Consider the following 137,648-nt stretch of genomic DNA (forward strand, 5'->3'; position numbering starts at 1 on the left):
ACCCCTAACATTGCAACCTCCAGAGCAGACCTCCACTCACTGCTTCTCAGACACAGCACAGGAAGGAGATGTGAGATCTTCTTTGTTTCAGACACAGAAAGGAGGCTCCCCAACAATTACAAAAGTAATTGACAAATGACATTGAAGGTGCAGAGAAACACTGACTTGCCCACAGTCACACCCTGGGACAACCATTAATGTTTTACTGCACATCTGTCTTTTCTTTTCTTTTAAGATTTTATTTATTAATTTGTCAGAGAGAGAGAGCAGAGGGAGAGGGAGAAGCATGCTTCCCGCTGAGCAGGGAGCCTGATGTGGGATTCCATCCCAGGATCCTGGGACCACGACCTGGGCCGAAGGCAGATGCTTAACCAACTGAGCCACCCAGGGGCCCCTACTGCATATCTTTCAAGGAAGTTTTCCGCTTTGCAGATAGTTTTTTTTTTTAAGATTTATTTATTTATTTGAGAGAGAGAGAGAGAGAGAGAGAAACGCGTGGGGAGGGGAGAGGGAGAGAGAGAGAGAAGTAGACTCCCCGTCAAGCACAGAGACCAACTTGGGGCCGGATCCTACGACCCTGAGATCATGATCCTGAGATCATGACCCGAGCCGAAACCAAGAGTCAGACACTTAACCGACCGAGCCACCCAGGCACTCCAGCAAATACTTTTTTTTTTAAATTGCTGCTTTATACCCTGTGTTTTCTGTCCACGATAACTCGTGGACATCTCTGGTAATAGAGCTGTCACCCCCTCTTAAATCCTTTTTAACTGGGGCTCCTGGGTGGCTCAGTCATTAAGCGTCTGCCTTCGGCTCAGGTCATGGTCCCAGGGTCCTGGGATCGAGCCCCGCATCGGGCTCCCTGCTCCGCGGGAAGCCTGCCTCTCCCTCTCCCACTCCCCCTGCTTGTGTTCCCTCTCTCGCTGTGTCTCTCTCTGTCAAATAAATAAATAAAATCTTAAAAAAGAAAAAAAAAGAAATGATTGGGATCAAGCATTAACTCAACTTGGAAAGCTTTGGATGAAGGTCATTTCTATAGTTATGAGATCACCTGCAGCTTACTCCTAAAAACACATTCTTTATACTTCATTTCCGGGAGATTTGGAATCCTGGGGAAGGGACATCATCAGTCACTGTAGGCTGCTGTGCTTGGGGACAGGACAGAAATGTTGTGTACATTGACTAACGCCAGTGCTTGGAATTGGAGAATTACTTCATAAATTTGTCACGTTAGCAAAGATGCTCCCTAAATATTCATCTTATGGTGTAGGCTAATTGTTCACACATATTTAGTGAGCCCTGGGCATTGATGCCTTCTGCCTGAGAAGGACCCTTGCAAAACCCACCCAGGTCCCTCCCCAACCCTTCTTAGTGGAAACAACACACAAGGAAACACGGTATCTATAGGTGGGTAAGAGCTACCAGGTGCATGATGTGAGCCGGGAGCCCCACTGGTTATGTTGTTTTTTCCCATGGTCTGTGTTTGATGCTTTGAGGAAACCATATATAGATCATGCCCATACTGTGGCAGATGCAATCGGAGGGGTGGGTGGCTCATAACTGCAGTTGGCCATAGATTAAAAAGCTCTAGAAGGGACGCCTGGGTGGCTCAATCGTTAAGCGTCTGCCTTCGGCTCAGGTCATGGTCCCAGGATCCTGGGATCGAGCCCCACATCGGACTCCCTGCTCCGCGGGAAGCCTGCCTCTCCCTCTCCCACTCCCCCTGCTTGTGTTCCCTCTCTCGCTGTGTCTCTCTCTGTCAAATAAATAAATAAAATCTTTAAAAAATAAAAAAATAAAAAGCCCTAGGAATGATACTTCCGAGCATCTTTGCAGACACAGAAGCTAGAGGGCCCTAATTTTAGGCTCCTAGGGATCAAAAACATGAGTCAGGGCTGGATTCACAGGTGTACCGTGGACTACAGTTACATTATTCCAGGAGAGCAATACAGAGCTCTGCGGTCCAGGATGACATCATAAGAGTGCTCTCAGTGTTTTGAGATAAAGTTCAGAGCAAGTCAGGTACGTGGGCAATTGGGTTTAAGAACAAAGACAATTTGAGATCAGAGGCCCATCTATTCCCCTAGGCACAAGCAGAACCACTTCACCTGTGGTGATGGAATGCAGAGGTTTTCTCTGCCTCCGCCTTACTCATTCCACTTCAGATTAGAAAGCAGGTTGGCTTCTCTCAAGGGACCCATGCACACTGAGGGCAGTGAGCAACCAGGCCCCCTGTTGCCACGATTCAGAGGCCCCTGAATGCTCTCTTTGTTATGCTCCTTGCAGCCAGTCAGGGCTCAGGGGTCTGGGAGGAAAAGCTGAAACTCAAGAGGCCATGGTTTTGTACGTTAGGTTTATTTTGGGATAATGATGAAGGCCATGAATCCCAAGGGATGACAGATAGAGCCAGGCTGTGCTTGATCTCTGAAAGGGAGCTCAGGACAGTTCCAAGGAAGGGCCCTGGGACTGGGCATTCCTTCAAGACACAAAGGCTAAATATAGCTGAGCCTGAACAAAGGGAGAGAGCAGCAGGAGGAAATCCAGAGCACAGGATGGGACACCAAAGTTCCAGAGCTCGGCCAAGATACCAAGAGGGAACCCTAGGAGGTTATGGAAAGTGGAGAGGGCAGCAGACGGGGCTGTTCTGTGTGGCACAGGACAGGGAGAGGAGATCAGGAGTAGAAGACATACCTGAGGACACTGTTTGCTTCCCATTGGAGACATTTGAGGTCATTTACAAAGTTTGAATTGATTTATCGTTGAACAGGTAATGCAGGACGGTTCAACCTGAGTCCAGGACTTTGCAAATGTATTACTCAGACACTAACTGCTGTATGATCCTCTCTCTTGTACCACGTCTCCCTCACAGCCTGGAGTAAAGGACGTTTTACATCACGGCTGACAACTAATCTTGATGTTGGGATGAGCCTCAAAGGCCTGCATGGGGCCTGAGCTTTGTAAAAATATAGAAATAACTGTGCAAATTAGTGTTGACCAATTTGACTGGTTTGATGTTCAAAGGTACAAAGAGGTATCAGTTGAGAAATCTTCCACTACACACTGACCCCAGAGACAGTCACTGTGACTGGTCTTGTACTGGTCCTTCCAGAAATTCTGGATGCCTATTACAAACATACACATCTCCTTTTCACACAGACAGAGGCTTGTCAGACACCTGTCCTGTGTTCTGCTTTGTCACTCCTCACTGTGTGTGGGGGGATTATATCAGTGTGTGGAGGTTTTGCATCCTTCTGTACAATGCATATCCCTTTGTGGGGGCACCATAATCTCCCTACCTGGTAGACATGTAGGTTGTTTCCAGTCTCGACTGAATAACCTCAGACATAGCATAGACTACATGATGCGGGGATTTCGTTGGCTTAACTGCCGCCGTCCCAAATACCTCGGACGCTGTGGAGTTGACACTTAAGCTTTCATATGTGCTCAGTATAAATTCTAGGAAACAGACTTACTAGTTTGAAGGACATATAAATTCAGTATTTTGATAAGTAATATTAAAGCAACCCTCATAGAAGCTGGACCACTTTACTTTCCCACTGGTAATGTTGAAGGGTGTCTATTTTCCTAAGCTCACAGCATATGATTAAACTTTTGAATCTGCGATGGGTGAAGAGTGGCTTAACTTCCATTTCTCTTATTAGGGTAAAATTGAATGACAGATTTTTCTTTTAAAAATTCAATTGAACAAATGTTTATATGGATCCATTTCTATGTGCTAGACAGTGTTCTAACTGATAGGAGTAGAGCGGTGAATGAAGGGACAACTTTCGCTGGATTAGGGCCCATCTAGATAATCCAGGACCAGCTCATCTCAACATCCTTACCTAATTGCATCTGCAAAGACCCTATTTCCAAATAAGGTTGGTCACATTCACAGATCCCAGGTCAGGACATGGACATATCTTTCTGGGGGCTACCATTTGGGGCTATCATTTAACCCTATGGGGGTAAAGCTGCTGGTACCCAGCACTGAGCAGACTGTGCCACTAAAGTGTAGCGGCACCCACCGTGTTCCTTAGCACCATGTGCTCAGCGTGAAAAAAGAGAGGGAAGAGAGAAAGGCCAGTTCTTGTGAAGAGTTTCCTGAGTAAAGCAATAAAAAGGGATGTTATCAAACCTTGACCCTTGAATATGTCCAATAAACATAGTCTTAATATTCTGTATCCTAGAATCCCAGGATGTCCTAAGGGAGCTTGCAAGCCCCTGAGTCAGGGGCTCAACAGTGAAGCCGCTGGGTCTGGGACACAGCACACCTGAATTTTCACTGGGTAAAGACCATATATGGCCAAAATATAAAAGGCAAATAATAGTGTATGTGTGGTCTTAACCCAGCAATTTTGCTATGTGGAGTTTTATCCAAGGCCATGAAGACAAGTCTGCAGCCCTCGAAGGTGCAAGGGAAACCAGTGGGGAGGGACGTATCTGCTCAGCGGTAGGGCTTGGTTGCATCACCAAAGGCATCGCCCAGACAACACTGTGAAGCAATTAAAAAGGATTTTTTTTTAAGATTTTATTTATTTATTTGACAGAGAGAGACACAGCGAGAGAGGGAACACAAGCAGGGGGAGTGGGAGAGGGAGAAGCAGGCTTCCCGCAGAGCAGGAAGCCTGAAGGCAGATGCTTAACCACTGAGCCACCCAGGGGCCCCCTCACTAGACTTTTTAATCAAAAGTATGGGTTGAGCTTGGTACTCTTCCACAGGAAGGAAACGGTTGTCTCGACTTTGACTTGTGACTAACAGCTAGAACTTGTCGCTGGACCTAGACTTCCCACTAACCAGGTCAGAAGCCAGTTGCACCTAGTTGCTGCTGCCTAGAGCCCTGGGAAAAGTTGATCAGGTTTCTCTTCTAGGGGATTCATGCCTCATTTCTGATTCTTGGCTTCAAAGCAGCTCGTCGCTCCTGGTCTACCAGCTTGGAATCCTGCTCACTGCTACCACCACCCTTAGACCATGTCAGGCTTCTTCCTCACCGTAGGCCTATTGCTATGTCTCATCCGACACTTTTTTTTTTTTAAGATTTTATTTGTTTATTTGAGAGAGAGAGAATGAGAGAGAGAGAGCACGAGAGGGAAGAGGGTTAGAGGGAGAAGCAGACTCCCCGCTGAGCAGGGAGCCCGACGCGGGACCACGACCCGAGCTGAAGGCAGTCGCTCAACCAACTGAGCCACCCAGGCGCCCTCATCCGACACTTTCTGCGAGGATGGGTGGGTAAATGACCTAGGAGGATAAAAGATACAGTTTCTATGAACATCTAGAGAGCTGACCGATGCTTTTGCTTCCCCATTTTGGTCATGGCTAAGGGGACAAAGCTTCAAATGTCAAGAGATAAATACTCTTTTGGTGTATCGATTTGGTTTAATTTCCCTTATTCTATTTTGCATAATCAAAGCATTGTAAATCTTATAATTTAAAAATAAATTACTTTAAAAAAGAAAAAGGAACAAAAATGAAATCAGTAGAACCTAACTTTTATAATTTTCAGTAAAACCTCTGTGTTCTGAATTTTGCTGGCTGATGTCTTGGAAGGTGCACAGGGGTCCCCGAAGAAATGATCAAGGCCAGATCAGAAAAGGAGTGGTACTCTTACACAGGTGAACTCAAGGGCACTGATCAGCCCGGTGTGAGGCATCACTCCATAGGCCCCCTCATCAAATGAGATCCTACAACCATGGGGTCAATTAGGGAATTTGAGATCCTTTGAAGACTAGGGAAGGTTCAAGCTTCTTGCTACAACCTAACCAGCTTCCAATTATGGTGATGGTCCTCAGGATGCTCCCGCCACCCAGGAGGGGAGGGGCGAACCAGCCTACAGTGGCAGGAATGACGCTAATTTCTGAAGACCTACATGACCAGAGGTGTTGTGAATGGAAGTCCTTATTCTCCTGGACTCTGAAAGCAGAAACCATCCCTTGTGTGGGTCCATCACGAACAACCTCACTGTGCTGGGGGGGGACAGTTCCCAGATCACATACACCTGGCACTGTGTGACTGAGTCAGGGACTTCCCTAAACCCCTGTGTCGATGGGATTGTTTCTCCATAAATAAGACTCGGCACAGGTTTCTTGCTGCTGTTGTCCTAAGGCAGACTTTGAAATTTGAAATTTCTCACTTACCTCAATTGATAACCATGGGGCGGGGGTGGGGGGGGTAAGGAGTAAAGACCTGACAGAAGATTAACCTGAGTCCTAAGTTCTTTGCACAATTTATTCAGAACATAGCATATCTCCCCCACCCCCAGTCTCCGTTTTCCTTCCACAAAGCACCAAATGCTGTATTTTTTTTTTGGCTGTATAAACTTGGAGAACTGATAGTTGCCCAGCCACTGAACGTAAAGACTTTTGGCACAGTTCATCTCTATCAAACTCCTTTCTGTTTGAAGATAACAATCCAGATGGGATGATCTGACATTAGGGGCCCAGGTGACAGCCTACACCCAGTCCTCATCCCCCTCCCCAAGGCGAAGTTGTCACCTTGTTGTGGTTTCTATACTCCGCTGTTCAGAATCACTAGGGAACGTCCTTAAACCAGTCACAGAATGTCCCTCCGTGGAGCCTTCCCCCCTTCCCAGGGACCCAGGCTTGGGACCAACCACCTCACTGACATTTACTTTCCGGTTGCATTCTGGCTCTGCTATCCTCACCGGATACACCTATGGCTCAAAAGGTCTTGGGATTTGCCAGAATAAAGTTCCCCGTGTGCCTGATTGCCGCCCCTCCCGTGAGTGAGCTGGCCTGGAATGAAGGCACATTCAAAGGGGCGTTGCATGAACATAGGTGAATTACGCCGCTGCTTGTTTTTCCTGGAGACACTCGAGCATTTAAGTCAGACATGGGTCTCCTTTATCAAGTGTTCATAGCGCAGGGTTCCCTGGCTCACGTTACCCTATGGTAAGTGACCTCTTGAGGTCACCTTGCCAGCCGGTCTCCCACAGAGGCCACTGCAGGTATCTGCTCCTCCGAACCAAAGTCAGATGTGTGGGGGGTGGGGGGTGGGTTCACAGGCCTCTTGACTCCCTCCCGCATTCCAGCATCAAAAGTGCCTGAGGTCCCCCAATGACTGCAGTGTCTTCGGCTGGATGTCGGCTTACAAATGCGTAAGAGAGCCTCGGGAGCGCGCCTCCATTTGGTCCCGGCTCTGCGCTCCCCCAGCCCCCCCCCCACCCCCCCCCCCCGCCCCGGGCCCCCCCCCCCACCTGGCTCTGAGCAGCCCCCCGCCCCCGCCTTCTTTTCCCCACTAACCCACACCTCTCCCACTCCGCCTGGCCCTGGCCCTTGGCCCGCCCCGCGGCCTCCCAGCTTCCCCCACCAGCCGCCTCCCCGCCCCCCAGCACCCGGCTCTGCGCCCTGGCACCCTCCCCCCGTCCCCCCGTCCCCCCGTCGCTCCGTCCCTCCGTCACCCCCTCGCCAGCCCCACCCTCACCTGCGGCCGCTCCGCGGGGCGGGGCCGCCCGAGGATGACAAAGCAGCGGCCGGCGGCGCGGGACCCGCCCCCCGCGCTCGGCGGGTGCGTCGGCCGCCCCGGCGCGGCTGTTATGGAAACCGGCCGGGCGCGCAGGAGGCGATAATGGGGCGGCCATGGCCCGGGCCGGCAGCTCCAGCAGCGACGCGGCCGCGGGGGAGCGGGCCGGGGGCGCGGGGCGGCCCGAGCCGTGGGAGCTGTCCCTGGAGGAGGTGCTGAAGGCGTACGAGCAGCCCATCAACGAGGAGCAGGCGTGGGCCGTGTGCTTCCAGGGCTGCCGCGGGCTGCGGGGCGCGCCGGGCGGCGGGCGGCGCATCCGGGACACGGCGGACATCCTCCTGCGCCGGGACGGCTCGGTCAGCGCGCGGCGGGAGCCCGGCGCCGCGGGTGAGGGCCTGCGGGCGCGCGGGGGTGTGGCCGGGCGCGCGGGCCGCGGCGGGGGTGGGGGTGGGGGGCGGTTGCGACCCTCCCGTCCTTCCAGTCCTTCCCGTTCCTCCCCTCCCTTCCTCTCCTTCCTCTTCCCTCCTCTCCCTCCACTCCTTCCTCTCCTCCCCGGTCCTCTGCTTCGGCACCCTCCCTCCGCTGGACCCGGAGCCCCTATGCTGCACCCTCTTCCCTTCCTGGAACGGCAACCGTTCCACACCCTGGCTCTGCTGGACCGGGAGGTCCCATGCTTCTCCTCCTCCTCTTTCTCACCCGGCCTGGGATGCCTCCTCCCCTTCCTGAACCCTTCTAACCCTGACAGTCCATCTCTCAACGTCGTCTCGGCCGGCTGCTGTCAGTCGGCTGCCTGCAGTTGGGCATGTTTTCCTCTGGGGAGAAGGATTTTGGTTTTTGATGGCTGAGTACCTTCAGTAGACCCAATTCTCTGTCTCCTATCCCCAGTTCTCCCCACCTGGGGCTAGTTCCTTCTGCTTTGGGGGTGTGTAGCCCTCAGTCTCTTGTGATTCATGGTGAGAAATGCTTGGTGCACTGGTAACTGCAGATGCCTTTGGCTGGAAAGAAACAAGTGTCCTCTTGAAGCTTTTTTTCGTGGGAATGAGGGTGGGAGGAGGGGGCTGTGTCTCCCTTGGAATCCCTGCAAATTCACCAGTTGCCTGGTAATAGTAAGGAGAATGTGTAAAATTTAGGGGATTGCCTGCTGGGTTTTTCTGCTCTTAATCATCAAGAATGAACAGTTAATCCCTTGAAAGATACTGAAGTCTACTCAAAATAGTGAGTTTAAGTGATTTTTATCCTCTTTCTTAGGGAAAAAAAAAAAAAATGTTTTCTTTCCCGGAGAGCTGGAGTGCTCGTCTGGAGCATTTGGTGATACTAACCCAAAAGCTGATACCCTGTGGGGAAGCACAAAGGCCGGCTGTGTGTGCTGGTGGGAGAGCTGGGCCTTCTCCAGCCCTGAGAGCCGTGGGTTTGCAGAGACCCTCCTTGGGCCGGCTTCATGGAGGACAGGGGAAGAGCAGGACGGAAGCCACAGCTGCCGTGGTGACGGGGAGGGTCTGCTGAACCCGCCAGGGACCATCACTGTATTTCTCCGCAGAGCCCTTCTCACCCCTGTGATCAGCTCCTTTCTCTGTCTACAACTCTGCTACGAGACATTTGCACGTTTCTGTATTTCACGCAAAAAGCACCAACATATTTGACAGGTGAAAGTAATAAGAGTTGGTACTTAAATGGTATCATTCCCATTTTATACTCGGTTAAGCTGAGGCTCAGGCCCAGAGTCACACAGAAAGAGGATTTGGATTCAGCCTCATACTCTTTTTCTTTTTTTTTTTAAGATTTTATTTATTTGACAGAGAGAGACACAGCGAGAGCGGGAACACAAGCAGGGGGAGAGGGAGAGGGAGAAGCAGGCTTCCCGCCGAGCAGGGAGCCCGATGCGGGGCTCGATCCCAGGACCCTGGGACCATGACCTGAGCCGAAGGCAGACGCCTAACAACTGAGCCCCCCAGGCGCCCCCAACCTCATACTCTTGATTGCTGTGTGCAAGATCTTCACAGGTGGGGCTGAGAGTATTTCCCCTGGGGGGGCCTAGACGCTGCATGTTCACATAGAGCTTTTCTCCTCCCTGTGTCCATCCCTAACCCTGGAGATAACAGGATGACCCAGGACCTGGCTCCTTGCACCACAGAGTGGGACAGGACTGTAGGGGCCTGCTTGGTCAGACCCTCTGATTTTAAAGATGGGAAAACTGAGGCACAGAGTGATAGCTGGTTAGAACTAAGGGCCCCTGCATCACTCTAACTGTGGGGGAGTCACACCTTATTGGTACTCTCCAAAATGCACCTTGACGGCTATCCTTCATGTTGGTGGTCAACAGGTTCTCTCCAGTCTCCAGGGATTGGACTCCTATTTCCTCCTTCTCCTGCCTGTACGCCCACAGCCCAGTTGGAAATCCAGGCTGGGGTTTAAAGCTCACACGTGGCCACTCTAGGGGACTTACTAGTCCAGGACACAAGGGAGCCCAATTCCATTTTCCATTGAATACGATCTTTGGTTTCTGTTCATAAACATGTCTCATAAAGGCGGAAGAGGTTTATGACTTGCTGCCTCTTTTAAGAAAAATAGGGCGCTGGGTGCCTGGGTGGCTCAGTTGGTTAAGCGACTGCCTTCGGCTCAGGTCGTGATCCTGGAGTCCCGGGATCGAGTCCCGCATCGGGCTCCCTGCTCAGCAGGGAGTCTGCTTCTCCCTCTGACCCTCCCCCCGCTCATGTGCTCTCTCTCTCTCCATTCTCACTCTCAAATAAATAAATAAAATCTTTAAAAAAAAGAAAAAGAAAAATAGGGCGCCTGGGTGGCTCAATGGGTGAAGTGACTCTTGATCTCAGCTCAGATCAGGGTCCTGAGTTCAAGCTCCTCATTTGGGTTCCATGCAGGGCGTGGAGCCTACTTAAAAAAATAAATAAAGACTGAGAAAAATAGATTACGCTGAGCTTATGCTGTCGCGCTTTCATGAGTCAGCTGAAACTTTAGTCCCTCAGCTGTGGCTAACCCAGCATTTCTCTGGGACTTAAACGAGTGGTGAATTCACGAAAGATATGTGTTTATTTCTTGCTGTGAATAGCAATCGGGAAATCTGGATCATTAAAATTGCCTCACGTGGGCCCTCAGTACAAAGTTTTGGTAAATCTAGCTTTAAATAAATGTTTAAAATACTTTAAAGAAATCAACAAAACTAAGCCACCTTTGGGGGGATGATTAATACCCTAGCATACAAGGTGTGGTACCTCTCCCCTTTTCCAGCTAAGTGAGGAAAAAGTCCTAACCTTTAGTCTGAAGACTTTGTAGTTGCTGGAAGCCCCCCCCTTTTTTAAGTGGAGAAAATGTGTTAAAATGTGAAGTTATTTTTAAGAGGCTGTTATTAAAACCTCTTGATGGGGACAGGGTTACTTTTTTTATTTTTTAATTAGGAGAGAAACTCAGCTGGACATCACAGTGAATGCCTGTGCTCAGCTGTTCCCTGAGGCGAAGCTAATTCCCTGAACGCAGCTGGGTCAGTGATCCAGTGACCTTGGGATGCTTTCAGTGGCATTTGTCCCCTTGATGCCCTCCTGGGCGGTTCACCCCAGGAGAATGACTGCTCCCCAGTGCAGTGTTTGGCTGTACCCTTGATGGAAAGACCACCTGCCTTTCTGGCCTACAACTGCTGATGAAGCATTTCAAGAAAATCCCCGTGGACAGGCAAAGTCTAGGCATGAGTGTTGACAAAGATGTGTCTGAGATGGCGGTGAGCTCATCACCTCCCACCTTTCCCATTCTGCTTATGCTAATTCACACACTGCCCTACTTTTCTGATTTTTTTCTTTGTAAGTTTTCATGCTACAACTTTTCACAGGCCCTGCTCCTCAGGTTGGGTGCCTCATGTGATCTGCTGACCAGGCTCCCCCTGTCCCTCCAGCCCCTTCCTGCTCCTTCCTCTGCCTGGAGTTCAGAGGCCAGCTGCCCCCAAAGCCCTGGCACCTGTCCATAGGGTAAGACTCTTTAAGCGGCCCACCGCTGCCCAGACTCCACTCATTTTCAGCCCTGAGTTTCAGACACAGAAATGATTAATAGTCCATCCTGTATTGGAGGGTGGCATCCAGTGTCATGAGCTCCATGGGGCCCAGAATTCTTTCTCACCTCAGCTCAGTAGCTAGAGAAACAGCAATGCTCAGGCCGGGCTTTGGCATCTCACCAGTGGCCCGTTCCTCCTTCCTAGACTGCAGTGATGGGAGCACATGCCCAGGGATGGGTGGGGACTAGTGGGAGCACAGAGCCCTGGGCCCAGGAGGTGTGTGTGTGTGTGTGTGCACAGACACACGCACACACAGTCACAGACACCGACACATACAGGTGCACAGACCCGCACAATACACATGGATGCCCGCACAGACCTACAGACACACAACACACGGGTGCACACACACCGGCACACACAGTACACACRCACACAGACACATGGATGCCCGCACAGACCTACAGACACACAACACACGGGTGCACACACACCAGCACACACAGTACACATGCACACGGATGCACGTCAATGCACATGTATACACCTGCACACACAGGCACACGGATGCCCGCACAGACCTACAGACACACAACACACGGGTGCGCACACACTGGCACACACAGTACACACACACACATACACACGGATGCCTGCACAGACCTACAGACACACAACACACGGGTGCACACACACTGGCACACACAGTACACACACACACAGACACATGGATGCCTGCACAGACCTACAGACACACAACACACGGATGCACACACAGTACACACGCACACAGATGCACGTCGATGCACACGTATACACCTGCACACACGCGTGCGCACACACATGTGCACGTGCACGTGCACGGTGCCCCTGCCTCTGGTGGTCTCTCTGCGGTACCCCACGCGTGCACATGGGCTGCCTGTCCCCCGCTGGAGATGTTCTTTCAGGTCTCCTGGCCCAGCGTGCCTTCTCCCAGGAGCTGAGGTGGGGTCCATGGCCACCAGAATGGCTCTGGGCCACTGGAGCTCTCGGAGGCCCTGGTAGTCCTTTGGGCTCCCGGGGTTCATCTGGACTTGGTGGGCCTCATGGGGAGGTCCCCTTCTGAGTGACTGGGGACTGTTTGTAGCTTGCCTGTGTTTTTTTAAATGGCTCTCCACGCAGGTGATCCTGCAGGGATGGTGTCCCCTGACAGGCTGGGCAGAAGTGAGAGCTGGTTGGAAAGATGAAATCCTGCTTCTGGAGTGGAGAATATTTCCCTCCTGGCAGGCCTCCTCACAGAATATTTCTGGTTGAAACATTTTCTTTCCATCAGGTCCCGCCCATGTGGTTTTTATTCTGGCTTCTTGACTCCTCACCGGCACTGCTGGTGCTACCCACCCTTGCTGTCACGTGGGGATCCTTGGCGTTCTGGGGCTCTTTTTGCTTTTTGTTGCACCTTGTGAGGGTCACCCAGTCAAGACGTAGTGTGGAGATGAAGCCAAGCCACCCAGGGACTTTACAATCCAGGGAGACAGCAGCTGACTTTTTTGGGCTCTTGCAGGAATGTGCTGGGCAGGGCTGGGCCGACTCTTACTTATGCCTTGTGACACTGTTAGGATCCCCATTGCACAGATGAGAAAACAGGTTCCCAAAGCAAGCATCCCGCATCTGGTGCAGAGGTGGGGGCAGGGCTGCAAGTGTGGACTCAGCTGGGCTCCAGCCCTGTCCCCACCCTCACCCTGGCCTTGGGAAGTGACTTGTGACTATTCTCTGTGAGATGGGAGGATAAAAGCACCTACCCCCTAGGCTGTGTTAAGCCTTGGGACCTACCTGGCACGGGGGAGCTCTTGGGGCCACGGAAGTGCAGCAGTCATTCCCTCCTATAAGCGCCTCAGCCAGACCCGCACCTTAGGAAGCAGCTTCTCCAGATTCACGGGAATGCACCGTCTCAGAATTCTAGGCTGCCGCGTGAGGAACAGGAGTGAGCCCTGCAGAGTGCGCTTGGCCAGGGTCCCCGTGCACATTTCTCGATGATGTAAAACATCATGCATGGAAACACCCACACACTCCCTTGGCCCTGGGTGGGGCAGAGGCAAGCGGGCATGGTGAGGTTCCAGCCTCTGCGTGTGGGGGAGGGTGTGGGTGTGACTGTGTGAGCCGGGTGTTTGTAGATAGCATTCCCGATTTCCTCTCACCTCTGAGCAGAGATTACCTCACAGCCGTGTTCTCTATCCGGATGTCTGTGAGTGCCGGTGACGCGTTGGCTGTCACCGATGACCAGGGTAAGCTTAACCTGTATGGCCGCTTTGGCCGGATGCCCACCTGGCTGTTTGCAGGTTCTGCCCTGTGCCTTTGGGGGGAGGCTGCAACGGTGGAGAAGATGTCCTTGGGATCCCTGTGTACCCTCGAGACTGGCTCATGAGGGATGCAGCCCCGGCGTCTCTGGTCACCCCCAGCCAGGCCCCACCACTGAGGTCTTCACAAAGAAGAGGTTCTCTGTCTGCTGTCTTTTTATTTTTATTTTTTTATTTTTTTACTTTTTTTAAAAGATTTTATTTATTTATTTGAGAGAGAGAATGAGTAGAGAGAGAGCATGAGAGGGGAGAGGGTCAGAGGGAGGAGCAGACTCCCCGCCGAGCAGGGAGCCCGATGCGGGACCCGATCCCGGGACTCCAGGATCATGACCTGAGCCGAAGGCAATCGCTTAACCGACTGAGCCACCCAGGCGCCCTGTCTGCTGTCTTTTTAATTGGGCACCAGGGGGTGACCTGTGGGGTTGGAAGTACTTGAGTGGCTCCCACAAAGGAAGCATCATGACCGTGGTCGGTATGGTCCTGGGACGTGGCCGTTTAAACAAACATGCCAGTATCAGCAGCAGGAAGGCGCTAGGGTTTCGCTCCGATCCTGGTCGACTCCTCAGAGGGAGTTCGGCCTCCAGTGAGGACCTAGTCGAGGAGGGAGCCTGCCTGGAATCCCCACCGGTTCAGTGTCTGGTCTACTCAAGGAGACAAGGCACAACAGTTTACAAGCAAGGGTGTAAGAGCTTCCTTTGGCTGCAATGCGCAAGTTACACAAATTCACTGCTTAAAACAACACACATGTATTCTGTTACACCTGGAGAGGTCAGAAATGCAGGATAACCTCTTTGCCTTATGGTCAGCCGATTAGCAACTTCACTTCCGTATGCTACCCCAGGTCCCCTTGTATGCATTGTAGCATAACGTGTCCACAGGTCCTGGATTGGAACAGGCTGGGGGCCACTGTTCTGCCCGTCATGGAGTGGGAGAATCACACAGGTAGAATGGACCCTGTTCCTGCACCCAGTCAGCAACTTCAGAACGAGGAATCTGGAACTAGAGCTCCACCTAATGCTTTACCGGGGCTGTTCTCACCCTTGAGTCCACTGGTGGGCATATTGAACAGATTCTTGGATTGCTGGGTCCCCCCGATGAACCTGATTCTGCTCAGGTCTGCAGTGGTCCTAAGAATCTGCATTCCTGCCACGTTCCCAATGATGCTGATGCTTCTGTTCCAAGATCACTCCAGGACCGTCAGGCCGCCGTGTGTGGATTCCCCACACCACACGTAAGAAGGGGTCCCCCACTTCCTGTTGGAAACACCTCCAGGGCCAGGACTCATTCCATCTTCCGGTGACTGGCATGGTCAGTGACGGAGACGACTCACGGTCTGGGTGTTGGCTTCAGAGCCAGGCTCTCCGTGGGTTGGACCTCAGCCAGGTGACCTTGAGCAAGTTCCTCACCCTCTCTGGCTGCACTGTGGGCCAGCAGTGAGGACTGCATGACATGGGCCCCGAGAAGTACTCGGGAACTTGACGTGAGCCATCCTTAGCCCCGCGGCGGGGAGTGCCTCAGAGGTAATGCACCAGCCCTTTCAGGGCTGCCCCTGTCGGCGGTGACCGTCAGTGGGGTGGTAACCCCCAGGTCACCCTGGCAGGCACGGGGTGAGGAAGAGAGGAGCACTGTCCTTTCCCTCGCCAGAGCTTGGTGAGAAGGTGGACAGTTAACAGCATGATTGCTTGGAGTGTGGGGAGCCCTCTGGCCAACACATATTTCCTTGACTCGGGTCCCCCTGGAACTGATGTGAGTCATGGTGGTCCTAGGCTCTTGCAGGGGAGGAAGCTGCACCCTGCGGGTGACAACTGAGTTTATGGAGAAGCAGCTTGATGTCAGCCGTAGCCTGTGGAGATGGGTGGAAGTGAGATGGGGGAGGATCGCGCCACACACACTGGGGGACCCCACCCCACAGAGCTCCGTTTGCTGAACACACACACAGCCCCCCAGCTGTGAGCAGGCATTTCCCTCTTCGCTTGGGTTTGCCACCAGCTTGTTTCTAGAGACCGATGCTTGAGCGAAGACATTACTTAAGTTTTGAAGTTGCTTCTTGACAACGAAACAAGCATTTATTGAAGCGTTCAGTAGGTGCCAGATACTACATGGTTTTCGTCTTGGGGTTTTTCTAAAAAATTTATTTTTAAGTCACCTGTGCCCCCTACAACATGGGGCTCAAACTCACAAACCTGAGATCACACGTCGCATGCCCTACGGCTGGCTCCAGCCACGCTCCCCTGTCTGTGTTGAATCTTTACAGTCACCTGGGTGGTAGGCGATACTCTTCTGTCAGAGGACTCCAAGGAGGCTTGGGAAAGTCAGTGAGTTGCTTCTAAGTCTGTGTGCCCCGGACTGAGGGAGGGCCAGTGGACGCCATGCGCTTGCTCACTCTCACACTCGCCCGTAAGCTGATTTCTGGATGCCATACTACATGTTCCAGATTCAGAAAGTATAAAGGGAAACACTCGGAGTCTCCTGCCAGGCTTCTCACACGAGAGGGGCTTAGTGTATGTGTTTTCTGTATACCGGCATGCCGGGGTGCTGCCCTCTGCGCTCCCCTTACTGGGGAGCTCCAGCTGTCTCGTTACAGAGGACACCTCCTTCAAGGGGCTGCCCAGTGCACCCGTGTGCGGATGTCCGCGTGTAACTTCAGCGGGTATATGCGTGTCCGGTGGGTCACTGTTAGGAAGGGTACTACCGTGCGTGGTCTCGGCGGTCATGCCACGTGGGCACACCTAAGCAGACCTGCTGAATCAAGATAAGCAGGGGTGTCGTTTTGAGAGACGTTGCAGGTTGCCTTCCTTGGGGTTGTTGCCATTTCCCACCAGCACTGAGTGGGGGCCCCGCAAGGGCTTTGGTCTGTCCACCCCGCTGTTGAGCCACACAGGTGTTCCTGAGAACTCAGCCTGAGATGCAGAAAGGCAGGAGCCCCGGGGCTCAAGCCAGGACCCCACCCTTTGTGGTCTGCGTTCCTTGTTGGTAATTAAGAACCTGGGGGAGCCTAGGGGAGCCCATGCCCCTTGCATGTGCATGGTCTCCTTCTGGGGAGCTGAAGAGGGGGACTCCTTGGCTCCTCCATGGCCATTCTCTGTCCTGACCCCCAAGCCTAAAGAGAGTCACAGTGCCCATGGTCCGAGCGTGGTCGGGATGTCCTGGCGGCCCCATCGCCGCTGTCCTCATGGTGATCACGGCTGCCCACATCCTCACAGGATACTGTGCCCTGAGAAGTGTCTGCACCTGTCCCTCACTTGTCCTTTGAGGTGGTTAGCTTGGGCGGGCATAATCTCCATCTGTGTGTGAGGAGAGGAGGCCAGAGACGCAAGACCCTCCAGGTCATGACCACAGGCAGGTAGGGATCTGAACTACACTCCTCCTTCCCTGTGCTCCCCACCCAGGCACAGAGGGGTGAGGCTGTCCGAGAGCTCTCCGCCTACCACCCTCCCCGCCTGCTGGGCAGGGAGAAGCACTTCCTGTGGGAGCTCCGCCTGCAAGGTCCTCCTGATGTCTTTCATCTTTTACTACCAGGACGCAGGATCATTTCCAAGGAAACTTCCTAGGATCTTGATTTCTCCTCATTTGTTATCTTATGCACAAGACATCACGGTGACTTTTCTTTCCCAGTACATCCTGGCGAGGATGTTCTTCCTTGCAGGCAGAGAGAAGCCCCCTGTGGAGGGGCAGCATCCCAGAGACCAGGTGTCCTGGTTGCAGCCCCACCTCAATGTGACCCGATGGCCTAGTGAGAATGCTGCTGCCTGAGCTGCCTCCATCCGCTTCTGTCTGGGTCTCTCTGCTTTCGCTCCAAGACAGTTTTTTAAATACACAGAAGGTAGTTTGCACAATGCTCTGGGACACCCCGCCCCCGGCAAGCAGGTTACTCTAGCTGCAGGAAGTTAAACTGGGAGGCTCTGGGTGGGGCAGCGGGCTTGCTTGGGCCCTGGCTCTGTCACTGATGGGCTGTGTGGTTTTGTATGATTTTCTCCACCTGCCGGAGCCTCAGTTTCCTTGTCTGCAAAGAGGGAGTCATCAGTAACCAGTTGCATGAAGTGATTATAGATTGAACCCATAATAAGTCATTTGTTAGTTTTGTAGCAAAGAGCTGGGCACAGTTTCTGCCCACAAGGGGCAGCTTGCTCCTCAAAACCCAAAGACTCCCCAAGTCCTTGCAACTTAAAATACAATTAGATTAATGAACACTTATTTTTGTTAACATATGGACTATTTAAACCAGGGACATAGGCATTCACGTGATTCCAGCCCCAGGCTTTGCCCTGACCGGAGCACTACACGGTGCTCAGTCGATAAAGGGCACTGCAGGCTGGCTTCTCCGTCCTCAGGATAGCTCAGGATGCTGGCTGCTTCCAGGGAGCACCTTTGTTCTGAGTCTGATTTCTTCTTTCCGTTGCCTTGATCCATCACAGCTGCAAACTTTGATTAAACACGGGCCACAGGCTACTGCTTGCTGCCCCCTTTCAGCTTCACTGATGTTGGGAGTGGGTTGTTTTCCATTACTTTAATGGATCAGCCCAACACAAATGCCCTTTATCTTTGGCAATCTCCCTAGCTCTTAATGGCATTTTGGAAATATTTGCAGAGTAGGCAGGTTCACTTAGCAGAGATTTCATGGTTTATGTTTTTTTTATACCCTACCTCGTTCCAAAAAGAAGTTAAGGCAAGTCAATTTCACCCCCTAGCAGAGGTCCTAGCTGCATGCTTAATTCAAGGAAAGGTTAGCAATAGTGGGTTTTCTGTGTCTCCTGCAGCCTGGCAGCTTGGCAGACCTGGGAGGTGATGTGGGGAGCAGCTGGAGCAGATTCTAGGGTCCCCTGGCCTGGCTCCACCTGGCCCCACCACTTACTAGCTGTGATACCTGTATCTTCGTCTGTGAAACGGGTAGCAAAACCACCTACCTTCTGGGTTGTATATGGGTTACAACGAGTGAGCACTTATAGACATGTTAATTCAGTGCAATGTTTACTAACAAACATAATAAAATACCTTGTACCTAATTTAGCACCTGGGCTTCAACCCTGAGACTCTGATTCTCTGATGGAGGCTCTGGCAGTCTGGGGGCAGATGTCCGAATCTACAGGCGGTAGCCAGATGCTGACTTACCCAGCTCAGCTCTTGGGAACTCCAGAGCAGAATCTGTTGTTGCCTTTGAGCCTGGGTTTCTCATTTGACTGTGCTGTGATTTGGGGGCACATGGCTTCAGGCTGTGAATTATAGACCATGAGGGCTTTCCTGCAGACAAGACTTAACTGGTCTGCTCGCTCTTTATTCCCTCTTTACACTAGCGCCAACCATGCTTCTCCAGGGGACCGTCCGAGTGGTCACTTTGGGGTGTAACTGCTGTGTGGGGTGTGGGCAGGGGCTGCATCAGTCTCCTGGCAATGCACCTGGATGTTCATCCAAATGACTGGCAGGCCGACCTGTCTAAGCTTTCTGGTGTTCCACTGGAGCCTTTGGGGGATAGGCTGTGTGTTCCTGAGAGGGAAGGTGGGTGGGTGGCCCTATTTGCCAGGGCCTGGGGCTGCTGAGGTATGTCTTGACTGCCTGTTATCTCCTCTTGCAGAGTCCACAACGATGGTGTTGTCACCAACCAGCTCAGAAGCCCAGGTACCTTTAAAATAATTTTTAAGTTTACTTGATATACATTAAAACTAGTATGTGTCATATCATGTCAATTAAAAAGCATATAAAGTTACACGATTGTTTCCACTAGTTAGGACACAGATAAAATACTCAGAGGACTTAGTTGAAAGGACTTGATGAACAGAGTGGGCAGGTGAGGACAGAGAGCCCACCGGGGTGTGCGGAACCTGGCAGGCCTAGGAGAGCTGAAGGCGGGGGCAGGGGGAGCAATGGTTCCCCACCTCCCTCTTCTCTGCTGCCCCCAAGCTCCTGGTGTTGCCTCCCACTGACCAGAGGGAGGGAGCAAAGGCGACGTGGTCTGTGGGGTTGGCCCCCCTGGGCGCAGAGCATCAGTCAGGGAGTGGGGCTGACGGGCAAACAGGAAAGCCAGCCGGTGACCGATGTCCACGAGCCCCCATGCCGCGTGCAATGCAAATCTCACCAGTAGGACCTGTGTCTCCCTGTCCCATCCATCTGCCCCTGGGGATTTGTCCTGAATTCAATGTTGATCATTCCACCGCCTTTAAGAAAGCTTTATGCAGGGCGCCTGGGTGGCTCAGTTGGTTAAGCGACTGCCTTCGGCTCAGGTCATGATCCTGGAGTCCCGGGATCGAGTCCCGCATCGGGCTCCCTGCTCGGCAGGGAGTCTGCTTCTCCCTCTGACCCTCCCCCCTCTCATGCTCTCTCTCTCTCTCAAATAAATAAATAAAATCTTTAAAAAAAAAGAAAGCTTTATGCAAGTATGTATTTATTTATTATTATTTTTTAAAAGATTATTTATTTATTTATTTGTTTGAGAGAGCGAGAATGAGAGAGAGAGCACAAGAGGGGGGAGGGTCAGAGGGAGAAGCAGACTCCCCGCCGAGCAGGGAGCCCGATGCGGGACTCGATCCCAGGACTCCAGGATCATGACCTGAGCCGAAGGCAGTCGCTTAACCAACTGAGCCACCCAGGCGCCCTGTATTTTTTATTAAACACAGCGTTATACCAAGGGTAGGGGGCTGGTCACAGGCCATAGTGTCTGTTGTGGAGAATTAGAAAACAATAATAAAATCATCGCACAGTTTTTCTGGGTTTTCTTATTACCACATGCCGGCAGTTCTCACTAATGTCAGTGATAAGATACCCTTCCCAGCAGCACACTGTCTACGATTGTGCAGAGAGCTCGGTGCTGGTCCTGTTGCCATATATCGGTTTCCGTAATTTGCTTTGGGGAAAAAAAGTCTTGTTTTCAAGACTCATTTCCATTGCTGGCAGAGTATTCTGGATACTTTGTTTACCCAAAGCCCAGGAACGTTCCCCTGCCTTTCAGACGGTGAGTCTGAAGAGTCCCCAAGTGAACGTGCATCCACCACCTACCATTCCAAAGCAGGCCTGTTAGCAATTCTGAAAGTATTTATAAAGAGCTTTGTTTGTGGGGACCCAGTCTGGACTCTTGTGCCCAGAGCCCCACCCCAGGAACTGTGGTAGGAGGCCACTTGTCGTGCTAACCCAGATTCTTGCTGCCGGCCCCTCGCTGACCCCGGCCTGCAGTCTCAGCCCCTTCTCCCGGGAGGCCCTTCAGTTAGCAGGCTGACCCCCAAGCAGGCCTACTGTGAGCCTGGTCAGTTCCCAAAACGCAGTGGGCAGGTAGGGCTGGAGGTTCTGAGACTCTGGCTGGCTGCCCAGATTTTTCCTTATGGGAAAGCAAGGGCTCTTTGCCTTTCAGGGAGTTTCCAGTGTCTGGGCTGGAGCACAGAGAAGCTTTTAACCGAGCAGACATCAGATAAGAGGCTCCTGTTGGAGTTAACCCTTAGCTTAGGCAGCTACCAGGAGCGAGAGGGAGAGGCGTGGGTGGGTTGGGGTGCTGCTCTGTGATGCGCTGGGGCAGGGACTGGCCTTCTGGGCCCCTTTGTCTGCCCTGCCCCATGTGGCAGAGTGGTCTCCAGTGGAGAGACCAGGGCAGAGCTGCCCCTGGGTCAGAGGTGGCCGTGGACTAGAAAGTGGGCACGAGCCTCTCCCACTGTCTCCTTCCTGGCATCTGCCTCTGGGCCACGGAAGAATCAGTGGGAATTTGTGTGGGCCGTGGTTCTTGCCAGCCCAGTAGCCCTGATGGGGATCCCACTGCCACAGGGGACTCCACCTGGCCCCGGCCTTGTGCCTTCTGACTCATGATTTGGGGTTGTGACCTTTGCCTACCTGACGCAGAGATAAGACCGCTTCCAAGGGTGGCCTGGGGTTTTGTTGACTCTAGGCTGGAACTTTGCTCTGTTAGAGCCTTGCCCTTTTTACCAGGCCCACCCGTCTCCCCGCGCTGGCCCCCTCCAGGCTCAGGGTGTGTTGAAAGGCGTTTCTGCAGGATAGAGAAGGCTGTCTTGCGCCTGTCCCCTGCCCGGCACTGACTTTCTCCGTATCCTCCTTCAGCTCTGCTCAGGCTAGTTCCCCTGGGCTGCTGCTGTAGGAAATGAGGGGAGAGACCAGAGGCTTGCCCCATCCCCCAGCCCAGGAGGACTTGGGGGTGGAAGGTGAGGGTGTGGCTCCATCTGCCACGAAGTGGCCTCCCACCTTGGCACATGGCTTAGAGCACAGGCTGTGGGCGGACCCGGGTCCCAAGTCTGGCTCTGCTAGCTGGTAGCTGTGGTCAGGTGACCTGCGGCTTTGCCTCCCTCCTCTGCCTAGAAACCAGAGGTTAGCTCTGAGCTTGGGCTGTCCTGCAGTTACTGGCAAAGGGCTCAGAGTAGTTGATGACGTGAGAAAAGCTATTGTCATTTTGTATCATTGTCATAAAGGGGAAATGTCAAAATACGAAAGCCAAGCAAGCTAGAAGCAGAGTCCATGTGGTTGTCCTTACCCCTCTGGCCCTGCACGAGGCTCTTCCCTGACCTTTTCAGGACTGCGTTCCTGCGAGCAGGGCACGTCAGGTGCAGATGGCACTTAAACAGACAAGCAGAGTGGCGATATTTCACGGACGTCCTCTGGAGAACGTAGGCTCCCAGTTGTTAATGGCAGTCCATGAAAATAGGGTTTTCTGCCAAGTAAAGTTGAGAAATGCTGAGTTAAGAAGTCTCTCTTGCAAAACTCTGATTTTTAATAAGCTAATACGCTTTTAAAAGAACGACTCATGGAGAATTTCGAGCATAGGTAAAGTGAACGACAGCATTGTCGGCCCCATGCCTGGCTGGACTCCAACAGCCGCTGTGACCCTGGGGACCCCACCCGCTCCCTGCCCCCACTCAGCTGCCACTCCTTTTTCTTCTTCTTTTTTTTTTCTTTTTCAGGTTAAATTTACATATGTTGAAATTTACATGGAGTTTAAAATATTTTTAAGGGAGAGGATGTCATTCCTTAGTTCAGGTGTCTGCGCTCTATCCTATATAGTTAACAACTGCGACACGCTAGTCTTTCTCCTCTGATTGAAAATACGCTCTTACATGACATTAAAAGCTAACGTTTAATTCGGTTGTCTGTCTTTTAAATCACATTTATTGGGATATGCTTTATATTCAGTGAGCTCCTCTGCTCCTGCCAATCTCTGCCTCCACCCCCGACTTTTACCCACTGACCTGCTTTTTATGGCTGTAGATAAGCTTTGTCTTGCCGAGAGTTTTGGATAAATGGAAACATGCGCTTTGGCTTTGTTGCTCTGCGTTCACTGTGTGTGTGAGAGGAGTGCATGAGTTTGACCCTTTGCCCTGCTGCCTGGTATCCCACGGTAAGCATGGGTCACCTTTGTTTATCATCTACCAGTTGAAGACATTTGGACATTCCAGGTTTGGGCGCTGTGGGCATTCCAGGTCAAGTCCTGTGCGGTTGTATGTCTTTCCTTTTTGTTGGTTAGATACTTGGGAGAGGAGCTGCCCTCTCTTCACGTGGTGAAAGCATGTTTGACCGTAGGAACTTAACCAAACTGTTTTCCACGGTGGCCGTGCTGTTTGGAAAGCATCTTGTCTGTTCCGTGACATGTTTGGTTGGCTCACAGTATACGCCCTCTGGATGGGCAGCTTGCTCTCATCTCGGGGGAGGTTTTCTTGTACTTCGTGGGGCGGCTGTGTCCCTCTCCTGGCCGGGTCCTTTGCAGGCTGCCCCCTTCCCCCCCTTCTCCCTGACACTCTGGGCCCCTGTCCTACAGATGGTGCAGTCACTGGGCTTTGCCATTTACCGCGCGCTGGACTGGGGTCTGGACGACAGCGAGGAACGAGAGCTCAGCCCGCAGCTGGAGCGGCTCATCGACCTCATGGCCAACAATGACTGTGAGGACAGTGGCTGTGGGGCTGCCGACGAGGGCTATGGGGGCCCGGAGGAGGAAGAGGAGGCCGAGGGCAGCCCCCGCGCCGTGCGCACCTTTGCCCAGGCCATGCGGCTGTGCGCGGCCCGCCTGACCGACCCCCGGGGCGCGCAGGCCCACTACCAGGCCGTGTGCCGGGCGCTCTTTGTGGAGACACTGGAGCTGCGGGCCTTCCTCGTCAGGGTCCACGAGGCCAAGGAGGTGAGCAGGCGAGGATGTGTCACGGAGGGGCCGAGGACGTGGAGGGGGCTTCCTGGAAGCCAAGGAAGGGAGGGGTGGGCCGGGGCGGAGCAGGGCACGAGGGGGTGGTATGCCCAGGTGGTGAGCAAGTGGGAGGGATCACTGGGGAAGGGGAAGAGGCCCCCCAAGATCCCTTCCTGCCCCGTACCCCCCACCTCCCCACGCGTTGGTCCCTCTGTCTCTCCAGCAGGAAGTGGGAATCCTCAGCTCAGGACTCTGAAAGGCCTACCTTGCTGTCTGTACTCAGGGCAGCTCTGTCTCTGATGTTTTGCCAGTTTTCCCTTGACCCTAAGCTGGATTTTGCACAGGAAGGAGCTATGGTTCAGAGACATTAAGTAACCGGCTCTCAGTCTCTTGGCCCCAGGACCTTCTTCCTGTAGTCTCCCAGATCCTCATGTTTATGTGTCCAGCAAGGCCTGGCTGTCCTCTCCCCGTGCTGGTTCCTTCTGGAAACCACTTGCTGTAGTTCCGTGCACGAGTGTGCTCACCGTGCCTGGAGTTTTCTGGAGGTAGGAAATTCAGTGCTGGTGGCCCCCCACCACTCTTTTTACAGCTAAGCAAATAGAGGCTCTGAAAGCTGTCCCTTGCCCCAAGCCAGAGGTAGTCCAGGCAGAGCTGGGGTCTCCCTGGGTGGTCCCAGAATTACTAGCTGACTATCTTCCTTCAACTCTTCCCATCTCCTCCCTTGGAGGGAAATGGCACACTTCCTTGAAGCAGGGGTCTGGGCACAGGGACTCCTGCCTCCCATCAGCAGTCACAGATGAGAAAATGCAGACTTCATAGAGGGCAGGGCAATTTGCTCCACCCACTCTTGCTTAAATGGCAGAAGGTGTTGTTTGGAATGGACTGATGCTCGTCCCTGGACCAGCTTCCCTGAACACGTGGGCCTGAGGAGATTCTCAGGGTTGCTCTGATTGACGGGGCCAGGGCCCCAGCGCAGGACAAGTCCGCGACACTGCCTGAGCCGCTGGGCCCTTACCTACAGCCCAGCTGATGGCCCAAGGGTGGGTGGTCCCTCTGCCCACTCCCTGTCCCCCTGCCCCCAAGCCCCACTCCTCCTTAGCATCTTAGAGATGTTCTTCTAATGTTCTGATTGGTGGATGGTCTTAATGCTCTTGTTTTTCTTGCTCTGAAGTCATCTGTTCTGTTGCTAAGATCAGTTCCTTATGCGGACAATGGAAGCACTTTCTTTAGCAGGAGCAAACAACTCTAGACTTGCAAGTAATTGACCCAAGAGACGTTCAGGGAATTGGTAGTGACAGGGAGAAAGAAGAGTGTCTGTTGGTGGGACACATCTGGGCTGGCGTTTTAGGAAGAAACACCCTGTTCAGGAACAGGTACAGAAAGTCCAGGAGGGATGGGAGACCCACCCTTCATGCCCTTTGCCCACAGGAACTGCCAGATCACACAAAGGTCTATTTTTAGAATCAGCCAGATCACACACCATGTGCTACTCTGAGACTTGGCAGCATTTTCTAGAGCGTCCCAAAGCAGTTTAGCAGGTAGCTTGGGATGAAAGCCAGGGTAACCGGTTCTGTCTTAGTGGGGGGGGGGGAGGGGGGGCAGTGAGGTGGGAGCTGTGTGCTAAAGGTTCAATGCTTCTCCAAGGTGGAGGAGTTGGTGGGAACAGAGTCTCTAGCTGCTGCCAAGATCCAGGACAATGAAGGCAGTTAATCTAGCAGCTTCTTCCCAAATTCTCAGCAAAGAACAGTACTTAACAATCCTTCATGTTCTTCTTTGGCCCTCACTGTGATGGTGGCATTTTCTCTACTTGAAATACGAAACTGTATCTCTTTCCCAGGACTTGCTGAGCAACTCCTCCTCTTACCATCTGTCTACTCATCCATTCTTCCATCCACCCATCCACCCACCATTCCTCCATCCACCCATCCATCCACCATTCCTCCACCCACCCATCCATCCACCATTCATCCACCCATCCACCCATCCATCCACCATTCCTCCATCCATCCACCATTCCTCCACCCACCCATCCACCCACCATTCCTCCATCCACCCATCCATCCACCCATCTACCATTCCTCCATCCATCCATCCATCCACAATTCCTCCATCCACCCATCCATCCACCATTCCTCCATCCACCCATCCACCCATCCATCCACCCACCCACCCCACCCATCCATCCATCCACCATTCCTCCATCCACCCATCCATCCACCATTCCTCCATTCACTCACCCATCCACCCATCCATCCACCATTCTTCCATCCACACATCCACCCATCCATCCACCATTCCTCCATTCACTCACCCACCCACCCATGCACCCATCCACTTATTCATTGATCCAGCCACTGTTTACGACCTAGCATCTGTAATGTTGTGCTACGAACCAGGAATACTAAGGTCAGGAAACAGAAACATAAATGCGGTTCTGGCTTCATGGAGCCAGTGGTCCAGACAACACTCGAAGAAGCACATAACCATAAAACTCTAGTGGGGATCATGTATCAAGAAGCAGCCATGGGTTTTCCAAGAGGAGGGTGTGCCTGTTGCCTGGGCAAAGAGGCTAAGGTGTTCCTGAGGAAGCACCCTGAGAGCTAGATCTGAAGGAAGACTGGGAGCTCTTCACAGATGACAGAAAGCAGGGTTTCCTGCATCTGCTCCCTCTGAAGCACACATCGCCCTCGGGGCCGTGTGGATCAGCCAAGAGAAGAGAGAGAACCAGAAGTTCTGTGTGGGTGCTAGGTGGGTGTTATGTTCTCACCTCTTCCCTTGCCCAGAAGGAGCTTCCAGAGATAGCTGATGGGACACCAATTGTCCCACGTGGTTCCACAACTAATGGCTTTCTTTCTCTAGATCTTTCTGAACCCAAAGCCTTGGCCAAAAATGCCCACGCATCCCTTTTTTAGCTGGTGGAATACTAGCCCATGTGTTAAGGGACTGTCCCCAGATGGACAGACCGGTAGGGCCCATATCCCCGTGATGACCACTCTTTCACCTTCTCCTGGACTAACAGATGCTGCAGAAGCTTCGGGAGGATGAGCTGCAGGCAGAGAAGCCCCTGGCAGAGCTTGACAACCTGGGACACACGGACTGGGTAAGCTATGGCTCCCCTCCAGCCCTGGGACAGAGGGCTCAGCCCCCCGCACCTGGGGTCTGTGCCAGGCCTCTGGGAGCCCTGCTGGGTCTAAGGGCCATTTTCGTCTTCTCGGGGGCCCAGGCCCGACTCTGGGTACAGCTCATGAGGGAGCTCCGCCATGGAGTGAAGCTCAAGAAGGTGCAGGAGCAGGAATTCAACCCCTTGCCCACTGAGTTCCAGCTCACCCCCTTTGAGATGCTGATGCAGGACATCCGCGCCAGGAACTACAAACTACGCAAGGTCATGGTGAGCTGGTGGGGGAGAGGAGCCTACCCCCAAGCCTTCTGCCCACCGGTGGCTCTGGAGCCCCTGCTCTGTGTGCTGGCTACTGAGCTGAGCTGGGTGTTCAGATGTGCATGGGCAGATGTGGCCCTGACTCACCTGGCTCACACCTGACACGGTGTGACGTTGGGGACACAGTGTGACAGGGTGTGACGTCAGGGACACAGTGTGATATCGGGGATACGGCATGATGGGGTGTGATGGGGACACGGTGTGACAGGGTGTTTTGTCGGGGACACAGTGTGTTATCAGGGACATGGTGTGACACAGTGTGACATCTGGGACACAGTGTGACAAGGACAGGGACACAGCGTGATGTCAGGGACACGGTGTGACAAAGACGGACACAGTGTGACACGGTGTGACGTCGGGGACATGGCATGACATGGTGTGATGTCGGGGACACGGTGTGACAAAGACGGACACAGTGTGACACGGTGTGACGTCGGGCACATGGTATGACATGGTGTGACGTCAGGGACACACTGTGATGCCAGGGACACGGTGGGACACAATGTGATGTCGGGACATGGCGTGATGTTGGGGACCTGGCATGACATCGGGGACACAGCATGATGGGGACACGGTGTGACATTAGGAACATGGTGGGACACAGTGGGATTTGGGGACACGGTGTGACAAGGACAGGGAGAAGGAACGAGTGAAGGATTCTGGAGGACCAGCAGCAGCATCTGAGATTATGGGATTGTCCCATTTTATGCTCACATAACTCTTGCTATGTTCTGGCTTCACTCTGCAAATTTTAAATGTGGAGTTCATTTCATTCTTAGGACAGCTGGGTGACAGGGGTGCCTCTGACCTTCATTCCCACGTGAAGAATCTGAGATGTAGGGAAGTTAGTGGTGGTCCCAGCGGCCCTTGTGCCCGTCATGCAGCCCCTGAGGGCAGGCAAGGGTGGTGTGAGGACTAGGTCCTGCTCAGGGCTGAGCGAGCCCTCTCACAGCCCAGCTCCTGTGTGCGTACCAACCCCACAGGTCGATGGAGACATCCCTCCCCGGGTGAAGAAGGATGCCCATGAACTCATCCTGGACTTCATCCGGTCCCGGCCTCCACTGAAACAGGTACCAGCTGTGCGGGGCCTCCCTCCTTGGCCTTCCCTCCCCAAGGGCAGAATGGCGCCTCCACTGAGGGAGGGGGCTGGGAAGTTGATTCTGAGATGGACCTGCCCCAGGAGCACACAGGGCACCTCCCGTCTGCCCCCTGCTGTGCTGGCTCCTGCTCGGCCTGGCTGTGTCACCAAGGGTTCCTCCCCACTCCAGTGTGTCCGTGTCACAGCCCCACTGCCTTTCCTTCCTGGAGCTGCCATACTCCCCCCAGGTCTCGGAGAGAAGGCTTCGCCCCTTACCGCAAAAGCAGAGAACCCTGCACGAGAAGATCCTGGAGGAGATCAAGCAGGAGCGGAGGCTGCGCCCAGTGGGGGGCAAGCACTGGGGTGGCCGGGGTGAGCATGGGACACCCCCCCTTCCCACCGTCCCTCCTTCCCTGCTCCTTCCGCACCTCTCACTCTCCTGTCCTGCCCCCCCTCCCTGCCTCCACCAGGGTTTGGCTCTCTGCCCTGCATTCTCAATGCCTGTTCAGGGGACACCAAATCCACTTCTTGCATCAACCTGTTGGATGCCGGGAACAACACGCAGCGCCCACGGCCCCGGGTCCTGCTCAAGGCACCCACGTTGGCTGAGATGGAGGAGATGAACACATCTGAGGTCAGAGCCCACCAGGGAGGAGGAGAAGGGCTGAGCGAAGCCAGCATGTAGCTTTCAGCTGAGGGCATCACTGTTCAGGGCCTAGGGCAGCACTCTTCTTTGGAGCTGGTGTCCTGCTGTGGGGCTGGGTCTGCTCTGAGAGCAAACATGGTGGGACTTGGGAGCACTTCCCCATCTTGGTGGCTCACACTGGTGACTGAACAGTGGCCTTGGGCCACCTCTTCCCATAGCACAAAAGGGCTGGAATGTACGTACTCCATCATCTTGGGGCTGGGAAGCTAAGCAGCCTCCTGGCTGATGTGAAAAGCCAGTGTGTCTCACTGTGACACTGAGTGGGACACTCAATGGGGACATCATGCCCTCACTGCCCTCTGAGCCCAAGGAAACCAGGGGTGGTAGCGATCTCAGTGGGCTGCCCCAGACACCAGACCGATCATCTCCAGGACTTCCCACAGGCCTCAGCGAAGGGTTTGTTTTTTTGAGGCACTTGTTTCCACTGTATAGAGGATAGTGAGGCTGGGCAGTAAGCAGAGGTGGCCCTGGGTGGCCTTAGTGGGCCCAGCAGCGGTCTCCTGCCAGTCCAGGGACAGGCAGGAGGTGCTGGTGTTGGCGGGCAGAGTGGTCAGTGCTGAGCCTGCTGTGTCCACAGGAGGAAGAGTCTCCATGTGGGGAAGTGACACTGAAGCGGGACCGCTCTTTCTCAGAGCATGACCTGATCAAGCTCCGGAGTGAAGTGGCCTCTAGCCTGCAGCCAGCCACTCAGCCCCAAGGAGGGTTGGAATCATCCCGGCCCCGTGCAGGCAGCGTGCACACTTGGAGGCCAAGCGCCCAGGAGCAAGGCAAGTGGGGACTCTCACCCCCTTGTCCCTTGACACTGTCCTGTGGGCATCATGTCCTGCCTTGGGTCCTACTGTTGTCCTGAGCAGGCAGCACTCAGAGGCCACAGGGAGCTCCTATCTGTAAGAAGGGTGTTTAAAGTTCAAGCCCAGACTTACCTCATTGCCTCAGGCAGGCATCCTCCACTTTTTTAACTTGAAAACTTTCTTATTAAATTAGTAATCCACATTTTTTGTAAAACACTCTTGAAAAACTTTAAAACATTCCCATGATTCTAGTATCTAGAGATAGTTACTATTAATATATTGGTATATGAAAAAACTGGATGGATGGAGGATGCATAGACAGATGATGGATGTATATGGATGGATGATGGGTGGATAAATGACAGATGATGGAAGGATAGATGGATGATGCATGATTGGATGGATGATGATGGATGGATAAATAGATTATGGGTAGATAGATGGGTGGATGGATGACATACATAATGGATGATGATGGATTGAAGATGGATGGATAGAGGGATGAAAGAAGGATAGATGGATGGATAGGTGGATTATGAATGCATTATGGGCAGATGGATGGATGATTGATGGATGATAGAAGGATAGATGGAAAGATGAATGGGTGATGGATGGATAATGGGAGGATGATGGGTGCGTAATGGGTGGGTGGATGGATAGATGATGGGTAGATGGATGGATGGATGGATGATGGTTGGATAGATAGATGATGGGTAGATGGATGGATGGATGGATGATGGATGGATGGATAGATGATGGGTAGATGGATGGATGGATGGATGATGGATGGATAGGCAGGTGGATAGACAAATGGATGGATAGATAGATGACTGACAGATCTTTCTAGTCTTTTTTTTTTTTTTCCTGTCAATGAAAAGGTGTCTGCAATGAACCAGATGGGCCATGCAGCACACACCCCTCTAGAACCCGACTTATCGTCACCTCCTTTCCCTGTTGTTCAGCACAGAGGTCAAAACAATCCTACTGGCTACACAGGGATAGTTAGTCCCACTGTTGTAAGGGCTGTGCTCCCCAAAGTGCTGACAGGACATGGGGTTGTCCTCTCCACCTCACCCACTGCTTCTACCAGACATGGCCAGGCCACCTTCTCTGCTCTCAAGGTTACCTTGAACCACCCTCTTGCTCTCTTGCCACTCTCAGGGTGGTGCCATTTGGTAGCTGATTCACTTTCTGGAGTGAAGAGGTCCAGGCCAGACCAATTCCATACCTCACTGTCTCCTCACGACTGTCCTCAAGACTCAGGGACCCCGTGGTGGAAGTGAATCTGCCTTTCTCCTCCGTCCCCTTCTGCGTTTAGAGCAGTGAGCAGCATTATGGAGGCGGCAGGATTCCCGCATGACTGGTGCTACCTGCTTTCACCGTTGGCTGCTACGGGACTCCTAACGTCGGCTCGTTACCAGGGATCGGATGTGGGGCCCCCTATAGGGGTCCCTTGGGCCTGCCTCACTGACGTGCCCCCGGCGTGGTTGACATGTTCTCTACGTGTTCTTCTGCCTGATGACTCCCCCCAAGACCCCTACTGCCAGGCCAGCTATCTCCTTCACCCCTGGGCACAGCCCTCCCTCACCAGTTCCTGCCAGGTTGTCCAGACAGGGCTTCTGTGTTCTTATTCCAGGTCCCTTCCCAGTGAGTGTCCAGGCCCAGCCTGATCCCAGCTCCCCACCACACAGTGACCTGGGCTCAGCAGAGGACCAGCCAAAGGCTTCTGCGGCCCCAGACACCCATCACCTGTGGCTGGTGAGTGACAGAGGCCTTGTTGTCCACAGTAACTGGGTGGGGCATCTCTCGGGCCCTTAGCTGCGTTGCTCCGCAGGACACGGCCCAGCAGGAGGGCGCCCCTCCCCCTTCAAGGGTGTGCTAGGTCTGCTCTGGGGCCGCCACATCTGGTTTCTGCTGCCACCTTCGGGGCACGGCAGCCCCCTGGCCAAAACAGGACCTTCCTAAGGGGACAGGGGACATCTGCAGTTCCATCTTGTGAGGGTTAAGGCAGGTGGAACACTGGAGCCCTGTGCCTGAAGGCAGTGAGCTGTGACGGCACATTACGGGGTCAAGACTTTGGCTCTGTCACTACACCCCTCAGCCCTGCACCTGGGCTTCCTCAGCCTTAGTGTAGGATTTTATCAAAGGGATTACAGTCGTGAAGAGCCCGCACGTCAAGGATGTTGTCATCACCCTTTCCTTGAAGTTTTGTCAAGAGGCTCACATGAGAACAGATGTTAAAATGCTTTGAAAAGTGCCATATAAACCTAAGGCAGTATTACTACTGATATTCCCCAACTAAGTCCTGTGTTATTGCTGCATTAAAAAATTACCCCAAAACTTAAAAGTGTAAACAACAAACTTTTATTATCTCACACAGTTGCCGAGGTCAGGAATCCAGAAGTGGCTCAGCTGGGCAGCCTGGCTCAGGCCTCCCTGGGGGTTGCACTGGAATGTGGCTCCTCACGTGGCTGTGGGTGGGAGGCCTCAGGGCCTCCACATGCGGCCCTCTCCCCAGGGCTGGGTGTCCTCAGGACAGGGTGGCAGGCTTCCCCCAGCGCTCATGGTCTGAGAGAGACACCAAGGCAGAAGCCAGTGTCAGAAGTCACTCCTTGTTATTTCCACCCTAATCTCATCATTGCAAGTGGGTCACTAAGTACATTCTCAGGGGAGGAGAATTAAGGCCCCCACCCTTTTTGGGGGGGGTGAAGAACCAGAACCAAGTTTTTTACTTATTCATTTGTTGCATTTGAAGTATTCCTCGATGGCATCCTTGGCAGGATCTTTCCCATAGTCCTTAACCACCACACAACTGCAACCAAGCCCTTGACGGGGTTTTCTTCTTTGTCGGTTTTACAGAGCCCATCCCTTCCCCTCATTTCTCCTTGTCATCAACCTTAATTAAGTTGACTTGGTGCTCCGCAGAAAGCACCTCCACCAGCCTGACACGCACAGGCTCATCACAGTTGGTGCAAACGCACAGAGATGGGTTTGGCACTTGTTTAAGGCTTTGCAACTTCGTGAATCCCACGTGAATCCCACATGGCCCAAGCCCCTCCTGTAAAGCCGTATTAATGTCCGTACACCTCCAGCAGCAGGGCCTTCCTCGGCCACAGCAGTGGGATACGGGTGGAACGGAGTCTTGAGTGCATGCGAGCCCCCACGCAACTCGGGCGGCCGGCGAAGAGGAAGGCTTGCTCCTTGAAGGGATGTCAATGAATTGGAGGACATGTATATATTCTTTTTTTTTTTTTAAGTAGGCTCCACGCTCAGCATGGGGCTTGAACTCACCACCCTGAGATTGAGACCTGAGCTGAGATCAGGAGTCAGACACTTAACCGATGGAGCCGCCCAGGCGCCTCAATATATTCTTTTAATCAATGAATTTTTGGGGGGACGTATCTTAAAATGACAAATCCCCTAAGTGTATTCTTAGCACAGCTCTCGAGAGTGCTTTCTGAGAGGTTTGCCTATCAAACATCCCATAACCTCAGCGACCGTCTGCCCTGACATGAGACTTCTTGGCCATGTGTGCGGTTAGTGTAACATGCGTAAGGGTCACAGGTTAGGGTTCAGGCTGTTGGAAACAAAGGTCAGAAGCCAAAGGACCTGATGCTTCAGGTTCGAACGAGAACACGGTCTCTCAGACTCTCCCCACACAACTACCCTAACTAGGATAATCCACTGGCAATCTGAAACAAAAAGCAGTATCCCGACTCCCACCTTTGCGGCACCGTCACGGGCTGGTGCCCCTCATGATGCCTCATCTCAGTAGCTAACATGTTAAATTTGGGGCATCAGGCATTGCGCTAAGGGCTGTATGTGTTCTCTCAGTGGAGCTGGAATGCAGCCCCACTTTATAGGAGAGGCCCCGAGGCTTTAAGGTCGAGCTCTACAGTGACCTCCCTGGAGGGAGGGCTGAACAAGGCACACTCACCATGGTGGCCCAAAGCGGTAGGCAATGTGGCAGGTAGGACACACGCCAGCCACAGACGGGCCGACTCAGAGCCCCGCTGGTTGGCGAGCACTGAGTTGGGCAGCATGCAGGAGGTGCCTGGGGCCTTCCGCTGCCGGCGAGGAGAGAGCCCTGTGGTGAAGAGTTCCAGGAGGAGAAGGGGAGGGCCTGGGGACCCTGGCTGGTTTTGATTGGCTATGGTGTGTGTCTGCAGGTGGGGAACAAGGTGGGAGGCAGACATTTCAGGTCTGGAGAGCACTGTGAACACAGGTGGGGACGGCCAAAGGGGATGTGGTCAAGAGTGGGCTGGGGGCAGGCCAGATGCGCAGGCGGGGCCAGGTCACAGGAAACCTTGCTTGCAGCTGCACGACCCCCCATCAGAGAAGTCGTGAGTAGCATGTGTGGCTCCCAGGAGTAGATGAGCTAAGAATGGGGTGTTTTAGGAAGTTGCTAGGCTTGGGTAGGCTGAGGCCACAAAGATTCTAGAGCCCTTACAGAAGAGAGGACCTTGTGGACAGACCCCTGAAAGGCTTCATTCCTGAAGACCTGAGGAGCACTGACGCCTTGCCCCTTTCATCCCCAGGAGTTCAGCCACCCTGTGGAGAGCCTCGCTCTGACTGTGGAGGAGGTGATGGACGTGCGCCGTGTGCTGGTGAAGGCCGAGATGGAGAAGTTCCTGCAGAACAAGGAGCTCGTCAGCAGTCTAAGGAAGGGGAAGGTGAGGTGGCCTGCACCCAGCTGCTCCCTCGTCAGGCAGGAGCCCTGGGTGGAGGGCAGGCCACGCGGCCTGAACCCTGGGCTGCTTCCTCACCAGGCAGGACTAACTAATCTGGGCCTTTTCTTACAGATTTGTTGTTGCTGCCGAACCAAGTTCCCGCTGTTCTCCTGGCCACCCACCTGTCTCTTCTGCAAGAGGTGAGCCTCTGTAAGCACCCTGGCTGTGAATTAACATGGGAGGAGGAGGTAAGCGTCTCTAAGCCAGCACTGTCCAGTAGAACTTCCTGTGATTGTGGGGATGTTCTATCATGTATCGTGGGCTAGTGCAACCATGGGACACAATAATACAATTTTAATAGCTAAGGGGCTCCCACCTTCAACCAAGGTGGGGTAACAGGGATTAGAACAGGCACCTTCCACCTGAAACAACCAAAAAAACCCATAAAAAACAGAAAACCCAAAGAACAGGCAACAGTAGATTTCAAGATACTGGATATCAGGTAACCACAGGAAACAGGCTGAGCCCTACAATTGCCTCAAATGGAGTTTCTAGGTCATGGCCCAGAGGCCACTTGGCTCCTCGAGTGGAGGAGGTACAGCTGAACCCAGAGAGACCAAGGCAGCTAAAGGTCTTAGTGTAGATTTCCAAGCAGGGAGAGAGCTGTCCACAGGGTGAGATCCCCCTGCAGTATTCAGCAGGGTACTTATCAGCACATATAAGAAAGGAAATTACTGAAGGCTGGGGAAGAAGCATCCTGTAGCAAGGACTGGCAGACTCCAAATCTGGCCTACTACCTGTTACGTAAATAAAATTTTATTGGAACAAAGCCACATCCTTTGTTTATTCATTTAGCCACATCTAAAATGTTTGCTATCTGACCCTTTACAGAAAAAGTATACTGACCCTGTGCTAAAGCTTGGAAGGAATAGTGTCTGTTCCCACCAACCATGGTGGAAATGTTGTAACTCATGAGCCACTGAGTGGCATACAGAGGAAGGTCTTGTCCCACTAGTGGCGAATAAGTACCCCTAGACTGAGCATTGTTCCAGACCTAAAAGTTGAAAAAAAGCAAGACCTAAAAGGACTAAACCATTCCCAAGTATCTTAAATGCTTCCCAGAACAAAGCTCAAGAATAGCAATAGAAAAATATCTAGCACCCAGCAAGATAAAAATGTCTAGCGTCTAATCAAAGGTATCAGGCATGTCAAGAAGCAGGAAAGCAGGGGCACCCGGGTGGCTCAGTTGTTAACCGTCTGCCTTCGGCTCAGGTCATGGTCCCAAGGCCCTGGGATCGAGCCCCACATCGGGCTCCCTGCTCAGCGGGAAGCCTGCTTCTCCCTCTCCCACGCCCCCTGCTTGTGTTCCCTCTCTTGCTGTGTCTCTCTCCGTGTCAAAAAAATGGATGAAAGCTTAAAAAAAAAAAGCAGGAAAACATGACCCATGATAGAAAAATCAATCAAAATCCCTCAGAACTGACATAGATGTTATAATTAGTAGATAAGTACATTAAAAGTTTTGAACTGTATTTCATATGTTCAAAAAGTCACAGGCATGAAAAATATGAAGACACAAAGTTCTAGACATAAAGACCAGAATGTTTGGATGAATGTTCCCAATTACACTAGATAAAATTAACAGCAGATTCAACATTCGGAAGAATGTGCAGAAGAAAAAATTAATGAACTCAAAGAGAAAGCAATAGTAGAAACTAAAATGAAAACACTGAGAGAAAAAATAATTTTAAAAAACGAAAATGGTGCCAGTGAGCTGTGGGATAATGTTAAGAAGTCTACTGTAGATGTAATTAAAGTCCCCAAGGGAAAAGAGGGGGGCAGAAAAAGCATTTGAGGAAATAATAGCTAAAAAGGTTTTCCAAATTTGATGAAAAATATAAACTCACAAGAAACTCAACCCTAAGCACAAGGAACATGAAAAAAATTACAACCAAGGCGCATATTAACCAAATTGATCAAAACTGTAATAAGGAGAAATTTTTTTTTAAAGATTTTATTTATTTTAGTAGCGCAGGGGAGGAGCAGAGGGAGAGGGACAAGCAGACTCCAAGCTGAGCGCAGAACGTGACGTGGGCTGAGGCAACATCAAGGGTCGATGCTTAACCAACTGAGCCACCCAGGTGCCCCAAGAGAAATTCTTAGAATCAGCCAGCAAATAAAGACATGTAGAGAGGACAGACAAGGGTGGTTGCAGGCTTCTCAGTGAAATAATGTGAGCAACAGGAGGACAGTAAAAAAGCATTTTTGAAGGACTGAAAAAGTGTCCACCTAGCATCCTATACCTAGCAACACTGCTTCAAAAACAAAGACAAAAAGTAAAAACATCTCCAGAAATAAAAAAAACCAAAAGAATTCTTCAGCAGTAGGCCCACTAAAACAAATGTTCAGTGAGGTCCTTCACATACAAGGAAAATGACACCAGATGGCAATCTGCATCCACATGGATGGAGAGCACCGGAAGTAGCAACTAGTAAGAGAACATAGAAGTTGATTTTCTTACAACTCTTTACAAGGTAAGTCAAGATCCAGCACCCAACAGGGTGAAATGCAGTGTCCCGTCTCAGTGATTACCAGGCTTGCCAAAAAATTAACAGCAATGTATTATGGGATTTATAACATACCTCTAAGTAAAAAATACCCTACCAATGGCATTAATGCCAAGGAGGGGGTCAGAAGAAGGATGCTACTGGGGGTTTTTTATACTCTACATGAAGTGGTAAAATATTACTTGACGGTAGACTGTGATAAGTTACAGAAGTATAGTAGAAATCTGAAAGCAACCACTAAAGTAAGAAAGCAGAGGAAGAGCATGGAATCATATAAAGTAATCAATTAGTAAAAAGGAAAAGGGGACAAAGAATAAATAGGGCAAAAAGAAAACAAACAGCAAGATGATAGCCCTGAACCCCACTGTGTCATAGTTAACCTTAACTGTAAAATGTCTACACAACAGACGACGAAAGAAAGCAAGACCATCCGCTGCCTGCAAGACATGTGCTTTACCTAAAAAAGACAAAGACTGGTTAGAAGAAGAGTGGCAGTCCATGCCAACACTAGTCAAAAGAAAGATGATGAAACATTACCAGAGATAAAGGTGTCCCTGTCATAATAAGGAGAGAAAACAACTATTGTAAACACCATACTAACAACAGAAGTAAAAAATATGTGGAGTAAAAATCTGATACAGTGGCAAGGAAAAATAGATAAATCCGGAGTTCTAATTAGAGGTTAACAGGCTTCTCTCAACAATTGATAAAGCTTGCAGACAGAAAAATACTACGGATATTGAAGACTTGAACACTACCAACTGATTTGATCTGACATTCATAGCACAGTCCACCCAACCACAGCAGAATGTACTCCTTCTCAAGTGCACACGGAACATTTACCAAAATAGACCATATTCTGGGTCATAAAACAGGTCTCAAAAATGCAGAAGGATTCAAGTCATGGAAAGTACGTTCCCTGACCGCAGTGAAACAAGATAAAATTAACCCAGAGGTTTCTAGATGGCAAACCAATTATAAAATGTCCATGCAAGAGGACACTGTCCCTTTTTTTTTTTTTTTAAAGATTTTATTTATTTATTTGACAGAGAGAGACACAGCGAGAGGGGGAACACAAGCAGGGGGAGTGGGAGAGGGAGAAGCAGGCTTCCCGCAGAGCAGGGAGCCCGATGCGGGGCTCGAGCCCAGGACCCTGGGACCACGACCTGAGCCGAAGGCAGACGCTTAACGACTGAGCCACCCAGGCGCCCCTGTCCCTTCTTTTAAAGAATAAATTTGGACAATTTGTCCCCTGATGTATCTTTATAGAATAGTACGCATAATACCCCATTTATTTTTATTTTACGTTTAAATGTGTGTCTTTGTCAATCGCACTTGGATCTGGAGAAGGGAAACGTGTCAGCAGCATTGCCTCTAAGGGCTCCTGGGTCTCCATTACAGTCCTCTCTCTGTTGGGGTTTTTCCAAGAAGGCGTTCATTTTTGAAATCAGGAATGGAGAATAAAAGGATGTTCATCACGCTTAAAACTGAGCTGCTCAACTGTGGCCCCTCTGGCTTGGAAGGCTTGTCGTGGAAGTGTCAGGCACACGAAGAATCCCCAGACCAAACCATCCAGAAAAAGCTGTGAAGGGCAGAAATATTTTGGATGTACAGTTAATTAAAAAGAAGAGCAAGATTTGGGGATAAAATAAGCGAAATACTGAATAACTGGGGGTCGGACAGGGGGCAGGGCAGCTGACTGGCGGGAACGGTTTCTCTGTGGCCTCTTCACAGCTGACCCCCCTCTTTCCCTTCCAGGGCTGTCTGCACGTCCTGCAGCATAAAGGTGAGGCGTGTCTGGGGTCTGAGCAAGGCCCCAGGTGTGTGAGGCGTCCTGTGGCTGACGTGGCTTGTCAAGAGGGGCAGATCTGGGTGGGGGGTGCACAGAGGCCTGCTGTCTCCTACGAGCTGGTCACACGTGGACCAGCTTGTCCATCTCCTTCCTCCACACAAAACCCATCCCTACACTTTCCAAGACTGTGTAGTTTTTATTATTATTTTCTTTGAGGGGGAGGAGGGGCAGAGGGAGAGAGAATCTTAAGCAGACTCCCCGCTGAGCATGGAGAAAGGCGTGGGGCTTGATCTTACGACCCTGAGACGATTGACCTAAAACAAAATCAAGAGTCGGACCCTTAACCGACTGAGCCACCCAGGTGCCCCAAGACTGTGTAGTTTTTAAAGACTTGTAGGTGGTCTTTAAAAAAAATTTTTTTTAAAAGATTTTATTTGAGAGAGAGACAGTGAGAGAGAGCACAAGATGGGGTAGGGTCAGAGGGAGAAGCAGACTCCCCACTGAGCAGGGAGCCCGATGCGGGACTCGATCCAGGGACTCCAGGATCATGACCTGAGCTGAACGCAGGAAGCTTAACACCTGTGCCACCCAGGTGCCCCCCAAAAATGTTTTTTGACATTCCATGTTAGCAGGCTGGTAAAAGAAAAACCCTACACTTCCCCTTGGAAGGTCCTACCTTCTGACACTGCAACTTCCTTGAATGTTTCTGGACAGGTTCTTTATAGCAGTCTTGGGGGGGGGGGTCTTTGTACCTGCAGATGCACAGACAGAGGGTAGAGTCCCATTTAGAACTGTGTCATCCTGGTACACCCCAGCCTAGAAACAAGGGCCTGTGGGAAAGGGGTTTTACCACCATGATTTTCAAACCCTTTGTATTCTGCCATTTCACTGCTGAGAAACCTCCACCTAGTCAACATTAAGAATTTACTGCGTGCAGGGTGTGTGCCAGATGGTATACAGTACAAGTGTCTGTCTAGAGGAGTGCAAGTTGTGGTTGGGTGTGGGTACCAATCAAGGGGGCCCATGCCTTCAGATGGCAGGCGTGGAGTGGGGGTCCAGAGAGCACACATAGGGCAAATGATGACCTCTAGACACTCCCAGAGTGTCACGCAGGACGAGAGCAGGCAGCTGTCCGTGGGGGTGTGTGTGTGCACGAGCCTGTCTCGGGGGGGGTGCCTGGTCCATATCTTCGTCTGTGTGTTGTAGATGAAGATGCCTTCTAAGAAGTTTGCGCACATTCCCGTCTACACGCTGGGCTTTGAGAGTCCTCGGAGGGTGTCAACTACCAGAACTACACCGACCCAGAGAAGAGATCCCTTCCAGTGTGTTCCTTTGCCCTTTGCTGGTATCACTGTGGTGGTCAGGCACCAACAGTAATAAAGGAGCTGGGGGGGTGGGGGGGGTGGTTTGCTAGGACACTCCCAGGACAAGGAAATCCAAGGCAGCTGTCTAGTAAGACTTCTCAGAGGGTCTGGGGGCTGAGTGGTGGGAACTGGAAATGGAACTGGTGGGCAGACCCCAAGACTCCAGCTACCTCTTGAGGAAAAAGCTTTTGCTGGGGGGAGGAGATGGAGGGGTTATGGCGGGTGGGCTGTGGATATGGAGGAACCGGGGAGAGACTTCCCTGACAGCTCTGTCCTGCTCCAGATCCCTGCAGGGGCCCCAGTGGCAGAGTGTGGAGCAGGCATTCCCACACATCTACACCCACGGCTGTGTCCTCAAGGATGTGTGCAGCGACTGCACCAGCTTCGTGGCAGATGTGGTACGCTCTAGCCGCAAGAGTGTGGATGCCCTCAACACCACGCCTCGCCGTACCCGCCAAACCCAGTCCCTCTACATCCCTAACACCTGGACTCTCAACTTCAAGTGATGGCTCTCAGCCTTCCTGGGCCACCTAGCCAGAGGCTTTTCAAGGTGGCCAGGTCTCTGGAGAGGAGCCAGGCTAGTCCTGCCCCCTGGCTAAGAAACTCCCCATCCTGGGCCACAGCTGCTGGCCTGCCCTTCTGAGTGTGCATGTACATATATACATATATAGATACGTTTATATAATATATACACACAGCCTATATATTTATATACATGTTTTCTGGCCCCAGAGTTTATTTGGGGTCAGGCTCACTCCAGGACCCTCCCCGGGGGAGGCTGTTTGCTTTTGGGAGTCCTTGGCTGGGGGTAGGGGATTGCACTGGAGTAGGTTTTCTCACTCAGGAAGAAGGGCAGGTTGGAGATACAACAGTGGATTCCAGATGATAGGGCTTTGGGAAGACCCCCACCCGTGTTGGTTCTCTTCTCCATCCCCAAGAATCAGAACACAGCAGCTTCCCCTCCCTGGGTAGATGTCCAGGCTGGGACAGGATGCTTTGGTCCCCAGGTAGACAGGAGCACTCTGAGCAGAACCTGGTCTGTGGAAGCAGCCAGGAAGACCAGGAGTGGACAGATACTTTCCTAGCGGCATCATACCCTTCCAATTGCAAGGTTCAAGGCCAAGCTCCCTCCTTGCCCCCTGCCCAGCTTCCGTGCCCCAGCCATCCTCACAGACTCAGAGGTCCAGAGATGGTGCTGGTTCCAGGGCCCTGGTGATGCTGGTGATCCTGGTGCAGGGAGGAACTCTGTAAATTTGTACACACAGCTGCTCTTGGCCTAATAAAGGTGGTCTCACAGTCTTTTGTCTGGGGTGTGGGCTGAGGACTATTGAGCCACAGTGGTGGGCACATTCTCTGAGGGCAGAAGCTGGGCTTTTAGGGGCTACCTGCCCTCTGGTGCACATTCAGGATGCCCATCATGAGATGAAGGTGCTCAGGCCCACTCCTGTCCATGATGCCCAACTTCATGATCTGGCCATCTTGGTCCCATGGCCGGCAGGGCTGCATGTGGCTCAGCCTGATGCCTATAAACTGCCGGCCTCATCCCCAGATCCCTACTCCCGTTCTCTGGGCAGATGATTCCCTTAGGGTTTGCAGGGTGGGGGCAGCTCCACCTGCTCTTCAGGAGAATGGCTAGAGAAGCACCTACGTGCTCCGCCTGCCACATGCATCTGGGAGGTGGGTATCAACCCACCTTACAGGTAAGGAAACTGAGGCTCAAGAGGGGAAGGAATTTGGCCAAAGACAGCTCACCTGGGACCTCAACCCAGGCCTATTGGATGCCAGGCTCTAATTGTCTGTCACATGGACGGGAGCCCAGAGGAGGCCCCAAGGGTCAGGACTTGTAACACAGGGGCCTGCAGGAGAGAGTACTTCATCAGTTGGCGTCCATGACATTCAATTACACTAAATTACAACAGCCAATAAAAACATCAGCTTCCAACACTTATGGGCACTTCATGGGCAGGGAGTATTATTATTCCCATTTAAAAATGAGAAAGCAAAGGGGTTCCTTAAGCTCAGTCGCTTAAGTGTCCAACCCTTGATGTCGGCTCAGGTCATGATTGCAGGGTCATGAGACCGAGCCCCTTGTTGGTCTCCCCCCTTGGACATGGAGCCTTCTGCCCCACTCTCCCTCTCTTAAAAAAAAAAAGAAAAGAAAAAAATGAGAAGCAGATAGAGAGAGGGTAAAGATTTGCTCCTAGTCACACAGCCAGCAATGGGAAAGCTAATATTTGTGCAGCAACCTCCAAGGGCAGCTGCTCCTGGGAAGTGAGCGCTGTTGTCATTGTTTTAATTACACAGGTGAGGAAGTGGGCCAGGGAATAGGTTGAGGCCCACGTTCCCAATAGTGGGAAACCAGGGTTCTACTCCACACAGGAATACTTGGATATAAAAATAAAAACCCATGTTGGGACAGCTAGGCTGACCTGCAAGGGGCCCACATAAATCTTGAAGGTGAAGTGGGAAGGGTGTTTCCACATTCTTGCGGAACTCGCCTCCTGCTGGCCCCAGGTACTGAAAGCCGTGCAGTCACCCCATTGAACCAAGCCCTATCTCTACCTCACCTAATTTAGATTGTGACCAACGGAGCTTTCTCTAGAGCTGTTTACAACCAAACTCCTTACTGAGGGCCATGCCTTCGGTGGTACAGGGAGATATTTCATGATTTCCACTCAGGTTGGGCCTGATGTTACATCTCTCAGTGGCACATGGCTGCTCTCTTGTGGAAGCACAAAGGAGGGAGCATTTCCAGGCTGAGACTCCCCAAGTTTTCATCCACAGGGGAGGCAAAACACCTGCCTAAATCGGTCACACTGCTTCAGGGGTGACACAATCTATTTAGCCTGGCCGTGGCCAGTAGCATGGACAAGGGAGTGTTGTCCTGGAGGTTCCCCCGGGGCTGAGCGCAGCCCTTTAATAACAGGATTACGGAGAGTAAAGAGGGTAAATTCTAGGGGACTCCAGGGGAGCGGCTGGAGCAGGTGGTGCATGTCGGGGACTAGAGACAGCCAATGTGAAGTACTGCAAGATCCTGAGGACCAGTACAGGCTGACCAGCCACGCACACCTGTGTGCACACACCCTCTCCCTCTGTGTGTCTCTGGAGACTCAATTCCCAATCTGAGAGAGGAACATTCAGACTTAGGGAGGAAAGCAGGATGGGGTGGAGCTCAAGGGTCAAGGGAGAGGGATCCCAGAGGCCATGACCCACCCGGTCCCTGTCTCCCTTTCTTGGTCCTTGCCAGTGGCCTTCCTCATTTGAACCTCGGAACCACAGACCTGCACGCAAACCCAGGTTCCACCTGGGCCAGTTACTCTCTGAATCCCAGTTTACTTGTAAACGGCGGGGATACCTATTCCCAGGATGTAAGAATTTGGCAGAGCGCCATCGCCACACTCAAGGCTGCCGTCTCCTCTTTTCTAACAGACTCACACCACTTCCTCCTGCTCCTGCATTTACAGCTCTGCAGTGCAGAGCTTCTCAATCCTGCCTGCACATTTCAGTCCCCTGAAGAGCTCTTAATATCAATGCCTGACCCCACCTCGGAACTGCTAGGGAATTTAACCTCCCCAGGAGGTGAAAACACAGTAAGGGATTCCCGTACCTAGACGAACAGGAGAATCGCCTGGGACGCATTAACGACAACAAAAGGCAAACGCCCAGGACAGCCCCGAAGAGTCGGTTTCAGTCTATCCCGGGGAGGAAGACGTCCAGAAATCTGCAGCTTTGGGAAGCTCCTCGATTTCGATGTTACTTTTAATGAGGGAGCTGTCCCGCCTGCAACCGCGGAGGCAGACCGGGAGCACTCACCTGCCCTCCAGGTCGCCCAGCTGTCTGTCACCTGTGCACCGCCACAGGAGGAATGCCACGAGGCAGTGCGCCCACCCGCGCGCACGTCCTCCTCACCTAGCCCCACCTGCAGGTTCCTCCCGCCCGGCGAGCCCACACTCGGGGAGCAGGGTCTAGGTTCCGGTGTAGACGGCTCGGAGCCCGTGTAGGCCCCGCCCCAGCCCGACTGCGGTCGCGGACACGCCTCCGGAAGACCCTGAGACACCAGCGCTGGTACCGCGGGAGAGACCGCCGCACGGAGGCGCCCAACTCGCGCGAGAACTGGCCTGGACGCGCCCGCACCTTCTTTAATGCCCCTGTTGACGGAGAGGAAGTTCCGGAGAACCTCAGCGCGCAGACGCGACACGCCAGCCTCGCGCCAGCGCGCCCCAAGTGCGCAGGCGTGCCGGCCGTTCTCTTTTCTGCTCTTCCTTCTCCCCGTCTCCAGACGTCAGCGGCCGTTGGGTCCTATGTCGCGCCGGGCCCTCCGGAGGCTGAGGGGGGAACAGCGCGGCCAGGAGCCCCTCGGGCCCGGCGCCCTGCAGTTTGTCCTCCACGATGACGATGATGCGGAAGAAGAAGGTCCAAAGCGGGGTCCCGGTGGCCGGCGTCCCCGAGGCGCAGGGAAGGAGGGCGTCTGCGTCAACAACCGGTTCGAGCTGGTGAGGAACGGGGCTGCCTGGGGTGGGGGCGGTGGGAGGGGGCAGTGGGAGGGGCGGGTCCGTGACGTCACGGGGCGGGGCAACACGTGGTCTGGGCTGCAGCGGGGGCGGTGCTAAGGGGGGGTGAGGCGGGCTATGTGGTGGGCGTGGCGACGTCGGGTTTGGGCTGCGGCGAGGAGGCAGGGCAATTGCGGTCTGGGCGTGGTCGTGACGTCGAGAGGCGGGTCCGCCGCCCAGTGGGCGGGGCTTCACGTCTCAGGCTCTGGGGGCTCTTGGCTTTGTTTCAGGGTTGAGCATTGCCTACGCCAGGCTTTCGCAGGGCCATTGCAGACAGTCTTGTCTACTCCTCACAGCGCAGGTCTTGGTGTTTTGCTCCTCATCACTGGGTCCCCCGCAGCACGTGTCTGGCGCGGAAATAACACGATGGATGCGAATTGAGGGAGTAAACGCCCACCGGGGTTTCTTTAGCTGGCCTCAGTACTTCTGCTTGTGCGTCTTATTCTTGCTTCTCTGACCTCTCTGTGCGGGCAGGTGACTGTCTGTTGTGCTCACCTTGGATCCCCTCCACGGTGTGCCCGAGTGGTTGAACACACAGCAGTAGGTCTGAAGATGATGGGGAAACCAGTGACCCTTTGGAAGCGCTTTCTTGGTCTTGTGATGGCTCCCAGCTTTATGTAAACTTGGCAGGTTAGGAGCCCATCATTAGATGGTGGAGAATGTGGGCTTCCCTGCTGGGAGTTGGGCGATCGACCTTCCCTCTGAAGGCCAGCGAGCCTCAGCTGTAGTCTGTGATGGAGGTGGGACCAATTCCTTTCTCTTTTTTTTTAAAGATTTTACTTATTTATGTCAGAGAGAGAGAGAGCACAAGCAGGGGGAGTGGCAGGCAGAGGAGGCAGAAGGAGAAGCAGGCTCCCCACCGAGCAGGGAGCCTGATGTGGGACTCCATCCCAGGACCCTGTGATCATGACCTGAGCCGAAGGCAGACGCTCAACCAACTGAGCCACCCAGGCGCCCCTGACCAAGTCCTTTCTTGAGATTCTCTATAGTCTCCTTCCACCTGTTCTGATTCTGAGACCAGAAGTAACTCCCTCACCTCTGCCTTGTTTCTTACCGTTTCTTTCTTTTTGACATTTTTATTATAAACAGTTTCAAACGTGTACAAAAACAAGAGTAGTATTAACCTTCCTGTGCTCATCTCCCAGCTCCCACAGTTGGACTCACAGCAGTTTGTCTCCCCACTGTTTCTGTCACATCATGTGTTCTTAAATTTGCCATTTTTCTGACTTCTTTCAAAACACTCAAGTCTTTCCCATCTCACTTGTTCACAGGCTGAAACCAGTCTGCGCTGTAGTCGACCATCTCCATGGACATTTGAGCAGCTTGTGCTTTCTCTTTCCCATATCCCCCAGATTTAGTCTTTAACACCAGTAGCTTTTCTTTGGAGGACATTTACACATTCCAGGCACTGCTGCTGTATCTTGGGATTCTCGTAGTCTGAAAGGAGGTCATACTGTCCCCCTTGTGCAAATGAGGTAGTAAGTGACACGTGCAGAGTAAATCTAGGTTTTCTGACTTAAAACTTGTACTCTCAACCACGTCATGGTATTTTTCTCTGAAGCAAGTTAATGTTTCTGCTGAAAAAGAGGATAAATGGAGAGAGATGGAAAAAGTGGCAGGTGCTTATGTGTGAAGGGAGAGGAGAAATACTAATGTGGACTTCCCTGTGAGATCACGTCAGGGGGACTCGGGCTGTACCTGCTCGGAACTCTGTGTGTCCCCCTTCCACTTTCTTTCATTTTTTCTTTTTTTTAAGATTTGTATTTATTTATTTGAAAGAGAGAGACACAGCCAGAGAGAGAACACAAGCAGGGGGAGTGGGAGAGGGAGAAGCAGGCTTCCCGCCGAGCAGGGAGCCCGACGCAGGGCTTGATCCAGGACCCTGGGATCATGACCTGAGCCGAAGGCAGGCACTTAAACGACTGAGCCACCCAGGTGCCCCACCTCCTTCTTTCTGATGTTGCTGTCACCAGCTCTGATGTCCTTCCCAGTCTTGGGATTCATGGATCCAGCTCAACATCTGTCTCCTCTTACGCCTTTCACAGACATCTCAAACCCAGTGTGTTAACTGCCCTTTCTGCCTCCTCCAGCCTTCCCTCTCTCTGTGGAGGGCATCTCCATTTTTTCTCTTGTCCACGCCAGCAGTGTGAAGGCGTTCTGATCTTCTTTCTCTCTCTCACCATACACTCAGACCATTGGGAAGTCCTATGGCAACTCCAGGTGCAGCACCTGGGGGGGTGACCATTGCCTATGGCCTGGATCATCACCTTCCTTCTACCCAGTCCTTCTTCCGCTCTTGTTCCTTTGCAGTCTGTCTGATCACAAGCCACAGTGACCCTGTTAGGCTCGTGTCTGACCTCAGCCCTCCTTTCTTCACAACCCCTCAATGGCTCCAGGCTGGCCCAGTTCGCCCCATGAGCTCTCCTACCTCATTTCTTTATCATCTTGTTTGCTGTGCTCTAGCCATAGTGATCTGTCCCCTTTGCCGTCTCCTCTGCCTTTAATGCCTTGTATTCAGGTGTCATAATGACTCCTTCCTCAGGTTTTGCTCAGATGTCACTTTCTCAGTCTTGCTTACCCTTCCTGCCTGCTTTTAAAAGTACACTTACCCCAGGGCGCCTGGGTGGCTGGGTTAATTAAGCATCCAGCTTGTGATTTCGGCTCAGGTCCTGATCTCAGGGTTGTGAGATCAAGCCCTGCATCCTTGGACTCTGCGCTCTGCAGGAAGTCAGCTTGAGGATTTTCTCTCTCCCTCTGCCCCTCCCCTGCACTCACTCTCTCTAAAATAAATAAATCCTAGGGGCTCCTGGGTGGCTCAGTCGTTACACGTCTGCCTTCAGCTCAGGTCACGATCCCAGGGTGCTGGGATGGAATTCTGCATTGGGTTCCCTGCTCTGCGGGGAAGCCTGCTTCTCCTTCTCCCTCTGCATGTGCACTCTCTCTCTCTCAAAATCTTAAAAAAAAAAAAAAGTTCAGTTACCTCCACACTCTCATGTCTCTTCTTTCTTATTTTTCCTTGGCTATTAACACAGAATATAGCATACAAATTACCTGTCGGTTTTTTTAGATTTGGTGTTGCTTTGTTTCCCTGCTGAAGTATAAGCTTTGTGGGAACAGAGACTGTGCTGTTCCCTAACGTGTCCTCACCACCCTGTGTCTGGCACCCAGGTATGCGGAAAAGCTACTGCATGAGTCAGCATTTCCTCTAAGAGGACCAGCAGGTGTTGTCTCCAGCCAGAATGTATGCGTACAGGCTTTGGAGAAGGACGTAGGTTTGAATCCTGGCTCCACCTCTTCAAAGCTGTGAGAATGTAGGCAAGATATCTAACACAAATTTCAGTTTCCCTGTTTCTTAGGGATGATCTTACTTTACTTCATGGGGTTGTCATGTGTGATATATGAATTAACATGTGCAGCCTTTAGCCCAAGCTAGGCATATCGTCAACACGCTGCCAATGCAGATTTTAAATGACACTGGAAACCAAGTGAAGGCTGCAGTAGAACTTAAGTAGAAACGTGATCCTAGGTGGTTTACTTAGAAGCATTTCCAGGGGCCAGCAGTGTTCTCTGAGGAGAGGAAAGCAGAGCAGAGAGACACTGTCCTTTGTTAGTGTATAAATTTGTCCTCATGACTGGCTCTTGGGTGAGGGTTTTTTTTTTTTTTGGCTTTAGATTAGAAATCGTTTTTCTACTTCAGAGTAGTTTTTAAAAACCAGCTTTATTGAAGCGTAACACATATTTGATAAATTCACCCGTTTCAGATGTATAGTTCAAGTTTTGCAGCATGACATACCGTGTAGCGGTTGAGGATAATAGAGAATAGAACTCCGTATTTTGGGAGTCAAGGACTACTTCGACAGTCTGCTAAAAACCACACAAATAGACTTTTAAAAATGATCAGACTTGATAGCATTGAGAAATTTTCCCTCTAAGTGAGGAAGATCAGTATTTCACAAAGAATTACATTCAGCCTTTGAACAACACTGGGGCTAGGGGCCCTAAACCCCATGCAGTTGAAAATCTGCCTTTAACTTTTGATTTCCCCAAAACTTAACTGCTAAAAGCTTACTATTTGCTGGAAGCTTTATTAATAACATAGCAGCTACATTGTATGTATTATATACTGCATTCTTAAAGTAAGCTGGAGAAAAGAAAATGTTACAAAGAAATAACCACAACCTGAGCTGAAGGCAGATGCTTAACCACTGGGCCACCCAGGCACCCTTCAAATAAATAAATCTTTTTTTTTTTTTTAAGATTTTATTTATTTGATAGAGAGCGAGAGAGCACAAGTAGGGGGAGCAGTAGAGGGAGAGGGAGAAGCAGGGCTCGATCCCAGGACCCTGGGATCATGACCTGAGCCGAAGGCAGACGCCTAACCATCTGAGCCACCCAGGCGCCCCTCAAATAAATAAATTTTAAGGAAAAAAAAAGTAAATTGGCACCCAGCTTCACTAGAAGCATTGGAGGTACCATTTTCTTGAATGCTGAAGAAAGTATGGGTGCCAATTCCCCCATGGACCCCCATTGTTTTAGAAAATGTCCCAGGAGGCCTCATTCCAGTTTTCTTTCTTTGCTCCCAAATCTAAACCAACCAGACCACACCCGGGCTCCTGGCTTTACAAAGCTGCCCCTCAACAGACGGTGTCCACAATAGGAATCGCCATAGTATTGGGTGATGTTGGGACAGACGCTATTTTGGTAGAGTTCTAGCATTTTCAAGTCAGGTATGGATTTATAGACAGATAAGCATAATATATTCCTAGATTCTGTCCTTGCCACATGGAAATCTCCATTGGTAAAGAAAGCAAGCAAAACCAAAGGATACAAAAACTTGTTCCTGCTTTCTTTTCTTTGATACTTTCCCAACTGAGACAGTAGGTCCAGAAAGAATCAATGAAAACTCACCAGGTACAGTTTTGTGTTTTTTTTTTTTTTTTAAGATTGATTGATTTATTTGTCAGAGACAGAGAGAGAGAGAGAGAGATCACAAGCAGGGAGAGAGGAGAGGGAGAAGACTTCCCCGCTGAGCAGGGATCCCGACGTGGGACTTGATCCCAGGACCCTGGGATTGTGACTTGAGCCGAAGGCAGACGCTTAACCAACTGAACCACCCAGGCACCCCTTGATCTCAGTTTAAAAAAAATAAAAGTTATCCTCAGGGTTGTGGGGGTTAAAGTAGATCTTATTTTTATTTTGTTTAATGTCATAAATTGTCACATGTTCTAAATTGAAGACTGTTTTACTTATTTTTGGACCTCAGTGCACTAGATGGGGTCCATCCCATCTGGTTGATGAAACGTGGTCGTTATTAGTCCGTGTTGACTTCTTTTGTTTGTTTATTCATTGACTGGCTGAAGGGCCAGAATTTCTCCAGTGACTTGTACCCACCCTGGCCCCGTCTTGCCTCCAGAGTGTGAGTGTGCTTGCATGCACGTGGACAGTTCATTCCTTTTCACTGCTATGTAAGGTTCTGTTGGGTGAGCTATTTTTATTATCAGGGAAGAGTTTCTAGGTAAGTCAGTCCTTAGGTACCTTTTCTTCCCCTAGCTCCTTGTCCTGTCAGCTACTGTAGATGGGTTGAGCTAGAACTCCCAGTAGGAGGAAAGAACATTAATGCATTGGCTGAACAAATGTATTTACAAATCTTTGCCCTAGGGTGGTGTTCAGTAAGGGAGATAGGTTGTAATGTTTGGGGATTCTTCATTATGTCAGCTCTGAAGACAGAGACACCTGGAGCCACCCCGGCCTCTAGCATTCTCGGGGGTCCGTTGACGAAAATGACCCTGAGCCAGAGCTTGTTGAGAAGGTGAGCACTACAGCTCTGCCAGGCACATGGATGTAGGTGTTTCTTCCCACTGCAACCTTGGAGTGACCCTGAATATGTCTCCCTGCCCCAGCTCTGCCCTGCTCTCCACTCTTGACACAGCTCAGTATCACCATTTACTCTGTGACCGGGTTGCCTGGAACACCCTTGTTCTCTCCCATCTGTTTTTCCAGATAAACATTGAAGACCTTGAGGAGGGACCTCTGCTGAATGGGGAGAGACCTGATGGTCTGCTCACAGACGCCGTGGTGTCAGGGAACAAAAGGAGGTCCCAGAGTGGAGGTGCAGACAGCAAGAAAGCTGGAGAAGTGGCTGACAAGGCAGCGCCCCCAGAGCAGGTATGGGGACCAGCCACACTCTGTTGTCATTTTCTCCAGTTGCAGCTGCCCCACCATTTCCTTGGGGCCCCTGATAAGATTTGTATGAAATTCTTAAGAGTAGTTGATGGGCATCAAGGTGGGGACATACAGGGTCCCCTAGACGAGTTTCCCTGGCACCAGACTCGCCTTCACACTTCGGGAGAGTCTGTTTCTACTCTGCAACATGTATGTTCTCTGTGACTGTGTGTCTGGAGCTCTGGTCAGGTGGACAGGGCCCTGGGTGGCCATACCTTGAGGAAATGCGTTGATCAAGTTAGTGTTGGGGTGTGGCTGTTGTGCATGGCACAGGGGAGGGTCTCTAAGGAGATCTTTTGCTTGTTTACACAGCAAGTGCTTACTGTGGTCTTGCTAGGTTCTGGGGACAACTCTGCCTTCCGGGGACCTCTAGTTGAAAGGGGGACAGAAATGGATGGACAAGTGCATCTTGTCCATGAGACCTGTCTCATGGCGTAGAATGGGACACTTGCCCGAGCTTGGGTTGGCAGGGGCTCTACACTGCAGGGAAGGAGGTGGCCAGTTGGAGGCACCAGAGGTATTCCAGCAGAGGCACCAAGGGCATGTGTGTGTGTGTGTGTGTGTGTGTGTGTATGTATGTGTATGTGTGTGTGCGCGCACCCGCAGGGGTCGGGGAGGGGGTTTGCAGTGCAGGGGCCCAGGTCTCCAGGGTAGCTAAGTGTGGCGGTGAAGGGTGGTTGGCAAAGTGAAAGACAAAAACAGAGGGCAGGTGGATGCATGGTTCAGACCCTGTGAGCCTCTTGAGGTCCTGGGAAACCCTGAGTCCTCTCAAGAAGGAATAGGGGAGAAAGTTGAACGTAGGCCCGGAGTTGCAGGTCAGTGGGAGGTATGTGTTGGAGAAGTAGGTGAGTTCACAGGACATTCGGGGTGGGAGGGAGGGGATCCCAAGCCTGTGTTCCCATATCCCTCTGCAGCTTGCTGCTTTAATTCTCAGATTTTAAGATTTTATTGTTTCTTTCCATTGACTAAAATGTGCTTCTTTTTTTAGTCTAATATAAGTGGCAAACTCCGAAAGAAGAAAAAGAAACAGAAAAATAAGAAAAACTCTACAGGAGAAATTTTGGTATGTGCATCTGGCTGTTTCTCAAGGTGGTGTTAGAAGCAGTTCATTTTTATTTGATATTTTGATTGTATATAATTGAATATTTGATTGAATATAATTCAGAGGTCAGTGAAAGTCTCTAGCTAAATTTTGCTTATGTTAGTTCACTTTGTTCCTTGAGGGTTAGACCTCATTCTGTGCTTTTCATTTCCTGGCCACCATCTGAATGACGTTCTCTGGCCGGCAGAGTTCCTTCTAGTCTGTTGCCCCCTTGCCCTGACCTTTTTCTAGTGCTGATGGACTGATTGGATGGTGAGGTGTAACCCTCCAGGAGCAGTCTGTCGTGAGAACATCTGTTTCATTCGTTCTTCGCCATCTGATTCCGTGTCTCCTGAAGAGGTTGTAGCTTTCTTTTGTGTCAAGTCCTACCTGAAGGGGTGGGCACACCTGTAGGACGAGCAGTCAGGTTTGTGACTGAGTTATTTCAAGGGTTCTTCTGGTTCTGTGCTCCTGCCAATTCTGAGCTTCCTCTAATGAAGCGTCTCTCCTTTTTTCTAAATATATGTGCTGTACACAGTATTTGGATTATACTGTCTTTTAGAAAGTAAACAGTATAATGCTGGTTCCTTATGAAAGTCATTTTGTTTATCAATTCTTACGATGTTTAAAATAAAGTCAGTGTTCTGTTGTCTTTAGGAAAATGGGCTGGAAGATATCGATCGGATCTTGGAGAGGATTGAGGACAGCAGTGGTTTCAACCGCCCCGGGCCGCCTCCCCTGAGCTCCAAGAAGCACGTCCTGTATGTGGAACACAGGTATAGCTCCTCTCCCTCCTGCTGAGACACAGACTCCATGAAAAGGAAGAGTAACATTTAAAAAAAAAGAAAACTTTCTATATTTAAAAGCAATGTAGGTTTATTGCCAAACATTTAGGCAATAGGAGCAATGAGAAAGAAGGAAAGGGGAAAACTTTGGTTTCCAAGGACCCATCCCTTAACTTTATAAATCTGGGAATATTTTTTCTTGAATGGTATTGAAGTAAGATGTCATTCTGTGATTAATTATTTCTCTCTTGTCCTAGTGGATGTCTAATGAAACCCTATCCCTACTAAAGAGACTCTTGCCTGTGTTCAAAAAGCCATCTTTATTCCTGAGTCAGTGAGCCCACTTTGATCTAGTCTGTAGATCTGAGGCTGCTCGGACTCGGCCCCAGTATTGGCTGCCTCTGTTTCCGGTCAGCATGGTTTTGAAGAATGCAGGCCTGCCAGTTGTCTTTCATGTCAGGATAGCTGTTCTTCCTGCTGGGTTTTACGTGACCTTTCAGAATTCCCAGAATCGGGGACACACCTAGGCGGCTCAGTTGGTTAAGCATCTGCCTTCAGCTCAGGTCATGATCTCAGGGTCCTGGGATCAAGTCCTGCATCAGGCTCCCTACTCAGTGGGGAGCCTGCCTCTCCCTCTCCCTCTGCTTGTGCTCTCTCTGTCAAATAAATAAAATATTAAAAGAAAAAAAAAGAATTCCCAGAATCGTTGTAGAGGAACTCAATTTCATTTTTCTCTGTAAAATTTTCAATTCTCTAGACACTTGAATCCAGACACAGAACTGAAAAGGTATTTTGGTGCTCGAGCTGTCCTGGGGGAACAAAGGTAAGCTCAACACTGGCTGTGTTCTCAGAAAAGGGAGGGAGTATTCTCAAGGCCTCTAAACCCTTGGGGGAGGGGTAGGTAAAGCACCTTGCAAACGGAAAGCCTTAGGATTTCTAGTTCTGAGGAACCTGAAGGGTCAGAGAGAAGTTGATGTTTGACCTTTTCGGTAACCATTGGGCCCCATCCCTCCCACTGCCTTAGCCAGCATGTGAGTCACAATTTTACAGAGATTCTGGAGGTCCTAAAATTTTGAGCTTCTAGCTCTGAAATCTTGGCCAGGTTAATTTTTGTTTCTCAATCAGTAGCAAAACCAACATGGGGTTTAGATTCTGAGATAAGTTTGATCTTTGTTAATGTAACAGTTCTTAGTGGTTGACGAGCTGTGGTAGACGCAGAGAGAAATGCTCTGTGCATGAGGGTCTGCTTGCAGGACTTTGTGTAGGAGGTGTGGTGTTCAGCTTTCCGGATGCCCAGCACCGAGTCCACTTCTGACCAGGAGTGTCCACGTCAGCAGAAGCTTTGTCTTTTCACGTATATATTTTTTTCTAAATGTAGAATTAAATGCTTGTTATAAAAAAATTGAGGCAAGGGGCACCTGGGTGGCTCAGTCGCTTGGACAGCTGATTCTTATTTTCAGCTTGGGTCATGTTCTTGGGCTCTGCACTCAGCAGGGAGTCTGCTTGTCCCTCCCTCTCCCTCTGCCCCTCCCCCCCTGCAGGCACATGCTCTCATGTTCTCTCTCTGCTTTTCTTAAATAAAATCTTTTTAAAAAAAAAAATGAAGCAGGGCGCCTGGGTGGCTCAGTTGGTTAAGCGACTGCCTTCGGCTCAGGTCATGATCCTGGAGTCCCGGGATCGAGTCCCACATCGGGCTCCCTGCTCAGCAGGGAGTCTGCTTCTCCCTCTGACCCTCTTCCCTCTCGAGCTCTCTGTCTCTCACTCTTTCTCTCAAATAAATAAATAAATAAAATGAAGCAATTTGGAATTAGAATTGTCTCCTTTGGCACCCCCCTCCAAGGTAACAATTCAGGAGACCTCCGTGCACCCATCTGGGCCCCCTGTGCACACACATCTTGTCCCCCAGGACCACAGAACTCTGTGGGACTGCCACACCACCTGGTTCTGCATGGCTGGGTTCTAGGCACCATTTTCCACACCCTGGTGTACGAGGGGAATGCACTTGCCCCAGGGGACAGGTGTTGGCTTCTGTGTTGGCTGCAGTCTCCCTGCATGTCTGTGGCCATTTATAGTGAAATTACCCAGCAGTGGCTATTCCCATGTTGCATTAGCTCCAGCTACCTTCGGTCACCTGCTGTCTGAGTGTTTCTTCGTTCTCTGACCTATGGTAGAGGTAGGAGTTTTAGATTCTGTCTAATGTGTACATGGAGCACTTTTTCTTGTTATTTGCTAATGGTTTTTGGTTTTATCTTGGTTGTTAAGTTATTCAGGACACAAGGGTTTCTGACTTGGTCTTCTTTTGGAATATTGATGAAAAACATTTTCACTTCAAGGTGTTCTTCTTTGTCACATGGACTCTCCTAGGCTGAATGTTGTGTCTCCCCACCGTAGCCCCACTGGTTTGCCTCTGCTTGGTTCATCTTTGCCGTTTCTTCACACTTCTGCCTAGTCTATTTTATCCTGTTCCTAATACAGGCCAGATTCTTACTCAAATTTTTTTTCTAATGAAGTGGTTCAGATTATCAAGAAAGTATAGAGCAGAATGTCCACATGCCCATTACTCAGCTTAAGAAAGAAAGCATCAGTGGTGGTGCAGTAACCCCTCTCTGTGGCCACGGCTTCAAGGGGGCGGTCTGGCACTTGCAGCAGAGACCCCCGGATAACAGGTGGAGTGCGTGGCTGAGGAGAGAGGGCAGTCCACGTGCATTGTGTTGGGAGCTGGACCTCCCTCCCCCGCTGCCCCCTTGTGCTCTCTGTCTTGCTCCTTCCCACCAGAAGTCTGTTGACGTCAGTGTCCTGCTACACCAGTTCTGTTCATGGTTATCATTTTTCCCTTTTCAAAATCTTGAGAGGGGAGGAGAGGACCCACCTCAGGACAGAGGCACAGAGGCCACCCTTTGTCCCCTGTGCCTGGCCGGCATTGCATTGTCGAGCCCGATGGACGGGGATGCGGCTCGCTTCCTTCCACGGGGTACCTACAGGCTTACTCTCCTCCGGGTCTTTATTTTTGGTTTCCAATTTTTGTTTCCTATTTACCGTTCTTTTCTACCATTTTGCTGGACTGTAAATTTCTTGTTTTTCTTTCTTTCTCTGGTTGTTTGGTCATTTAGATGACCGTTTTCAGTTTCGTCTGGCGGTGGTCCTGTTCTTTTGCTGACACTGTTTGTGTCGTGTCCTGGTCGTGCCTGTGCACCCTCGCCCCCGCCCTTCCCTTCCCCACGGTTCTGCTTCCATGGTGCCTGTGGGGGTCAGGCAGTGAAGGAGAATTTGTAACCATGTCTGTTCTCCCCAGGCCGAGGCAGAGGCAGCGTGTGTACCCCAAGTGTACATGGCTGACAACCCCGAAGAGCACCTGGCCACGGTACACCAAACCAGGTGAGGGGCTGTGGGGTGTGCCCTGGCCTCGTGCCGGGGGACCAAGGACCCCCTCTCCCTGCACACAGCAGCTGCATGTTTTCTCAAATGGGTTTTCATGAAGCTTTTTTCTACCTTTTTCTTTTTTCCTGTGGATCCTGTATCGTAGGAAGCAATCTAGTTCATTTTCCAAGTGGGATAGTTTGTGTTTTGTTGCCAACTAATAAGTCTGTATAACTTAAAGAAGAACAGCACCAGTGCAGAAAGGCTTGGAGTGTGGAGCACATGCCCCGTGTCTGAGAACCCTTGGGTCATGGGGTCCGACTGGGGCGCCCACCGTCACCGTGAGAGGAGCACGTGACGGCCCCACCCTGCCCCTGTCCCGTGTCCCTGTTGTCCTGGGACATTGGTGATCCGGCCACACCAATGGAAGAAACCTCTTCATGGGAAAAGCATAGACAGGTTGCTGGTGTGGACCACGCCACGGGCAGTCGGCCCCAGACATCCTGGGAAAGTAGACCCTCTGATGGGGACTCCGTGGAGTGTGCACAGAGAGTCCTCGCCAGGAACAGCGCAAGGAGCCCGATGCTGCACTCTCCGCAGGTCTGTCCATGCGGCTGCTGGAGTCCAAGAAGGGCCTCTCCTCCTTTGCATTCGAGCACAGTGAGGAGTATCAGCAGACACAGCACAAATTCCTGGCTGCCGTGGAGTCCATGGAGCCCAACAACATCGTGGTGCGTGTGTCCCCCTGGAGGGTCCTCGCCCAGCCTGCATCCTCTCCTCAGTAACCCAGGCTGCCCTGGGCCTGGATCACGGGGGCTGAGGGCCCTGGCAAGGTGCTTCTAGGGGCTCGCCTCATCTTCCCAGGGCCCCTTGCTTGGGGGGAGTGGCAGAGGGTGAAGGTGGAGGTCCTGGGGCAGAGTCCCTACTCCCACCAGAGGCCTGATCCGTGACTCAGCTTAGCAGCGGTGATGAGCCTGGTTTGAGGTGAGGGTTTTGTGGATGTCACCCTTTGTGACATTTTCCCAAGGTTTCAGTGCCTGAAAGTGCTGCCTGGGGCTGGTGCCTTGCTCCCTGCTGTCCAGGAGGCACAACCTCTGGCCCTGTCATTGTTCCGTCTTTGCTCATAGGTTCTGCTCCAGACCAGCCCATACCACGTTGACTCGCTTCTGCAGCTCAGCGATGCTTGTCGCTTTCAGGAGGATCAGGAGATGGCCCGAGACCTCGTGGGTAAGAGCCTCCCTGGGTACACTGCCCTGCTGTGCCTTGGAGCACCTCTGCTGGAAGAGCACAGGTGCTGTTTTAGAAGGTGACAGCCAGGACTCAGGGTTTGCCAGGGCTTTTTTTTAAGAGAGGAAGGGCGAGGGAGAGGGAGAGGGACTCTGAGGCAGACTCCACACTGAACATGGAGCCTGACACGGGGCTCGATCCCAGGACCCTGAGACCGTGGCCTGAGCCGAAACTAAGAGTCTGACGCTTAGGCACCCCTGCCAGAATCTTTTATAAACCATGGCTTTACTGAGATATACTCTGCCACTGAGAGTGAGCAGTTCATTGGTGTTTAGTTCATGCCGGAGTCGTACACCCTTGCCATCACCAAATCTAGATCATTTATGTAACTTATCAAAGAATCCCTGCCCATCACCTGACGCCTCCCCACCCCACCCCAGCCCAGCCCCTGGCCCACCCAAGCCTCCTTCCTGTTTCTGTGCATTTGCCTGTTCCAGACATTTCCTGTGAGTGAAGTGCTCTGATACATGTCTACTTGGCTGCTTTTTTCTAAGGATCTTTTCTGTTAGAGAAAGAGAGCATGAGTAGCGCAGAGGGAGAGGGAGAAGCAGACCCTCACTGAGCAGGGAGCCCGACTCGGGGCTCGATCCCAGGACCCTGGGCTCATGACCTGAGCTGAAGGCAGATGCTTAACCGACTGAGCCACCCAGGCGCCCCGACCTGGCTTCTTTCATTTACCGCAATGTTTCCAGGGTTCATTCCTCTCCAGTCAAATGATGCTCCGTAGTGTGGATGGACCATGTTTTGTGTGTCTGCCAGCACTTGGCAGACACTTGGTTGTTTCCACTCCTTGGATCATGTGACTAAGCTGCTGTGGACATGTGCATGTGGGTTTTGTGAGGACGTGTGTTTGTATCTGTCTGTCTAGAAAGTCGTGCTTCTGGGTAAAGTAGATGCAGAGAGTGGCATCGGTGATCCCAAGGTCACATCTGTGCCATGGCACTTTCCAGAATCCTCGCTGTGCTACCTTCTTCCTTTGAGAGCTTTCTTTGTGAGCCATGGGGGATGGGGTTGCAGTTGCCACACCGTGCTGGCCGTGACACCCTCCCCTGGTGTTTGTGTGGTCCTCAGAGAGAGCGCTGTACAGCATGGAGTGTGCCTTCCACCCCCTGTTCAGCCTCACTAGCGGGACCTGCCGGCTGGATTACCGCAGACCTGAGAACAGGTGGGTTTCTTGGATGACAGGTGTGTCGAGGTGCATCAGAGCTGTGATGGGATGTGAGTACCCGTGTAGGTGCCACTGGAACGGGGCAGGGGCCTGTCCCCGAGGTGTCCCACCTGGTAGCTCACACCAGGGGATCTCCGTGTGTTTACCACTTGAATGCAGGAGGGCTCCAGGACAGATGGATTGCTGCCTGGGGTTCCATTTGTCCTTGTTAGAAGTGAGTCTGATAGGCCACTTCATCATCCCGGGGTCTGTAGTTGTGTTTCCTCGTATATTTGGACAAAGGGATCTGCACCCCATGAGTTTAGAATGCTCTGGAATGCTTTATGGGCAGCCCTATGTGCCGTTTCCTAAATCATTGAGGATGGCTTGAACTCAAGCCTGATCCTGTTCCCTGCGTTGAGTGGTCATGACTGTGTGACACTCTGTTCTCGCAAATGCGTCTCCTGCCCCAGAGCCTCACCCTGGCACCAGCCCTCACTGACGGAGGCCTGAACAGCCTCACCCACTGGATTCCTGCCCTCGGCCTGGCCTTGAGGGCCCTGGGGCGGGGGCGGGGGGGTGTCCTCTGTCCTGGTGCCCTCTTCACCCTGTCATGGCCTCCAGCGTCCTTGGTCATCTCCAGCCCTGGGTGTTTCCATGCCTTGGCAGTCAGCCTAGGTCCCGGGACACACAGGTTTCCGCCCCCCGCCCCGCACAGATTGTCTGGTTTCACGTGTGTTCAGTTTGTCTCTCCAATTAAGTTCTTCGTTCTTGGAGACAGGTCATAAGACACTAACCTCTGCACGCACTAGCAGGGTGATGGTCATTGATAAAAACACTAGTCCACCAGGATGGTTCAAGTCTCCCAACCTGACGCATCCAGCAGCAGTGCCGCTAGCAGCTCCTGAGACTGGAGGGTGAATTCAAATGGTAGAGACGGTAGGAGAGGTTGAGTCTGTCCCCTGAGACGATAAAACAGTAAACTAAAAAGACGGTTTCAACTAACGGCGAAGCTTGTTTCTTTACCCGGCTAGCCACGTAACTGCAGACGACAAGCAGAGCATCACCTTCTCTGCAGACACAGGAATACTCACCAACAGTCACGGTGCTTAGGCCACATGGGAAGTGCCAGCGTGCAGAGGGTGGACTCGGTGCTGGACGAGGCCTCCAGGCAATGCGCCTCTGGGGTTGCTGCCACTCTGATTCACCGGGAACTGTCTTGGATCTAGGAGCTTCTACCTGGCCCTCTACAAGCAGATGAGCTTCCTGGAGAAGCGTGGCTGCCCGCGCACAGCGCTGGAGTTCTGCAAGCTCATCCTGAGGTAAGCGCCCACAGCTGCCGCCCGTATGGCCTCCGTGGCCGCGAGCCCACAGACGTCCACACCGGCCCACACTGCGCTCTCTCCCTGTGCCGCCTCCGGAAGCCTGGAGCCCGACGAGGACCCGCTGTGCATGCTGCTGCTCATCGACCACCTGGCCTTGCGGGCGCGTAACTACGAGTACCTGATCCGTCTCTTTCAGGAGTGGGAGGTGGGTGTGCATGTGCGCTTCTCTTCGCCTTGCTCAGCCCGGAGTCTGTGCCCTGCTCCCTTCTTGTCTCCCCTGCTTCCTGTGCTCGTGTGCGCACAGCTGCAGGGGTGGGGGGTGGGCCGAATGGGATGACACCTGTTTCCCTCGAGCGGCTCCGCATGGACACAGGCCGGCGGGGTCTGCCTCCAGCCTGACATCGAGGCAGAGACTGGGCACAGAAAAACTGCATGCTCTTGCTGGTGACTTTCATAGTGACCCTTTGTAGAAGTGATGCTGGTTTAGGTATTTGGGTTCACTATGACAGTAGTAACATTCATTTCACCTGTATTGTTTTTAATTCGACTGCTGGAAAACGTGTGTTCCTATTGGATGGTGCCTTCTTGGGGATGTGAACCTGACCACTTCCGGAGGGGTGGGGCTGGTGGGTGTAGTCGAAAAATGACTACATACGTAAGTCATTTGGGATTCTGTCCTTTGGCTTGTTGGCCAAGGAGTCCCGCCACTGGGGACCTAGTTTATGCGGTTCCTGGAGCCCCCAAAATGCAGCTGCAGGGAGCAGCCCTCCCCCCACAACAGGGCTGCAGAGGAACGTTGACCGAACCATGGAGACCACAGCCCTGCTTCAGTGGAGAAAACCTGGCCCATCGTGTGTTATCTGTCACGTACGCATAGAGAAAGGCCAGGAAAGTGCTTGGCCGTGTTCGCCAATGTGATCAGGTCCCAGCAGGGGAGGGACGCTCCTTGTTGCCACCCGGGCTTTCTGAGTTTCCCACTGTGACAGAGCACGGACTGCCTGCTTCCAAGCTGGCCGCAGCCTGAGGGTGGGCGCCTGTCTCTGACCCCACCTGACTCCACCTCCCCCAGGTCTTCCTGCTTTTCTGTCTCTGTCGATTCTGCACCTCCCTCCCCCCCCGCCCCCGCCCCGGGGCCTTGTTACTTGTCTCCTGCCAAGAGAAAGCCCCTGGACGTGCCATGAAGTTATCTTTATGCCAAGCAAAGAGATACCAACACAACGCTTGTGCTCATCCTGGGGCTCAGACTTCGGAGCGTCTGTGAATTGTGCATCTTTTGTCTTTGCCGCGTCGAACTTTCAGACTTTGTTTTTCTGGCTCTTGCAGGCTCATCGGAACCTGTCTCAGCTCCCAAATTTCGCCTTCTCTGTGCCGTTGGCGTATTTCCTGCTGAGTCAGCAAGCAGACCTCCCCGAGCAGGAGCTCAGCTCTGCAAGGGAGCAGGCCTCTATCCTGATCCGACAGGCACTCACCATGTTCCCTGGAGGTGAGTGCACCCTCGCAAACCCCTGCATGCACGTACACGCAATTCAGAAGCTGAAAATAAGTCACAACTGATTTTGGCGTCCAACTCTCTTGGGGTTTTAGGATAAGTGTTTTGATATTGACTGAGAAAAACTTAGTCTCTGAAGACGGGTGTCTTCTAGAGAGAGGGACATGAGCTGCTGGACGTTAGCAGAACCGTGCAGGAGGGACCCAGTCCGCAAATCCCATTTCTCATTGAGTTGAAGAACTTAGAGACAGGGTTGTCCTGGGATTGCACAGAGGTCCTTCCACCATCCCTGTGTTCCCTGGAGTAGTGGGCTGGTGTCCACGCGGAGACAGTCCTGTGGGCTGATCTTGGTGGTGAGAGGAGATCATAGAGAGCCTGCTGCCCCATCAGGGTCCTGGTGGAGTTGGGCCCTCCTGCCACGTGCAGTTTCACAGAGGGCTGTGTGCCAGGGACAGGCCATGAAGCTCATGCACACTGTCCCCACAGCCCCCTCTCAGTGACCCTTTCACCTCCGTGAGCCTGCTGCGTCCCAGGCCAGGCAGAGGAGGCAGCCAGGATCCCCACTTCTAGGGCTCACATCCCAGGGCAGGGAGACAGACAGTGGAATGAGCTGAAAAGGATGACGTATCAGGTGGTGCTAGGTGCTGGGGAGAAAACAGAGCAGGGGGTGTAGACAAGGATGGTGAAGGTCTGAGGAGGTGGCCAGGGCAGGACTGAGGCCTGTGTCACTGAGGGTTCCCACCGGACTTGTACGTCTGGGCCTGACACGCAGGGCTGCCTGGCCAAGTCTTCGGAGGACTGACTCTTCCCCGTTGAGGTGCGTGAGGTTAGGAGGAGAGGCCTCTGGTGGGCGCTGGCTGTGTGTGTGGAGTCAGGGGTGTTGGCGGCCGTGTGCCGACTGCTGGTGGTGTTTCCGTGCAGCCCGGGGGGTCCTGTTGCACACTGAGCTGCCCTGCTTTCACCCATCCCTGGAAGGGCACTCAAAGACACGGTTCTCTGGGTGACATGGCTGTGGCGAGGCCTCGGGTACTCAGAGGGAGAGCGCTCTAACAAGTGGGCAGAGCCTGTCTCCGCCCAAGGTACGGGGCGCCCAAGGCCTGAACCCCACGAGCTGGCTCCCCCACCAGCCTGCAGGGGGAATGTGTGTGAGCTCAGGGGTTAGGACGCTTTGTGTGTTGGCCTGGCAGGTCATGGGTGTGACCCCTCAGATGCACACGGGGCCACTGGGAGGCAGCAAGGCTGATGACCCTGTCTAAAGTGGCAGAGCCCCGCTGGGGGCTGGTGTGGGCAGACTGGCCTCACCCTGGTGTCACCCTGCCCTTGGGGGCCCCTCTTCCTCCCGCAGTTCTCCTGCCTCTGCTCGAGTACTGCAGCGTGCGGCCCGACGCCGCTGTCGCCACTCACCGCTTCTTCGGACCAGATGCCGAGATCAGGTGAAGACAGGACAGGGCCCGCCCACATGTGGGTCATGGGTATGCTCCTCAGAGCAGAGCCCGGGAACCATTTGCACTCAGACCCGAGGCTCATGAGGCTGGCTGTCACTGGGAGGGTCCTGCCAGGCACTCTCTGCAGGAGACCTTGGCAGCCAGACTGTTGTCCCGCTGAGGAGGGCTGGGTCCCAGGTCCTCGTGGGGCATCGCCTCACCGCTCAGACCCAGAGCTGGCTGGTGTGAGAGCAGCTTGCAGCTCAGAGCTCAGGCCTTCCTGATGAGAAGTGGGCAGGGCGTGGGGCCCACTGTGCCGGCACCTGCACCTGCTGGGTGGGTTTCGTATCACACATCTGTACACGCATGGACTGTCTTTCCCAAATGTCTCGTGAAAAATAAAGGTGAACATGCAGCATGGGAGCCCCGTTAGTGAACCAGCACGGCTATCCACTGTCTCTGTGTGCGCAGACGTACACCTTCCCTCTGTTTTACGTTTCTTTTAAAGAACTTGTACTTACTACGGCCCATCTCCAGTCGGCAGCCCCTCTGGGCAACCTCCTCCACCCCCAGGCTGCTGGACAGGCCCCTGCACCCCACCCCCGACAAGTGTGAGTGGGTGTGTGGAGTCCGTGCCCTGGCGGGCTCTGCTCACAAGCCCCCCTCTCCCACAGCCAGCCCCCTGCCCTGAGCCAGCTGGTGAGCCTCTACCTCGGAAGGTCGCACTTCCTCTGGAAGGAGCCCGCCACCATGAGCTGGCTAGAGGAGAACGTCCGCGAGGTTCTGCAGGCAGTGGACTCTGGGGACCCCGCAGTGGAAGCGTGTGAGAGCAGGTGGGCCCAGAGGCCAGGGGGGACAGGGCAGTGCTTGGCCTCATGGGTCCTCACAAGGGTGAAGCCCATCTGCTCAGGGTGGCTGTCACAAATGTGGCCACAGGGCCAGGGCAGGCTCATTCCCTGTGCTTTCCCTTCTCTCCCTGGGCCTAGGCGGAAGGTGCTCTACCAGCGTGCACCCAGAAACATCCACCGCCACGTGGTCCTGTCCGAGGTCAAGGAAGCTGTTGCCGCCCTCCCTCCGGTAAGGGAGAGGGGCTGAAAATGGGAGCTTTGTCACTTGCTGGGCCCTTCCCCTCACAGCTGGGGTTTTGAGGGGTGGGGCTGTGCTCATCGCTGTCTGAGCGGCTCGGGGTTCCTGGAGCACTGAAGTGAGAGACCCTGGCACAGGTGATCGAGCCGTTCCTTCTCTGTTGCACGTGCACCCCTGCCATCTGAGCAGGGCAGAGTGAGCGTCCCCACCCTTCACCCAGTTTCTTAGTCCAGTAGATGCAGCCTCACAGCCAAGGACAGATTCTGTCAGACTGACAGACTCCTCGCGCAGAGGCCAGCCCAGGCTAGAATCAGCTGGAAGTCAGCTGGGGGCACAGCCAGGGCTCACGGCGGTTCTGTTTCCCTTTCTGAAGGACGTGACCACGCAGTCTGTGATGGGCTTCGACCCTCTGCCTCCCTTGGACACCATCTACTCCTACGTCAGACCAGAGAGGTACCTCTCCGCCTCCTGCTTTGCTCCTTTGCTTGGGTGGCTCTGAGGTCAGTGCTTACAGCTCCCTGGGGCTCCCTGCCTCCTCCAGACACAGGCCCTCGGAGGATGGTGTGATTGGGGTCACGGGTCAGATTTCGCCGGCCGTGTTCTTTCACTTACTTTTACTTACTTGTCTGATGTAGAAACGTTTTTTGGTTGGGTTCTAGAACAGGTGTTGGAGGTAACAGTGGGAAGCAGGAGTAATGCACCACTTCTGCCCTTGTGGAGTGTGCAGTGCGGTGGGGGACGTGTTAATTATGGAATCTAGAAATAAATGTAAAATCAAAACCACGGTAAGGAACTGCTGATACATAGGACTCCGAACAGAGAAAGGCCTGTGGCCAAACCCGGGAGAGCTTCAGTGAGGGCACAGCTAGCCCAAGTCTGCAGTGGATTTGTGGACTGCGTTTAGCCTTGGATTGCGGGAAAGCTGCTTTTTTCTTTCCTTCTAGCCTTTCAAGCTGAGTGACTGCCTTACCACGAGGCTGTCGGCACAACCTTGTAGATCTGGAGTCACAGACTTTCCCATTTCAGAAAGCGTGTTCTTTCCAGACCTCAGTAGAGGTAGAGCACATTATGTAGGATAAAGGACTTTTTCTAAAAGTTGGACTGCATGCTTCTAGGGAAATAGTGCCCGCTTAAATTCTCAGATTGATTAAGGTAACACTTAGGCATTTGTAATGTTGGTAGGTTCAGAAAAACTGTCTTGCTGGACAGTGTAGCCCTGAGGAGTGGTTGAAGGGCTGTGCCGACCCGAGGCCATCAGTCCTTAAATGTCCAGGGGAGCTGGGCTCCAGCTCCATGTCTTACCAGGAGGGTACTCCCCAGCACACCCTAGAACCTTCTCTTCACATGACCGCTTTGTATCCCCTGCGCGGTGTTTCTCAAAAGCAAGCCACCCGAGCCGTGGCAGGTGACCCTCCACACTCTGCTCAGCTCAACCAGCCAGGTCCCCAAGGGCCCGCCCCCTCTGGATGCCCTTCCCTGTGAGGCCTGAGCATGTGCCCCAGCTACCGTGTGGGCTGTCTCCCCCCAACCCCAGGGCAGGGTACACAGCGGCACTCTCTGACCTTCTTTCCTCTTTCAGGCTGAGTCCCGTCAGCCATGGAAACACAATTGCCCTCTTCTTCCGGTCTTTGTTGCCCAATTACACCATGGAGGTATGTGAGCATGTCTCGGCCTTTCTCTGCCATGTGGGTTCAGGCCGGGCCGTGGGGTTGTGCATGTCTAGAGGCTTTGCTGGCGCCAGTAGCCAGCCTGCTCAGGAGGCTGGGACATGCCCACCTGAGACCGTAGCCGCCAGCTTGGCCCCTCAACTCAGCGTGGCTCCTTGACCTCCCGCTGGGGCCTGGCCTTGTTCGTCAAACGTGTTTGCGCCGAGGAGCTCCCTCTTCCCAGCAGGGTCCTGGGCAAGCTGGGTTGGGAGCGCTGGGCCTCGGGGCCCAGGACAACCCTGCTCAGACGAGTCTCATTGCTGCAGGGGGAGAGGATGGAGGATGGAGGGGCTGGGGGTCTGAACCGCAACCAAGGCTTGAACAGGCTGATGCTGGCCGTGCGAGACATGATGGCCAACTTCCACTTCCACGACGTGGAGGCAGCTCGCGAGGACAACCCCGAGGGGGACGGGGAGTGGGACTGAGCCCGCGTCCATGCCGTGCCCCGACGCTGTACAATTATGTTCCTGATCGCTGTTCTGGTCGGAATTGGCCAGTTCCCTGGAGTGGAAATGCTGATGTGTCGTCCGCCTGCCTCCTTTGTGTCTCCTATAAATGTGAATGGGTTACGCTCTGTGCAGCGCGAGCTCTTCTTTCCCGGGGCTGGAGTCTGAGGCAGGTGGGTCCCGGATCTGCACGGACCCCCAGGGGTCCCAGGAGAGAACATGACCCAGGGCCACTCACGGCCAAACCCTGGCCCCCTGTGAGCTCTCCATGGCCACCCTGCCCTCCACAGTTTGGGGCACGGAGTAGAGAAGGTCCCACAGGTTTTCGGTGCAGCATCCCCGCTGAGGACACCAAGGTGTCTGCCTTCACGGGGAACCTGGAACAGGCCGGCCGGGGACAAGAGGTACTGACACCAGAGTCCTTGGGCTGGGCGCCACTGGTACAGGGTCATAGTGGTTTTATGGGGAAACTTTAGGGCAGCCCTGAGTGGGAAGGAGGCCGAGGGGTAGACCTTGGGAAGGATGTCCTGGCAGCTCTGGAGATCGTATGGGACAGAGATGAGGGGGCATTTGATTGCGGGGGAGGGGAGGTGAACAGAGCATGGGGGAGGGCTCATCACCTGGGGCGAGTCCTGGCCTGCTCCACAGCTCAGCGCCACACAGGGCTGCCTGTCACTCAGGAGCCTGATTGGTTATGGAAGGGGTCAAGGACACTGACGTTGGGAGCTCCCTCCCGGCCCTGCCCTCCACCCCTGTAGGTAGCAGACGGGGGTGGCAGGAGGTGCTGCTCACATGCTCTGGGCCAGGATCAGTGTTGGCTGGGCCTCCCAGGAAGTCCCGAGCAGTGTTCTAGACATTGATGTGCAGTCACCTGTTGGGGAGATGTGTGAGCTTATCCTGCCGGGAGCTCCCAGCATTTGGGGGTCACCCAAAGCCTCTGCTTTGAACGCCCATGGAAGGACAGTGCCCTGCAGGCGTGTTGGTGTCTGTCAGTTACTACCCATACTTCATCCCACGTCACTGCAACTGGATTTGGTGGGTGGGATCGAGGGCGATTGAAATAGTCCCAGGCTGTCCTGGATTCACATTTCCCCCATGAGGGTGTCCTGCGACAAGCTTCAGCCGACAGGACGGGTCTGCTGGGTTCCTCCAGGAAGGGGTTCATTCTCTGATGATGACAGGCAGGGAGAGCTTGGCATCCTGCCTCTTCCAGCCTTAAGTACATCTGGATGGGGATGTGCTGTCCGGAGCTGCAGCAGTCGTTTTACAACCAGGAGTTGGTGACCTTCAAAATAGAGCCAGTGTTCTAGAGATAGCGAGGCAGAGAGAGGCTGGGCCCAGACCGGGATGAAACTGCTTCCGTCTGGACCTGCTGTCCCAAGAGATGATTAAATCATCAGTGCTCAGCCAAACTGCTCGGGTTTAGGTCATTACTTGAAGCTCTGAGTTTCCGTGGAGATGAGAAGACAGCCAGCTCTCTCACATCTAAACATCTGCTCTAATGGCTTGCTCTGCCCCCCAGGGTCCAGGCAAGGGTGAAAGGGCTCTTCCTGGCCTCCTGCTGCCCGTGGTCAGATTGCTAACGGGTTATGCACTCTCCCATCAAGTCGCACCCTACCTCAGGGTAGCACAGACACCACAGGGTGAGCAAACGAGGTGTTCCTCTCCCGAGTCCAGAGACCTCATCGTGACACAGCTCTCAGCCAGGCCTTCCTGAGATCCCACCCTGCCAAGAGCCAGGAGGAACAGGCTACACACCCCACATGGCCACTCGTGGGGCTGTCTCCTGGCTGGCCCCTGGGGTGGGGGAGCTCTGTGAAGGAAGCAGGGCCTGGGCCCTCTGGTCAGGCTGTGATCCCCAACTCCTGGTGTGGCCACAGCCGGACACTGGTATCTCACTGGACTCTGCAGTGAGGGGCTGTGTACACACCAGCCCCCCCCCGCCCCCCATGAAGCTCATTGATGCATCGAATGCTCGTGTGCTGCAGGCCAAGTGTGTGCCTGGCACTGTTCTTGGTGCTGGGGACCCAGCAACTGGGCTCCTGTTCTCACAGCCTCCTCACATGTGGGTCCGGCCCGCTGTCTCAGGTTGGTACATGCTCTGAGGGGACAGTTGTGTCCACCACCTATCTCCTGGCCATTCCTCAGTTTCTCCCAGGGGCACTAGAGATCTAGTTGATACCATTGGCCTTAAGATTATCTGTGATTTCATTTAGACGTTTCTCTCATAACCATAACTAATCACAAAGTTGAGAGTCTCCGTCCCATGAAGTCCCCAAGAGGCACATCAAAACCAGATGGGGAGTCTCGAGGCCTCACCCGGAAGAGGACTGGTTGCCTGCCAGAGGCTGTCCAGTTCTCACGCTCTTTGAAGTCTCAGGCGGGGGAAGCATGTCCATCTCAAAGGCCTCATTTATGGAGCTGGAGATGCTAACTTCCCTGCGATGTGCTGACAGAAGCAGGGGGCAAGGCTGCTTCCCCAGTAGACTCTCAGTTGGGGCCCCCAGAGGTGGAAGGTGGTCCTCGGTGAGGGACGGCTGCAGTGTGAGTCCTGGGACCCGTGTGGCAGGGACAGCTGGGGCCTCACGGCCGCGGGCCTACACAGCCCCTCGCTGCTGCTGGGACCACCCTCACTGGCCCGTGGCACCACCCCATGGTCCTGGGAGGCTCTGCCTCCTTCGGGGTTCTCCATGAGGAGGAGAGAATGGGAGGTGTGAAGTCCTAGGCCGGGGAGCTGGGTGTGTGGGCCCATCCTGTGCCTGGTGCCTGTGGGGTGTGGGGCTGTCTTCGCATGTTCTCCGTGGGGAGGTGGGGGCTGGGGTCCTCGTGCCCTGCCAGCAACAGGCCAACAGGTCCACCCCCACGTGTTGCCCTGTGCAAACACAGGGCCTATGTCCACCAAAAGATGGGACCAGAACACCCAGCAGGTACTGTTTGTAACAAGACGGGAGATGCCCAGTGGGGTCTGTGCATTAGACCACTGCTCACAGCCTCGAGGATGTCAGGGAGTGGCTCCCAGGGCAGAAGGACGCCCTAGCTGTTCTGGGGCATTTAATGTTTTTGTGATTGGTCTGGGTGCTGCCTTCCTGGCTGTGTTTAGGTTGGTGCATTCACTAACCTGCAGATTTACAACTCGTGTACTCTCATGTATGATGTTCTTCAATAAAAAGCACAATCGGGGGGGGGGCAGCTTGTCAGTGGGGTGAGGCAGATATAAGTGATGATTAATATTTGTAAGTGGGCACCAATGTGTGATGACACGTGGGCCGCCTGGCAGTCGGGTGGGGGAGAGAAAGTGGGCTCGGACAGGAATGTCACAGATAACACTCAACACTGAGACCCCCCCCCCGCCAGCTCCCAGCCCTGCTGCCACCACCGAACAAGGCCCTTACCTTTCTTGTTGCCTCAGGTTGTCTCCCCCTGTCCGCAAACCGTTCTGTTCTCCTCCCACCTCTGCTCTTTAGAGGAGGAACTTGAGTCTTCAGCGAGAAAGTGCTGGGAGCACCCTGGAGCGAGACCATTCTTGGCGTGCACCATAGGCTGGAGACAGAGGTCTGCCCTTGAAGTGGTTTCTCTGTAGAGGAAGTGGGGGCTGTCAGCTCTGTCCCTGCCCCTCCCCCCACGGAGGATGAGGCAGAGCAAGAGCCTGGTGTGACCAGGATGCCCTCCCACAGGGCTCCGCGAGGGGGCTGAGTGTCCTAGGGGGCGGGGGCTGCCCTTAGCGAGCATCTAACATGGGGTAGGGAGCTAGGGGTTCAGGCTGGGGGTGCATGGTCAACAGCCAACGACTGTCCCCAAGGCAGAGTGGCATCGGGTGGGTGGCTGGAGATTAGAGACAGCTCCAAGGAGGAGGTGGTGTTTGCAGGGGGCCTGGAGCAGATTTAGAGGAGGCCCCCACATAGGCAGACCCTGGGAGTGGGGCCAGGCTGGGAGCGCTGGTTGGCTGAGCACGGGTGAGAGGGGAGGCGCCCTGCTGAGCCCGAGTCAGGTGTCCTTGGAGCCAGTACAGCCCTGGCTGTCGTTTGTGCTGCCCAGAGGAAGGCTGGCTGGGGTGCCATGCGCGGGTGCTCTCTGATTGTGCATCCAGGGTGCACGCCCATCATGTGGCCACCCTCAGGAGGAGGGGCTCCGGGGACTTTAAAGCTTCATTCTTCCTGGGACCTCAGCCCACCCCAGGCCTGGAGAAGCAGGCGGCCTGGCCAGCCACGAGGCTGCAAGCGGCATAGAAATGCATGTCTGGACCTGAGCAACGGCACCTCTACGAGAGGTGGGGAGGTGGGCTGAGGGTCTGGGGTCCGGAGAGACTTACAGGGTTGGTGCAAGGGAGCTTGGGGTCCTGGCTGGGAAGCGACCACCCTGGCGGGAAGCTGGGGTCTCTTCAGCTGGGTCATGGCTGAGCTGACAGGGAGAGGGTGAATGTGAGGGCGATCCGGGGGACACAAGCCCTGCTGGTGGCACCATGAGCTGAGCGGGACGCCTGAGAGTGAGGACTCCTTCCTGCTCCCTGGTGGGACTATGTCTATGCAGGGTCCCCAGAGGAGGCTGCTGGGCTCCTTCAACTGCACCCCCCCAGCCACCCCTCACCTCAGGCTGGCTGCCAACCAGACGGGGCCCCGGTGCCTGGAGGTGTCCGTTCCTGACGGGCTCTTCCTCAGCCTGGGGCTGGTGAGCGTGGTGGAGAACGTGCTGGTGGTGGCCGCCATCGCCAAGAACCGCAACCTGCACTCGCCCATGTATTACTTCATCTGCTGCCTGGCTGTGTCCGACCTGCTGGTGAGCGTGAGCAATGTGCTGGAGACGGCGGTCATGCTGCTGCTGGAGGCCGGCGCCCTGGCCACCCAGGCGGCTGCGGTGCAGCAGCTGGACGATGTCACTGACGTGCTCGTCTGCGGCGCGATGGTGTCCAGTCTCTGCTTCCTGGGCGCCATCGCCGTGGACCGCTACATCTCCATCTTCTACGCGCTGCGGTACCACAGCATCGTCACGCTGCCCCGTGCGTGCTGGGCCATCTCCGCCATATGGGTGGCGAGCGTCCTCTCCAGCACGCTCGTCATTGCCTATTACGACCACGCGGCCGTGCTGCTTTGTCTCGTCGGCTTCTTTGTAGCCATGCTGGTGCTCATGGCGGTGCTGTACGTGCACATGCTCGCCCGGGCCTGCCAGCATGCCCGAGGCATCGCCCGGCTCCAGAAGAGGCAGCGCCCCGCCCACCAGGGCTTTGGCCTCAAGGGTGCCGCCACGCTCACCATCCTGCTGGGCATGTTCTTCCTCTGCTGGGGCCCCTTCTTCCTGCACCTCTCACTCATGGTCCTCTGCCCTCAACACCCCGTCTGTGGCTGCGTCTTCAAGAACTTCAATCTCTTCCTCACCCTCATCATCTGCAACTCCATCGTTGACCCCCTCATCTACGCCTTCCGCAGCCAGGAGCTCCGAAAGACCCTCCAAGAGGTAGTGCTCTGCTCCTGGTGAGGCTGCAAGCTCAAGGCCACGATGCTGGGCAGAGGGAGCTGGTGATGCCATGTGGCCTGTGCGAGCAGGGCAGTTGCTTGCCAAAAAGGACAGACAAGATGATCTCCGGAGGTGTGGATGCATGGACCCTCTGGGGCCGGAGAGGGGAAGAAGCACCCATCTCCAGGAGTTGCCGTGGAGAGTGCAGGAGGCTGGGGAGATGGTGGGGCTGCAGGCACGAGGGGCAGGTGCCGGGCTTCTGGGCAGCATCTCTGCCCACTCCCGGAGAGCTGCGCCTCCACCTAGGGCCCCTGCAAGCTGTGCACACACCCACCTCTGCTGCCGGGTCTGGGGATTTGTGCCCCTGCCTGTTGGGATGTGAAGTCTCTGTGTTGCAAGCATGACAAGTACTGCTCCCCAGGAGGGCCTCAGGAAGAGGGCTTTTGTGACCGGCAAGACCTGGCCTCCCAGGACTGCTCCAGGAAGCAGTGAGCTCCTGTTTCAGGCAGAGGGACCATGTCTCCTGGGGCTACGGTGGAGGGGGGCGCCGGTCTAAGGCTCAGTGGTGACCAGAGAGCTGGGGGCCCAACCGTGTGTGCCGCACGTTCCCGGCAGACAGGGCTGGCCAGTGCCTGCTTGGGCCAGCGCAGAGGCTGTCGGCCGGAATCAGAAGCCGGTGTCCAGGGTCTCAGGGCTGGGAAGCATTCTGGTAATAAATGCTGTGCTTGGTGCAGACTCATCGCCGCCCGCCTTGCCTCCTTCCGGAAATTGCTCGAGCCTGGAGGGAGGAGGAAGGGGGAGGGGCAAGGGTGGGGTTGAGGGTGATGGACAGGGAGAAGCGAATCCCAGAAACCAGCCAGAAACCATGGCTGGCCGGCCCAGGTGAAGAAGCCACAGCCCCAAAGGACCCAGAGTGCCCGAGGCGCTGCCCAAGGGAAGAGTGTGGGGGCCCCAATGACACCTGCTCTGGGCCTGTGTCTTCGCTTTCTCCTCGTGGTGTAAACCCCAGCTCAGAGCACCTAGAGTGAGAAACAGCAGCTGCCCCGCCCCAGTGACCTCTGTGGGGACCCGACTTGGCACAGGGTGCCCTTACCTGCAGCAGAAGCAGGACCACCGTGACCCATATGTGACCTCAGCCTGAGCACATGCCTCTCACAGCCCAGTCATGCTGCCCCTCCTCCATGTCTGCCCGCAGTGCAGAGTGTGCTGGGGGGTGGGGTCTGCTCTCCCCCAGGACAGCCCTCCTGGGAAGTATTTTGGGGCAAGGCCTCCCAGAATGGAGTGGGGCTGTCCAGGGACTGTCCAAGCCCAAGCCCTGAAGGAGTGGACATCTGGGGTGAGCCCTGCTGCTGGTGCCGGGAAGCCCTTGGGTCTCCCCCCCCCCCCCCCCCCGTTGCAAACCTGGGTTTCTCACTGAAGAGCCCACCTGGTTTCCTCCACAGATACTGAGTGTACAGTCGACCGCCTTCCTGATACAGGTTTGGCAGTGGCAAGGGTGATGGTATCAGCCAATTTGAAGGCAGGTCTAGTAATGCCTAAAGTTTTCGGCAGCCATTGGCCAGCCACCCCCAACTGTGCCCCAGCCAGTCCCCACCCATGCTGGCAGCTTCAGCCCAGACTGCTGACCTCAAGGCCAGGAGCTGGTTCCCGGCAGGGCTAGCCTTTGCGGGGGAGACAGGACGGTGAGTCAGCCTTGAACCTGGCACCAGAGCCCTCTGGGGAGGGAGGGAGAGCAGCCTGGCCTGACGCCATCACGCGGGGAGGCAGGGCATGTGGGTCATGGGTCTTGGCCACCGGGATGCTGCAAAGCTTCTTCCTTTGCTCAGTCGGGGAGATGCAGCCAGCTCCGGGGAAGAGCCAAATGCTCACCAAGGACCCCCTGAATGGGGACAGGGAGGGGCCCCAGGCAGCCGGAAGCCAACCACAGAAAGCCACATCACGGACACATTGTGGGGGAGGGGTGTCTCTTGAGAACAAAAGACCCATTTCTAGACTAGCCAAACTGGAGAGCTTCAGGGTGGGGGGGGAAGAGGGGCTTATGCACAGCCACACCCTGTCAATGCACTCTTGAGCGCAGCTAGACACAGGCACACCACAGACCTGTTCAGCCGACTGCTTGTGGGACCTCCACGCACTGTGACCAAGACCCTTCCTGGAAGATTTTGTTACTGAAGTATCAGAAGGACCTTATTGTAAGGTGGTTTCACTACAGTGTCTGACCCCAGTAGAATATTTAGCTGGTGGTATTCTGTATGTGTAATATAATGTCTGTACTGCATGTCCACTTCATACCCTCCTTTCTCTTCTGACCAGTGGACCCTCTCCCCGTTTGCCTCCAAGAATCCCCCATCTCTGCCTTAGGCGCACACTGTCTCACTACATGGCCCCTACCACCATGTTGTATTGGCCTCACGTGGACCAGGAGTCCAGGTGACACCAGGACGTGAATCAGACAGAAATCACTGCCCACCATTCCCCACCCTGTCAGTCCCTCGCCTGGCTTGTGTCCTTTTGATAATTCCTGACACCAGTATTCACTGAGCAGCAGCTACGTACCAGGCACTGTGGCTGGCAGGGGTACAAAGCATCCCCATGTACCAGGTCCATTTGGAATCTCATGGCAGCCCCCCGAGGGAGGAGGGTCAGGTACCTGGCATCCCCCACTGCAGAGAAAGACCGTGAAGCTCAGAGCTGCCCTTGTAGCCCACCCTCCTTCTGACTCGGCGTTTCTGAGCCCTGCCCCATGCTTTCTTCTGGAGGGCTCGGTGCCTGCTGCAGCATTTTCCTGCCTGCCCCACCCCTGCTAGAGTACCTTGTTTGTCCCTTCATGCCACAAGATAGGGAGCTGAGAGGCGTCCATCTCGGTCTTTGGGGTGGGAACATGGGGCTGGTCCCTGAACGGGTGTGGGGAAGAAAAACTGTCCTTGCAAAGCCGTGGGGTGGGGCTGCCGCAGCGGTGGGACCCGAGAGGGCAGCCTGGGCGGGGTCCGAGAGCCAAGAGCGGCTTCTATTGTCCTCCCTGGAGCCCGCCAGCCCCTCCCTCCAGTATGCGGGGGCCCCCAGACTCCCGCCCCCGCCCCGCGGGCCCCCCAGATCCTGGTGGCGGCGGGAGGAGGCGGCGCGCGGAGGCGGCGCGTCGCGCGGCGGAGCGGGGATGCGCGGTGCTGATGCTGCAGGGCCGGTGCTGCATTCTGCGGCGGCGTCCCCGGATTGGCCGCGCGCGGTGACGCCAGGCCGGGCGCTGCGGGCGGGGCCCGGCCTATAAGAGCGGGCGGCGGGGGCGGCCGACCCTCCGCAGCCAGCCCCGGCCTGTACGCGCGTGTCCCGCAGCCGCCCGCCGCACGCACCGAGCATGAGGGAGATCGTGCACATTCAGGCCGGCCAGTGCGGCAACCAGATCGGGGCCAAGGTGAGGACGCGCGCCAACCCCCCCGCCCCCGCCCCGGCCCCGGGCCCTGACACCGCCGCGCACCCCGCCTCCCCACCCACAGCCCGGCCCCGGAGGGAGGGAAGCAGGGAGGCGCCGCACCCCGAGCTGCACTTGCCGCTGCGAAGCCAGGAACAAAGGGACGAGCAGGGCCCCGCGCCGGGCAGCCGGGACACCGGGGTCCCTGCCCTGCCACATCCACATCGCCTTCTCTCTGTCCCTGCCCGGGTTACCTCAGGCTTGCGGGAGCGCCGCGCAGGTTGGCGGCTGAGCTCCATCCACAGCGGCTGCAGCTGTGGGGGCTGTCTGGGCGTGGCCCTCTTCTTTGGGGTCGCAACTCAGCCTTGAGCGAGATGGGTGGGGTGGGCAGGTTTGGGTGGGGCGTCCCCTTCAAAGCCGAAACGATTCTGTCTGCCCTGCTCCCGCTGCCCCCAGGAGCAGGATGTCCTCCAAGCCGCCAGAGCCACCCCTATGCCCCCAACCTCGCTGCTCAGCTTCCTGACCCCACCCTATTCCTTTGTTGGGGGAGGGGTTGGGCCCAGACTCAGGGTGACCTTGGTCCAGGACTGGACTCTCCCTCCAGCTCAGCCCAGCCTGGGCAAACCTCCCGTGGGTTTGGACAGCACCCACCCAGGGACTGTGGAGTCTGGGGGTGGGATGTTGGGAACAAAGCCCGGCTCCTGGGATGGAGAGCTGCATCACCACCCGGCTCCTCCCCTCCATTGTTAGCCCACCTCGAAGATGTTGGAACTAAGGGGAGGAGGAGGTGGTTAATCCCCACTGGAACCTAGGAGACAGGTGTCACGTCCCCAACTCCAGGGAGACTGTCCCTTGCTCAAGGTCACGCAGCAAGTGGGAGACAGAGCCACGCTACCCTCTGGCTCTCAGTCCCTGCAGATGTCCAGCCCAGGGCTCAGGCTAGGTGGGTGGGGCCTGCTGCACCCTGGGGCACCCCACAGAACAAAACAGGGGAACAGGGGTGCCTTTGTCAGGACCAAGGCCAGGGACACAGGGCGGGAGTGGTGCAGGGCGGGTTTTCCAAAGGAGGCAGTGGGAGGAGACAGGTCTTGGAGGTGAAGGGGCCTAGGAAGGGGTTCCTCTGGAGGCTGTTGCCATGGAAACCAGGCAAGAACAAAAAGCTAATTACAACGCCGCTGGGGCAGCCTCGTGGCTGACATATAAATTGCAACTTCTTCTCTAGGGTGGAGGCGACTTGGACGGGGTGGAGGGGTGGTACCAGGGAGACTCCCTAATCACCCAAAGAAACAGCTGTGCCTGCCCCAGGAAGGGGGATGGGGGAGGGGGAAGCCTGGGGGATGATGGCCTCAAATCAAATCAGGACTCCCGGGGCAGTCGCTGACAGCTGCCCTGGCCATGTGGGAGGGGCGGAGGGCTCATTAATGTGGTCACAGGGGCCAGGCCTGCCCTGAACATCTGCTCCTCAGAGGGTCAGGGGTCACTGGGGGGAGGGAGGGCAGCCCTAAGTTCTGCCTGAGCCTGGGGGAGTGGTGATCTGGTTATACACCCCTCCTCTTTATGGACTGGACAGACAGATATCAAGCAAAGGCAAGTCCACGCCCCGAGCTGTAGCTGCGGTGGGGGGAGGGCTGGGGGGGATGGCAGGAGGGGGAGGGAGGAAGGCAGAGCCACTCGCCTGAGTGCTGGACAAGTGTCCTTGGCTGAGATTTTTTTTCCTGCTTCTTAGAGGTGTGGCCTCCTGGGTTTGCTCATTATTTTTTATTCCCTTTGGGTTGATTTTCTTACTTCATGTTGTTTTAAAAATTAGTATCTGATCCTTTCTAACAATTCAAACCAGAGAGAGGTGGATTTTGTGGGGAGAGGAGCTGTTTCTTTCTCTTCCGCCTCTGCCTTTTTTGGTGACCAATGACAGCAGTTGAGCAGCTTCCCTCTGGCTTCCTTGTCCTCGAAAGTCTCCAGGGACCCAAATCAAGAAAGTGCTCAAAGCCCCCGGGCCAGGCCCAGCCGATGCTGCCGTCTGCCCTGTGGACAGGCAATTCATTGGCCGTTTCTGTCTCCTGATCCCATAGTGGCTGTGGGCGCCCTGGTGAGGGGGGCGGACGAACTTTTGCTTCCCATCACCAGCAGCGACTGGCCGATGGGCAAGGGCGGCTGCTCTAGCGAGAGGCCTGGCTGCGGGGGATGGAGAGGGGCCAGGGCGATTGGGGCCAGGAGAGAACACACCTCTCCTGAGCGGTAGCTTGCCGGCATTACCCTCACGACAAAGATCACGATCGCTGCGTATTGACCACTGTGCCTGGTGTTCAGGCCCATCGCCTCCAAGACGTGAGGTGAGATAGGGGATCGCCCTTCCCCCAGGGGTCGCTCCGGGAAGTGGAGGCACCGCCCAGGAGGGACAGGGCAGGGGTCGGAGTCTAAGGTCTGCTCGGATCCATTAGGGTGAGCGGGGACGCCCCCTCCCACCGCCGCCACACAACGGGCGAATGAATCCGGGGACCCCATCCTTCTCCTGTGGGGTGCAGGGCCATCCGGGAGCCTTTGTCTGCGCCCCCTTCTCTCGGCCGCTGGGCGGAGCCTCGGAGGGGCGGGCCCTGGCCCTGACCGCCAATGGGGGGAGGGATTTCCTGTTTTCTCTGAACCCGCCTCCTAAATGGGTCACTGTAGCACTCGCTGTGCTCGGGGTGGGGAGGGGCTTCGAGGTCCTGAAAGGGTTTAACACTTGTGAGTCGGCAAGCCCTCCCTCCGCGGAGCCGCGTCCCCCCACTTGCGGTACCGACGCCTCCCGGGCCGCGGAGCGAGGACAAGGATCAGCACCACGGACAGCGCGGAGGGCGCGGCGGGGGGGGCGGGGTTCGATGTAGGCGCCAAGGCCACTGGGTCCACGCGCCATCTGGCAGTTTTCTCAACTGCAGCGATGGTCATGAGTATTTCTTCTTTAATTTACAAAGTTGTGTTTTATTACTGATTAAATATTACATAATATATTTTACTAATACACTTATTATAAGTCACATTTTTATTAGTTTTAACCATAAAAGCAATTAATATATTCTTCTAAAAAGTTGAGACATAGCAGATAAGGCTGAAGTACCCATTTAGCCACCTCATGCCCCTAGGTCCTGCTCTCCTACGGGGACAGTTTTGTTTTCAATTCTTCCAGCCTCTTTTCTGTGCATGTGCATCTCTCTCTATATATATCTTTGTAGAAAAATGTAACATCTTTTTGAGGTTTCCTTTTTTACTCTACATATCATTATGCAGTGTGCCTTTCCCTCAAGGATGTGTCTCGGGGTTGTGCTCATATCAATGACGATATTTTACTGCACCACAGTATCCCAAAGTATATTGATTTTTTAAAACTTATTTTTGTTATCTGTGCATATGGCTTTACAGATTTAAATAGCATCTAACCTTTTGACTCAATGAAGCCACTATTTGCTGAATGCATCAAACCTTGTGTTAACCCCTTAAGGAGGATTCTATTATCATGTCCACTTTACAGATGAGAAAACTGAGGTCTCAGGAGAGTCACTGGCACACACTGACTGGTGCTGGTATCTTGTCCATCACCTCCTGGAGGACCATGCTTTCCAGAGATGCATCTTCAATAACTCTCTGTAGATGTGTTGATGGCAGGGTCACTGACTCACTCCCTCCTGGCCCCACACTTGCTGTCTCAAGCTCATCACTCCTCTGCAGGGGCTGTGGTGTCCCTGAAACCAGAGGTCTGGGGTGTCTCAGAGCTCTGGAGGCCAAGACCCTAGCTCCCGCTTTCATGCAGTCCTCGGGCTGAGGAGGCCGTGAAGATCCAAGCAGTGGTAGGAAGCTCTGATCAGGCCCCAGATGCCTCAGTGACATTTCTATGTGTTTATTTTTTCTAATTACAAAATTAACACACACAACGTAAAACGAACACTTAACAATGACAAAACGGGGAGTAAATCCCCTACCCTCGCTGAGTGACGACCTCTGATAACAGCCTCTCTGGATGAACTGCCAAGACTTTTCTAGGCATTTTATAATAATGATAATACTTGATAATGATCAGTTTTAATTTTTTATTTATTTAAAAATATTTTTTTTATTAATTTGAGGAAGACAGAGAGAGTAAATGAGAGCACAAGGTAGGGGGGGAGTTCAGAGGCCGAAGGAGAGGCAGATTCCCCCTGAGCAAGGAGCCCTAATGCGGGGACCCCGGGATCACAACCTGAGCCAAAGGCAGACGCTTAACCAACTGAGCCACCCAGGCGCCTCTAATTACCAGAGTTTTTAAAAAATATTTTCCAACTAACCTTTTGTTATTGTTTAGAAATTAACATGTGACAATTCCAAAAGAGCCAAAGAGTATACAGTGAGAAGAACTTTACCCCAACCCAGACCCACATTCCCAGGCCCAGTTCCCTGGAACGGACACCTCTGTGTCTGTTAGAGATATCTATATATAGATAAATATGTGAAAACTGGATTCTAACTGCTTTTTTCATGGAGCCGTCTTTTTGCCAACACATGACTCCTATGTAGAGTCCTGTTATTTCTTGAGGCTTTCATACCATTCATCTTCTGAAAGTCACTCCAACCCTGAGGAGCAAAGGGGAGGGGCACTGGGAAGTCACGCAGAGTGTGACTAATGACCCTCCCTGCATGGGCCCACTGTGCTCCACACAGCTTGGAAATGCCCTTGGGGTGAGGGCCCAGCTCTGTGCAGCCTTCCCTTCACCCAAGGGATGTGTCTTTGTGTGCTGACATATATGCACGCATTCACATGCTTCCCATGATCAGCTCGCTTTATTCCCACAAAGACTTGTTTCACCATCAGGCCTATTGAACAGATGAGGACCCTGAGGCACAGAGAATCTTCAGGACCTGCCCAGGGTCACACAGCTGGGAAGAGGTGGTCTAGCTCCTGAATGTAGGCCCTGCTCTGTGCTTTTGTGCTCTGGGAGCAGACTTTTTTTTTTTTTTTTTGTAGTATTCATGAGAGGCAGAGAGAGAGAGAGAGAGGCAGAGGCAGAGGGAGAAGCAGGCTCCCTGCCTAGTAGGGAGCCCAATGTGGGACTCGATCCCAGGACCCTGGGATCATGACCTGAGCCGAAGGCAAACGCTTAACCATCTGAGCCACCCAGGCGCCCTGGGAGCAGATTTTGAGAAGCGCTGTATATCCCAGCCCTAGGGGGAGTGGGGTGGGTGGCAGCAGGTGGTAGAGAGAGTGAACCCTGGGAGTCTGGGCTGTGCCAGCTCTTTGAGGACAGGCTGGGTGAACCAGGCAAGTCATTCCCCACTCAGGCTCCCTGTGGTTCCCATTGGCTGAGGCTGATGATGTGCTGGACCCTGCCAGACCCTATCTCTGGACATCTCTTGCCCGGACACTGAGGGGGCACATGTATCCTGGGCTCTGTCTCTGTCACTTACTGTAAGCAGCTCTTTGCCTTCTCCGTGCCTTGGTTCTTTCATCTGAAAAGAGAGACTAAAGAAAACCACCCCAGGAGGGTGTTTATTACTAACCCCTCATGGAGGAGTGGACTGTCCAGGGCTCCTGGTCAGCAAGTGCAGAGCTGAGTCTGGGGGGCCTGGGTCTGTGTCATCTGAGCCCTGAACCACTCTGAGGGCGCCAGGCACCACGAACGTACAGACAGTGGATGTGCATATTTACTATGATAATTTTCTTTCTTTTTTTTTTTTAAGATTTTATTTATTTATTTGACAGAGAGAGACACAGCGAGAGAGGGAACACAAGCAGGGGGAGTGGGAGAGGGAGAAGCATGCTTCCGGCTGAGCAGGGAGCCCGATACGGGGCTCGATCCCAGGACCCTGGGACCATGACCTGAGCTGCAGGCAGACGCTTAACGACTGAGCCACCCAGGCACCCCTACTATGATAATTTTCTGACAGATGACAGAGCCTGGGGCTTTTCTCTGAAGTCACTCAAAGGGGCTAGTGCAAGCTTTGAGTCCAGGCCCCTAATTTGACACCCAGGGCTGAGTTCACGGGAGGGAAGCCCTGGTGGGGGTCATAAGCACCTGCTGACCCTTCCTTTCCCCCCTGCAGTTCTGGGAGGTCATCAGTGACGAGCACGGTATAGACCCCAGTGGCAACTATGTGGGGGACTCAGACCTGCAGCTGGAGCGCATCAGCGTCTACTACAACGAGGCCTCTTGTGAGCTCCCACCCTGCCCCCATGCTTGATCTGGGAGGAGGGAGGAGAGGGCGCCTTCACTGCTGAATCTCAGCATCTCTGCCCTCCTATCAGTTGGTTGGCAGGTGTAACCCAAGACTCACAAAACAAAGATGAGGAACCCTAGAAACTGCCACCGTAGTGAGATTCAAACATGTGTAATCCTCACATGACACCTGCATAGTCTAGGGGATGGACAGGGCTGGGCAGTGTCCTGGAGGCTCCTCAGGAAGCCCATGGGAGGGTCCAGAGTGGGGGCCACTTAGCCCCTGGTATAAGATGATGTCCATAGTGAACTGGAGAAATATTAACCTGCCCCCGTGGATGTATTCTGTGGTCCTGGCTGTCTAGGGTGTTGACCATGATCCCCATTTCACACGTGGTTCCAGCCTCCCTGACCCCAGAGTCTGAGCGCTTATGGTGACAGCATGACTCTGGCAGGCCAGGGCAGGATTTAGAGGGCAGGAGGAGCCCCTGACCCTCTGTGACCCGCATAACCCACCCCTTTCCCCTCAGCTCATAAGTATGTGCCTCGGGCCATTCTGGTGGACCTTGAGCCCGGAACCATGGACAGCGTCCGGTCTGGGGCCTTTGGGCACCTTTTCAGGCCTGACAACTTCATCTTCGGTAAGTTTCCCTTGTCCCACACTCTGAGGCAGACCCCATCATGGGCAAATCCAGATCAGCAGAAACGACAGGGCAAAGTCACCCCTTAGCAGGACAGAACTGACCTTCCCGTTCTGCATTTGGCAACAGAGGCCCAGAGGAAGGGTTCTGGACAGGGCAGAACAATGCGTGAAACAGAGAATTGAGCTTACGGGATTGTTACAGAGCTGGCAAGACAGGAGTCGGTCTCCAGAGGATTCAAGTTCATGGGCACACAGCACTGCTGTCATCAAGAGGGCATCACCCCATTTCTGTCTTCTGGAGCTCAGCACCCCAATTGATGGGAACCAGTCCACATTCAGACCCCAAGCGGCAAGGGATTCTGGGGTTCTGGGGGCCGTAGTTGGCACTTCCAGCATGGCCAGTCGGTGGCTGGAGGCGAGGGCTGGTAGACTCACCCAGAACCCCCCAAGGGAGGCAAAGCCAGGTTCTCAATTCCTGCCCAGAGCCCTTATCACCCGGCACCAGGCAGTGGGGTCCACCACCCGCAGCATGGCTGGCGTGGAGGGTCATGGAGGGAGTGAGAAGGTGTGGGCACCCTCACTTCACAGAGCTTCCACAGTTGATCTCTGGGGTGGCCCCTGTTCGGGCAGGCACTGTAGGTCTGACTAGTTTGTGACCCCTTCTGCTGCCCCTGCACCCCCACAGGTCAGAGCGGGGCCGGCAACAACTGGGCCAAGGGTCACTACACGGAAGGTGCTGAGCTGGTGGACTCCGTCCTGGACGTGGTGCGGAAGGAGTGTGAGAATTGCGACTGCCTGCAGGGCTTCCAGCTGACCCACTCTCTCGGTGGGGGCACGGGCTCGGGCATGGGCACGCTGCTCATCAGCAAGGTGCGTGAGGAGTACCCTGACCGCATCATGAACACCTTCAGCGTGGTGCCCTCGCCCAAGGTGTCGGACACGGTGGTGGAGCCCTACAACGCCACGCTGTCCATCCACCAGCTGGTGGAGAACACGGACGAGACCTACTGCATCGACAACGAGGCCCTGTACGACATCTGCTTCCGCACCCTCAAGCTGGCCACGCCCACCTACGGAGACCTCAACCATCTGGTGTCGGCCACCATGAGCGGCGTCACCACTTCCCTCCGCTTCCCCGGCCAGCTCAACGCTGACCTGCGAAAGCTGGCCGTGAACATGGTGCCCTTCCCGCGCCTGCACTTCTTCATGCCCGGCTTCGCACCGCTCACCGCCAGGGGCAGCCAGCAGTACCGCGCGCTCACGGTGCCCGAGCTCACCCAGCAGATGTTCGACGCCAAGAACATGATGGCCGCCTGCGACCCGCGCCATGGCCGCTACCTGACGGTGGCCACCGTCTTCCGCGGGCGCATGTCCATGAAGGAGGTGGACGAGCAGATGCTGGCCATCCAGAGCAAGAACAGCAGCTACTTCGTGGAGTGGATCCCCAACAACGTGAAGGTGGCCGTGTGCGACATCCCACCCCGGGGGCTCAAGATGTCCTCCACCTTCATCGGCAACAGCACGGCCATCCAGGAGCTGTTCAAGCGCATCTCGGAGCAGTTCACCGCCATGTTCCGGCGCAAGGCCTTCCTGCACTGGTACACGGGCGAGGGCATGGACGAGATGGAGTTCACCGAGGCCGAGAGCAACATGAACGACCTGGTGTCCGAGTACCAGCAGTACCAGGACGCCACGGCCGAGGAGGAGGGCGAGATGTACGAAGACGATGAGGAGGAGTCCGAGGCTCAGGGCCCCAAATGAAGCCGCTGGAGTGGCGGAGCCAGGCTGCGGCCGTGGCCAAGAGGCCTGTCCCCCAGAGCCATGTCGCCACTGACACCACCCCCAGCCTCGCCCCCGCCAGCTCCGGTCACGGCACCCCAGGGCTCCCGAGTGTCTGTCCTCCAGTATTTACGGCATCCCCACCCCACGTGAGTCCTGTCTTCCCTCCATAGGTCAGGTCCACTTCTGTGTCTGCTTTATTGTCAGCTCCAGGCCTGTTTTATGGTTTGTTTTGTTTTCTTTTGTTTTTTTTTTACTGGTTTGTGTTTATATTTTGAGGGGGGATACTTAATAAATTTATTGCTGTCAGATATCCCTGCCTGGTGCTGGAGATTTCTTTTTATTCTGGAAGGTGGGGTCCAGAGGGGTGAGGAGGGACAGACAGGGAGGCCCTGGGAGGGGGGTGGGGGGGAGGAAGGGTCATTGTCTCCCAGGCTGGTGGCTGTGCTTAGAGCCTGTGGGTTCTGAAGGCACAGCTGCTGGGAGCTTCCGGAAGTTGTGTCCTGGGGTTGGGCCATGCCTAGATGAAGCCTCATCCCAGAACCACAGGTGCAGCTTGCCCTGGACTTGAGAACTATCCCTCGTCCCCCACAGGGAGACTCGCTCCAGAGCTTTCCTCTGGCAGGCCCCTGGAGACCCTAAGGAGAGGTGGGAAGGGAGGCCTTGAACCCTCCACAGAAAAGTGTGGTGTGTTGGAGAGTTGGGCCTTGGGCCCTGGGAGGGGGCTGGTGGGGCTTAGTGAGCAGTGGCCCCCGGTGGCAGGCAGGGAGCCGCATGCTGGCCACGCCCTGGCGGGGAGCTGTGTGCTGACCCTGTGCGCCCCCTGGTGGCCTTCCTGTGTCCGACTGCACGGGCGCCTGGAAGGGGCCCACCACTAGTGTGGATGGAGGGGGACTGGGCCCCAGACCCTTCTCCAAGCAGCCTTCCCACACCCCGTCCCTCGAAGCCAGGGGTTTCGTCCAGCCTAGCCCCACCTGGGACATCAAAGCGGCTTTAGTGCAGGCAGCACCCTGGCGCCCAGCCTTCTGTGCAGAAGAAGGAAAGCCAAGGAGACCACTGGCCCTGAGGTAGACTAGGAAACTGAAGCCCCCAAAAGGGTCCAAGTCTTGGGCTCTCGCCCTGACACAGGCTGGGCTTTGGGGGCTTTGGGGCCCCCTGAGCAGCGGAGAAGCACGTCCTAAAAGCCAACGCTCTGGGCACCTGCTCTGTGTCTGGCCACACTTGTTCTCCACCTTCAGGGCCATGTCCTTCCACCCTACACGTGCAGTGACCGACGAGGCCACAGGTGAGTGGGGGTTTGCTCCCTGCCCTGGGCCACAGCAGCTGGGTCCCCCCCACCAAGGAAGGGTTGGATTGCAGCAGAGGCGCCTACATCACACCCACCAGGGCCTCGCAGGGCTGCTGTCCTCCACACAGGGCAGGCAGTGGTGCCTACAGCTCAGGTTCTCAAGGCTTCCAGGCCCCAAAAGAGTTGAGACACCTGCCCAGTGTTGACCAAGGTCCGTCTGGCCCTTGACATTCACAGACGCTCCTACTGGGCCCCAGGTCCACTGTCTTACTGTGTGGGTGCCTGGAAGGGGCCCACCACTAACGTGGATAGAGCTGCCTTCTCCAGAGAGCTCAACACATACATCTCGCTTAACCTTCACAATGATGCCACGAGGTACACATCTTATAGGCAAAGAAATGGAGTCTCAGGGGCGCCTGGGTGGCTCAGTTGCTTAAGCGACTGCCTTCAGCTCAGGTCATGATCCTGGAGTCCCAGGATTGAGTCCCACATCAGGCTCCCTGCTCAGCGGGGAGCCTGCTTCTCCCTCTGACCCTCTTCCCTCTCGTGCTCTCTATCTCTCGTTCTCTCTCTCTCAAATAAAGAAATAAAATCTTAAAAAAAAAAAAAAGAAATGGAGGCTCAGAGAAGTGAAGGCATTTTCCAGCTGACAGGTGGCAGATCCTGGTGTCCAGCCCATGGCTATGCACCTCTCCGTTTGGCTGAAAATGGCCAAAAATTGTACTTCCCTTCTGAGCACTGGCACCCACCAGAACTCAGATGAGCCTGGCCTCCCTGGGCCACGCTGCCTTTGTGGAGTTGGCTGTCAGGCCAATCCCCTCCTTCCTCCTCCCAAGGCCCACAGTGCAACTTAATACAAATGTGTGGTGTGCATTTTGGGGGGGACTGTGTTGGTGGTGATGTGGGGAGGTGAAGGAGAGGGACCCCAGCACCTCCAGCCCCCCAGTCCATCTCTCCTCCCCAGAGCTCATCTCTGCTGCCCCCCAGAGTTCTTCTGTAGCAGGGGCCTCATGCTTTCTTTCCCAGCCTACCCCGCTCTCCGCCAGCGGGTTTTCCCTCATGAGCCTCCCGCTTTACTTTCTTGTGAAGAGTAACTTAGGTCTTTGCTGTTTTCCACCAGTGTATCTTCACTCCTCATTCCCTCCATCTCAGACACTGGGGGGGCAGACCCAAGTCAGCCCTGGGCTCTACCTGTGTCCCTGATCCCCAGTAACCCTAAGCCCAATGAAATGACTGCTGCTTTATGCCATTGAATTTCAGAGTGGTTTGTTATGCAGCAACTGAAAATAGAAATACACATGGGGAGGGGCTAGAACAGCATGTGACCCATAATAAAGGCCATAAATATTTGCTCTTAAATGGATCCGTTATTATTAGTAAAGGGAATTTGTTTGCAGAGATGCATGGGCATGAGGGCATAGGAGAGGCCAGCTCAGTGGCTGCTCAGTCTCTCTTGAACCTCCTAAAAGGGCTCTGATTGGCTCAGCACCATCCAGTGTGGACAACCCTTTTGGCTGGCATTCAGGACGGCCACTTCATTGGCTGCTTCGCCCTCCGCTCCACCTGTCCATTTCAGCCTAGGTGAAGGGCCAGGGGTGTCCAGACCTGGGCACATTCCCAGCCTTCATGGGGGAGAAGCCTTACCCCTTCCTGACCCACTGCCTGGTCCCCTGCCGGCGGTGCTCAGGGGCTAGGAGATGACTTCATGCTCAGGTAGGGCTGCCAGAGCAAATACAGGATGCCCAGTTAAATTGGAAGTTCAGATAAACGACAAATAATGTTCCACTTGGGGGCATGATTACAGTAAGCAATTATGCTTCCGTTGCTAAATCCAGTAATCCTAGCCTAGCGCCCCCTAGCAGCCCTGCACCTGGGCCTTTTCTGTGGACCAGTTGTTTTCTAGCTCTTCACCCACTTGCTTGCTCCTTATGTGACCCTAGGAAGCAGGTGCTTACGGATGAAGAAACTGAGGCAGGAGACAAGTGAAACCACCCCAGGGTGTCCAGCTGCCAGTGGTAGGGCTACAGTTTGAATGGAAGAGGTTGGGGGCTGAATTGCCAGCATTCCACCACCCCTTGGGGTTTGGAGTTTGAGCCTCACTCTGGGTGTAGAGATTACTAAAATAAATAAATAAATATAAACAAATAAAAAAACTTTTTAAAAAGATGCTCAATGTTACTAATCATCAGGGAAATGCAAATCAAAGCCACAATGAAATACCATTTCATACCTGTTAGGATGGCTGTTATCAGAAAAATAAAAAACAACAAGTGTTGGTAATGATGTGGAGAAACTGGAACCTTCGCACATTGTTTATGGGAACGCAAAATGTGCAGCGACTACGGAGAACAGTATGGAGGTTACTTTAAAAAATTAAAAACAGAGCTATCATTTGATCCGAAAATCCCCCTTCTGGCTTTTTATCTAAAATAATTAAAATCAGAGGTGCCTGGGCAGCTCAGTCAGTTAAGCGTCTGACTTCGGCTCAGGTCATGATCCCAGGGTCCTGGGATCGAGTCCCGCATCGGGCTCCCTGCTCCGCAGGGAGTCTGCTTCTCCCTCTCCCACTCCCCCTGCTGCTCCCCCTCCTTGTGCTCTCTCTGTCTCTGTCAAATAAACAAATAAAATCTTTAAAAAGTAATAAAAAATAAAATAATTGACATCAGAATCTCAAAGAGATATTAGCACTTCCATGTGCCTTGCAGCATTATTCACGATAGCCAAGATACGGAAACAAACCAAATGTTTGTTGACAGATGAATGGATAAAGAATATTTGGTATATACAGTGGAATACTATCAGCCTTATGAGAAAAGGAAATCCCACAATATGCAACAGCATGGATGAACCTTGAGGACATTATGCTAAATGAAATAAGCCAGACTCAGAAAGACAAACACTGGATGATACCACTCATGTGAGTTATGCAAAATAGTCAAACTCACAGAAGCAAAGAGCAGAACGGTGGTTTCCAGGGACAGGGGGCAGGGAGGAATTGCTAATCAACTAGAACAGTTTGAGTTATGCAAGATGAATAAGTTCTAGAGAGCTACTATACAATTTGTGCCTATAGTTAACAATGCTATATGGTACACTTAAAAATCTGTTAAGAGGGTAGATCTCATGTTAAGTGTGCTTACCACAATAAAATAAAATTTAAAATTAAAAAAAATAATGCCACTACTCTGCTCAAAATCCTCTAGTGGAGAGACTGACTGATGACATCAAATGTTTGTGAGGACATGGAGGGGCCAGAATGTTCACACTAATGGGAATGTGAAACAGCGCAACCACCATGGGAAAAAGTTTTACAGATTCCTAGAAAGTTAAACACACACTTACCATATAATCCAGCCATTCCACTCCTAAGTATTTATCAAGGAGAAATTAAAGCATATTTCCACACAGAATTATACGCAAATGTTTATAGTGGCTTTCTTTGTAATAGCAAACACTGACCACAGCACAGATGTTCATCGACAGGTGAATGGATAAACCAACTGTGGTCCATCCACTCCGTGGAATCCTACTCAGCAATGAGAATAAGCTGACACCTGACACCTGCTACAGATAGAGTCTCAAAATATTATTCTGACTAAAAGAAGCCAAACAAAAGAAGAGTACATACGATAAGATCCCATCTCTATAAAACTCTGGAATGCAGTGCAACACAGTGACCAAAAACAGATCTGTGGTTGCCTGGGGATAGAGTTGGGGACAGGGAGGGAGGATTGCAGAAGGGCACAGGGAAACATTTGAGGATGATGGATAGGTTGACAATCTTAGTCAGTTTCTCAGGTGTAGGCATATGTCAAAACTTATCAGATTGTACACTTACACATGTGTGGTTTTTTGTACGTCTGTTAGACTTCAATAAAGCTCCTGTCTTGGCACAAATCAAAGTCAATGTGTTTACAAATACTACAGCTTTGCCCCTCACTTCACCTTTTACTGGTCTTCCACTTTTACCAAACTCTGGCCACACAGGCCTGCTTTCGGTTCCGCGGGCACACTGGGCTCTTTCAGTTCCTCAAGGGCTTTGCACTTGTGGTTTCCCTCTGGATGCTTTTCCACAGCTCCTCTGTGCGTCTCAACTTCTTACCCTTTGGGTCTTAGCCTGAGCATGGTGTTCTCCTCCCCTGACCTTGTCCATTACCTTGTCACCTGTTTATTTCTTCCTCGGTGCTCACCATATCTCTCGTTAAATTGCACCTTTGCATACTGTCCGTCTGGCTGGCTCCTTGCGTGCTGTGTGGCTTCTCACCACTGTCACAGTACCCAGCTGCGGCCGACGCGGACTCCGTTCAATAGTTGGTGCTAACACACCCGCCCGCTGAGCCCTTCTTCTTCTCAAGGCTGGCCCTCTCGGGGACTTCTTCCGCAGTCCTTGTAACTAAGCACCTACTTTGTGCAGGCACTAGTCTAGGCAAGAAGCCGTGAAGAAAAGAAACAAAACTCCCACCTGTAGCCCTTGGTTTCTGGTGGGGGGAGGGGTGATGATGGAGACAGACAACAAGTAAAATTGTATGAGGCAGAGGACATCAGGCAGTGGTGAGGAATATGGAGAGAAACAAAGCAGGGGCAGAGCACACCTGGAAAGCAGTAATAATACCAGCTGCTTCAGACACAGGCTTCTCCAACATCCCCCTAACCCATCCTCTCCTGATCCTTCCCCTAAGCGGACTGTGCCTCAGTTTTCTCCTCTGTACGATGGGATAGAATGACAACGTCCCTTGCTCAACGGCAGTGAAGACCTCATAGGGTCGTGCAGATGAGCACCAGCAGCTGCTGTCTGCACAGCCATTCCCTCTTCCCTTTTTCCCCCCTCAACCACTGGGCTTTTTATTTTTATTATTATTTTTTTTGAGTTAATGTGTTTTATTTTTTTTAAGATTTATTTATTGATTGATTTGAGAGAGCAAGAATGAGAGAGAGAGAGCACATGAGAGGGGGGAGGGTCAGAGGGAGAAGCAGACTCCCCGCTGAGCAGGGAGCCCGATGCAGGACTCCATCCTGGGACTCCAGGATCATGACCTGAGCCGAAGGCAGTCGCTTAACCGACTGAGCCACCCAGGCGCCCCTGGGCTTTTTAAAAAAAAATTTTTTTTTAAAGATTTTATTTATTTATTTGACAGAGAGAGACGGAACACAAGCAGGGGGAGTGGGACAGGGAGAAGCAGGTTCCCGCGGAGCGGGAAGCCCGATGTGGGACTCGATCCCAGCACCCTGGGATCATGACCTGGGCCGAAGGCAGACGCTTAACGACTGAGCCACCCAGGCGCCCACAATAAAAGAGAAATTAAATACCACCATTTTTTCTTTTCAGATTTTATTTATTTTACGAGAGAGAGAGGCGGAGAGAGCACAAGCAGAGGGAGAAGTAGGCTCCCCACTAAGCAGGGAGTTGACGCGGGGCTCGAGCCCAGGACCCCAGGATCACAACTGGAGCTGGAGGCAGACGCTCAACAGACTGAGCTACCCGGGCGCCCCAGCCATTTTTCCTCTTAAGTGTTGTGGTTTTTATTTAAACCATGGCTTCTATGCTTACAGAAAATAAAGAAAATGCAGTAGTCCGCCAGGCCGTCATGAACAGCTGGAATGAAGTGTCACTCATTTCCCGGAGGGGGACGCGGAGGCCGCCAGGGCGCGAGGGCCGGGGCGCGCAGACGCGGGGACCCCGGCTTGCCATGAGCCTCCGGGCCGCAGGTGGCAGCAGCGGGCGGCCGGGCGCGCTACAATGTAGCGAGGGCGACGGGGCGAGTTACAATGTAGCGAGGGCGGCGGCGGTCAGGTGAGCGGCGGAGGGGGGAGTCTGGGCGGGCCAGGTGAGGGGCGGGGGTGCTGGGGCTGGAGGGAACCGGGATGCTCGACCCTCGGGGGCCGTCTGGGCCCGCCGCGTCCCGGGGCGCGGGGAGTCCCCCGCTCCCGAGAGCGCGGGGGCTGAGGAACCAGCCCAGGGTTCCGACCTGCCGGTCCTCCCTGGGGCGCGGAGGGCACCGGGGACCTGCGCTGCCTCCCACCCCGCTCGGGCAGGTTTATCAGCCCAGAGGGGGGCTCCTCCCCCCCCCCCCCCCCCCCCCGCTCCCCGGGTGACACTGTCACCGCTTCCGGCCGTCCACACGCGCTGTCTGTAGGATCCGTGAGGCCCGCGGCAGCTCCCAGGGCTGGGCCACCCTCCGGGAATGCTGGGCCTCAGTTTCCTCCCCTACGGCATGGATGGGCGTGGTGGAAGGGGCCCGCGCCTACACAGAGCGGGTTGGTGAGGGTCCCAGAGGGTGTGCTTGTTGTTGTTGTGAGGGAAGCTGCTGGAGGGTATCTCGTAGGGGCGGCTCACTCCTGAGGCCGGCCGTGGCCACTGTGCCAGGCTTCAGTCAGTGGCAAATAACCCTTAAAGGGGCAGTAACTCTGCCCCTGCTCCCCGCACGGTCCTGCCAGGCCTCCTTCCAGGTAGGAGAAAATAGGATGTACCTTCTCCCCTGCCCCCTCCCGGGAGAATTCTAAGGACCTCCAGTTGTGGCTGGGTGAGAATAGAACCTTTTTGGTGGCTGTGCCCCACCAGGAATGCACCTGAGCTTCAGCCCAGGACCTTTCAGTGCCTCAGGAGCCCCTGGCTTTATTCTGAAGTTCCCTTGAATTGCTAAGTTGTCTCCTCCTCCCCTCTCTTCCCCTGCCAGAGAAGAGAAATCTCTAGAGGAGGGCAGAGGTGGGACCGTGGGTTTCCTTCATTCCTCTGTCTTCACCTTCCTTCCTGTTCTCCCGGAGACCCAACCTGAATCTGAGTGTGGGGCTCTCTGAGGGGTGAACCTGGTGGGGCAGTGGGGGGCGGGGCCAAGTTAGCTGCCTTGTACTGCAGCCCCTGGGCTTAAGTGTTGGGACCTCACTTGTCTGCTGCCCTCAGAAACCCAGAGGAAAGTATGATTCTCCAGCTTGGCAGGGGAGAGACTAAGGCTGAGAGAGGTCATTCATCCATGTCCTCTATGCCAGTGCCAGGGAGCTGGCACTGCCCATAAGGAGGCCATTGAAAGATGCTTTTTCCAGGGGAGCTTCCAGCCCAGAGGAGAGCTGTTGGGAGGAGCAGAGGTGTCCCTGCCTTTAAGCATCTCTGGCCATAGTTTGAAATGCAGGGAGGTTTTCTTGGAGTTGGGCTGGTCATCATGTGATGACAGATACGGCTTGCTTAGCAACAACTCTGGGCTATGGGCTCCCCTGACATATATAAGTACATACTTAGTTCTTCTACCCATCCTAGGAGGTAGGTATTTTTCCTTATTTGTGGGCAAGAAAATAGGATCACATAGCTCATCACTGGGAGACCCAGGATTTAAATCACGGCTATCTGATTTTTTTTTTTTTTTGCGATTTTATTTATTTATCTGACAGAGAGTGATAGCACACGCAGGAGTGGCAGGTGGAGGGAGAGGGAGAAGCGGACTCCCTGCTCTGGGATCATGACCTGAGCCGAAGGCAGACACTTAACCGACTGAGCCACCCAGGCTCCCCAGGGCTATCTGATCACATTAGTAACAATGATAATAGTAAGCTGTAGTTGATATTTATCAGGTGCATACTGTGTGCTGGCCAGGATACTCGGAACTTTGCATTAACTAATTTAATCTTCATAATAACCCTACACAGTGGTACTGTTATTTCCCCCATTTGAAACATGAGAAATCAAAAGCAAAGAAAGGTTTAGGCATTTGGCCAAGACCGTACATGTCAACTAGGAGCTGACAGATCTGGGATTTGAATAGCACCAATTCATTTTATCACCACCAGGCTTTTGGGTTGATCAGTCAGGATCTGTTTCAGATGTAGGAGATAGAAATCCCTCTCCCAGTAAGAGTGGTTTAAACAGAAGTTTATTTCTGTCTCACTTGAACGAAGCCTGGGGTGAAGGAGCTCAGGACTTCTGTGTCAAACCCAAGGTGACTACTCCAGCTCCACCCATTAAGTCTGCATCCCAGGCGGCAAGAGGAGGGGAGAGCTGAAGAGGGGCAGTGCCTCCTTTTAAGAAAAATTCGCAAGAGATCTTTCTGTTTAAAATCCATTGGTCATAACGTAGTTGCATGACCACATCTAACTATCGGGAGGTTCGGAAATTGCGACAAGCCAAAAGTCCAGCTCCCCTCTCCCAGTCAAAGAAGAAAAAACAGACCTGGACCATTGTTAAAATAGTAAGTGCAGATTTTATTGAAGACTCCTGCAGTAGGGGAAAAGAGACCTCGGTATGGAACTGAGTGCAGCTCAGAATAGAGCATGGGCAAGTGAGAGTTTACAGCCAAGGAACAGGGTAAAATCAGTGGGTGGACACTTGCTGAGGGGATACATCAGGGCCGAGTGGGGAGTCTGGCTAAACCAACCTGACAAGATCTTTGCTGAGGGTAGGCCGGGGTGATCAGATGTCACCTGGGGGTGATAGCAGATTTGAGGGTGACTGGGTATCAGCGTGGGGGACTCTTGCTAAACTGATGTAGCAAGGTTCTTGCTAGAACTGGATTTTACAGGAGGAGCCCAGATGGCCTAGGAGAAGGTTCGGGAGCCTGATTACAGTCTGGTCAGGCAAAGAATCTTTGTCACCACTAGGGAAGATAGGGTGAGTGAGTCCTGGCACAGCTGGGTCTGCCCTGCACTCTGGGTGCTTCCCAGGACACTGTGACACCTGTCATTTGGAGAGGCACTGGTCATCAGGGCCCAGCCACCCTGAGTGAGCTGCCCAAAGCTGTCAGGTAATGAGAGAGAGGAGGCTTAAGCCCATAGCCCATGGCATCTGTGTCCTCCCCTGTGTTGACCCAGGTGCTGGGTTCTGCCAGACTGGAACTCCCCTAACCCACATCGCCACCACAGAGGCCAAACAGGTCAGACAGGTCCCACAGTTAGTGTGGGCGTTTCTGACCCAGATGCAGGGCAGCCAGCACTGGGCAGGGCTGGGGGTGACCCTTGTCATGGCTGTCCATCTGGGATTAGTTCTCTTTCTTTTGGAGGGGGTGCAGATAGGAGTCATAGGCTTGTGTTTGATAATCACAAATTATTTTAGATTAAACAGGTACAGAGAAAGCATAACTAATACCTGGCACTCAAAGAGCTGCAAAGTGTTAAAAAAAAAAAATCTGATTTCCTATGAACTCATGTCACCCTGGAAGCAGAGAGGCTAAGGAAGTGGGAGGACCTGGGATGCAAACCACTGCCCCCAATCAAAACCCCTTTCTCCCTCTCAGGAGCCATCAGCCTGTGTGTTCTGCTGCCCGCTGAGCTCTTGGGAGGGGAGAGCAGTGCCAGGTGGTGACCTAGGCATTTCCTAGTTCCTGGGATCCCGAGGTTTGGGGCCACTGACTCAGGCCACATAGAGCATCAGTGGGAATCCAGGCCAGCATGGCCTCCGTGATGACTAACGAGGCGGCAGAGATGGAGAGCTCCCTGGGGCACCAGGAAGATGGGCCCTGCTCAAGGCCACACTGCGGGTGGCAGAGCAGGCCTGGACCCTGGCAATGGCTCCAGAGTGTCCAGCACTGTGACCTCTGACAGTCATTACTGATGGTTCTGCTCAGGGGCTATGACTCTGGGGGGCTCTGTTAGAAAAGGAGCACCCCTGCTCGGGGCCAGAAGTAGAGAACTGCGTCCTGGGAGGTGTTGTCTCATGGGAGCCGCCAACCCTTTCCTTCTGAGCAGTGAGGGCTGGACTGGGGCTGAATGAGGACCTTGTACTGGGAGGTAGGGGGCCTAGGTTCCAGCCTGGCTGGGTACTCTTGGGTAGGTCGCGTCCGTCTCCTACCTCTGTTCCATCTGCATGCCCCGGGTGGGTTGCTGTTACTGAGGGGATGCTACCAGTGGGGACCTGGGTGAGGGGGCTGAGTTGGTTTGAGGAGGGACAGAGGTTGGGCGGCCGTGGTGTGGGAATGTTCCACCTGGACCCTCCTGGCGGACTAAGGGAGGCCAGACATCCCCTCTGGAACCCCAGGAACTCAGGGAGGGGATGGGAATGCAGTGAGTCTAGGAGCTGGATGCTCATCTCTGCCCTACCCTGCCCTGCAGGTGGGATGCTATGGAATATGACGAGAAGCTGGCCCGGTTCCGGCAGGCCCACCTCAACCCCTTCAACAAGGAGCCTGGGCCAAGGCAGCATGAGCAGAGGGCCAGTGAGGAGGCCCCAGAAGTCACTTCTGAAGGTAGGTGCTTGGGGGAGGCCTGAGTGGGCAATCTGACCCCTCACTTGGGACCTCCATCCTCTCTTCCTAGTTCTGCCCATGGAGCACGCTGGCTTTCCCATGTAGCTGGGCCCCTTGCTGGCCACTTCCCCTTTCTCCTCAGCACAAACCATGTTCTGCCTGTTCTGTGGCCCCACTAGGACACATACTCCCAAGTCAGGGATTTGGTGACTGTCTTGTCGCTGCTGCGTCCCAGGGCCCAGCACATAACAGGTACTCACTCAGGGAATACTTGGGGAGGGAACTCAGAGCTGAGATCTGGTCAGGGAGAGGATGGAATGGCCTGGACAGAGGCCCAGCTCTTCTGGGGTTCAGGAGGGTGGGGCTGCGAGAGCTGCAGATGCAGTCAATAAGGGTGTTCAGGGTGTGTGTGCACACGCAGAAACCTCCTAGAGTCCACACGGGGGTCCGGAAATTCTGTTGTGCAACCGTCCAGCAGCCTTCAATCCACACATGCATACGTAAGGTATGCCTTAGAAATTGGGACGTTTCTGGGGCGTTGGGTGGCTCAGTCCACTGGATGTCTGCCTTGGGCTCAGGTCGTGATCCCAGAGTCCTAGGATTGAGCCCCATGTGGGGAGTCTGCTCATGCCTCTCCTCTCCCTCTGCCCCTTCCCCTGCTCGTGCTCTCTCTGTCTCAAATAAAATATTAAAAAAGAGAGAGAGAAATTAGGATGTTTCTCTAATACTGTTTTGTGGACCTCTCTTAGCACCATTGGTATCCACCTCATCCTCTTGGTTTCTTTCTTTCTTTTTTTTTTTTTAAAGATGTTATTTATTTATTTGACAGAGAGAGAGAACACAAACAGGGGGAGCAGCAGAGGGAGAAACAGACTCCCCGCTGAGCAAGGAGCCCCACATGGGGCTCGATCCCAGGACCCTGGGATCATGACCTGAGCTGAAGGCAGACACTTAACTGAGTGAGCCACTTTTTTAATTATATTTTTAGATTTTTCTTTTCCCCCACCTCATCTTTTTGGATGGCTCTCTCTTATTTATTTAGGATATGGGTTCCTTTGCACATGCAAAGAGGGCAGAAAACCAGGGCAGAGCCTGGCTCCCCTCAGCACCTCCTGTGGGCTTCTCCCATCCCCAACCTACTTCTGGGGGAAAGGCAGGTTGATTTTTCTTTCTTTTTTTTTTTTTTAAAGATTTTATCTCTTTACTTGACAGAGCGAGAGAGCACAAGTAGGGGGATCCGTAGAGGGAGAGGGAGAAGCAGGCTCCTCGCCAACCAGGGAGCCCGATGCGGGGCTCAATCCCAGGACCCCGGGATCATGACCTGAGCTGGAGGCAGACGCTCAACCATCTGAGCCACCCAGGCGCCCGGCAGGTTGATTTTTCTTTCTCTCTCTGCTGCCCTCCACACCTGTACCCGCTGCAGAGGCCCTGCCCGAGCTGCCGCCTGGAGAGCCAGAGTTCTGCTGCACTGAGCGAGTGATGGATCTCGGCTTATCTGAGGACCACTTTTCCCGCCCTGTGGTAAGCTTTGGGCCTGGGGTGGGAGGGGGACTGGGTGAGCCCCCGAGGAGGAGGAGCCAGCCATTTCCTTGTCACCCCATCCTCAGGCAACAGGGCCAGTCCACCTTGGCTGGGGCTCCTGGGCCCTGAATCTGAGACCCTCATGACAGCTGACTCTCATCTCCAAAACCTGTTTGGGAGCCAGGGAAGATCAGCTGACCTGGGGTTTGGGACCTGAAGCTGCTCTTCTTGTGTGGGGCCGTCCGTCTCCCCATGTTACCGGTTCCTGGGAGGCAGACATGAGGGCTGGCTCCAACTGGGTCCTGGGGGATCCTGTGGCTGTGCAGCAGGGTGAGGCAAGGACCACAGGGCCACTCTCCTCTGTTCAATTTTTTTATTCTATGGAAGCTTTTTCTTTTTTTAATTAAAGGGCTCTAATAATCTCTTTTAAAAAGTTTGAACATCTTTCAGCTTTATGCAAAGTATCTTCAACTTTTATTTGAGAGAAACAGAAACATTCTAATGTAACTGAAATCAAAAAGGATTCACCCAGAAGCCCCCAGTTCTCATTTACTTGTCATTTTGTATTTGTTTTTTGTATCTTCATTAAAGAAATTTTTGAGCCCCTCGTAGGGGCCACACACTGAGCTTCCAGAGTAGGGTTGTCACCTCCTCTTTGCCTGGTCTCCTGGAGGTGGAGGGTGGCTCCTGAGGGCAGTTCTATCCTTTGCCTGGGGTGAGATCAGCCTCAGCTCCCCTGCTCAGACTTGAGCTTGGCTTCCTTCCCTATTGACAGCAGGGTCCCAAGCGCAGGGCCTTTGTTGGGCCCTGGCTCTGAGTCCTTGTGCGGTGCTGGTGCTAGGGGTGGTTGGCTGTCTGGGGCATCTCTGGGCTGGGTGATTAAGCTGGAGGCCACTTCCTCTCCTTCATGACAGGCAAATTGTCATTTCCCCAGCTTTCATCCAAGAGGAAGCTCTGTAGAAGTAAGCAAAATAGCATAGCCAGAAGAGTGATTAGGTTTCTACAAGAAGGAAGTTGTGTTTTGAAAAACATCCTGAATTAGGTTTTCAGAGGCCTGTGAGTGGACAGGTCCAGCTGGGGGGCAGGTGGCATGGGGTGGTTCCTACCTGTGCCGGTAACTGTCTTGGGCCTTGAGCAAATCCTCGGCCCCTCCCTCTGGGCTTCAGTTTCTTCACTGAGGCAAGTGAGGAGCAGGGAGGTCTGCTCTGGGCTTGACCTCCATGTGGAGAGCATGCAGGGTAGGCATCTGATGCTGTCACCTGCCGCACCACCCCCCCCCAACCTGGGCAGGGTCTGTTCCTGGCTTCTGACATTCAGCAGCTGCGGCAGGCTATCGAGGAGTGCAAGCAGGTGATTCTGGAGCTTCCCGAGCAGTCGGAGAAGCAGAAGGACGCTGTCGTGAGGCTCATCCACCTCCGGCTGAAGCTCCAGGAGCTGAAGGTGGGTGCTGACCTACCCCACCACGGAGGCTACTGGAGCAATGTGAGAATGAAGTTCTAGAGGCTGGGGAGCTGAGGGACTGAGATAGAAAGCCACCCAGAAAGGTGGGGACAGAGGTGGGCCTTCACCCCATGTGCAGACTATTTCTCTATTAGTCTAATCTGGATTGGCCAGTCTTGGGCACATGCCCACCCACTGGCTCAAGTAAGTGAGGTCAGTCCCTCCTTGAACCTTATGACCTAGAGTGGGTGGGGGGCGATGGTGGCCTCCTGAGTGTTTCACGAAGGGGACAGCAGTAAGGGTAATGGATCCTAGAGGCCAAAACCTACAGGAGCACATTGACTGTGTGTGCCCTTTAACTTGCTGCCGCCGTGTCCCTGCATGGCTCATGTGTCGCTGGGAATTTAGAAAGCAGAGTATTCACTGGGGTGTCAGTAAGGCTGTGGTTACAAAGACACCCCAAAATACAGTGGCTTAAAGGAATGACATGTGATATTTCACTCATGTGGAGATCCTACAGGTGAGCTAGGCCCATATGGCAGCTAATGGTGTTGGAGGTCCCAGGCCCTCTGTTTTTGTTGCTTTGGCAGTCCGTGTGGAGAATCCAAGATGGCCCCATGTCACCTCTGGGTCTGTACTTAGCAGGAAAAAAATGGTGGGAGGGGAGAGAAGGCCTTATCACTCCTACTCACACACCCTTGACCCTAACATCGTCCCAGAACAGCACCTGGGTGCAGGGAAAGTCAGTCTATCGTCTGGGCTGACTGGTTACTGGGGAATTCTGTTTCTAAAGGGAAAAGGGGGTGTGACATTGGGGGAAACTCACAATATCTGCTGTAAATGGTACCTGGAAGAAATAAATAAAGGGGTTCATGGGAAGGGAAAGGAGTTGCAGCCGGCTCACCTATGACCCCTCCCGGGCCTCTCTCCAGGACCCCAATGAGGATGAGCCCAACATCCGAGTCCTCCTGGAGCACCGTTTCTACAAGGAGAAGAGCAAGAGTGTCAAGCAAACTTGTGACAAGTGTAACACTATTATCTGGGGGCTCATTCAGACCTGGTACACCTGCACAGGTAGGCCAACACCCAGACCTGCTTTGTCTGGGTGGGCAGTGCTGGTCCCCAGGGCAGGGCAGAGACCTGGCAGCTCTGGGTTGTGTTCGGGTGAATTCTCTGCAGTACTCAGTATTTACTGAGCCTTGTGGACTACCTGGGATAAAACAAGGGACAAAAGACCCAAACTCCTGCCTTTACCAGGCTCACATCCACATTTGGCTTTCTAGTATGCCATAGCGATAGGTGGCTATTCAAATTTAAATTTAAACTAGTTAGAATAACTAACTACTTCTTTCCTTAGTTGTGCTATCCCAATAGCCATATGAGGCTGGTGGGCACCATATTGGACATTTCTATTTTTGCAGAGAATTCCTGTGGATGGTTCTGTTCCGAATGAGCATATGGTGTGTTAGACAATAGAGTACATTGAAAAAAAAAAATAAGGAAAGGGAACAGCATGGGTCAGGGAGTGTTATGGGTGTGACTTTAGGGTGGAATGAAAAGGCATCATGTGACATTCAAGCAAAACTTGGAAGTCAGGGAGTAAGCCAGGAGTATATGTGGGGAATAATGTTCCTGTGAGGGAGTTCTGCGCAAAGGCCCTGTGGCTAGTGTGTGTCCAGTGTCTTCAGTATGGAGCAGAGAGAAGTGTGGCTGGGGCATTGCACCCTAGAGGAGGTTGGTTGAGTGGACTCAGAGGTGGCCATGTGCTTTTCTTTAAGTGCACTGGGGGCCATGGGTCGGTGCTGGACATGCCTAGGTTTTAAAAGGACCACTCTGGCCCCGGAGCTGAGCTGAGCATGGACTGAAGGACGGAGTGCAGAGAGGGAGGGGGAGGGTGACGGCCCTCTGATCAGGACGGAGTCTTTTGGGTGAGAAGTGTCCAGGTGCGGCACTAGCCGAGGGGCTGGAAACAGGCATGAAAGGGGGGTTGAGAGGACATTACAAATTTTGGCCTCAGCAGGTGGGAAGGTGGAGTTACTGAAACCTGAGGTGGGAAAACTGGGTGGGAGGTGGGTTTGTTAAGGAAGAGCGACAATTTCATTTAGACAGAGTGAGTTTGATGCCCTTGAGGCATCCAGGTGGGAATGGCAGGTTTTGGAGTTGAGGAGGGAGGTCTGGGCGCACCCCCAGGGCAATGCTTGGGTGGGGACTGCCGAGGTCTTTGAGGTTTTGGGACCTACAGAGGGGCCTGGAGAAGCTCTCAGGTTGATGTGGGAATTGGAGTGGAGCTGAAGGCCGGTCGGGCTGCAGGACGCCCCCCTTCTGAAAGGCACAATGCCCCCCCCCCCAGGCTGCTGCTACCGCTGTCACAGTAAGTGCTTGAACCTCATCTCCAAGCCCTGTGTGCGCTCCAAAGTCAGCCACCAAGCTGAATATGAGCTGAACATCTGCCCCGAGACAGGGCTGGACAGCCAAGATTACCGTTGCGCCGAGTGCCGGGCGCCTATCTCTCTGCGTGAGTGCCCCAGGAAGGAGCGGGCTGCAGGGGAGGGAGGCTGCTTTGGGCAGCTGTGAGGAAATTGAATACATCAGACAGCTAGGGACAGCTGGGCCCCTGGGGATGGTGTCCTGCTCTCCTTCCTTGGGAAGTGACAAGGGGCTCCAACCTGCACCCTTTCACTCCCCATTCAAGCACACTGAGGTTCCAGCCCAGGTCACCCAGGGGTTCCCACAGGGCTGGCCTGCACTCAGCCTCCCGTGTGGCCCCATGGACACAGAAAGCCCACCTAGATGGGAAAAATCGCATAATACCATTCATGTGCCACGTGTCATAGATTTACTAATGTTAATTCATGGGGTCCTCTCAGCAGTCCCGTGGTGGGGGTCCTGTTATTGTCCCATTTTACTGATGACAAAACTGAGGGTAGCAGGGTGCCCTGATCTGCTTCAGGTCCTGTGGCTGAGAAGAGGTTGTGTCAGGTCTGCAGGGTGGCACCTCCGAGGTCAGCTGCCTCTTTCCCCCAGATGCTTTCCATGCTTTATGTGGTTCCTAAGCTGTCAAGGACCCTGAAGGCAGCCCCGACTTTGTAATGACCCGTCCTGCCTGCAGGAGGCGTGCCCAGCGAGGCCCGGCAGTGTGACTACACGGGCCAGTACTACTGCAGCCATTGCCACTGGAATGACCTGGCCGTCATCCCTGCGCGAGTCGTGCACAACTGGGACTTTGAGCCGCGCAAGGCAAGGGCAGCAGAGCAGGGCCCAAGGGCTGGTATAGAGGCTGGGGGGCGGGGAAGGGACTGGGAGGGGAGGAGATGGAGCCCCAAGGAGAGAGAGTCAGTACTCAGCCCTGGCTCAGGTTGGGGGGAGCATGGTTCTGGGGGGTGGCGTGTGTAATGCCGGAGGTGCCCCTCCACCATGCCCCCCAGGTGTCCCGCTGCAGCATGCGTTACCTGGCGCTGATGGTGTCTCGACCGGTTCTCAGGCTGCGAGAGATCAACCCTCTGCTGTTCAACTATGTGGAGGGTCTGGTGGAGATCCGGGTAAGGCTGGACGGGGCACGGGTGAGGGTGGACCTTGCTCTCCCCGTGTGCCCTGGGAGCGGAGGAGAGATGCCACCTGCTAAGGTTCAGGGGGCCCCTCAGCCGTCCTTAGGGTGAAAGACCCTAGAGCAGTGTCCGGTCACAATATGATACTGGGCCCAGAGGCAATTTGAAATTTTCTAGTAGCCACATTAAAAAAGTAAAAAGCAGGTAAAGTTAATTTTAATAGTATATTTTATGCAACATACGTTAAGAAAAAAGAAAAAGAAGAAGATAGCAGGAGGGGAAGAATGAAGGGGAGTAAGTCGGAGGGGGAGACAAACCATGAGAGACAATGGACTCTGAAAAACAAACTGAGGGTTCTAGAGGGGAGGGGGGTGGGGGGATGGGTTAGCCTGGTGATGGGTATTACAGAGGGCACGTTCTGCGTGGAGCACTGGGTGTTAGGCACAAACAATGAATCATGGAACACTGCATCAAGAACTAATGATGTAATGTATGGTGATTAACATAACAATAAAAATTAAATAAGTAGGTGAAGAAATAAGCAAAGAAGTAAAAAAGTGAGTGAGTGGGGGCGCCTGGGTGGCTCAGTCGTTAAGTGTCTGCCTTCGGCTCCGGTCATGATCCCAGGGTCCTGGGATTCAGCCCTGGTCTAGCTCCCTGCTTAGCGGGGAGCCTGCTTCTCCCTCTCCCCGCCCCCTGCTCGTGTTCTCTCTCGCTGTCTCTCAAATAAATAAATAAAATCTTTAAAAAAAATAGTATATTTTATATGACCCAATATATCCAAAAGATTATTTCAAGATAATCAACATACAGCATTATTCTTTCTCTTTTTTGTACAATGTGTTTGAGGATGAGTGCCCCTCAGGGGGCATTGGCCAGGAAGCTGGGGTTTGAACTTGAGCTTGGCTGCAGCTCTCAGATCTGGGACCATCCTGGGGGACGTGGAGGCACCGTCTGTCCCCTCCTGACCTGGAGTGCCAGCCCCCTCGGCCCCCAGATGTGCCACGGCGCAGCCCTGCCCTGGCTGAGAATGCTAACCAGCCCCTGTTGTCCACAGAAGCTGCGCCAGGACATCCTGCTCATGAAGCCGTACTTCATTACTTGCAAGGAGGCCATGGAAGCTCGTCTCCTTCTGCAGGTCAGGCCCCTGGCCCGGAGTGGGAGCTGGGAATCCGGGGGTTGGGCAAAGGGGAAGCGGAGAGCCAGGGCGGTGAGGACACAGCTGTGCCCAAGTCTTTTTCCGATGACGTCATAGCTTGGGTGTGCTGTGCTTTAGCAGGGGGTCTCCCCTGCTGTGTTCCAAGGAGCACTAGGTCTTCAGTGAGCACACAGGCATTCCATCCACAAAAGTGTTCTCTGGTTCCATCACCAAGGGAAGCGGCTGTCGCCCTGCAGCCCTCACCTGGGTCTCCATGTAGTGGACCAGGCACAGTTCTGCAGGCAGGAGTAACCACAAACACACTTTTCATGGCTCACCTGTTTGTTCAACAAACATCCCTGGGTATTCACTGTTCTAGAGCGCAGGGAGCAGGGAACAAAACCGGCAGGAATCCATGTCCTCACTTCAGGGGGGGAAGAAGAACAGTCGGGGGGAGGTGAGGTCTGTGGGCAAGATAAAGCAGGGAAAGGAGGCGGTAAACTGGCTGAGGCCCGGGAGGAGGTATGGTGTGCCGGGCAGAGGGCGGGGCGGGGTGCCTGGAGCAAGAAGGTGGCCAGTGTGGCTGGGGGAGCGCGGCGCTCGGCCCCGAGACTGACACCCTCTCTTGCTTCCGTGGGCACTGAGGGCCTGGCGGATGGGCGTGTCAGTGGGTGGGCCGCGGAAGGGGCCCTCACCCGGTGTTTGGGGCCACGGTTGCTGGGACCCACAGCTCCAGGACCGGCAGCATTTTGTGGAGAACGATGAGATGTACTCCGTGCAGGACCTGCTGGACGCGCACACAGGCCGCCTCGGCTGCTCCCTCACGGAGACCCACACGCTCTTCGCCAAGCACATCAAGCTGGACTGTGAGGTGGGCTCCCTGCCGCAGACCGGGGGGCATCTCTCTCTCTCTGCTCCCAGTCCCCAGGGCAGGGCGGGCGGGCAGGCAGCGTGGCCCAGTGTGTCCTTGGCTCAGGTGCCCTTTGCAGAGGGCACTGACCTGTCCTCCGCCCTGTCGCCCCCAGCGGTGTCAGGCCAAGGGCTTCGTGTGTGAGCTCTGCAGAGAGGGTGACGTACTCTTCCCCTTCGACAGCCACACGTCCGTGTGCACCGACTGCCGTGCCGTCTTCCACAGGTCAGTGTGGCTGGACCCACCCTCAGCCGGGCGTGCTGGCTCCCCGTGTGCAGGGAGGGGGACGACAGGCTTTTGGTCGTCAGTCTTTGCTGCCTGATTTTCAAAGCCCTTTGCCTTGATCCTAGACATGGGGTTAGACCCTGATGTGTGTGACTGAAGTCGAGGTTCCACTGGGGACAAGCCCCTGTGGGGCTGGGGAGGGGTGTAGCCCAGACCCCAGGTTGCACGTGGTGTCTGACTGGCGCCCCATCCCCACCAGACCTGAGGTGTAGTGGAGGCCAGAGGTCCCTCAGCTTTCTAGCTCCTCGCATCCACAGTGTCTCAGTGGTTTTTTCAAACATCCCTAGGCCAAAAGAAATACCTAACATTTTTTATTAAGTACTTAGCTTCAAACAACGTAAGCATTTATGACAAAAAGACCTAGTGGATGTTTGGGAGAATAATCAGTACAGTTACTAATTGTAGATGTGCACCTGCTGGGCCCTGCATGATGCCTCACGCTGGATTCAGATGGGCACCTCCCATTTCTGTCCACGTGGATTTTTGTCGGGCACTTGCTGTCCGTCCTAGCAAGCACTGATGCTGCAGCCTGGGACGGCTGTCACAGAAAGGACTGTAGCGGAAACGATGCTCCAGCCGTGGGTTCTGTGGACCAACAGTCCCCAGGATCCTGTGTGCCCCCAGTTGCCCCAGTGGAGGCTCTGTGCTGTGGTGGTAAGAACAGGTAGGGAAGCCGAGACACTGAGAGCTCCAAGCAGAAGTCGGATGGTAACCAGCTAGCAGGGTGTGGACCCTGTAGGAGGGGCCTGCACTGAGGCCCTGGACCCCAGGCCTGGGTGCACCTGGTGCAGACCTGGTTTCTGCCCTCTGGGAGAAACTGCGTCTGTTTCCCCGTCCGTAGAGGGGGGATAGAAAGGCCTGACTTAGGAAGTCTGGGAATGCTCAGTGGTAGGATTTCACAGGCAGAGAGCCCAGACCCTTGCTGGGGCTGACCCCACCCTCCCTGCCCCCAGGGACTGCTACTATGACAACTCCACCACGTGTCCCAAATGTGCTCGGCTCACCTTGCGGAAGCAGTCACTCTTCCAGGAGCCTGGTCCAGACGTGGATGCCTAGAGCAACAGGAACCCCTCCCAGGCCTCTCTGGCATCCAAACTGCTGGTCATTGCCAAAGTCAAGATGTTTCTTGTGTTCTGGAGACCCCTAGGGTGCAGCCCCTGGACCTCTCACCTGTGCTGGGCCAGAGGGGTGTAAGCAGCACCATGAGGACCATCGTCCCTCTCCTAGGCACTTGCTGGGACTTGGGGCAGTCTCGCCTGGCTCTTTCCTGGGTGTGTTGCTGTGGAGGCTGCAGGGCTCCATAAGCAGGGAAGTGGGGAAAGGCTTCTCCCCACCCCCTGTGGCAAAGAGCCTTGGGGAGGCACTTGGGGCCAAGGCCGCTGGGCTTTGGCCACGCTGAGAACCCCCAGAGGGCTTTGGGGGAGTGGCCGACGAGCCTTGGGAATGCTGGCTGCAGACACCCAGGCTGGGCCTGAGTTTTCTCTGCAATGGATGGTTTGGATCTACCTGGAGGCCCCCCATCCCCTTGGCCCCTTGTGTGGGGACTTGTAGTTGTTCACGACTGTCTCCTGAGGGCCCTGCTCCTGCCTCCCAAAGTTCTCTCCCTCTGGGTTCTCCTCTGACAGGGCCAGCCCTGGGGGTTCCCACTTCTGTACAACATGGAGGGAAGGGGGCCGTGAAGCTCTTCCCCTTGGTGGACCAGCCCCTGCTCTGGCCTTTGCTCTCCCAGCTTACGGTGGTGCTCTAGGCTGGGTGGTTGGGGGTCGAGTTGGAGGAGGCTGTCCTGCTTCCCAGTTTGGAGCAGGGACTGTGACCCTGGGGGAGGTTCTAGGTTAGGCCACAGGGTTGGCTGCCATTGGCCTGTTTGCCTGAGGAGCTCCATGTGCCAGTGGAGGGCTCCGTACAGCTCATAGACCACCACCAGCCTGTGGCCTTTTGTTTGGGGGCCTGAGGTCAGGCACTGGGAATATTTGCTCAAGGGAGCTTTGGGCAGGAATCCCAGAGCGTGTGCAGGAAGACCGGGGCATGGGATGTGGAAGGTCCTGTGTCCCAGCTGACAAATGGAACCCCTGGACAGAGCATGAGAAGCCACAGCACTTCACCGGGGGAGCGTCGGCCTTGGTATTTGCAGGGATGCTTCGTGCTTTAGAGACCCTGCTATAGAGGGCGTGGCCTGTGGGAGGAGGATGTTTCTGGATGTGGCTCTCCAGTCTTTTGTGCCCTCTTGCCCAGATCGTCCTTGCCTGCTGGTGGGCACGGTTGACACGCACGGGTGGAGGTGGTGGAACATAGCTACTTGGACATCTGTCATCTGCGACCTGCAGCAGAAAGGTCAGCCTAGCTTGCTGGCCAATAAGAGGGTTGGATAAAGACAGTGTCCCCTCCTCCTCGCTTCTCTGCACCATCAGAAAAGCCTCACGTGGTGGCTTTAAGGCAGTCCTCTTGCGGTGTGTTCTGATCTGCCTCGGGGAAACAGTGCGAAGCAAACACTGGTGAGGTTGGGTCAACGGCAGGTCCCCGTCCTGCTTCCCCTTCCTCTCTAGGGCTGAAGAGGGGCTTAAGGGCCAAACGCCCTTTTCCTACACCCCCAGATCTGCACACTTCTCACCACTGCATTACATTTCTGTCATAAGGATATTGGCCATTCCCGAATATAGTGTGTAACGAACATCACATTATTCCAGTCATAATCACTGTGTCCATAGGAAGCGTTAATATGCTGGCATCTGCTGGCGGAAGAGTTGGCTCCCTTTTCTTTTTAACTGCCCCCATTTCCTCCTCCCCAGTTATCTCCACCTACCCTCCTGAATGGCAGAGTTTTTAAACAAAATCACGTGTGGGTCTTGGGAGTCCACGGCACGGTACAAGAACCCGCCGAAGAACCAGTTTGCATGGCCAGCCCTTCACAGAAGAGCAGTAGGGATATCTAGCTGTAATAATGCCGCAGCTGCTGTCTCATTAAATCCGTGTTCTCTAGACTCTGGTGTGTGTGGTGAATTGGGGACAAGGCAGGGTTTGTTGACATGCAGACCAAATGCAGGCTTAGGGAAAGCCCACAGTCTTCCCCATCTAGTGGGGTCCAATGTGATCTGTTCTGGGGAGGAGTTCTTGATGGATGTCAGACAGAAGGCTAAGTGTGTGGATTCCCCTCAGCTCCATTTCTGTGAATGATGAAAACACATACCTTGTGGAGTGTTTAGGTTCTAGGAAGCACTGAGCACTGAGCCTGGCATGCAGAGAATGCTCAGTAAATAGAAACTGTGTCTTCTAGAGTCCTCATTGTAGAAGGATTATCTCGTTCACCCAATGCAGGCAACGAGAAACTGGCTGGTCATGCAAGTCTCATGTCCAGCTCCTGGCAGCCTCTTTCTTTCTTTTCTTTTTTTTTTTAAAGATTTTATTTATTTATTTGAGAGAGAGAGAATGAGAGCCAGAGAGCACGAGAGGGAAGAGGGTCAGAGGGAGAAGCAGACCCCCCGCCGAGCAGGGACCCCCCCCCCCCTCCGATGTGGGACTTGATCCGGGGACTCCAGGATCATGACCCGAGCCGAAGGCAGTTGCCCAACCAACTGAGCCACCCAGGCGCCCCTGGCAGCCTCTTTCACAAGCTAGACCCAAAAAGAGCCCTCACTGCAACTCCAGACCATTCCCGTGGTCTTCGGGACAACCATAACTGCCCCCCTCCCAAATTACATCCAAGGCCCTGTATATGTACATTCTTTTCAGAGACACGATCTGCAGTTGTGACCAGAATCTCAAAGGGGCCATGACCCAGAGGACATATGGAATCTTCTGCTTTAGAAGGTGCCTTTATACATCATCCACACCCAGTTGCAATTCAGATAGGCTGACAGACTGCAACTCTATGCCTAAAGAAACCGGAGAGCTGGAGGGATGGTGTGGAAGTGCTGTCTGTGGGCCTGATGCCGGCATGTGTGAGCACACACCCCCAACTACAAATAACTGTAAAGCTACCCTTCGGATGGTCGATGAAAGATGAAGTATGTTTTCCCTCACTTTCAGGTGATGCAATAGTATTTTTACCATTTATATTTTGACAAACTTAGGTTTACAGAAACACTGCAAAAACATTCCCATTTATTCATCTCCTGGATTCCCTAAATATTAACATTTGCCCCATTTGCTATATTCTTTCTTCACATATGCACATTTCTTTTTCTGAACCATTTGGCAGTAAGTTGCAGAGGTGATGCCCCTTTGCCTTTAAATACCTGTGTCTGTTCCTCCCAAGCAATGATATCACATGGCCACAGTTCAATTATCCCTGGAAATTAACACCAACATGGTATCATAGAATCTACAACAAAATTTATTCAGATTTTGCCATTCATTTGCTACATATATTTAGCCGTTTTTATTTTGGAAGGGTGCATGACATGGATACCTTTAAAAAACACAAGCTAATTGTTATTTTTTTCCTAAGATTTTATTTATTTGACTGACAGAGAGAGAGGGCACGAACAGGGAGCACGGCGGGCAGAGGGAGACGCAGACTCCCCGCTGAGCAGGAAGCCCGATGCGATGCCTGATCCCGGGACCATGACCCACGCTGAAGGCAGATGCTTAACTGACTGAGCCACCCAGGTGCCCCTTCAAAGAAAGAAAACTTTATGAAAGGCCTGTCAGATATCCCCCTCCCCTCTCATTCCTTTGCTCCTTTCCACTCCTTCCCCCTCCCAGGTAACCAATCTCTTTAGTCTGGTTTCTCCTTCCTGTGTTTCTTTTTGCAAAAATGAGTAAGATACATATGTATTTCCTTCCCTTTCTTCCACAAAAAGGGCAGCATACTAGTGTCTTGTGTGTTGCTTTTTCCAATTAATAGTATTCCCTGGACACCACTCCCCACCCGTTCTTCCTCTTTTATTAGTGTTTCATCACTTACATCTAGATTATAGTCCATTGTGTATAACAGTCATTTCAGATCTGAACACTCTTCTGTAGATGAATATTCAGGCTGTCTCCTCACTTTTGCAGTTACAAACAAGGATACAACAAATAATCTACGCACATGCGTTTTCTTTTGTTGGAGGTATATCTTCGGGGTACAATCCTAATAGTGGGATTGTTAAATCAAAAGAAATCTGTTTCTTATGAATGTCTAGTTGCCCCTCCATAAGGGTTATACCAATTTGCTTCCCTATCAGCAATGTATGAGGTGCCTGTTACCCCAGAGCCTCCCCAACAGAATGTGTAGTCATACTTTCTGATTATTTGCCAATCTAGTGAGATGTGTTTTCTGTGTAGCTTTAATTTGCATTTCTCAAATTATGAACGAGGCTGAACTTTTCATATGCTTCAAGATCTAATTTATTTATTTGTGAATTATATCCTTTGTCCCCTTGCCTGTTTCATTTTTGGTGTTTTTTTCTTCTTAATCCTAAGAGTTCTTCACATATCAGGGATATTGTGTTACAAATATTTTCTTTCAGTTGGTCAACTGCTTTTGACCTTGTTTGTAGTGATGTTCCCCCGTTGGAAAAGTTCTTTTGTTACATTTTTATATAGTCAAATTGATTAACTTTTCTTATTTCATCTGGATTTTAAGTAAGAAAATTTCCCAGCAACCAGGTCAAAGAGGCATTCATCTATGTGTTTCTGTAGTATTCGTATGGTTTCATTTTTTACTTTTGGATCCCTGATCTGTTTGTTCATTCTTATGTATGCTGTGAGGCATGGATCTAATATTATCTTTTTCCAAATGATTAACCAGTTGTCTCGCACCATAAAAAAAAAAAAAAAAACCTCTGGGCTTTCTATCTTATTCCACAGGTCTAACTACTGCACTGATTTAATCACAGAAGCTTTATAGTCTCCTCTCTGCAGTTTTCTCTTTTTAAAGAAATATTTTCCTGAGTATTCTTGCATGCAATTATTCTAAAGCACGTATTTTTTTTTAAGATTTTATTTATTTATTTGACACAGAAATAGACACAGTGAGAGAAGGAACACAAGCAGGGGGAGTGGGAGAGGGAGAAGCAGGCTTCCCGCGGAGCAGGGAGCCCCATGCAGGGCTCGATCCCAGGACCCTGGGATCATGACCTGAGCCGAAGGCAGACGCTTAACGACTGAGCCACCCAGGCGCCCCTAAAGCACATATTTAAATGAAACTTTAATGACAAAATTTGATACTCTCAAGTGTCAAAATGAAAATACCAGAAAACAGAGTTGTAAAGCATCTTGGAAGCAGAGAGCCTTGGCTGGGCCTCATCCCTTGAGGTCATCTTGTTGCATCTGGCTGTATTTTGATGAACGTTTGGTTACACCACTGAAAACTGACCTAAGAGAGTTGCTTTGAGCGTCGCTTTTTCTCCTTGTACAGGTCCCTGTAGCAGTTTATTGCATCATTGATTGCTCTTGAAACTTGCAGTTTCCACTCGTCATCAGGGCTGTTATTGGTAAGGACTTGCAAGCCTGCCTCGAAATGTGAGAAGGCTGCTGACAGCTCCCCTGTGGTTAACTGGCGCAGGGCAGGTGGAGCATCTTCACTCTCCTCCTCTCCTGCAGGCTCCTGTTCCAGCTGCATCAGCTCCTCATTTGAGAGATCTTCCTCGTGGGACCTCAGCAACTGGTCCACATCAGCTTCTACAACCTCTTCAAAAGCCACATTCTTGGCAAGGGTTACAATATTTTGTTGAAGCTGTGCAATGTTATCTGTTTGGGAAACACTCTGGAACTGAACACACTCTGGCCAAATCTTCTTCCACACACTGTTCATTGTTGCTGGTCTGAGCTCCTCCCAAGCTACTGCAATGTTGTCTACAGCATCCATGATGCTGTAGTTTCTCCAAAACTCCCTGATCATGGCTGTATCCTCTCCATCTGTTGCTTCTAGAATGTGCTCAAAAGTTCTTCTCACGTAATGAGCTTTGAAGGTAGAGGTTATGCCTTGACCCATGGGCTGGACTGAGTCAGCTGTACTGCTGTGAAGATACTCCACTCTTACATTATCAGACAGATCACCCAGATTTACTGGGTGGCATGGTGCACTGTCTAGGATGAGCAACGCTTTGTTGGTGAGATGATTTTGGGCACAGTACTTTTCAACGGCAGGGCAAAAGAAGTATGTGAACCATTCCTGAAAGATGCTCCTGGTTGCCCATGCCTTTTTGTTTGAGCGCCAAATCACAGGCAAATTGGGCTTGGAGTACCCTTGCAGAGCCTTGGGATTTTCCAAGTGGTACACCAGTAAGGGCTTCAACTTAAAGTCCCCAGCTGCATTACCACCAAGAAGCAGCATCAAGCGATCTTTGGAAGATTTAAAGCCTGGCTCAGCTTGCTCTTCCACAGAAATAAACATTCCTTCAGGCATTCTCTTCCAATACAGCCCTGTCTCATCTACATTAAAAACCTGCTGAGGGGTGTACTCACCTTCTTCAATGATGCTCCTCAGTACTTCTGGATATACACCCTTGTTTCCAGGAGCTGTGCTGTTCATCTTGAAGTGAGGCAAACAGTGGCGCTCCTTGAATCTCACAAACCACCCTTTACTTGCACTAAACTTTTCTGTTTGAGAGCTTCCTCCTCTTTCACGCTGTAGGTCATCAAACAAACTCTTAGCCTTCTCCTGAATAATGGTGACACTCAGGGGGACATTTCTCTGGCTCTGATCTTCAAGCCACACATGCAGCAGGCGCTCCATGGTCTCCATGACTGCACTTCGATGGCGAGTCAACCGGGAGGCTCTCAAAGGAGTAGCTATTTGTGAATTCGCTTTGATTTTTTCTTTATTATCTCGGATTGTAGCCACTGTAGAAACAGCGAGGCCTAAGGCCTTTGCGATCTGGCTGAGCTTTTCACCCACTTCAAATCGTCTTAACACTTCCAATTTTATGTCGAGGGTAATTGCTTTCCGTTCCCTTTTGGCACTTGGGAAGACCGCTACATTCAGGGACCTCTTCCCAGGCATTTTTGCCTCCAAAATGTAATAAAATCACAGCAGTCTCATGTGCAAGATGGCCCACAGCTACTCTATGCTCCGTTGCAAAACATGGGAGAGAAAAGGTGGCTGCCAGGAGGTGCAGGCCGGAGACGTGAAAAGGTCAGGAAAGGCCGGCCGGCCCCGCTGTCGCAGAAACCGGCTGGTTCCTGCTCGACTGGAAGGTAGGCAGCGTGGGCCCCTGGGGTCAGGGCGTCCGATCCCCGGACAGCACCTCTGCAGGAACATTACAGCCGGCGCCGGTTTCTGTGATCCAGAAAACAAGGCCGTGAAGGGGAATAATGCTGCCCCGCACACCCCGAGTCAGTGCCTTCGTTCGCGACGGTCACGGAAGCAGCACTCCAGCCGGGAAGGCCGCTCCCGAGGGGCGCCCGCGGCAGCGGAGGGGGACGGAGCGGGGGCTGGCGTGCGCTCCCGCTAGCCGCTTCCCATGGAGGACCCGGGAAGTATGTGTCCTTGGAGGTGCCCGACTTAAAATCAGTCGACAGAGCATCTGGGCCCCGAGCCGGTCGCTGGGATTTCTATGCTCCACCGCCTGGGTAAGAAGACAGCGCGCACGTTCCGATCCTTAAAAAGTCAGGTGATAGGGTCGACACCCACGGAGAGGTCCCGAGCCGGCGCCGTGTCCTTAGTGCGCACGCGCGAGGTCTCCGGAGCGCGCAGGGACCGGCTCGGGTGTGTGGCGCTGTTCTGCGCCTGCGCGCGCTCGAGCGGCGCGAGGTCGGGGCCCGGGACTGTCTCACCCGCTGGTGGCGGCTGCCGGCGGCCGGGCCCGCTCGCTGTGCTGTGGAGACGCGGCGGTGGCCCAAGAGGCGGCAGGACGGCCAGGACAGGCGTCAGGGCCCCCGGCGGAAGAGCCGGCAGGTGAGCGGGGAGGTTCTGCCCGCCGGTGCTCCGGGGCGGGGGCGGGGCCGGTGCTCGACGCCGCGGTGACGCCATCCGGCTGGGCCGGATGTCACGGCGTAGGGGCGGGGGAAACGGAGGACCGGGGCTTGGCGGCGGCGACCACCGCCTTGCCTGCCCGGCGGCCACCTTGTAACTCTTAAACCGGTCCTGCAGGAAAGCGCCGTTTTATAGAAGGGCTAATGTAAGATCAGAACTGGCCAGGGGCTTCCCTCACCTTGCAATTAAGGTCCGTCCTGCTCTAGTGCCTTCACTTGTAAATACTTACGTGCTGTATGCCTTCCCTGGGGCTAGATGGTATGAAATAGAATTCCATGTTTTAACTTGTTCTATTTTTTTAAAAAGATTTATTTATTTTAGGGGCGCCTGGGTGGCTCAGTCGGTTAAGGGTCTGCCTTCAGCTCAGGTCATGGTCCCAGGGTTCTGAGATCGAGCCCCCCATCCGGTTCCCTGCTCCGAGGGGAGTCTGCTTCTCGCTCTCCCTCTGCTCCCCTGCCCCTGTTCTATCTCAAATAAATAGATAAAATCTAAAAAAAAAAGATTTATTTATTTTAGAGCAACAACAGGGGGAGAGGCAGAGGGAGAGACTCTTCAAGGAGATGCCCCGCGGAGTGAGGAGGGTGAGGCAGGCCGGGCTCCATCTCAGGACCCATGAGATTATGACCTGAGCCGAAACCGATAGTCGATTGCTCTGCTGCTGAACCACAGGCGCCCCTGTTCTATTTCTGTATTGATTGATACATCCCAGGAGGCAGTGATCCCATGGACTTAATTTTTTTCTAATGCACAAATAGGGAGTTTCTGAATTTTGATCCAAGAAAAGTTTGGTGGTTTTCAGACAGTAGTGAAAGAGGAAGAAGGATTTCATGGATTCATCTTCTGTCCAGTTTTTAGTAATGAACTTTTCTCTTTCATCCCTACTCATTTTGGAGATGTTGCAAGTCAGTTTGTTTCTAGAAATACCAGTGAAAACGGAGCCTTTTGCCTGTGGCATCTCAGCATTGCAGAGGGCTGTTCTGGTTATTAACACACAATGGAAGTCAGTAACTGATGTACAGCACAAGTGTGTCACGAGCCACTGAACTTCCATGGACCTCGGTGGTTTTAGTTATGAAGGAACTTGGCTGATCTTTGAGTTTCTTTCCCCAGACTGGGTCATTCGTTGTTGAGGATCAACAAGCTGGAGATACCATGATGAACAGGATGCCTCATGGGCTGCTGTGCTTTATTTGCAGACTGAAGAGGGAGGACATGCAAGAGCTGGAGAAGTAGTCACAATCTGCTTTACAGTGAAAAGATGTACCCTCAAGGGAAGCTTATGTTCTGGAGGCTTCCATGCAGTTATTTTCTCATTCGGTGATCTTGCTGCACCGTCCCTGCTATGCAAGAGGAGAACCAGACAACAAGCAAGTCATGGGGTGTTAGGTGGTTAAATGAGGTATGAAAGAAAAGGAAGCAGAACAAGGGAAGTAGAAAACGAGAAGGGAAGGGAGAGGGGTAAATGTCATGTTGTTTTAGGTGGGATAGGTGAGTGGTGAGGGACGTGAGCGGTGGAGTAGAAGCTTGCTAGCAGATTGAATTAGCCAGTGCCTGATGGGTTTGCGCTTGTGTGAGTCTGAGACACCGGGGTAACCTGACTGATGATCTGACTGGAAGAGAAGGACAGTGGTGCTTTGCCTGTTGAAGGGAGGCTTGCTGTGCCCAACCTGACATCTTGGCTTTGCCTATGCAAAGACCGATTTAAAAAGGTCATCTGAACTGAACAGCAAGAACAGATGGTAGACTGTGTCCCCGAGAGCTGCATCTGACCGAATGTGGTCCCCTAACCCAAATCAGAAAAGCATTAAGTTATGAATTGAAATAAAGGAGTTGGTATTTTATCAAGTTTTGGATGCCTGAACGGCAGTACTTAGCACCTCCAGGGCTGTAGAAACCTGGGAGGTTTGGTTTCTCCTCATAGACCTCCAGCTCCGGCTTGTCTTGCTTCAGGCACTCTAAACTTTTCCACCTCTGCAGTGGGCCTAGTAGTACCTGCCTTCGTAGGATGGGTGGTGAGGACTGGAGGAGGTGACAGAAGAGCACCCATCTCTGTTCTTCTTTGTCTAGATTTCCCGTTACAGTAACACGCCTTCATGATGCCTTCATGGTTTCATGATTCCTTCTGCATCAGGCTCTGGTCCTGTTGTTGTGCGCAGTGACTTGCTGCTGCAGGCAGTTTTGTTCATGGTGCAGAAGTTCCAGTGGCCTCATCACCCTTACTCGCTGCATCTCCTTTCTAATCTTCCCTGTTTGGATTTCTCTCTGGTTTTTGTTTTTTGTGGTTTGGGTTTTTTTTTTTTTTCCTCCAGATTTTATTTATTTGTTTATTTATTTAGAGAGTGAGTAGGAGGAGGGGCAGAGGCAGAGGGAGAGAGAATCCCAAGCAGACTACATGCTGAGTGCCGATGAGGGGCTCAATCCCGTGACCCTGTGATCATGACCTGAGCTGAAATCAAGAGTCAGACACTTAACCAACTGAGCCACCCAGGTGCCCCTTTCTTGTGCTTGTTTTTGTCCTAAGGGCTTTTGACCTATAATAGTGAAAAACTTAAGTTGTTTTGCCCTCAACTGATGTTAAATATTGTTAATTTATGGTAAAAACTGGCATTTTCCTTTTTGAGGATTGAAGAAAATACAGGATCTGGAAAAGTGCTTGCCTTCTTTAGCCTGACAAAACATTAACCTTTGGTTGATCAAAGATAAGTTATAGTATCCTTTGGTTTTTAAATCTGCATGACTTAATGTTAGAATCATGTTTGTTTTGAGACTATAATGGTTTCGGTGACCAAAATTGCCTCAGGCAAGAAATGGTTGTAGAATTGGGGGGGTGGTTGAAGCAATAGCTGTACAAATTCTTTGTGTTTCTGTGGTGAATTTAGTTCCCATTTATCCTGTTTGAATCCTATTTTAATGGGACGTTTAAGCGGTTAAGTAAAGGCAGCAAGCTCATACTTCAGCCCACATCCTGTCCCTTCCCACCTGTAATTCGTTTATGAGAAAATGTCCCATCAAATTGCAGAAGAAGCTAATCCTCTCTCCCCTTTCAGTGCTTCCAGGGGATCTACGTTCAGTCACTGGCTCTACGGGCCAGACTTAAATAATTTTCTCAGTGGCTGTGTTCAAAACCACCCAAAGGTACCTATTTTTCTTTACGATCACTAGCATAATGTTCACAGGAACTGAGTGAGACTTCCTCAGTGTTTCCCCCATAGCGGGGGAACCAGGTGACAGGGTGTGTGCTGACTCAGGATACCCTATGCTTCTCCCTTGTCTAGCTTCTGTATTGAGCCATTTCTGGGTCACTCTAGCACCTTCTCCAGTCTTTATGGTTTTGATAGGACAGTGGAAGAGAAACTCTTTCAGAAGGAAGTTTCTAGGTGAATCTTTTGGGATATGTGAGAACAAAACTTTGTTTTTACACGTCTGAGTGCACCCAAGCTGAGCCTCATTTTTGTTTTGTTTTGTTTTAAAGATTTTATTTATTCATGAAAGACAGAGAGAGAGAGAGAGAGAGAGGCAGAGGGAGAAGCAGGCTCCCAAGGAGCAGGGAGCCTGATGCGGGACTCGATCCCAGGACCCTGGGATCATGACCTGAGCCGAAGGCAGACGCTTAACCATCTGAGCCACCCAGGCGCCCTGAGCCTCATTTTTGGAAATCAGAACAGATGATGTGCAGACTGCAGTTAGCTTGGAGCACGTCTGCCCCTCCTAGCCGAGGGTAGGACTATGCTCAGTGCTCTTTGTCCCTTTGGAGACCCTGTGTGTGAGGCTTGTAGGTGCATGTTGATTGTACCAAGTCAGAAGTCAGGAGAGAAACTGATTTCTGTTACTTTCTTTCTTGGTCTGACGGTATGGTTGCTTATCTGAGTGTGATGTGTGCTTTTAAAGTTTGAGAACCTCATCATTTTGTCCTTAAGGGTTTGAGAAGTTCTTTAAGAGTAGACGAAAGGGAGACTTAGAAAACCCAATAACTCTGGGCGCCTGGGTGGCTCAGTTGGTTAAGCGACTGCCTTCGGCTCAGGTCATGATCCTGGTAGTCCTGGGATCGAGTCCCGCATCGGGCTCCCCGCTCAGTGGGGAGTCTGCTTCTCCCTCTGACCCTCTTCCCTCTCGTGCTCTCTATCTCTCATTCTCTCTCTCTCAAATAAATAAATAAAATTAAAAAAAAAAAAAAAGAAAACCCAATAACTCTAAGAAGAGGTACAAGGGTCAGTTTGACAAATCAGACTTTCAGAGTTTTACGTTTTTAAGGCATTCACTACCTTAGGGGTTCATCTCCTCGGGAGGTGACAGCAGGCGGGCCCTTGCGTGTCGTCACCATCTCTCCCGACTCACCCCCTTCTTCGTTCAGATCCCAAGCCTCAGAGTTTGGTGATGTGGATTGGTGAAGTGAGTATTTACCAGGTGTGTTTCTTCTCTGAAATGTCTCCTGCTTGCGGAATAGGAAAAGGCCCAAGGAGGTGTGTTTACATGCTTTGCTACAATATACAGATTTTTATTCCATCCTGTAATATGTTTGTCCATTCCTGGGTCACCTAGGCCTTCGGGCTTCCATGGCTTTGGTGTGGGTTGTTGGAATGGTGTGAATGGGAAGGGGCACGACTGTGGCTTGTTTGTCCTGGGGCTTGTCATGGATGGATCGGCCTCAGAAGCTCTGTGAGACCACCTTTTCCTTACTCGGGAACGATTTTTTTTTTTTTAATAACATTATTTCTAACTCATACTTTATTTTTTTATTTTATTTTTTAAAGATTTTATTTATTTATTTGACAGAGCGAGAGAGGGAACACAAGCACGGGGACTGGGAGAGGGAGAAGCGGGCTTCCCATGGAGCAGGGAGGCCGATGCGGGGCTCAATCCCAGGACCCTGGGATCATGACCTGAGCCAAAGGCAGGATGCTTAATGACTGAGCCACCCAGGTGCCCCAGGGGAACGATTTTTTTCCCTAAGTTTTGGGTTACTTTCCCAGGTTCTTATGGAAAAATGAATTTTTGTGTGCCTCTGCACTGAGTCTGGTCACAAACGTGTACGTGTTGTGGGTCGGGGGTGTGTTTCCCCGCCATGCAATTCTGGGACACCAGCTGGGTCTCCTCCGGTTTAACCCAGTTCTGACACTCTATACCTGGAATTAGCATCAGATTCCACAGGTTAAGGGTTCCGTCCTGAAAGACTGCCCCCCCCAACTCCCTTCAAACGCTGGCTCCACGTCCAGGTTGTCACCTGTGTTTCTGACTGACTGGCTGTGAATCAGAGGTTCCCACGACCCCTCTCCTTGGGTTCCATTAATTCGCTGGAGCGCCTCGCAGAACTCAGGAAACCAGTGTACTTACTAGATTACCAGTTTATTATAAAGGATGTTAAAGGATATGAATGAACAGCTAAATGAAGAAATGTGAAGGGCGAGGTCTGGAGGGATCCCCAGGATAGGACCGTCTGTCCCCTTGAAGTTTGGCATAGAACATGGGTGCGTTCTTGTCCACCAGCCTAGAAGCTCTCCAAACTCTGATATTTTGGGTTTATATGGAGGCTTCATTGCATAGGCATGATTCATTAAATCATTGACCATTGGTGATTAATTTCGGCTCCAGTCCCTTCCCCTCCCTGGAGGTTAGGGGTGGGGATGAAAGTTCAAACCCTCTAATCACATGGTTCGTTCTCTTGGCAACCAGCTTCCATCCTGAGGGGTTTTCCAAAAGTCCGGTCATTAACACAGACTCAAGTGTGGTTGAAAGAGGCTTGATACGAGTAACGAAAGATCCCTTTACCACCTCGGAAATTCCAAGTGTTGTTGGAGCTCTGGACCGGGAGGGCCAAATGTATACTTCTTATAAATTGAATTTCACATAGGTCAAACTGTGTGTGCAAAAGCACCTCTTGGAAATTTTAACCGGAAATGTACTGATGTAGTTACATGGGGAGGGGAGTTTTTCTTTGGATGTGTGCGGCTTTCTAGGACTGTTCAAGCCTCCTGATCCTTAGATTGTACTTGGAGAAAATGGGGGCATTCGACCCTGGGTGGGCATGTCCTGAATCAGACCCATCTCCCCCAAAACATACTTTGCACCCGACAGAAGGTGGGGTGGGGGCCTTCAAGGGTGCTTACAGTGCTGGATGTGTGTCATCTGAACTGTGTGTGTTGCAGGAGGAGGCTTACAGGGCTGGATTCAGTCATCTAGACTCTGGGTCACAGTGTTCTGAGGAGAATGGGGGGGATTGTGTCCAAGAGCAGGTGACATGCATTCTGGTTTTCTTGAGAAGCGGACCTCTGTAGGTGGTCCACCCATGTCAGCCGGCCTCATTGCTTTCTTCCTTCCTTTGCCCCATTTACTGGCATGGAAAGGTGATTGTTAACCTGAGAGGAAAGAAAGATTTGCTAGTAGGCTCAGGTTTGGAGCCAGCAAGGTGAAATTTGAAGAATTTTACATGTATCTGAAGCTACTTCTCAGTGGTATCTGTTGTTTTCCCTAAGAAGGTGAGTTAGGCAGGGCAGAGCATTTGGGGGCATCAGAAGCAAGAGTGTACAAAGGACCTGTTTTGTAGAAGTAATGCCCCCTGGGTCCTGCCTGGCATGTATGTACCAATCGCTGGTGATTTTGTGGTGATTTTAAGAAATTGTTTTGAATTTCCTTCTTGTCTGGGGTCGGTCTGGTCTGGCAGCTACTACCACCCTAACCTGCGCCCTGACCTGAGACGGGCACAGCAGGCTTTTCTCCTAGCTTTCAGGACGAGCTGCTGTTAGGGTTCAGCTCTGCCCAGCCTCTTCGTCCCTGCTCCCTGTGTCCCTCCAGAAGGCACCAGTCTTAGGAAAAGTGTATGGTGGGAGGCGTTTTTCTCTTCTCTGAATCCTCTTTCTCTGGGAAGTTGTAGTTATTGTTTTCTGAGGTTAGACTTTGTTTTCTCTTGGGAACCGGTGAGCCGAAGGGTGCTGGGCCTGGAGCAGATGGAGGCAAGAGAGGAGGGAAGCAGGGTGACTTCGCCTGCTGGGGACGGATGCAGAAGGGTTGTGGGCATCTGAGGACTAGACCCGGACCGCCTGTCCTGCTGGGGACGGATGCAGAAGGTTGTGGGCATCTGAGGACTAGACCCGGACCGCCTGTCCCTTCTCCAAGGGAGCACTGTCACACCTCAGGCTTTGTGTCCTCCCACTTGTTTTAGATTTAATTTAATTTAATTCATTTATTTATTAGGGAGAGCACAAGTAGGCAGAGTGGCAGGCAGAGGGAGAGGCAGAGGGAGAAGCAGGCTCCCCGCGGAGCAGGGAGGCTGACGTGGGGCCCGATCCCCAGGACCCCGGGACCATGACCTGAGCCGAAGGCAGACGCTTAACTGGTTGGGACCCCAGGTGCCCCTCCATCTGAATTTTAAAAGACCCAGATATTACCATACGGTTTCAGTCATATGTGGAACATAAGGAATAGTGCGGAGGACCACGGGGGAAGGGAGGGAAACCTGACTGGGAAGAATCAGAGAGGGGCACAAACCAGGAGAGACTGGACTCGGAGAAACAAACGGGGGGTTATGGAGGGGAGGGGGGGGGGGGGCAGGCTGGCCGGGTGATGGGCATTAAGGAGGGTACGTGTGGTGACGAGCCCTGCGTGTTACATGCAGGTAATGAACCGTTGAACACGATATCAAAAACTAATGACGTACTATATGCTGGCTAACTGAACATAAAACAAGTAAATAAAAGCCCCAGAGAAGAGATAACCACAGAAATGGTGGCTCTTTGTGGGTGTTCTGCTTCTCCTGGGTGGTCTGGTGAGCTGCTGCTTTCGTGGTGTTCACGCTTCCATGCAGACGCCTTTCCTCCCCAGGACTGGTTCTGGCTTCACTGTGCACAGAGGTTGCACGGTGGAGTGGGAGGAGGGAGTGTTTGGATGATGTCTTTCATGATGTCTGAAGGAGGAAGTCGCTGTTTGATGAAGGAACCACCCTCATTTAACCGTAAAATGTGTTCTCTTCTTCCACAGCAGGAGTTCCCTTGGGATGACAAGGGTTGCTGCAGTGTGGCTGTTTTGGGGGCAGGTGTTGCCATGGGATTTTTCTACATCTGGATTCTGGGAAGGAAATCACCTGGAAGCACTTTGTGCAGTGTTCCCTGCCGAGAGGTCAGGTGAGGGGAATTTATAATTTTTACCCAGGAAGGAGCTGGTACCTGTGGTGGGTGCTCATGCATGTGCTCTGCAGGCTTTAACCATGAGCAGTCCTGGCCTTGGGGTTTGGGCAAGACACACTTGACTTTTTCCAGGAACTACCTCACTGAACACTCTCACGCCCACTTTCTTCCTGGGACGTCCCATTCACACCGTGGCCTGACTTCATCGTTCCTTAGCTTTGAAGTGGAGTTTTGCCCTGCTGGCTGACCCTGAGCAGGGTGGGCCCAACTGTCAACTCCAGGCTCTGTGCTTGTCCTCCGGAGTGCTGAGCCTGGGTGAAGTGCTCCTCAGGCTTGAGTGTAAACTTACAGAGGAGCGGAGGACTTGCTCCCCCTTTGCCCGTTACTCTAAACAGCACACTGTTACGATCTGAACAACTTCTGTGTGATGATGTTTGTAGGAAACCATGGTCTCCCACCAGGCTCAATGGCTGAGGCCTTTGTTGTCTGCCCACATGTCTCCTCAGAGAGGCCCTTGCTCCCTACAGGGGAGGGGAATGGCAGCTGTCACCCCTGCCTCCCAAGGGCCTGCTTCCCGCAGGAGAGGAGGCTGAGACGGGTCCTCCTGTGTCTGCATTCTGGACAGATTCCAGAGTTCCCTCGAGGTTTGTCACGGCTGACAGTGACATGCTTGTTCTAAGGACAGCCTGGAGTAAGGACAGTACTGAAGGGTGGAGTGTTCCCTCCCCGGCTCGCCTCACGCAGCCCTGTGCTCAGTCCCTCTGGTGCACAGTGGTGGCATCCTCTCTCTGGGCTCAGACCAAGCACCTGATCCTGTGCACTTAGACGAACTTGCGTGTGGGCTGGAGAAGTCCAGCATGGGAGTGCCGCACTGTCTCCCGGCCCCTCCTGAGTTGTTGTGAGATCACCTGATGACATCTTAGCATGTCCCAGAAGTAAGTAAATTTCAGTGCAGGCACCTTTGAGCCCTTGAGACATTTCCACGTCCATGATCTGGAACAGATAGCCTTTTGTGAAGGGCTTATTTGGGAATAAAAAACTACAGTATCCTGAAACTTAAGCAGCAATCTTTGATTTAAAATAGCTTTGCTGTTTTTCCTAATTAAAGTGTATTTCATGTTTATGGCAAGAAACATTTGGGAAATAAATGAAAGTATCAAGAAGGAACTCACCATCCTGCACTAAGCAAGGTTGAGCATTTATTCTCACCCTCCCTGCCTGTTTTATACCCTACATCTCTGGCTTCTCCACGTTGAGCTGTGCACCCAGGTGATAGTGTACTATGTTGGAGAAAGTAAGACAGGTCACCTGGGCAGTGATCCAGACAACAAGAGATTAGAGCATGATGGGGGCTGTGAGGTTGCCCCCAGCTCTTGTCTCATGAATGTGAGAGTTGTTGGGGTCTTGCCGTCTGGGGACTCTGTTGTAGAAGAGAAGCTGGGGTGTTCAGTTTCTTCGAGGACTTTCTTTAACGAGTATTAGGCTGTCCTACGGGACTGTTGAGCTTTGTGGGGCAGTCATGAGATGCCACAGTTGGGAACGCGTCCTCATCACACAACCCTGAGTCTTTACTTTCCAGAAGAAGCTGTGTGGTAGTGGTTTGAGATGCTTTTGAGAGCAAGTGAATAGCACAATGAAACGGGGCATGCCCCTGAACTGTGTCTTTGAAGAGCTTCCCAGAGGGTCATGTCTACTTGTAGATGGCTGGGTATAGCTTGTGGGCCTTTGGGACTGCATTTTCATTCTCCCTGGTACTGTTTTCTGGTGGTGCCTGCAGCTGGGTGGACAGAAGCTTCCTGAATCATCTCTGGATCTAAGACTGCACTGTAGTTAGTGTAAAACTGTTGTTTGCATGCCTTTGGATTTTTTTAAAAAAAGATTTTATTTGAGAGAGAGATCAAGAGAGGAAGGGAGAGAGAAAGAGCATGAGCAGGGGGGCGGGGAGAGGGAGAAACTGACTCCCTGCTGAGCAGGAAGCCCAGCGAGGGGTTCTGTCCCAGGACTCTGGGATCGTGACCTGAGCTGAAGGCAGATGCTTCACTGACTGAGCCACCCAGGTGTCCCCAGGTTTTGCCCCTTTTTAAAGGAAACTGCTCCCTTGTATAGCAAAACCAGAGTTCAAAGCAGTCTGCTCTTCACAGCCTTTCTCCCAAGGGAACTGACAAGTGGTTTTCTTAGATCTTGTAGCTCGCTCTTGTGAAGCCTGGTGTCCGCCCTTCTCCTAGTGTGCATCCTCCTCTGTGCTGAGAGGAGGGCCTGTTGGGGGCTGGGCGTGGCGGGCATCGAGGGGACCTCTTCAGTGCTGGGGAGACAACGGCCAGGATCTTGAAGAATGGTGTGGTTGTGTGATTTTTGGATGTAGCTGGGTGTGAAGAGGCCACTTTGGAGATTATGGAGTTTGTGAATTTCCTGAAGACGCCAAGCAGTGTTAGGGCTTAGGAGCCAAAATTCCAACGGTATTAATTCCAGAGAACGTGGTAGTGCCCTGAGCTTCCGGTTAGAGCGAGACCTCACCGTGGTCCAGTGTGGACAGACACGAGACCACTTAGCTTTCTGTAGAGATTGTGTGTAATCACGGGAAGTAGCATTTGCCAGGGCAGAATGGTGACGATCCTCTTACCTGATTGAAACCACAGTGAGTTTACTTTTTTGAACCGTGAGACTGTAGAGTCCTGGGAACAGTATGGACCCATGTGAGAGGTATGTTTGTGTTCACTGAAAGCACAAGCTTATGCCCTTTATTGGTCTCTTATTTAGAGGCTGGTCCTTCCTTCCATTTGGTTCCAGTGATGGGGATCTTTTGTTAAATGTCCTGCATAAACGTGTCGTGTACAGTTTTGTTCCTCTAAATGAAGTGAGAACTTAGAAGCAAAGCAAACTGAATGTAGAACCTTCTATATTTTTATGAGTTTTTCTTATTCTTAGAGTTTTCTCACTCAGTTTGACAGTTTTTTTTTTAAGCTATTTGCCTTTATTGCTTTATTATCCAAAGCCTTCACCTTAGTTTTTGAAGAAGCAACCTTTTTTTCTAATTCTTGTTTTATTAGTTTACATAATGTTAAATTACATAATTAAAACAGCAAGTACAGCTTGTGTAAAAAGGTTTGAGATCAGATACAAATGCCTCATGGTAAGCCCTTGACCGTGCTGTGGACGGAGGTGTGGTGTGGGTGGGGGTCAGGCTGTTGTATAGCGGAAGCAGAGCCAGGTGATTCTGGTGGCTGGGTCTGTCTCCTGGTGCCTTTTTGTGTCATGGACCCTTTGGAGGCCTGACAAACTGGGAGTCCTTTTCCCAGAAGGATTTGCATCTTATTGGAAATCGACTCACAAACCCGTCGGTCGTCCCTGGACTGTGGACCAGGCGAAGAGCTCCTAGGGTAGACTGTGACCCTTGCAGGAGCTTTTGCTTTCTTCAGCTCCTCCCCATAGGGTGGTCGCCACTGGATAGTTTGTTCTGAACACCAGCAACAAATTATGGACCACTGTGGGCTTGGGGACTAGAGGGTGGGCAGTGCCGTTTCTGGTCTATAGTCTGGTGAGTGTTAGCCAGCAAGCATGTGTGTGCGACAGAGGTACAGGTCCAGCACCCAGCCCTGCTGCTGTTCACTGTGGCTTTACAGTTGGATGGCTTGGCTTTCCCTTCCAGGATGTCCAGCTGCTTGTGTGTACTGTGGGAAGTGGGCGGGGTGGGCAGGTCACCTGGATGCGACCCCCTCCCAGCTGGGCGCGGGCTTGCGGGGGGTGGGGGGTGGGGCTCTGTCATTCTGTGTGGTGCTGAGGATGTCAGGGCCCACAGGGCTTTTCAGCTCCTCCTGGGTGTGAAGGTCAGTGACTTCCTAAAACGACCTACGGTAGACATGGGCACATGTGCTTCCTCTTCTAGAAGAATCGGCTGTGCGTGTGGTCCCACGACGGCTGGAGATGGATCCACAGTGGACTATGAATCCCTCATCCACGTTGATGGGGACATGGGGTCCAACACCTTGTTGTGGGTTTGAGTTCTGTGACTCTCTCTCCCCTACCTTTTTGTGAGTATTTTGTTTTTGTTCTTAAAGACTTAAAAAAATCCTATGGTCCCCTTTGAGGTAATCAGATGCTAACCCGCACCCTTGACTAGAGATGGAGCAATAGAAGCTCCCCGCTTTAAATCTCTTTTCAGTTTTCAGGCATAATGGTAATCCATAAAATGAACTCCGAGGTGTGTTACCAGAGTGTGAGTTGGTGATTTTAAATCTTAAGTCAGGGGCGTCTGGGTGGCTGAGTCATTAAGCGTCTGCCTTCTACTCAGGTCATGGTCCCAGGGTCCTGGGACTGAGCCTCGCATCGGGCTCCCTGCTCGGGGGGAAGCCTGCTTCTCCCTCTCCCTCTCCCTCTCCCACTCCCCCTGCTCGTGTTCCCTCTCTTGCTGTGTCTCTCTCTGTCAAATAAATAAATAAAATCTTAAAACAAAAACAAAACACCTTAAGTCAGCATAGGAAAAGGCAGGTCACAGACAGGGAAAGAGTGCTGGTCCACAGATGGGCCGGGCAGTGGCTGAAGTGCATGAGTCGGCGTTTCTGTTGTGGAGACCAGCTAGCCATGAAGCTGCAGAGACTCCTCGCCGTGGCCTCGGATCTGAGGGATTGGGCTCTTGTTCTTCCTGGTGGGAGTGCGAAACGGTGTCACTCTTTTGTAGAGCAGTTTGACAGTAACTTAAAATAAACATTCAGACCCTTTGATCCAGCAAGCCCTGCCCCTGGGAACTTTTGTGAAGAAATAACCTGCTTAGCTGGATGAGCTTTCATATATCTCTAGTGTTTGAACTTTTTATGGTGAGCATGCATTAATTTTCTAAGCAGAAAATATTAAAAGGAAAACGTCAGACTATGGTGCGTCATCTTGGTAGTGATGCCTAGAGGTCACCTGTTTTAAATAGAAAATGAGACTCTCTTTGGGTTCCATCTGTCCCCTTGAAGAACCAGGCATCACCTTTCTGTTTCAGGGAGCCATGCTCACTGGTCCTCCTGGTACTGGCAAACGCTTCTTGCCAAAGTGACTACAGGGGAGGCCAGTGTGCCTTCATCACCGTGAATGGGTCAGAGTTTCTGGAAATGTTTGTCGGCATTGGGCCAGCAAGGGTAGGTGGATGCTTGTCCTTGAGTCGGACAGCCCCAGGTTTTGTGTGGACCCCTGGCAGTAAGCACAGAGCTTGCCACAGATACCAGATAAGGGTAGGGTTCCAGAGGAGAGACTTGGGTTAACAAACACTCATTTTTGTTTTCATACCAGTAGCAAAACCAACTCTCTATGTGGATTCCTATTTCAGGTTCATGACATGTTTGCAGTGGCTTGAAAAGACGCTCCTTGTACCTTATTTATTGATGAGATTGATGCAGTTGGCAGGAAGCGAGGCTGAGGGCACTTTGGAAGCCAGAGCGAGCAGGAGAACACACTGAACCAGATGCTTGTGGAGATGGGTGGTGAGCGGACGCTCACCAGTGACAGCTGCTGAGAGCAGGCCTGTCCAGTCAGCACCAGCAGACACCACATGACCCTCCTTCTGCGTTTGTTTCTGGAAATGCCTCAGCGAGAATCCCTGATGATTAGGTTTTTAGGAAGGCTGCTTTCCAGCAGACTTAATGGAGAAAGCTACATTGGATCAACATCGGCCCCCAGGAGTCTCCCGATAGGATGAGGGGCCAGTGCACCCTGTCGGCGCCCCACCAGCAGGAGGGGTTAGCAGGGATGTGGGGTGAGGGCCCCCTGGGGAGGTGAACCGGCTAGATAGGGACTCCCCCGCCCCTCCTCGCATAGGCCTTGGCACCCAAGGGTGGTGTGGATGGAGCCTGTGCTGCTTCCTCTGAGCCTCTCTCCTGCCACCTTCGCTGACCCAGAATCTCACAGGTGCACAGGCCCGCCTCATGGACAGAAATATCTTTCCTCCCAAGTGATTCCAGCCAAGTGTGTCTGGTAGCTTGTCAGGCCTGCTGAAGTTTCACTGGAAGTGTCTAGGTGTTGATGCCACTCTTCAGATTTGGAGAAGCTTTCATCGGGCCTGTGGCAAGTTTTGATCTTCATTTTGGGGTTGCAGAGAGTACCCTGGGTGTGGTGATTTACTAGGAGGACTCCCAGGACCTCGTGTGGTCGTACCCACAACTATGGCTGATGACAGACACAGGACAAAATCTGTGCAGGGAAGGGCACAGTCCAGGGAAACCGGCTGCAGCCTCCCTGAGGCAGGGCAGGAGGTGCTGATTTCCCTGGCATGGAGCTGTGACGACACGTGGGCATTGTGGCTGACCAAGATTTTCAGCAGGGGCTGGTCACATGGCACTCTGTGCCCAGTATGTACCAACATCCCAGCCTCCTAGGAGGAAGGCAGGTGCTCAGCATAAACCACTGCACAAACAGTTTAGGCATAGGGGGAGCCCCTCCCCAACCTCAGGTCCCAGAGTCAGCTGAGGGCTGCCTTGTAAGCAGATCTTCAGAGGATGAACAGTTAGACCTGCTATTTTCTTTCTGCACAGACCAAAACATTTCCAGAATCTTCCATCATACTTAGTGTCCAACAGTTGTTCTCATTAGATTATGATTCTGTTCTGTTATCTCAGAGGACTGATGGGAGAAAACATTCAGGGGGAAAGCGGGTGGGAGCACCAGCATTTCCTCTGTTGGGCATCCCTGTTCTCCACAGCCCGGCCCGCCCTGGACCAGTCCAGCTCCCTGGGCCCTGTGAGTCCAGCAGGGCCAGCTGGATGGAGACCTCGGCAGGTGGCTGGGGCACTGACGCAGTTGGCTCTTTGCATTTGTGAGAAAGCGTCCATCCTGTGTGGACTTCCCCTGCTGCCCAGGGCGGTCCTCGTCTTGCTCACTGTCGGGTCTCGGCCCTGGGAATGGGTTTGATGTTGGTCAGAGGCAGCATAGTCAGGAAGGTGTTTTACTGCATTCAGGAGCTGAGTGTACGTGAGCTTTGGGATATTTGTGTCATTGCTGCCTGGTTGAATAACAGTGTGAAGCATGGACGCAGCAGGGATGCTGCCCGGAGCCCCAGGCTATCCTTGCAAAGTGGTTGCAGGTGACCCTGCCATGTCTGCCTGTGTCTCTCTCTCTCTGTTAGGCACCCCTGACGTCACAGGCAGGTCCTCCATCGTCAGGGTCCACCTGCGCCTGCTGAAGCTGGACAGGAGTCTCTCTAAGGATGCCCTGGCAAGAAGGCTTGCGGTGCTCACTTCGGGCTTCACGGGTGAGTGTTGGCTAGGCCGGGCCTCTTGCCTGTGGGGCGGGGGGGCGGGGGTGGGCACGTGTGATTGGCAGGTGGTTTCTGTTGTGCTCTTCAGTCCTGGCAAGTGTCCACCTTTTTCTTTAGAACTTTGAATCTGTTGAGACAAATTAAAGTCCTCAGAGATGATGAGCCCCAAAGCTGATTTGTACCCATTTGAATTTTTGGTTTGATTCTGTTTAGACTTGGTAAGTTTTCGCTGCAGAGACCGAACTGATGTCTGAGGACAGACCCACTGAACTGAGCTGTGCTGCATTTTATAGTCTTGGGCTTGAGCTCCCAACATGGGAGCTTCCTTTGCTTTTCTCTTTTCTTTGTAATTAAAACCCAAGGTCCTGTACTAGGAAACTCACTTCCCTACCAGGGTGGTTTAGACACCGGGAGTTTAGGGCTTTTCCAGGAGGCTTCCCTCCCAGGTTATCCCCTACTCAGCAGCCCTTTGGATGTGTCATGATGACTGTGAGGAGCTCCTGCCATCCCTGGGACATTGTGCTGTGGACCCTTGTCTCCCCGGTGTCCTGCCCACTGCCGGGCCAGGGCCGAGGTCAGGTCACACGTGGGAATGTACACTTGTTGGCGACAGGGTGATAAGTGAGCCGTTCTTACCCCATCCGCCTGGCACATGAAGGACCTGGTCTGTTTCCTACGAAAAATGTGCTTTCTGCTCTCTCCCTTTGTGACTGCCACGTCCACTTACACACCAAAGATAAGAAACTAGAATAGGCCTCCCAGGCTCTCTTCTTCCCAGATTAGCATTAGAGGCTGCCCATCAGCCGCCGGGATGACTCGGTGGGATGACCCGCAACTCCCCAGACTCAGCCTCCCGGGGTCCCTAGGAGGCCGCCTCATGGAGCTGCCCTCCTGTCTCAGGTTGATCACCTGGATCCTGCTGTCCCAGAGAGGCAGACGCAGGCTTTGTGAAGGTCGGCGTTGCAAGGATAGGGAATGGTCTGTCTGTCCTCCCACATAGAAGGGGACTTGGGGAATTCTTGGAGTAAAAGAACTTCTGACACCTTCTCAGGAGCCACAGAACCAAGCGCTAACTGTGGCACTTTTACTGTCCAGCCCTTCCCTCTGTGTGTGTGGGTGATCCAGGTATTTTAAACCTGGTGTTCCTTGGGAACCTGACGTGTAAGTTACCTTTTACCATTTTTGCTCATTCTTTGCACTAGAATGTAGTAATGAAAGTGAAAGAAAAAAGGTCATTTTAAAACTTGGCTAATGAGTCAACAAAAAATTACAGAGTACACAAAGAAACAGTAAGTATGGTTCATTCACAGGAAGAAATGGACAGAAACCATCCCCAAGGTAGCAGAGACATCAGGCTTACTAGAACAAAGACAACGTCAGCTGTCCTAAATGTGCATCCCCAAAGAGCCAAAGGGGACCAGAAGAACTGTTTGTCTCAACAAAGAGAATTTAGTCAGGAAATAGAAATTATCAAAAGTAACCCAACAGAACTTCTAGAGCAGAAAAGTACTGTAACTGAAATGAAAAGTTCACTAGAGTGGCCCAGTAGCAGATGTGAGCAGAGGAAGAAAAAATCAGCGAACTTGGAGATAGGCCTAATGACATTACCCAGTCTGCAGAGCAGAAAGAAGAAAGAGTGGAAAATGAGCAGAATGTAGGGTCACTTGGGGCACCGTCAACATACATAGTATGGCAGTCCCAGAGGGAGAAAAGACAGGGTAAGGGGCAGAGAGAAGATACGGATACGTAACAGTTCAGAACTTCCCAAATTGGATAAAAGACATGAATCTACATTTCCAAGAAGGTCAGTGAATTTCAGGTAGGGGTAAACTCTTAAGATCCACCCAGAGAGGGGCGCCAGGTTGGCTTAGTTGGTTAAGCATCTGCCTTTGGCTCAGGTCATGATCCCGGGGTCCTGGGATCGAGCCCCGTGTCGGGCTCCCCGCTCTGTGGGAAGCCTGCTTCTCCCTCTCCCTCTGCCTGCCACTCTACCTGCTTGTGTTCTCTCTCTCTGTCAGATAAATAAATAAAATCTTAAAAAAAAAAGATCCACCCAGAGACTCATTATAATCTAACTGCTAAAGCCAAAGAAAGAGACTCTTGAAACCAGCAAGGGAGAAAGGACACAGTGTATAAAGGATCTTCAGTGAGACTAACAACCGATTGCTCGTTAGAAACTCCAAAGGCCAGAAAGCAATGGGGTGACGAGTTTGAGGTCCCGAAAGAAAAAGCTGTTAACAAAGAATTCTGCATCTGGCAAAACTGCCCTTCAAGAATGAAGGGGAAATGGGGACATCCCCAGATACTGAAAAGGTAAGGTAGTTCATTATGTTTAGACCTGCCCTACAAGGAACGCTAAAGAGAGTCTTCTAGGCTGAAATGGAAGGATGCTAGCCCAGAACTTGAAGCCATAGGAAGAAGTAACGTTGGTACAAGTCACTGTTCAGGGAAACACAAAGGCCAGTATTATGCATTTTTGGTGTGTAACTCCTTTTTTTCCCTAAACGATTTTATTTTATTTTTTTTTAAGATTTTATTTATTTGACAGAGACCGCGAGAGAGGGAACGCAAGCAGGGGGAGTGGGAGAGGGAGAAGCAGGCTTCCCTCGGAGCAGGGAGCCCGATGCGGGGCTCGATCCCAGGACCCTGGGACCATGACCTGAGCCGAAGGCAGACGCTTAACGACTGAGCCACCCCGGCGCCCCTCCCTATGCGATTCTCTTTTTTTTTTTTTTTAAAGATTTTATTTAATTATTTGAGAGAGAGAGAAATTGAGAGATAGAAAGCACGAGAGGGAAGAGGGTCAGAGGGAGAAGCAGACTCTCTGCTGAGCAGGGAGCCCGATGTGGGACTCGATCCCCGGACTCCAGGATCATGACTTGAGCCGAAGGCAGTCGCTTAACCGACTGAGCCACCCAGGCACCCTCCCTATGAGATTCTTAAAGGCAAGTGTATAAAGCGATAGTTACGATCTGTGTTAATGGGTACATAACGTAGAAAGCTGTGGTCTTTGACAGTAACGACATAAAGGTGTGGAGGGGGGCACCTGGGTGGCTCAGTCAAGCGCCTGCCTTCGGCTCAGGTCATGGTCCCAGGGTCCTGGGATTGAGCCCCGCATCGGGCTCCCTGCTCGGCGGGAAGCCTGCTTCTCCCTCTCCCACTCCCCCTGCTTGTGTTCCTGCTCTCGCTCTGCCCCCCCATCAAATAAATAAATAAAATCTTAAAAAAAAAAAGATTATAAAGGTGTGGAGGGAAGGAGATATACAGGAGCAGAGCATTTGTATAGTTACTAAAGCTAGAAATGGAAAAGCTGATCTTAAAATTCACATGGAACTGCAAGGGGCCCGAATAGCCAAAACAGTCTCATAAACGGAGACCGAGTTGGAGGACTCACATGTCCCTATTTCAGAACTTGCCACACAAGCCAATAAACAGAACATGACCACTGACACAAGGGTAAACAGACCAGTAGAACAGAATCCAAGAACGCAGATTGCAGACGCTAGCCCGTACATCTTTGCTGACTTGATTTTTGTCAAGGGTGTAAAGACCATTCAATGGGGGAAGGACAGTTCCTTCAACAAAAAGTATTGGGACAGTGAGATATCCACATACAAAAGAATGAAATTGGACCCTTGCACTTTTTGAGTTAACTCAAAATGGATAAAAGACCTGAATGTAAGAGCTAGAACTGTAAAGCGCTTACAGGAGACCATGGGAGACCATATTTTTGTGATTTTGGTCTTGGCAGTGGTTCCTTAAATATGACATCAGAAGCACAAGCAACAGGTGAAAAAATTAATTGGACTTAGCAAAACTAAAATCTTTCGTGTATCAAAGGACACTTGAGCGAATAAAAAGACACTGTACACAGTGGAAGAAAGTATTTGGAAATCCTGCATCTGATAAATCAGGGTCTAGAATCCAGAACATAGAACCCAATTTAAAAATGGGCAAAGGGCTAGAATATTCATTTTTCCAGAGAAGATATGCAGATGGCCAAAAGTCACGTGAGAAAACGCTGCGTGTTATTCATTAGGAAAATGCAAATCAGAACCATAATGAGATAGCACTTCACACCCACCAGGGTGGCTATAAAAGAAAGGAGTTGGCAGGGACACAGAGACACAGGACCCCTAATACGTTGCTGGTGGGCGTGTGGAAACAGGCTGTGGACATCAGTTTGGCTGTCCTTCAGAACATAAAATACAACAGTTGACCAAGCAGTTCCACTCATCGGTGTCTACCCAAGAGAACTGAAAACGTGGCCACACAAAGACTTGTACGTGAATGTTTATGGCCAGATGTCCATCAGTGCAGGAATGGATGAACAAAATGTGTGTACGTATAACGGAATATTATTCAGCCATAAAAAGAAATGAAGTACTGATACATGATACAATATGGATGAACCTCCAAATATGCCAAGTGAAAGAAGCCAGACACAAAAGGTCATGGGATTCCATGTATATGAAACGTCCCTAACAGGCAGCTGCAAGGAGACAATACAAGAGTGGTTGGCTGGGGTGGGCAGTGGAACTAACCACATCAGGCACAGCGTGTCTTTTTTTTAAGGATTTATTTATTTATTTGAGCGAGAGAAGGCGCGTGTGCACACGCAAGCAGGGAGGAGAGGGAGAAGCAGGCTCCCCACTGAGCAGGGAGCCCAACGTGGGGCTCGATCCCTGGACCCCGGGGTCATGACCTGAGCCGAAGGCAGACACTTAACAACTGAGCCACCCAGGCGCCCCAGGCACAGGTTATCTTACATAGAGGATGGAAGTGTCTGAAACTACGGCACTAGGCACATGACTTGATAAATTTACTGGAAGTTTCTGAAGAATATACTTATGATGGGTTTTGTGTTAAATAAATTACACTATCTCAGTAAGTTGCTTAATCAAAAAACCTGGCCCAAAATAGTGACTGACAAAGCCGCTCCCTAGTTTGGCTCTGGTCCCTGTAGTCGGGCTCTTCCTGTAGTGCGCAGTCCTGGGCACTGATGTCCACAGGTTTTCCTTCCCGGGGTCGGGTGCTGACGTTTCTAGTGTCTGCAGGGAAGCAGCGCTGATTGCCGCTGCCACCTGAGTCCTTGTGCTGTGGGGAAGCACCTTGAGCCGGCTGCTGAGACGGTCATCGGAGCTGAGCTGGGGGGCCTGCTGGCGCTGCTCTTGGGGCCGAGCTTTACTTCAGCGCACAGGAACTATAGTCAGTTTTCCAGACCAGAATTTGGGACTTGGGAATCTGCCAATAGCTTTCATGCTCTGTCTGGAGCTACATTTAGAGTCTGAGAGAGATGGGGCCTCCAGGGCAGTGGATCAGGCCCTGGTTTGGATGCTGATTGCAGATGGGAGGAGGGGCTTCCGTAGGCTCTTCCTTGTGGAAGCTGCCAGGACAGCCCTCTGAAGGTGGGTGGGTGCTGGTGTGCATGGTTTAGCACAGCGATGCCTGCTTGTTCTCCTGGCTCTAGTTCAGCAGCTCAGGGAACTGCGGTCAGTGGCTTAGGGTCTCTCCAGAGTGAGTGCCTTCCCGGGGATGGAGATCAGGGCGGTGTACCGGTGGCTAGTGGCTGCCCTTTGTGGTCATCCTCACGGCTGTGAGAACCAGTGGTAGGTTCACAGTGCTGCTTTGTCTTGATTTGTTAGTGAAGCACAACGTGCATAGACAACTGTGGAGTGTCGGGCACCCCAAGAGGTCTCTCCAGCTTCTGGAGGGTTGTCCTGGCCGTTCTGCTGAGCTGACCAGCCGTAAAGCTGGGCCCAGTGGGAGTTGGTGCCTTTTCTGTGTACTGATGACTACCTGTAAGCTAGGGGGGTGTAGGAGGCATTGGTCTCCATGCTTCTGGGGTCACTGAGCAGGCCAGAGAAGATAGCTAATCATGTTGGCTGAAAGCAGGCCTCCTAAAGCCGTCTGCTGCGTGCCAAGTGCAGGAGGTGGGGCACCCTCTTCCCCGTTGGGGAGTGGGGTTCCTGCAGAGCGGAAGGCTGCATAGTGTCTGGTGTGGAGGGACAGGCACCAAACGGCCTGAGGCGTGTGTGTGCGGCAGACGGGCTGTGAGTCCGTACTTGCTCAACAGAGGCTGTGACCAGCCCTCGGCATTCGCTGAGTGGAGGGGGGGATTTGGCACCCACTTCCCAGCTGTCCATTTCTCCTCTGCCTCTCACTGGCAGAATTTGATGTGTAAGCCTTGAGGAGAAGACGCAGGTCCTGCAGCCCAGTGAGAAGGCGACCGTGGCCTGCCGTGAGGCTGGACATGTGGTGGGCTGGGTCCTAGAGCATGCCGACCCAGTGCTGAAGGTCGGTCTGAGTGTTCACCTTACCCGGGGGATTGTGTGTGGTCTCTGGTCGTGTGGGCACAGTACATTCACAGTGGCAGCCCTCCTTCTCCTTCCCAAGGAATGTAATGGTTAGGAGTTGGGTTCCAAAGATTGTTCAGGGATGTGTAGCGGAGAAGGGGGGGCGGTGTTGGTTCCAGGTGGGATCTGGATGCCGGCCACCTGACACCCCCGAGGTTTGATGTTAAACTTGCCTCACTCCTAAGCTTTGGACCCAGTGGGATGGCTCCTCTAGAACTTCCTTGGGACTGATAGGGTGGAGGTGGTTTCCATGTTAATCTTTGGGATGACCCCCCCCGGACCCACCTAATCCTGGGTGGGGCCCAGGGGTCTCCTCTCCTCCCACGCCCTTGTGACCAGTGGTCATAGTAGGGCATATTGGTCTGGGATATTCCATAGGTGGGACCTGGAAGGGGCCAAGAGCTCTGTGTGGGGAGTGAGCAGAGTACTGCCTGCCTGTGTCTTCTAGGTGTCCACCATCCCCTGGAGTAGAGGGCTCAGCTATGCCCCATGTTTGCCCAGGGAGAGTATCTGTCCACACGGGAGCAGCTCTTTGACCGCATGTGTACGATGGTGGGGGGACAGGGTGGCTGAGCAGCTGTTTTTTGGGCAGATCACCACCGGGGCTGTTCAGTGCCTGTGACCTTGAGGAAGGTCACCCTGAGCACCTCTGCCCAGGTAAAGGGCAGCCACCCTAGTGGGGGGCTCTGCATGGCTGAGTCCCTCCAGGCTTACCCCCAGCTCCTTACTTCCAGATTGTGTAGTTTGGGTTGAGTGAAAAGCTGGGACAGGTCTCCTTTGACTTCCCCCTCGACAAGGCGAGATGCTGGTGGAGAAGCCACACAGTGAGGCCACTGCCCAGCCCATTGATGAGGAGGTGCGGCTCCTATCAGCTCCGCCTGTCAGCAGGACCTGGACCTGCTGACCTGGTGCCAAGAGCAGGTGGACAAGGTGAGTGGGGCGGGTCCTGGCTTGGGGCACTCCCATCCTCATGGGATGTTGGGTTTGGGGTTTGCCTTGGCAGGGCCTGCTGTTCTGGGAGCAGCTGAGTGACAGGCAGCTGTGATTTCTAGGTGGGCAGGCCGCTGCTGGAGACGGAGGTGCTGGAGGAGGCCGACATGGTGGAGCTGTTGGGGCCCGGGCCTTTGCGGAGAAGTCCACCCATGAGGAGTTTATGGAAGGCACCGGCAGCCTGCAGGAGAATGTGTCCCTTCCTGAGGGGCGGGAGGAGGGGACTGCAAAGCGCCACCTGCAGGAGAGCCCAGCTAGGAAAGCTCCTTCCAAAATCACTGGAAAACAAATTAAAACATGGTAACAGCAAACGGGTGTTTTAGATCTGGGCAGTCAGACCACAGCCCTAGAGGATGGGGTCCCCAGTCAGAGGGGCGGGCAGTAGGCCCCCAGGGAGAGCAGTGGGCGAGTGTCCTCCTGGTGGGGTTTTGGGTTTGGACCTCCAGCTGAGGAGCTGGAGGAGGCCTCCCACAAAAGGAGGTGGGTGGTGGGTGGATTTGGTGGGCAAGTGTGAGTGCTGGTCTCTTTAGTCGCCCCAAGGAGAGGAGGCTTTGGCTCACCTCAGAAATTTAGTTAAGTGGCAGAATTAAGAAAAGGGAAATCTCAGCTAGTTATCAAGGGAAAGTGTTAGGTTTTTACAACAGCTGTTTGGGTTGGTGGAAGGCCTGTCAGTGGTTCTGGAGGAAACTCAACACTTCCCACAGGTGTGTGGTTGGGGGAGGGTAATGGAGCCATGGGGGCCCCGAACCACTGCCACTGCCCCCCCCCCAGCACCCGGGCACTGCTCTGAGCACAAGGGAAGCAGTTTCTCAGCCAAAGCAGCACCCGTTCCCTGGGTAGGCGGCTAGGTTGTATGTGGAGAGCCCTGTTGTCGCTGCCCCTGGTAACGCTCTTCCTGGTGTTGGGGAGCTGCCAAACGGAAGAAGGCCAGTTCTGGGTTGTGAGCACTAGTCCTCTGATGCCGTAGGTTGGCTGGTTGGTCTTGGAGCATGGCCAGGGCCCGGCCCGGCGAGCTGGGGTCACGACTGGCCTGGGGCTCAGGGGCAGTGTCTGCTTGTTCTCCACGCATCCTACCTCCCAGAGGTATCAGAATCATGGCAGTAGAGGGCTGTCAGCCCTCGGGTGGGTGGGTGTCCGGGACCCCTGGTGCTCGGCGCATCCTGGGGAAGGGGTGGTTCCGCTTGCTGCCTCATAGGACCTCTCCTCTCTGCTTGGCCAAGACCAGACACTGGGACTTGTTTAAAAACTCCGTCGTACTCAAAAATAGCATTTCCAACTTGGGACAAGCACTTTAGACTTTTGTTGTTTGTAAAACGTGCCATTGTTGAATTTTTTACATCTCCAGAGCCCATCCTGTAATGAAGTCCCCACTAAACCCAGTCTTCGTTAGCTGAGCTGCGTGGGGACCTGCCAGGGTCCTGTCTCGGGGCTCCCTCTGACAGAGGGGAGGGTGCTCTGGTGTCCAGAGCCTGGGACCTGTTCATTTTGAGGCTTGGCACAGCCCCTCTCTGGGGTCCGGGGCATGCTCTCAGCACACCTGGGTGCTCCCCAACCCCAACCCCTGCTGTTTCCGGCCTTGGATGCCCCCGTGCTCGCCTCCCCCGTCTCCACAGCTCTTCTCTTCACCTCTTTGGGCCATCCGGGCACATACTACACGGGCCCAGGGACAGAGGAGACCTGGCCTGGAATCTTCCATGTGGGAGGCTCAGGCTTCCCTCCAGAGAGCCCAGTGGGAACAACTGCCTGGCATGGGGCCCAGGGCCTGTCTTCTGGGCCCCTTGTTTCAGGGGTAATCCAGAGGATTGGGGTTTTGGCCTCACCCTTGGCCTTCTCACAGGCCTTACCTACTGGCTCCCTTCTCGGGACAAGCTGCTGCTCTGGGCCTGGAGCTTCCTGGGCTGGAAAGACTCGCCAGAGTGCACCTTGTGCTTTTCCAGGCCTGGGCCTGAGCTTGGGGTGGGGGACAGGATCTTCACTTCCTAAGGCCTAGAAATCCAGGGCACTTGTCCCGGAGACATGGCCCACATGAGCAGCCCAGAGGAGCCCCCGGTGGCTTCAGCTGGAGGAAGACCAGAGCTGGCTCCTAGAGCAGCCAACCCCACCCCCACCCCCCAATACACACTCC

General features: G+C 53.0%; 6 protein-coding genes and 1 long non-coding RNA gene across 28 annotated transcripts in view; 5 read left to right on the forward strand and 2 right to left on the reverse strand.

Moving 5' to 3' along the window:
- The first annotated feature begins 7,461 nt into the window (after window positions 1-7,461).
- SPIRE2 (spire type actin nucleation factor 2) lies at window positions 7,462-41,603 on the forward strand. 6 transcript variants are annotated; one of them, XM_073882439.1, is made up of 15 exons: window positions 7,462-7,867; window positions 19,377-19,420; window positions 23,544-23,900; window positions 26,923-27,003; window positions 27,127-27,291; window positions 28,323-28,409; window positions 28,648-28,789; window positions 28,888-29,051; window positions 29,701-29,890; window positions 31,551-31,672; window positions 34,453-34,587; window positions 34,717-34,784; window positions 38,907-38,934; window positions 40,147-40,262; window positions 40,588-41,603. In XM_073882439.1, exons 1-15 carry the CDS (start codon window positions 7,597-7,599, stop codon window positions 40,808-40,810), a joined length of 2,193 nt encoding a protein of 730 aa, XP_073738540.1. In that variant the 5' UTR covers window positions 7,462-7,596; the 3' UTR covers window positions 40,811-41,603. The 6 variants fall into 6 exon arrangements, with proteins under 6 accessions (XP_073738540.1, XP_073738541.1, XP_025716304.1 ...); XM_073882440.1 differs by having other exon boundaries at window positions 28,927-29,051; XM_025860519.2 differs by having other exon boundaries at window positions 28,666-28,789.
- On the reverse strand, window positions 38,432-44,576 carry LOC112814804 (uncharacterized). Its single transcript, XR_012375228.1, has 2 exons — window positions 44,439-44,576; window positions 38,432-38,730 (listed from the first exon to the last, which is right to left on the reverse strand). It is a non-coding gene; the product is annotated as an uncharacterized lncRNA (long non-coding RNA).
- Window positions 44,577-44,605: 29 nt separating this feature from the next.
- Window positions 44,606-66,332, forward strand: TCF25 (TCF25 ribosome quality control complex subunit). The gene is made up of 18 exons (XM_025860518.2): window positions 44,606-44,797; window positions 50,855-51,019; window positions 52,065-52,139; window positions 52,815-52,933; window positions 53,700-53,765; window positions 56,235-56,317; window positions 56,900-57,030; window positions 57,427-57,526; window positions 58,658-58,751; window positions 59,963-60,055; window positions 60,158-60,263; window positions 61,382-61,541; window positions 62,893-62,980; window positions 63,646-63,804; window positions 63,958-64,048; window positions 64,431-64,510; window positions 65,637-65,709; window positions 66,030-66,332. The coding sequence occupies exons 1-18, from the start codon at window positions 44,606-44,608 to the stop codon at window positions 66,186-66,188; spliced, it is 2,034 nt and encodes a 677-aa protein (XP_025716303.2). The 3' UTR covers window positions 66,189-66,332.
- A 138-nt stretch (window positions 66,333-66,470) lies between these two features.
- On the forward strand, window positions 66,471-83,956 carry LOC112814733 (tubulin beta-3 chain). Its single transcript, XM_073882300.1, has 8 exons — window positions 66,471-71,675; window positions 72,057-72,145; window positions 73,241-73,339; window positions 74,751-74,818; window positions 74,924-75,066; window positions 81,109-81,217; window positions 81,752-81,862; window positions 82,550-83,956. The coding sequence occupies exons 1-8, from the start codon at window positions 70,725-70,727 to the stop codon at window positions 83,623-83,625; spliced, it is 2,646 nt and encodes an 881-aa protein (XP_073738401.1). The 5' UTR covers window positions 66,471-70,724; the 3' UTR covers window positions 83,626-83,956.
- Window positions 83,957-90,640: 6,684 nt separating this feature from the next.
- On the forward strand, window positions 90,641-106,911 carry DEF8 (differentially expressed in FDCP 8 homolog). Of its 12 annotated transcripts, none has more exons than XR_003205855.2 (13): window positions 90,641-90,722; window positions 94,961-95,094; window positions 96,518-96,615; window positions 97,906-98,055; window positions 98,988-99,129; window positions 100,406-100,570; window positions 101,165-101,292; window positions 101,481-101,594; window positions 102,658-102,738; window positions 103,469-103,609; window positions 103,764-103,873; window positions 104,339-104,597; window positions 104,887-104,970. XR_003205855.2 is itself a non-coding variant. In XM_025860423.2 (12 exons), the coding sequence occupies exons 2-12, from the start codon at window positions 94,971-94,973 to the stop codon at window positions 104,987-104,989; spliced, it is 1,356 nt and encodes a 451-aa protein (XP_025716208.1). In that variant the 5' UTR covers window positions 90,641-90,722; window positions 94,961-94,970; the 3' UTR covers window positions 104,990-106,911. The 12 variants fall into 12 exon arrangements, 5 of the variants coding, with proteins under 5 accessions (XP_025716208.1, XP_025716210.1, XP_025716209.1 ...); XR_003205858.2 differs by having other exon boundaries at window positions 103,520-103,609; XR_003205856.2 differs by having other exon boundaries at window positions 102,661-102,738.
- A 2,930-nt stretch (window positions 106,912-109,841) lies between these two features.
- On the reverse strand, window positions 109,842-112,570 carry CENPBD1 (Putative CENPB DNA-binding domain-containing protein 1). Its single transcript, XM_025860377.2, has one exon. The coding sequence runs from the start codon at window positions 111,858-111,860 to the stop codon at window positions 110,232-110,234; it is 1,629 nt and encodes a 542-aa protein (XP_025716162.1). The 5' UTR covers window positions 111,861-112,570; the 3' UTR covers window positions 109,842-110,231.
- A 7,297-nt stretch (window positions 112,571-119,867) lies between these two features.
- DRC4 (dynein regulatory complex subunit 4) overlaps window positions 119,868-137,648 on the forward strand; it is a 49,772-nt gene continuing 31,991 nt past the window's right edge. The window contains exons 1-5 of one of the 6 annotated variants that reach the window (XM_073882452.1): window positions 120,776-120,946; window positions 124,833-124,977; window positions 125,931-128,171; window positions 135,268-135,463; window positions 135,586-135,823. In XM_073882452.1, the coding sequence (XP_073738553.1) occupies window positions 135,821-135,823 (3 nt within the window). In that variant the 5' untranslated portion in view covers window positions 120,776-120,946; window positions 124,833-124,977; window positions 125,931-128,171; window positions 135,268-135,463; window positions 135,586-135,820. Of the gene's footprint in view, window positions 119,894-120,775; window positions 120,947-124,832; window positions 124,978-125,930; window positions 128,172-134,347; window positions 135,191-135,267; window positions 135,464-135,585; window positions 135,824-137,648 lie in introns of those variants that run through there. The other 5 variants (XM_073882448.1, XM_073882450.1, XM_073882449.1 and 2 more) reach the window with 5 other exon arrangements.

The sequence above is a fragment of the Callorhinus ursinus genome, unplaced genomic scaffold, assembly GCF_003265705.2.
Source record: "Callorhinus ursinus isolate GAN/ISIS: 27379988/994484 unplaced genomic scaffold, GSC_fseal_2.0 scaffold46, whole genome shotgun sequence".
NCBI classification, from domain to species: Eukaryota; Metazoa; Chordata; class Mammalia; order Carnivora; family Otariidae; genus Callorhinus; species Callorhinus ursinus.

What these genes read in the sequence shown, in the direction of transcription:
- SPIRE2 (XM_073882439.1), top strand. Translation starts at nt 7,597, where the DNA reads ATGGCCCGGGCCGGCAGCTCCAGCAGCGACGCGGCCGCGGGGGAGCGG. An exon ending in GCGGGAGCCCGGCGCCGCGG is followed by an intron (nt 7,868 to 19,376) that starts GTGAGGGCCTGC and finishes CTCCTCTTGCAG; the next exon opens with AGTCCACAACGATGGTGTTG. An exon ending in GGGTCCACGAGGCCAAGGAG is followed by an intron (nt 23,901 to 26,922) that starts GTGAGCAGGCGA and finishes CTGGACTAACAG; the next exon opens with ATGCTGCAGAAGCTTCGGGA.
- CENPBD1 (XM_025860377.2), bottom strand. Translation starts at nt 111,860, where the DNA reads ATGCCTGGGAAGAGGTCCCTGAATGTAGCGGTCTTCCCAAGTGCCAAA.
- LOC112814733 (XM_073882300.1), top strand. Translation starts at nt 70,725, where the DNA reads ATGTCTATGCAGGGTCCCCAGAGGAGGCTGCTGGGCTCCTTCAACTGC. An exon ending in AGGTAGTGCTCTGCTCCTGG is followed by an intron (nt 71,676 to 72,056) that starts TGAGGCTGCAAG and finishes CTGTGTTGCAAG; the next exon opens with CATGACAAGTACTGCTCCCC. An exon ending in CGGCGGAGCGGGGATGCGCG is followed by an intron (nt 74,819 to 74,923) that starts GTGCTGATGCTG and finishes CCGGCCTATAAG; the next exon opens with AGCGGGCGGCGGGGGCGGCC.
- DEF8 (XM_025860423.2), top strand. Translation starts at nt 94,971, where the DNA reads ATGGAATATGACGAGAAGCTGGCCCGGTTCCGGCAGGCCCACCTCAAC. An exon ending in TGAAGCTCCAGGAGCTGAAG is followed by an intron (nt 98,056 to 98,987) that starts GTGGGTGCTGAC and finishes GCCTCTCTCCAG; the next exon opens with GACCCCAATGAGGATGAGCC. An exon ending in AAGCTCGTCTCCTTCTGCAG is followed by an intron (nt 102,739 to 103,468) that starts GTCAGGCCCCTG and finishes TGGGACCCACAG; the next exon opens with CTCCAGGACCGGCAGCATTT.
- TCF25 (XM_025860518.2), top strand. Translation starts at nt 44,606, where the DNA reads ATGTCGCGCCGGGCCCTCCGGAGGCTGAGGGGGGAACAGCGCGGCCAG. An exon ending in GTCCTGTATGTGGAACACAG is followed by an intron (nt 52,934 to 53,699) that starts GTATAGCTCCTC and finishes TCAATTCTCTAG; the next exon opens with ACACTTGAATCCAGACACAG. An exon ending in CTGTTGCCGCCCTCCCTCCG is followed by an intron (nt 64,049 to 64,430) that starts GTAAGGGAGAGG and finishes CCCTTTCTGAAG; the next exon opens with GACGTGACCACGCAGTCTGT.